General features: G+C 41.4%; 2 protein-coding genes across 2 annotated transcripts; both read left to right on the top strand.

The window, feature by feature from the left end:
* Positions 1–33,613: 33,613 nt before the first annotated feature.
* Positions 33,614–49,506, top strand: ACCS (1-aminocyclopropane-1-carboxylate synthase homolog (inactive)). The gene is made up of 15 exons (XM_010117377.2): positions 33,614–34,642; positions 35,772–36,388; positions 37,879–37,938; positions 40,606–40,676; positions 41,224–41,293; positions 42,434–42,500; positions 42,961–43,058; positions 43,647–43,724; positions 44,753–44,853; positions 45,957–46,046; positions 47,079–47,124; positions 47,274–47,415; positions 48,019–48,161; positions 48,544–48,697; positions 48,919–49,506. The coding sequence occupies exons 1-15, from the start codon at positions 34,006–34,008 to the stop codon at positions 49,215–49,217; spliced, it is 2,673 nt and encodes an 890-aa protein (XP_010115679.2). The 5' UTR covers positions 33,614–34,005; the 3' UTR covers positions 49,218–49,506.
* Positions 49,507–58,233: 8,727 nt separating this feature from the next.
* On the top strand, positions 58,234–139,561 carry EXT2 (exostosin glycosyltransferase 2). The gene is made up of 14 exons (XM_086748380.1): positions 58,234–58,349; positions 60,344–60,903; positions 61,079–61,168; positions 66,207–66,323; positions 69,810–69,993; positions 73,365–73,504; positions 74,455–74,548; positions 97,194–97,325; positions 110,146–110,335; positions 123,175–123,341; positions 130,494–130,637; positions 131,189–131,317; positions 132,494–132,576; positions 138,449–139,561. Exons 2-14 carry the CDS (start codon positions 60,368–60,370, stop codon positions 138,585–138,587), a joined length of 2,145 nt encoding a protein of 714 aa, XP_086604506.1. The 5' UTR covers positions 58,234–58,349; positions 60,344–60,367; the 3' UTR covers positions 138,588–139,561.
* Positions 139,562–144,179: the final 4,618 nt, after the last annotated feature.

Below are 144,179 nucleotides of genomic sequence, written 5' to 3'. Positions count from 1 at the left end.
TAACGCCACCTCTCTGTTAGTATGTGATACTCTCCAGCTTGTACGTCTAGGAATCACATTTGTCCTAGTGACAGTATTATGATAAGGGATCATATTTAACTGACTATGTACCGTGACCCTTGGGTAAAGTCGGATTTGTAAATATCCTTTATGGAGATGCTACTTTGCAAGAGTCTTCCCCTGTACACATGTAACCATCACCATCCTTTGCTACCATATGAAAGATCCCGGTTTGGCTGTATTATCCACCATATTGCACAAATGAATTTGTCATGCTGGACCGTCTTCTAGGTGGGCCTGTACAGCTGAGCATGCTCCTTGGCTTTCCAAGCCCACCATTTTTGCATCATTCTTAATGCTGCCTGCTTCCTATGAGCAATACTAATTTTGCAGATTGCTAGTATTGTACAAGAATGCCAAGTGAGGCTGTAAAATGCCTCCTGATGTAGACATACTGATACAGTTATCTAAATTAAATAAACTAGTGATCTCGCCAAATATGGGACCAAGTATGTTTTAATAAGGCCTATTCCCATAAAAGACATTTCCCAGAGAGAAAGTAAAATCTCTGTGTCTGGAGATATTAAAACTGAACTGGACACATCCCTGAGCAACCTGACCACCCAATCACACGTGTCTGGGGCAGGAGCTTGGATGAGATGATTTCCAGAGGTCCCTTCCAACCCCAATTTTTCTGTAATTGTATAATTATGTGGCTAATTAAGTTACTATTTTTAATAATTGTCACTGTTCTCTACAGTCACCTTTCTGCATTTCACCCTGCTCCAATGACAGGTTAACTGGAAGAGGCCCCGCAGATTTAAATATCTTTTATACCAACATCTGCTTAAAGAATTCTGTATTTATGGACAAAATAGAGAGCACTTCATTATCAGGTAATCCTACTCATGCCAAACACAAAACAAACGTGCTTTCAAAAGATGTCTTTATCTGCAGCCTGACAACATTGTGGAGGGTGTCTGCTGTGAGGTGTGTTTCTTGGGGGATGTGGCTGGCACTGGTGTGCCTGCAGAGATTTACCAGGGGTCTCTCTCGTGCTCTGGCCAAGTGGAGGCAACTGGAGGCTGTGGCTGGGCTCCTGCTGTCCCTGGAGCAGGACTACTGGGCTGGCAGTTTCCAGGAGAGGTCACTCCTGTCTGCCAGAACCTGCTGGCACTGGAGAAGGAGAGCTGGTCCTTACCCTCGCCGCTGTGATGTGCGGCAGGACAGCGGGAAGGAAAGTCATCTTTTGAAGGTGGAGGAAGGTGCTGCTTCATTTCTCCTCAGTTTGCCTTTCCCATCTTGAATGCATCCAGCAATATTAGGAATGTCAGGCATGCGACTGGCCTGTGATTTCAATAATACCTATTTGATCATGTTTATCTTAATAATGGAATATTTACAAATCTTCCTGCTTTTGATTTCTTCACCCTAATCACAGTTCTCGTCCTAAATACTGGAAATAGCCATTTTCAAGCTCCTGTTTTACTCCAGTGCTTAATGGTAACTTGTGATCAAACACTGTTGTAGAATCTAATTTAGGCTGGAAGAGATCTCTGAAGATCATCTGGCCCTTCCATACACTCAAAGCAGGACCAGCTTCAGAGAGGCACTGGGTTGCTTGGGGCTATATGTGTCAGATTACTGAGTATCTCGGTGAATGGTGATTTCACAGCCTCTCCAGACACCTGTTGCACTGCTTGACCACCCTCATCAGGATTCGTTTTTTTGGCTTAATACCTAAGGGAAGTTCCCTTGCTCTGCCCTGTGTTGATTGCATGTAATCCTGTTGTTGTACCCTTTATTGAGATCTTCTGTCCTATTCCCATCCAAGCTTTCCCTTCCATTTCCCAGACCAGTCTTGCTGCCCTTCCTGAAGTGCCTAAATTAACAGAGGCCAAGCGTGTACTCGCTGGGCTCCAGGGAGCCCGAGGGCACTGCAGCTCTGCAAGCGTGCTTCATGTTGGGAAATGTGCTCTGGTGCTAGAGAACAGAAGCACAGTAGAGGCAGGAGGCAGTGAGGAGGACTCCTAGCATCTCTCAAAGGGGCCTCTGGGGTGGTGCAGGGGACCGCATGCCCAGGGCTGTGTTTGTGCAGCCCTTTGCCCACCTCTGCGGTACAGCTGCAGCTTTGCCGTTGCTGCTGGAGCCAGGCGTTGTGCTCTGGCTGCCTTTCCCATTTGTTTTCCTCCTTGTGGGTTCAGTTGTTTTGCATCTGTGAGGCTGAGTGGGTGGCTTGTAGTTTCTGTACGCTCTGTTCTTTTGGTGGGTTTAGTTTAGTCTATGTGTTTAAATGCAGGTTGTGCTTCGCCAAAGGGACATTGCTGTCACTGAATGGCATCATCCATCTAAATACCTGGTTTGGCTTTTACACCAGAAAATCTGATGAGATACAAGCTGACATCTTCTTTTCTTCATCTGGTTAGAGGAAGTCATGATGTTTTTTCAGGGAAATCTTTATTCGAAGATCTGAAAATGTATAAACAAGGAGATACTTCCTCTGCTTTCCTTTGTCAGGCTGTCAAAATTTTCCCAGGCCACCCTGGTTCGTAGTTTTCACTTGTTATTCCCTCTTTTGGATGACAACAGAAAAATGAGTTGACAGGCACTGATGTCTGAGGCAGGGAGTTGCTCTGGGGAGAGAAGCGCTCATCTTTAACGAAAACTTTGCTGTGGTTTAGCAAGGCTGCATCAGTGACCCTGCCACAGAGCAACAGTGACTTTCGTCCAAGGCTATTCATGTGGGTAAAAGACACAAAATGCCTGAAATATCTGCTTTCAGGATCAGGCCTTAGCAAATCACAGCAGCTAATGAGGGGGGAGCAGGAGGGTACACCTGGGACTTGGATGGTTATACTGGCTTAGTCTGGGCTTAGAACAGCAAAGGGTGAGGAGCAGTGGCTGGTGGTGGTTGTACTGGTGTGTAACATCTCCATGCTAGCTGGAGTCGGGGCTGGAGGCAGCAGTCAGCAGGGAGAGGGGCTTTGCTGGGTTCATGACAGAGGAGTAGGGCAAGCCTTAGCCATGAGGTGGAGAGTGCTTTACTCGGGCGTAACTGGTACCTACATTTCAAAAGTCCATGTGGTGAGTTGAAAGAGATACAGGCTGTGGAAAGAGAGGAAGGGAGTGGGGAGTAGTGGAATAAGAGGGCAGTAAAAATGGAGTGGGGAAGTAGAAAGGGAAAAGCTGGAGCAGTACAGCGCCCCTGCAAAGGGAGAGGTCAGGTCGGTGAAAGATTTCCCATGTTGCTTGTTGAAACTTGTGACAACATCCAAGTTCTTTGAAACATTAGTTGTGCATTCAGACACAAGGAGAGATGCAAGGAAGCTCAGGATTGTGAGTTTTGACTTGTCCACTTCCCTCGTCTTTTCTATTTGTCCTCCTTCATCTGTCAGCCTCACACTATAGCCAAACAAAGCTGGAGGTTTGCAAACTGCTGCACATGAATGCCCTGTAGAGTGGAGAGCAGGGGGAGAGCCGTGCTACTGGCACCCACTTTGCTTGCTGCCTCCCCTCTGTGTTTCCATGAAAGGGCCCACCATAGCTGTGAGGCACGTGAGAGCGTAAGCACGCTGGAGCATGCCAGGCATCCTCTGATCCAGGCAGCAGCTGATCAGTTATATGCCTGCAAAACTGGTGACTGAGAAAGGGTGGGAGAGTTGTGGGGATGAATATCAGGAGTGGGGAGATGGAGGGGTGCACTGTCTGGCTTTGCTTGCTTGAGGTACCAGAGAAGTGCTCAGCAAGGTGCTATCTACACTGCCTTTCCAACAACCACAACAGATGCCGGTGTTGCGTGGGGATCATAGGCATGGCCATTCCTCTGTCGACCTTCGGCATCCCTTATGGGACTGTGTATGGGAGAAAATAAAAGCCAAAGGCACGCATGTTCTCCTGTGGTGAACATGAAGCCATGGAGAGATGTTCTGTAGCCTCATCTGAAGGTTACCTGGCAGCAGTCTGACAGCATTTTGTCCCTCCTCCCCATGGAGCTGCCTTGCCTGACCTGGAGGTCCTGGCTATACTGCCCTCTGCTAGGCCCAGGCCACATGGTGCAGGGAGTCCAGTGTGTCATGTCTAACATCCCTCCGGAGTCTGTACAGAGAGCCCAGTGTTTGACCCCAGGTGTAGTGGTAGCTATCTGGCAGGGGATCCTTTAAAGGGGTACCCCTGCTCCCTTGGGCCCACCATCCAACAGCACTGCCTTCCTGTAGCACCCAGGTGAATCTCTCATGGGCTTTATTCCTTCCACGCGTGAGGAGATACCTTCCTGGTGCAGACTCACAGCCGGTTGCAATTCATGGCATGCATCAGCCTGTTATTGTTGTGACACTTCTCATGTATTTCCTCCTCTCACCCACGGCCTTTCCAAGGGGAAGCTGTGATAATGACAGGACTTTTCGTTCTTTGTCACAGAAATTGGGTATAATTGCTCCATTTCAGCGGCTTTAAGAAGTGCAGCAAGGGAACAGGCTGGATTCTTTCTTAAGACATCAGTCATCTGAAGCATTTGGTAGAAGGCACATCAGGGCTGGGAAATGACTCAACCGTCTTTGTTAAAAGCAATCTTTGGGCTCTGGGAATAAAATGAGAGGGGGAGAGCTGAGGGGGGTGCGGGAAGGGAAAGGAGACTTGAGTAGCAAACAGACGCTGTGTTCTGTGCTGCTGTCATAGCACAAGAGTTTCCTCTCACCAGATCTGTATCTGAATCATCCCTTCAGTCAAGAAGCTATTCATCAGGCAGCCTCACCACAGCACAAAGGTCAAGGTGTTCTGGGGGAGAGGTGACTGGTGGGTGCAGCTGGGCTCAGCACAGCCACGCGGCCACTGTCAGCAGCATATGGCTACCGGGCTGCAGCTTCTTCATATGTGGCTGCAAATAGTGTCGTTTCTGCGAGGGTGCTGGGGAGAGCCCAGACCTCTGGGACCCCTTAGAGAGGTGTGGGGAGGTGAGCACTCTGACATCTGCCTTGGTCCCATGTACCGCTTGCTTTCAGCTCAGCGTTGAGATCTTGGCAGAAGAACCCAAGCTTTTCACTACTGCCTGAGCTCAAAATGGGTTGTTATTAGAGGAAAGCCTCTTTGAGAGGAGAGAGGATTGCCATGAACTTGGATGGTCTGATTAAAGTAGCTCCCTATTCTCAACTGACATGGTGTAAAGGAACCAGAGTGGCCTTCAGGCCACCTTTCTGCCCAGGGCTGGGAAAGTTTACCTGCAGGTGTGCAGCTGCATTGTCTGCACCGGCTGCAGCCTTGCCCTCCTGCCACAACACTGGGAACATCCAGCTTGAGAGTGATCCTAGCTAGGAGCCATTTCTCGTGGCTGGGCTCACAGAAACCTTCTTGAATTGGTCTTGCCTGTCTGTGAGTCTTTGCAGGCCTTGTGTGACAAACTGCTGATGGCAAAACAAGCCACTTCTCAGTGGGCGTAGCAGAGATTGGCTTTGTTTGTTTTTCCTGCTGCCAAGGCCTTGCTTATCTAACCTCCATTTCTGTCCTGTTTTGCGTGGAAATATTCTTATTTATGCAGCTGGGGCAGAGGCCCTTTTTGTTTTAACTCTTCTAAGTTTGAACTTATGGAAGAGAAAAATCTGTCATGGTGGATGTCTTCCTTCTGCTGGATGAAATGTGATGCCTGATACAGGGATTGTACAAACAAGTGCACATTAGTAAAGCCTGCTGTTCCCTGGTCAGTAATGATCCATGGTAATGTCTTCAATGCACTTACACATCTACTTAAATGCATCCAGTAGAGGTAATCCAGGCCTTCTTGGTCCAAGAGTCATTCCCATGACAGTAACATCCAGTGGCTTCAAGCCTGATAGAAGCCAATAGCAAGAAACAATCCCTGCTACAAAGAGCACTCAGAGGTGTAAGTGCCACCACATCTGAAGGACTCTTTCAAGAGCACCCTGATGTGATCTCAGAGTAGGTCTGGAGGCCATCTCCTGGGATGTCACGTGCCTGGGCATATTTTTCAGGCTACTCTGCAGTCAGGCTGGGGGCTGTCCGTGGCAGGGCAGGTCATCGAGCAGGCTGTGCTCGTAGCTGCTCTCATACCAGATGTGAAGATACAGCTGAAGATACAGATCTAGAAGGCCCTATCACTTTGTCCTGCTGTTCCTGCCTCTACTGTAGGTACAAGCACCCCTGATTGCCAGCAATGACTGTTGTGACAGTGGCAACCTGATGGTCTTCATGCACTGATGTGACTTCTTTCATCTTGGGAACCAAGGTTTTTTATGTTATAAGTGAATAGAGAATTCAGTCATTCACTGAGCATCTTATGCCTCTTAGGATGTCTACTGCTGTGTGAGAGCTCAACGGCTCCAATACCGTGCTTGTACCAAGTACTGTGCATTCCTAGATGGTACTGTAAAAGGATGCAGAAATGAGCTTTCTTATACAATGCTACCTTTTATAGTCTCTCAATGCGCTGCTTTGTGTTTTTGTTCAAATACTCCAGGCTCTAGCTTTGCTTTGTTCAGCATAGTCTGTTTGACACAAGGGAAGTCAGCCATTAGTGGTTAATTGGAATGTGTTTTTCTTTTTTAGCTGGCCTGTGCTTTTATGGACTGTCCAGGTGCCTGTTTCCAAAACAAAGTTGATCTCTGTGGCTCACCTCTGAAAAGCATCTACCTACGCTAGGTTATGACTCTGCAGTAATTAATGAAGAGCTGCAGAGCTGGCCAATGCTGTCTGTTTAGTGTGACCCAGTGTGTTTTTAAGCACCATGACAAATTGGTGAAGGGAGCACGTGTGTACTATTTGCTACAGCTGGTGCTACCGGTGACAGAATTGGAGTGTCCATCTGCATGCTGAAAGGATCTGCATTGATCCTTTCAAAGTCCCAATGACAGCTCTCATATAGCCTATATGAGAAGAAATTGTAATTTTGGGAGCAAGCAGAACTGAATAGAGCTTGTTAGGAATGTTTCAACAAAGATGATGCAATTAGAAAATGCGTATGTGCTTAAGTAGAAATGTTTCATAGAAGCATACATAGCTTGACAAGCTTTAATTGTCAGTCTTCCATTGGATAAGTCACCTGTTGCATCATGTGTTTGATCTTGGCACTGCACAGAAACAGTTCCCAAGGCTTCTCCCCGAATTACTGCCCTGTAGTCACAGTCGTGGCATTCTCTCGCTGGCCGAGATGGGACTTCTCTTGTCCCATGTAGAACCTGGAAACTTGGCTCTTGAGTGAAGTGGATGTGAGTCTTCAGTTTCAGTGTCGCTTACTCTCAAATAAACTTGCTATCCCTGTTCAGTGTTGAGAGCAGTGATACTGGGAAAAAACCAACTATGGTAATTTTACTCAACAGCTACTGAAGTCCTGGGCTACGTCGAATATTTTGAAAACAGCATGTATCAATGTTTCTGAAATGAAATTTTACAGGATTTCTGTTTCATAGAAAACTTGCAAGCCTTTTTTATACTTATATGAAATTACATTTCAAACTATTGAAAACTTCTGCAGAAGGAGAATCCTATTATTCAGCTAGCCTGAGACGTGACTTTTACCATATTGTTACTGAGATTTTGAGTAGATGTAGCTGGAGACGTTGTGATAACCACTGTACTCCTAGATAGCAGTTGCTGTTATTGCTGCATAAAATACAATATATACTGAGGTTTACTTGCACATGGGCTCTGGAGACTCGTTCAGTGGACACTAAGCACAGAACATGTTTGGCTGTTTCTAGAACTCCTTGCAAGAAAAAGAATATGTTTTACAGGCTCCAATAAGATATTGCTGTGTTCTGTAGAGACAGAATGAGTTTGAAGCTCAACAGCAACAAAAAAAACCTTTATTTTCTACATTCAGGAGATGTTACTTTCTTGGGAATTTGGTCACAGGTATATTTAGTGCTTAAAGAAAACCCAAATCTCTAGGGAAGTTTGACTGTTGCATAAAGAGATCCTACAACACAATTGTTTTATGCTAGACTGAAATAAAAGCTGAAATATTACGGCTCTAAAGCCATGGCATGGTTACCACCTTCATTTCCAAGTGACTTCCCAGGATATTGAAATGATACTGGCTATGAGATGCTTAGTTTCTGTGCTGCAGTTTTGCTGCCCGTAAGTAAACAGAAACTGAGACCTTAACGAGGTGAATTCCAAGAACTGCAGTCATGCAAGATAAATGCAAAAGTCACCCACATCCATCAGTATTTACCTTCTAGATCAAATCTCAGGTCAAGGTGGGAGGAAGGCGTTAAGGATTAAAGCCCTGACCTAGGGACAGGCCAACTTGCTTTGAGTCAGCTGCTCTGCCATCAGTTTTATGTGTAAATTTGGGCAAAGCAGGGGCAGTAGTACCTTTCTGTCTCACAGGGGTGGGAATACAGTACAGCTTGTGAGGCACTGGGTCATTACTGGTTTGGAAGTACAATAAATCCACCTGTTCTCCTGATTATACAGATGGCAAAGGCAACACAGGGAGTCAGGTTTGTTTGAAGCTGTGCTAGAAATGATGGACTAGTCAGTCTAATCTGGGAATAATATGGTCTGATGCCAGATTCCTGCTTTGGCCATCCTGTTGCTGTCTCTGCTATACTTGCCTTTGCATCTAGGGTGCTGAGGAGTTCCACCTAGGGGAGTAACTGGAGGTAAAAACCTCTAGTTCCTCTCCTTTACCAGCTGCAATGTTTTCTGGAAGTGTTTCAGATTAGCTCAGTCATTAGACTCTCCAACTCCTTCAAAAAAGATTTGTTTTTGCTTTGATATACTGACAACATGCTGATGCTTGTCACTTGACTTGGCTGCATAGCACTTCCCATGACCCCAGTAAGATATTTTGGAAAGAATACTAAAACAAGCATAAATTGGCCCTGAAGGAGAGCGTGTTCTGTAAGCATGTGTTGCAAGCACTTACGTCAAGGAAGCTAGAAATCTGTGCAGAACTCTTCTCTCCCTGAAAACCTTATCATGAGGCAATTTTCTGAGCTGCTGACACAAAAGGACCTTGATGCTGTTTATGCAAGATCTGTTGGCCATTCCTCTAGTATTTACAGCAGTCTAATTGATCCCACATATCGGTGGAACAGAGAAGCTTTTGCTCCTGTCTCTTTGGGAGCACTGCACATCTGTCTGCTACCACACCACTCAGGGTTCTGCCACACAGCTGGTTTGCCTGTTCAAACGTTACTGACAAAGCTGCATGGGGTCAACAAAATGTGTGCCTGTCTTGGTCACCAACCAAAGGAAAGAATAAGTCATGAAAAGCTATGAGAGAGAAAAACTAGAAATCTGTGCATGTGCCTTTTATTCCTTCATCTTAGAAGATTTTGTTTTATTGTTGCCAAAGATTGCAGTACCTGATGACTCAAAATCATTGATTAGTTCAGGTAAAAATAAGCAGACTGTTTCAGCAATTAAATTTTGGCTGAAATTTAGACCAACTTATTTTCTTTTATATATATTTCTGTAACAAGACGTTTCATATTGTTCAGGCTGGGATCCTAAGCAGAACTGGCTACCGGTTACTGTTGGGATTTCCAGTCCAGTCACTAGGGTGGAAAACACTTTGGTGTGAGAGACCCGTGTCCCAGCCTCCTCCTGCAAAGATGGATGCCCAAGTGCTTCAGTCACCAGGCTGTTTTGCTATGCTGTCTCCACTATGTTTTGTTGTAGGAATGGCGGGATGACTTCCAAAGAGAAGCCTGAAAGACATAGGTAGCATATCTGATGGTTTGATGATTGAGACCCTCTAGTAGGAAGGGTAATGGGGGTAGATAAAAGATGTTCTGGCATGCATATGTGAGGTTTGAACTTGGGATTCCCTTGTACATGAGAAACAACCAGCACCACGGCTACCCTGCCCTGTGTGTTAGGGCCTTCTGACCATCTCTGCTGAAGCTGCTCTTTCATTTCCAGTAACTCCTGAGGTCAGAGTAAGTGCAGGTCCATGGCCAGCTGTTTAGTGCAGCCCACGCAGTACCACTGCTCTTCTGCAGCCCCAGGAACAGTCTCCACCCCCTTGGGAACCCAGCCATTTTGTCTGATTCCTTTGGCTTTTGTAGAAAATGCCCCCCAAGGGAAATTATTTGTTTTCCACCTAATAAAACATTTCACTTAATGTGAAGCCAAATGTTTTCAATTTGCCAGATATTCCAAAGTATATCAGACTCAGGGGGACCTGCAACAACATTTTTTTTTTTTTTTTGTCTTTTCCTGTTCCATGACGGAACAAAATGAATTCATTAGTGCCGCAGCCCACCTCCTCTCATGCTAACGCGAGGCGGAGAATGCATGGCAGCACTATCTCCCCTCTTGGCACAGAGCTGTGCAAAAGGCGCTTGGGCTGGGGGGAGTGATACAGGGGCACCCACGAATCTTGAGGGCTAGCTTGTGTCGGAGAGGGCGAGTCGTGCCTCCCTGTTTGCTTCCCAGTGAAAAGGAGTCACCCTGCAAAAGGAGAGGTGAGCGGTTCACAGGTTCAGGGCTGTCCTCACATCAAGGGGTGAATATCGCAACACTGTCTGTCCCTTGGACACCTTCCTCTCTAAGCACCCACAGCTGAACCGCTCTGTTCACGCACCCCGGGGCCACTGAGGTGCTGCTTCTTGCGAATTATCTGTCTTGCTTGAAGGATTGTAGTGCTTGCTGTCATGACAGTGACCTTCCTCCAGGCACCAAAGGAAGTGTCCAAGGAAGGACATGGTGATGCCGTGGCCTCAGTTACTTTCCTCCTCCTGCAGCTGCTGCCTCTGGCTTTCTTGTTTCCCAGCAACTCTGCCTGCAGGCATGATGTGTTATGGGGATACCTTCACCTCCGCCTCAAATGTCAAATCTGTGCTTTTACTCATCTGTCTTTTCTCTCCTTGTCTGTTATTGGGCCTGTGATAATGCCCCTGTCCTCCTCACGAAGGCAAGACAGGGGGAAGTAGGAACAAGCTGTCTTCTAGCAATGCACGAACATAAAGCCGCAGCCGCAATTGCAGTTACCAAGCGCGTAAAAGCTGTAATGTCTTTGCCAGTGCACAGTCCCCATCCAGAGACAAAGCCTCTGCAAAGCCCTGCTGGCAACTGCCCCAGCCAGAGACATCTGTGTGGCACATCCCTACAAGGGTGTAGAGCGGAGGGGATGATACATCTCTGCTCTGCAATTAAGGCTCTCATTTTGTCACTTTTGTTCCCTTCTTGTGCAAGCTGGCAAAGCGCTTTGCTTCTTCCCATCTCCCACCCCCACCGCAGTGCTTTACGGTGCTTGCGTGCTCCCTCCTCACTCTGCAGAGCGGCTGCTGCCGCGTCCCCCTGTCCCCAGCTGCTCTAGCAGGGCTGGGTGACCTGCCACCCTGCCTGCCTGCCTTCAGATGAATGACGTGCTTTTTGCTTTCCCAGCCACTGCTGGGAGGCATTCTTCTGCTGCTGGGAAACCCGTGCGTGCAGCCCTGCTCTGAGGCGTAATGCAAAGGCTTAAGTACGTTTGTTTGCTTCATGGATTTGGCCTTTCCTCACTTTCTGTTATTTTAATTTTTTTAAATTTCTTACTTTTTTTTTTTTTTTTTTTTTAAATGAACGCCTAGGATTTAAAGTACTCCACTGCAGGCCCCATGCTATAATCACCTGCCTGCCCAGCTCTCCTCTTCCACCTAATGCTGTGCTGCCAGGGCACTCTGACATGCTGAACTCTGAGCAGATGGACTGAATGGCTCAGCTGTTTGGATACACACACAGGCTGCTTTCAGGATGGTACTGATCTGGTGTGATTCAATGATTTTCAAGACTGAAATCTAGACTAATCCTGGGAAGAAGTCAGATCTGCACTTCACTGTCTCATTACAGAAACGTGTGTTGCAGATGTTCTCTCTTCTCACCTGAGAAATGGTGGTATACATCCTTCACTCTTCTCTTTAATGCACTGACATACAAAGATTATCTCCAAGCAGAGCTGTATTTCTCAGCAACCTAAATGAGGAGTCACCAGGCAGAATGAGTCACTAGTGCAATTTTCCATAGTTTAATCTAAAATTTTAGAGCCTGATTTCACTGTTGTTTCTTACATTGAGTAGTTTCTTCCTGTGTGCTGAAATCAGCAGGATTACTTGTGTCACTTGGTGGAAGATTTCTTAAAAAAACACAAGTTGTTTTAGGTCAGGATGCAATTTGAGGGATGAAGTACAGGAAGAAGTGCTGGACAGGTAAACAGAGCTGGTGATGAAAGGTGCCTTCACGCAACCTTTCTTCTGTCATGTGTACTTTTATGTTACTTAAGTGGTTTAGTAACTTCTGCAAGCTCCAGGCTGGAGCAGACGGGCTGGCATGGAGTGGGGTGGAGAGATGGAGTTCAGTGAGCAACTAAGAAATACCATGTCTCTCATGGAAACATTAAGTTTTTCTGGAGAGCAGGGAGTTGGATGCAGTGCTGTTCTTTACATTTTCTTTCCCAATAAATCCTTTATCAAGAAAAGGAATAACTTCCCCAGAACATCAGAGCTGAGTACTCCAGAAAAAGCATTTAGGTCTTTGAAATTACCCAAGGACCTGATATCCTTTCGTCACGCACTGTGAAGCAAATCTCTGACACTTCCCAGAATCACAAATCATTCCTTTTCCCTCCTGTCCCTTCTGCTAAAACAAAGTCAGCCCCTCTGCAGGATTTCTTAGTATCTTGGCCAGTCTATCTTGAAAAATATCTTGTACTGAATCTTTCAGATCTACTGTATTACATGATTTTTCTTTAGTCACATTGATTTTTTTTTTCCTTTCTAGTTAAGTCGTTCTCAGATGCATAAAAAAAAAATCTCCTGCTTATTTTTGTCATATTTGCAGACTTACTAGCATTATCTGTTTTGTTTCTCAACCAAATGGCAGAGACAGCTCAGTTATGACAGTCTAGCTCAGTCCTCTCTCATCCTTTTGTTCCTCTTCTCTAAAGTACCGCTTTGACAATGTCTTACTGGTAATGTGTTACCCATAACCGAGTGACAGTATCCCAAAGGACATCACCCACAAATCTTAACCAGGATTGTCCCTTCTCTCCTTCAGGACATGATGTATTTTCTTAGATTCTGTCAAAAAATCTTTTGAGGAATAGCATCCTTCTCTCCACCACTGCAGATTTGACTTTTTCAGGATTAGCTGAAGAAGGCTTTGACCCTGCCAGATCTAGGGCAAGAGGCCCCCAGGGACAGCAAGTTGGGTCCTGGACCCCCACTGCACTTGTACCAGAGTACTGGCAGGTCAGGTTGACCACTATGTTCCCCGGTGAGCTCTGTCCTACTTCCTTTCCTTCCTTTATCCCTTTTTCTCTGTTCCTTTTCTCATGGCAAAAGCAGTTCAGCCCCTTTTTCTAGTCAGTAACTTTTTTTTTATAATTCAATTCAATCTTCCCACACTGCAGAGTTGTTTGTGGTTTTTTTTTTTTTCCATGCTGGCTGTGATATCACTTTGTATTTTCCTGTAACCCTTGGAAGTGTGAGTGAAAACTGTTGCATATATTCAAATATTTTTAGAAAGCCTATAATAATAAAAAACCTAACAAATGATTACCAGAGGCTTCAATGTTCTCATTTTCAAAGCAATTAGATAAAGGGTAGGTCAAGAATATGCCTGCCCCGCTTCTTCATTTTCCACTTTCCTTATGTCCTATTTCTGTAGTATTTAATCCTCATAATAGTTAATTATTTGGGAGTAAGGATAAATCCCTTGAAATCAGTGTACTTGGAAGTATACTGGAGTATCTGGAGTAGTTTTTCCCCTTTGCAAGCTCTAGCTTTACCTAACTGCATGATCTGTGTGACTATTCTCTCTGGCAGCCTGTGCAACCCATAGGACCTCTCAGATTTTTATTTGCGGTAGAAATTGTTGAGTTTAAAGCCTGTGTTTCAGATGAAACAAGTCCTGGTTGTTAGGCTGAGGCACATGGGTGATGAACAAGAATTGCCCTTGCACATTGTCCCAGCTACTTACAAGCACTGGTTGGTGTTTTCTGTGAAGGCAGTAGCAACACCTAGGTGAAAACCAGAGCAGAGGAGAAGGGAAAGAAGAGCAGAAGCTGAAACCAGGACAGGCTGGGTCATGAAGAATAGACTACAAAAGGGAAAAAAATTCCCATCTGGTTTAGCACAAAGCAAACGAGGGATGACGAGGGGGGTAAGCACAGCCAGCCCAGCTTCTCTTCCCAGGTCTACGGGTGATGCCTGGGGCTTTGGCAGGTCCCCTGAGGACAGCAGCTGTCACTGCTTCCTTTTTGGCACCCTGCAGACTCACAGCTGGAAAAGTCTCAGGGGCTGCTCAGGCTCCATCTGTTCTCTGTTTATACTGTGATATGGTCCACAGGGCCATACATGCAATGAACCCATTGAGACACAGAGTCTCTGCAGAGCAAACGTCCCTTGTGACTCAGCGTGCTGCGCTACGCGGGACCGGCCATTAAGCTGCTGCCTCTTGCCAGAACCTCTGCTGGCTCAGACCTCCTGAAAATGCTAAAAGCTCAGGTCAGGGGTTTGTTGTTGCTGTAGGTTTGAAAAATGTTTGCTCTTCTCAGTGTCTAGTGTCTTTGGGGATCTGACACAGAGCTGTGAAGCTGAACATGGTGCACCATCTCCTACAATATTTACTAGGCTACAGAAAGCTAAAAGTCTTAAGAGGAAAGGTTGCCCTCACAGAGCGAGAGCCCCAGGCCAGGCAGTTCCCAGAGACGGAGCTGAGCTTGCCAAGTTCAAACCCTCATCCAGGGCTTCATTTGGCTTTGTTATCACTCTTGTACACAGTTGTATCTGGAAGGCGGCTTTGGCCTTGCTCGTTCCTATTGAGATCAAGACTTTCAGGTGCCTGTCTGAACTGTGACCTGAAATTTCAGGTCAGAGCCTGCCTTGTGACCCAGCCCACCCATGGAAATGGGAGTGAAATTCCCGACACCTCTGGCTGCCTGAACTGCCTGGCTATTTACTGAGTTCTCCCACACAAAGTCCTCTCCACTTTGCGCATTTTTTCCTCTCAAAACAGCCAGACTCGATCAAAGCATAACCCCATTTGAGAAAGCATTTGTGAACTTGAGCAGACCTGGCCTTTGCTGTGGTTTGCAATGAAACCCCAAACCAGTAGCGCCTCAGCTGATTCCAGGCTGGGTTTTGCTCAGCTGCTGGGTTCAAAGCAGCCCAAGGCAATTGGGTTTCATTCCTATGGATGCCACACTCTGCGCAGCGGAACGCCAAGTGGAAAACAGGCTTTCATCTCATCATACTCTTGACAGATGAACAGGAGAGGGGTCCAGTGTCTCCAAAAGGCAGAGAGTTTGGATGGGAGTCACAGGGAATTTGCAGAGGGAATTCTGGTGGAGTGGGGTTTGCACAGGGGCCAAGCGCATTCCTGGTGCAACGCTGTTTACGTCAGTGCCCCATGCCTTGTTCAGCGTCAGATCCTCATTTGTATTTTCTCCCAAGCTCATACAGGCTGGCATCTGGTTTGTGCTTTTGTTACTGCAGCTGTTTGCTGGTCTGGCTGCTTCAATAATTCCCCCAGTCCCTGGAAAACCCACCCACAAGCCCATCTCTAGAGCTCTGTGATTGCTCTGTTAAGCACAGGCTTCCCAGATTGGCTCCCTCTCCCCAGACTAATTCATCTGCCTAATTATCACCTTCATTGGTGCTGGTTTGTTGTGAATGCAGAAATTTGGTCATTACAATTTGTTCTATTCTTGAAAATTCCAAAGTCGTTGAATAACGATGAATAGCACAAGTCTTTTGTTAACTCAAATTCAGCAGTGAATAGTCGCAGCCCCTCTGATGGACCTGGCATGTGAGGCTGTCTCTCCTGAAAATGTGAGGCTGTGGCAGCAGAAATTCAGTTTTGGGGAAGCTGGGCAGGAGGCTGCCCTGTTGTCCAGTGCTGCAGCAGGTACCATTGGCAAGCATGACAAAACTACTGGTGAATTCTTGGGAGATTTTCCAGTGGGAAAGATGAAGGAAAACTACTGAGATCTAGAAACGGATAAACAGATTTCCCTTGGTGGTAGTGGTTTAGAAAACAAAACGTCTACCAGCACCTTCTTGATGCGGTGCCAGTCTAGCAGGACTCAAGCACAGGAATTCCCACACTGGCTTAGACGAAGGGCTCGTCACTGTGCCCAGCCTTTGTGCTGCAGAGGACAGCACAAAATGCTATTGAAATGGACACTGAGTAGCACCATGTTAATAACCATGTTTAACTGTGGAGAGTACTTCTGCCTGCATAAATCTCTGCTGGATTTTTTGTATTCCTGCGAGCACCTTGTCTCAAGCAAGTTCTCAAGACAAGGGCCGTGTCTTTCAAATTCCTGTGGAGCCATCTGTGCAGCTGTGCTCTGCACATCCTAACTCCTTGCTTCAGCTCTGTTTCACTTGAGAGTGGCAAGCTCTGTGGGTGACTGGGACAGTTTTACACTTGGAGCTTTTTAACTGGGTGCTTTCTGGTTCTTACATTTTAAAGTGAGCTCGTTAGATATGCCTGAATGATCTCTTCCTCAGTTATGTTTATGTCTGCCCTCTCATATCCCTGCTCACCTGCTTTCTTTCTCTTCTAAAAGAACCATTTCTTTGGATCTCTCTGTTTCCATATGGACAATTTTCCAATCTTCCTAGTAGCTCCTTCATCATTTTCTATTTTCATTTGACTGTTTCTTTTCAAAAAGAATACTGAACACAGTTATTTCAGAGGATAGACTACTATCATGCCTAGAATTCCATTATATTTTCAATATTATCTTTGTAATCTTTTCAGTATGCCTTAAGATTGATTGGTTTTGACCGCTGCTGAAACTTGAGCGGTATTTTTACTGAATCATTTGCAAGTGGTTTAATTTTGTTTTTAAAACACCAGTAAAGGCAATTTGCCTAGCCTCCCATTACCCTCTTGGGAAGTTAGGACTCTTACTCTTCCAGACTCTTACAGTTGCCTTTTCTTGATGTCGAGGGTAAATGATGCGAACTCTAGTTCAGATACTTCTGTGCCAAAAATGACTGCTTATGCCAGATTTCCACCTGCTGCATTTTGTCTGAAATGGGTATTTTGAATTTATCTGGAAGAGCCTTCCTATACCAATATCACCTAATTGTGGAGAAACTGAAAAAGATTATCAGGGCCTATTTGTGCATCTCTGAGAGCAACTCATAGACATTCCTGCTTTCTAGAAGGAATATGGCTACAGTGATATTTTGGACCTGTTGGAGTGAGTCCAGAGGAGGCCACAAAGATGATCAGAGGGCTGGAACACCTCTCCTATGAGGACAGGCTGAGAGAGTTGGGGCTGTTCAGCCTGGAGAACAGGAGGCTCTGGGGAGACCTTACAGCAGCCTTCCAGTACCTAAAGGGGGCCTACAAAAATGATAGGGAGAAACTCTTTAGCAGGGACTGTTGTGAGAGAACAAGGGGTAATGGTTTTAAAATAGAGGGAGGTAGATTCAGACTTGATATAAGGAAAAACATTTTTACAATGAGGGTGGTGGAACACTGGCCTAGGTTGCCCAGAGAGGTGGTGGATGCCCCATCTGTGGAAACATTCAAGGCCAGGCTGGACGGGGCTCTGAGCAACCTGATCTGGTTGGAGATGTCCCTGCTCCTTGCAGGACCTTTAAAGGTCCCTTCCAACCCTAACCATTCTATGATTCTATGATTTCGTGGAAAGTAAGTTAAAGCTATAATTCCCTGAAAGAACATAACACATTGACTCAAAGTCCATGAAAACATTATTATCTCAGGACACCTCTGGAATGAAAGCAGATCCTTTTGCTTCTGTCATTTCCTTGACTCTTAAAGCCATAGCGATAAAGTTCTCCCCCAGTGCTGTTTAGTGGCAGATCTTAATAATGTTCTTAGAGGGCAGTTCTGTTCCACCCAGAAACCATGACCACAGCTGCCGTCTCATTGACCACATCAGAAAGAAAAGTGAAGTTTGAAAGACAGATGGAGTTAATTGCCTTCTAATCTGTAGATAAAAGGTTGCATCCTTTTCCACTTACCTTAAATGTACTAGTTTAAAAGAGATAATTTTATTATGAATCCTTTAGCTCTGGGGCTTCTTGTAGTAGCTTTCTGTTAGGTTTCTTCTCCAGTATTGTGTGAGATGCAAAGTGATTTTTGCTGAAAATATTTGCTGTGGTTAACTGTAGAAAGGATCTGTGAATCCAGAATCAGACAATAGTGGGGAAAAAAAGACTGGTGAGACATGGTCATGCAGAAATCAAGAGAATTCCTGCGAATAGATTTCCCATAAAAGGCCACATCCTGTTACCTGCTTATTCCCATTTATCTTTGGCAGATTTGAGACTGTGCTGGAACGTGCAGCTTTTTCACATTCTTTTCTGTGTATCATTTTCTCCTCTTCCTCCACTCTCTTCCCCCATCTCTATTATTTGTGTTTGAATTAAAGCTGGACACAGCGGGAGAGAGATTTGGGTTCCCCCCTCCTCTTCCCCTCTGATCTCTCATCTCCTATTTATGTCTGTAAATGTTTTGTTTTATTTGATGTACATTTGCCAGAGAAATGCTGGGCCCAGCTCCAGGCAGTCTCATTTCCCTCTTCCATCTTGAGACATTCCAGACCTGAACAGCATGAGCTTACACAGCTAAATATTTAGGAGAAAGCAATGAAACTGTGTCACCAAAAAGCTCTGAATATTCCTCAGAATAAAATGAGATTACTTAGTATGTGCAGAAAAAGATGTATCACATTTTTTCTATGAAAAGTCTTGGAGCAGACTGGGAAAGGCCTGTACTTAAAACATCAGCCACTGTGGTCAACACAGCATCTCGCTTGAGCCTCATATCAGAGGTAAGGTACTACCATACTCTACTCACTTCTAACCCCTGACCACGGAAAGATCACAGTTGTAGTGGCGATTTCTCAGTCCAGTAAGGTTCCAGACCCCTCCGAGCACAGATCAGCTTCTTTCACTGAAGATCAGCATTTTTGTGTTTCTTCATCTCATTCCTCTTTTAATCTTTCAGTACTTTCTACGAACGTGGAGAGAAATCATGGCATGGAGAGAAAGCACGCTTCATTTGGAGCGCAGGCATTGTACTGCTCATCTTCATTGAGACAAATGTCACCACCTACTATGAGTTCTGAGTCTGGCACCAGTGACTTTGTCTGCAAAGGCTTCAGAAATTTCTAAACCTCTCTTAGAAGCCGAGGCAGAAGTTTGCCAGAGGTTACCACAACCTGTAGGAGTGATGATCTTCAGGGGAGTAAAGCAGACAGCTAGGATGGTCTACCTGCCTTACGCTGTTGCAGCTAATTTTGACAGAGGCTGTGAACCAGAGCACAAAGTCTGAGAAGAATACCAGAGGTTTGGAGTAGCTTCTAGAGATTAGCACTTGCATGCCTTCAGATTGGACATGTCCATGAAAGCAGCTCTTTCTCTTCCACTGCCACATGCCCTGGATGTGATGGCTGTAGAGGAAATGGAAAGCAAATGAGATTCTGGAGAAAGAGGTCCAGTTTATCCTCAGTGATGCTGGAGTAACCCCATACAGAGGCTCCTTCATGTCCGGATGAGCGAGACAAGACAAAGACCATCTGCCTTCACGCACTTGCCCTGCCTGGTAGTAGCTAGAGCATGCTGCATTTTCCAGTTGCCTCCTGCCCATCATAAACATTTGTGACACTTCTCTGATCAAATAAGGACAACACTATTTAATCAGTTGCCTGTCATCTCACACAAGCTCTTGAAATGGTTTGGGAGAGGGGGGAAAAACACTGCACACCAGCTTCCAGCCTCTGCCCAAGATGCACGATTGGCAACATCAAGCACGCCCACTCTGTTTGCTTCTGGGTGACAAGCAAGTATGAAAATAGGGGGATGAGTTACACAGACATAAAATATTGTCGCACCAGCCTAGGCCCAACAGTTTACTTGTTAGCTCATCAGTCTTGTGGGAAACATCTGAAGCCTGGTCATACATTCATAAATATTCCCAGTGGATGAGAGGCACAGAAAGGGAGAGAGGGAGAGCTAAGCCAACAGCTTGACTGAATGCAAATGGGAAAGAAAGCAAACCAGCTCTGTGTTGCCAAAGTCTGAATTTTTCTGTCAATCTTGTGATTGTTTTAGCTTTTCTTAATGCCCTGGCTCCATGGAAATCAGTGTTTATTTATTCCTATTTTAAAAATGCATTCCTAGCTCTTATGATTGTAGTGTGAAGTTAGAAGTGGAGTGAGTCTAAACTCACTGACATCCTGAAAAAACACCAAATTTATTATTTCTCAAAAATTGGAGCTTTAAGGTAAGTCTTCTGGAAAAAAAAAAGGAAGTCAGGGTGACTGGTTTTGAACATTTGCCAACTCAATATATTGATAATAAAATCTTCAGTGGAAAACAGATGCTGGTTTTAATTTCTGGGTTTATTAATTAGAATGGGAGACACACAGACTTAAGGGAACTACATTTTTTTGAGTGTATTAATATATGCATTTTTCTTTTATCTGAGCAGCTGACAGAGAAAAATCTATAAAAGTTGTAAATAAAACTTATTTTATTCCTCCCTTCTTGCAAATTGTTCTGTAAATAATGGCAACAGGTTTTGAACCAGAAGCCAGACCTTGACCACTTAATCAGTGCATCACCTGTGCTTTTTCCCCCCAGCATCATTTGGGAGCATCTGGTGCATTCTCTACGTGGGACAGGCACGTGGCTTGTACCTGAGTTTGGAAGGCAGACGGCAATGATCTCTCACTCTTCCTCTAGTGGTTTGGAGCACAAGAGTGCCTGGCGAGACAACACGGCTAAGAGGTGACTCCTGCTTTGGCGCAGGAGGTCTTCCATGCCAGTGCCTTCTCCTTCTGGAGACGTGTAAGTGACGGATGACGCTGCCTTCTGGGTACTGAGCAACCACAACCAAAGCCCCTGCCTCAAAGGCTGGTAACACAAATGAGATTTGGAATGGTTAGAACTAGCTACTACTATTAAAGCAGATCAATATCAGCTTGAAGAGATTCTGGTGCTTTCGAAAGAGGGTATCTTTTCGTTCTGCAGACAAAGACATTCACAGTACGCTAACAAGGAGAGCTGGTCTGGAAATCTGTGCTGTCTCTCTGAACATAACTGTACTTTGATTTCTCTCTTTTTGTTTGTTTGAGTTTAGTGAAGCTTAAGGAGTTTCATGGAGACAGAGTGAATGAAATCCCATCCATCAGACTTGAAGCAGCCTGGGCAAGGGCAGAATGTATTTCTACGTACGCCTTCTCTCCTTGCCTAGATATTTCTTCTTTCCAATTGGAAAGAGGCAGGTTTCCTTTTGGGACAAACAGCCTACTTTAGTCATGACCTTGGGGCCAGCAACAGTCTTATTGGGTTTTCTGTGAGGTATTCATCATTTCTAAATAACTGGCTTGAAATGTAACTAATGTCCTTCATGAAAGTTACTGTAAATTTGGTCACTTCTGAACAAAAGCAGTTTCAGCCAAACTGAAAAAACAGAAAAGCAGAGTGAAGAAAGATGGTGAGAATGCACACATTTCAAATGGAAAGTTTGTGTGTGTCCTTCTTGGTAATTACCCTATTCAGTCTGTTGCAATGGATCCAGAACTGCAGAGGAGAAGTGGTGAAGGGACATGAACTAAATCTGGCCAGTAAGATAACTTTTTAAGGGTGGGTTAAAATAAAGCAAAGTCTCTTAAGGGTGGGGAAGATACTTCTGGAGGGTACAGTCAGATGATAACAGTACAGACTGAAAGGCTGAGAAGTTGGGAATGTGATGTGAAGGCTTTTGTTTCTAAGTTTTTGACAGTACTGCAGGCGAGATCATGCTTTCTCTTTCCCTCCATCCTTGATTTACAAAGGATGGAGGCTGCTATGACAGTCTTGGTCATAGACACCTGACTCTAGTTCAAGCCAAGCAGCTCACATCTTTAATACTGGTAATCTCTCTTCCCTTTCCTGTGTCAGCTAGGGTGGTGATGGTTTTGGACACATTCCAGTAGTCTGGACAGGAGGTTTGGGTGGATCTGGCCTCTGCTCAGTTTCTGCTGCACAACTTCCATGGCACAAAAGCAGTTCCCTTTGCTAAAATCTTGCCAGATGCATTGAAGACTAAAACAAAGACTGAAAAAAATTCTTTCATCTCTTGCAGCCACCCACTACTTTAAAGCTACACAAGAGTGGCAAGGCAGCATGGGAAAAGTCTTCTTTGTCAACTGAGCATGACATGCCCCTTCTAGAGTATATTAAGGGCATGAATACCCTGACTCAGTTCACTGGCACTACACTTACCCACTCTTTTTAAGAATTACTCACAAAACCAGAGCAGATTCTTTTGCTCCCACCATGTGTCATATTTGGAAAATTATGACAACATGTCAGCAGCGGAGACTGACTTTTGGAAGCCTTGAGAGACCCTGCAAAGGGTGCTGAGCCTTGTCTTGCCAGACATTTATTAGTTTTGGAAAGAGGGGTCTCAAGTATTCCCTCAGGCTCCAGATGGGAATTTGCTGTAACAGTCTTGGGTTAGGAGGCAATCTCTGCAGAAGCCCTCAAGTCTTTGCAAATCTGAAGTTAGGGGCTGGAAAACATCATTAGCATTGGCATTCTTCAAAGTACTGACATCTGATTGTTATTGACATCCGGACCAGTGAGTAGCTGAACAGCCTGTCACTTGAAGATCTAGCAATGTTTTCTTAAGTTTTTAGAACCTTTTGTGAAGTTCCCTAGAATGAATCACTGTTTAACAACAGCTCAGTAAACATCATACAGTTAAAATGACTGAACACAGTACAGTTTGAACTGAGATTGAGTTCTCAAAGAAAAAATTTGACAAAAACCACAAAACAAACTCTGTTCTTTTCCTTAATGCAATAAAACCCCTGCCAACTTCTGAGGAATCAGACTTTCAGAAATTTCTAGCAATAGCTGTGATTTCTGAATGCTCTCTTCCTACCTACATCATGCCTGATGATTGATAACCAGTGCACATGCTGCTCTTTAAATACTGCAAGGAAGGCACGTGACCCTAGTAAAGGGCGCAAGGACATGGCCTCTGATTGGGAAAAGCTTGCAAGGCGGGGTGTGATTCTCACATATGCTTTTCTGGGAGCTCCTTGATGCAATCTGAGTCTAATGAACACACCTGACAACGTAAACAAACACAAAAGACAGCACTTCCTCAGCCTTTTTGCCAGAGTTTTAACTGCAGCCGTGCCTAGGATCTTAAGGCAAAATCTGACAGACTGTCCACCAGCCCATTTCTATTTCTGACAGCAAAGTCCACAGGTAAGAGCAAAATATGAGTATCTTACTCTAACTGTATTTTGCTTCAGCTGTAAGGTATGGGGAAATATTTTTTTTATTCTTTAGACAATGGGTGTAGTTAATTTCTGGGGTATCCGAACTCTGGATAAATGATGCTGCTGTCATTGTGGGACACTGAACTTGGAGAAGAGAGCCAGCATCTTTTGTTGGTACTTCTCCGCATGTGTTCTTTTTGACCTGTGGCAAGTCACTGAATTGCTCTGTGCCTCTGTTTCTTAGATGTAAAGTGGGAGCAAGCTGTATTGACTGCATTGTAAGGTTATAGCCATAAAGACATGTGAGGCATTTGCCTATTCTACAGTAGAAAGCAAGATTGGGATGACCAACAGTTATAATTTTAAGAGTAATTCTTTTTCCTTTGCCAACTCTTTTTTTTTTTTTTTTTTTTTTTTTTTTTAACTGGACCAGTGTAGTGGGATGACTGTTAGTCAACTCACCATTATTTGGCTGGTGGGATATTGGGATGGAGGAGCTGCATGTTGGACCAAACTAGTTCAGGACCAGGAGATCTAAGTAGCTTTATGGCAGCCTTCTGGATGGGTCTGCACCACCGTAATGCAGGGAGTGAGAAGAAACAGTGGGGTCTGGCAGAGACAATGAGGTCAGAGCCGACATTGCATGGACATAGTTGTTCTGCTCTGGGGAACTGGGTTGGCTCAGGACCAGTGTTGGAGGGAATGGACCTCTGACAGACCAGAGCTGGCTTTGTGTAGCACCGGTTGGCACACAGCGCAATCCTAGGATTGCTCAGGCACTGCTTAGATACATGTCTTCATGTTCGCTTGCTGAAGTCCAGCGTTGAGATAACTGACTGAGACAGCTACAGAAGTGTTAGGAATCATTTCTGAGATATCATGGGAAATGGATGAGATCCCAAAATGTACAAAAAGAGTGGAGGTAATGATGATCTTTGAAGAAAGGAAAGAAAGAGGTGAAAAGAACTGGATAGTATTCATCCCAGTTCCAATTCTTAGAAAAAAGTCGAACAAATAAGCCGTGCGTAAGCATCTAGAAGATAACAAGGTGATAAGTCACAGGCATGCAGGCTTGTCAAGAGGAAATCCTATCAGAGCAGTCTGCCCTCTTTTTTTCTGAGGGTGTAACCAACCAGGGAAGAAAAAGGAAGATGTCCTATATTCGGAGTTGGGTAAGGTTTTCACCCTAGGTGAAACTCGTGGAATATGGGTGCACAGCCCCACGTAGAAGCCTACTCACTGAAAAGCCCTCAGAGCTTTGCATCAAAGGGGAAGGGAGCGATGAGAGGACTGCAGGGTCTCTCCCTGGTCAGTCAGTCTTATCATTAACGGCTTTATAAGTGCAACAGAGATAATGCTTATCAAATGTGATGGCAGTGTCCTGCCGGGGGGTATGCAAGCACACGGGAAAACAGCGTCAGAATTCAAAGGGGTCTTCAGGTGCTGGAGGGCCAAATGGAAAATTATTCAATACGGACAGGCACAAAATAGGAATGAAGAATACACTACACAAATACACACTAGGAAACGGCTTGCAGGACAGCAGGTAGGGAAGGTTTTAGTGGTTATGAGGGATCACAAAATAAGTGTGTTTCAAATGCTTTGCCACTATTAAGAGATCACCATTATCATGGGACAAACAGACACAACTATAGTGGCTAAAACAGTCTCCTTTCTCTGCTTAGCACGGCTGGGGGTTTGGCTGGAGTGCTATGCCTACTTGTGGATGCCAGATTTCCCAAAAGCTGTAGATCAGTTTATGAGAGTTGAGAGAAGAAAAACAAAAACAATCAGAAGTCTAGAGAAGATACTATCTACATTTTTTGAGTCTGTTGAGAAGGCTATCTGCTAACCTCTCAGCTTGCTGCGAAAGAAAGAAGACAAACAGTTTTCTGTGTTAGTGGTAGACAGGAGAAGAATTCTCCTTTACAACTTGTATGGTAGCAGGGGAGATGAGGGTTAGGCATTAGGAAACCCTTCTTGGACGAAATGTAGCGAAGCGCTGAACAGGTTGCTTAGAGAGACTGGGAGTCTTTGACGGGAGATTTCAAAAACTTTGCATCTTCCAGGAACCACGTCAGTAGTGCTGCCGCAGGTAGAGACGGAATTAACAGAAGAGAACAACAAAGAATCCAGATAATATAGCTATGAAAGCCAGACAAACCTTTGGACAAATAAATTTCTCTTCCAGTCTCAAGCTATTGGTAGGCTTGCTGTGGAACAGACCAGACAGTGTCCCTGCCAGACAAGTGGCAGGGGCAGGAGAAATCATTGCTCACTAAGAAAAATCGCTCAATAAGAGAAGAAGAAAAGAGGTGCTTGGCAACCCTTTTAGAAACAAAGGTAGCAGCAGCACCTGTATACTTTTGTTGATGATTTCTGCCTTCTTTTATTTTCCAAATACTAATGACAGGTTGCACAACCTACAATGACAGGTCAGGACAAGGTGATCCTCTCCTCGGCTTCAATTTAAGTGTCTGAGGGCCACTGGCTTTAAAGGGATTTAAAGTTCTGGTTCTGGGTCCGTGTGGGATACTGGAAGGATTTCCACTCTTGGGAGAACTGACTTCCATCCCAACCACTTCCATGTTTCTTTTCCTGACCAATTTTTTTTTTTTTTCATCTATACACTACGCTGAAGGGAAGACTCTTAGCAGCATTAACAAATATCTACTTAAAGGTATCAGATCCTTGTGCTATTCTAACTTCTGGTTCTATCTCCTTTCCAGACAGCAATAAATCCAACATAGTTGTTTGAATTTCAATATTAGCATAAAATTTCTGTTACTTAAAAGTTTCTTTCAGACAGCATAAAAACCTCCCTGTCATTCACTCCCTTGCACAGCCAGACAGTGATGAATTCCCCAGTCTGTTCTCAGGAAGTTTGCATTAAAATAGTATTTAAAAATTGGAATTTCTTTTCTGGGCCACATCAAGTTCAGATAAACATAGCTTAGCTGGATGAGGCACCGAAGAGTTGTACAGCTCAGGCAGCTGGCGTTATGCAGTTCAGCAGGACTGATGTTGTCCCACAGAGTCTCAGGCTGTTTCCTGAGTGTGCTGGTAGTTACACAAGAACAATCAAAGTTCCTGGGAGCAATTACTTATTTTTTTTTATTTTTTTTTATTTTTTTTTAAGGGCAACATCACTGAAGCTCTTGCACAAGGTGGGAGAATGAGGGAAGGAGAACAGAAAGGTCTCCGGCTCTCATGAACTGACTGCAAAGGAAAGCTTAAAAAAAACCCTCAAACACTATTTATTGGCAGTTACAAAGAAAGGACAGATAGCACTGACAGTATGTGAGGGGAACCTTCCCTTTTGAGGATTATACTTGTTTCAGGAAAGCAGAAGCTGAGCTGGATGGGTACACTGATGCTGCCTTTGTAGCTTTCTGTTCAAGGCAAGCAGTGATACGAGTTTTGTGGCCTCAGCCTCAGACACAAGGCTACCGGTAAATGTTAGTATTATTTGTTATTCTCAGGCCTGGCAGAGCAGAAAAGAAGGTCAGGATAAGGATGATTATCTGCTGTCAGTGCAGTGAGGCTGGAGCAGAATAGCTGTGGGCGCTCCGGCACGTTAGGATTGAGTTGCACTAGCAGAACCTCCTAAAAACCAAGAGCACCCGTAGCAGTGGGTGCTGGCAGGCCAGCTTTACAGCTCTGTGGGAAAGTCTTCTTTACGTATATAGTTTCCCACTCTATATAAATACTTAATTGCTCCTGTAACTGCAAAAAAAAAACTACACTGACACCCCCTGGTGAGAAAAGACTCTGTGAATGAACAGGTCTTGCTGGCGCCGCGTTAGAAGTATCCTGCTTAGCTTTTAGTCATGCTACAGGAACCAAGATCCCAATTGCAGCTCATGTAGTTATTTCAGGCAGAAGTGGTGTAAACTGCTTACAGTGAAAATACGGAAGAATTCTCACCCATGTTTTTATCTAGAAATTTGATCCTGCCTGTTTTCTCTATCAGACCAAACATGGAGGGCTCTCAGTCTACCTTTAGTCTCAGATGAGGGCCAGTTATCCTGCTCTTTTCCTTGCCTTTGGCTTTTCTCATGTAAGGCAAATGGTGAGAGATCCTGAATATGCCTTACTTAAAGCTGGAGGGACAAAAAACTTATGGCAACTGAAGGGCACAATCCGGCCAGCCACAGAGAGTGAAATGGGCTGATATCTTGTTTTGTTGTGTCATTACCTGGGGAATTTTATCTCTTGTGTTTACCTTGGTGATGCAATTTTGGTGTTAGCAATTTTGATGTTAGCGTGTCCTGATTTCGTGGAGCAATACAGCAACACAGAGATCCCTGCAGGTTGTTCCTGTGTTCCCAAGCATATTGTAATACCTGTTTCATGATAAAGGATAATACCATCAAAACGCATAACTTTCTGTTTTGATCACAGAAAGTTTATCTTATCAAGCTGAGATTTTTGTGATCTGCAGATGTGAGCTGGGAGGCCACAAAAGATGTGAAGGGGTTCTTGGCTCACTGTCTGTGGGTTCTGAAATGACCTACATTGTTTTCTGGCAGAAGAGAGGGAGAAAACATTTGTGTGTCTCTTTGCAGAGAACTCACAGTACAGAGCAGAGCCAGCCCTAGAAGAAGCAATGGCCAAAAAAAGAAAGATACCAGACAAATAAAACTGTATGATTGGCTAATATAAACAGCATGTCAAGAGGGAAGCAACTCTGAGTGCTCATTTTCCAGCCAGAGCCAGTACCTCCTCTGTGCCTTTACTCTCTTTAATGTGTTTTTTCCTTGCAGTCCTCTTCCAGTACCAGTGACCATGAAGAAGCTGCAAACAGAGGTCACTTGGTCAGCTGCCACACCGTGTGTCCTTCATGGCGAGGTCTCTCAAGGTTCCTTTCCTGAGGGCAACGCAAAATCTCTCTCTTTAGGGGAGCAAAAAGGGAAGGCTTCAGCCAGCCCTGCAACAAAATTAATGTACACGTGAATCTGCAAGTGCCTTCGCTTGCCTTGGCTACGAGATGACTGGCATGTCTTAGCAGGGTGGTGCACAGGACATCAAGCACCACAAGAACTTTCTCAACATATAGTATGACAATTCTCAGTGTCATAAAGAAAATTAAATTTATTTTCCCTAATGGATACACTGATTTCTTGCCCGGGGCATCAGCCTGAAGAAAAAAACATAGACCCTGTCACTCCCTAGTTAACTTGGGGTGTTTATCAGTTTAGTAGAAGTGCAATCCACTCCTGCCCTGAAATTTGTCACCATTTCATCTGTAGCATAGATGAACTTATTCAGTTACAACTTACAGAAATTGTATTATGATAACTGAATCTACAGGAATTTAGATATCTCTGAAGAAGGCAATTGGTCTTGCTTCAGTTTAGTCCTTTCCAGACCTGAAATGGCAGAAGTAGGCCTGGTCATAGGAATCTGGATCCATTCCCTTGCTTGAATCCCTCTAACATATGAATTTAGATACTCACATTCACTTTATCTCTGTTTGTTATTAGTCACAGGGTTAGCCGGTACTTGAAGCACACCCCCAACCCAATCTCTGTTTCCTGCTCCAGTAACTGGCTGCATGGGAGGAGTAAGCAGGCCTGGCTCTTATCAAAGTAATTTGCACAGAACGTAGGAAAAACACAGTTTCTCAGTTGTTTGTATGGATGTTACACTGACTGTGAGAGCAGAAAACACTTAGCACTTCCCTCTGTCTGCAATGGGACAGGTCCCGTGGGTCTGCCCAGAGTTTCACAGAAAATGCAACGTGCTGTTTAATCAGTTACAAAATTGACATCCCCCCCCAGAAAGTCAGTATCAGAAAATTTAGATGCTTAACAACCAAATTCTTCTCTTCTGCAATTTTCCTTGTCCAGCTCTGCTTTACAAAACATTTTTGAAGGCTGTCCTACTGCCCTCTGCGGGCTTTACTGTAAAGTACCTTAAATAACCCTTTGGGCATGTGTCAGGAACAGCAGTCCCTCAGAAACTTTAGCTTCTCTTCTCTCATGTCCATGTACTGAAGCTGCTTATTAAAATGACATCTTAATTTAACAAGGCCAACTGTACTCACGCTCTGGCTGCCAGTGCAGTAAGAAGCCAAAGAGAAGGCACCTGTAATGGTTGCTGGGGCTTGCTTGCTCTGAAAGCCAGTGAGATATAAACCCATCTCCAAAGAAACAGACAGAGACGAAAGAATTAGTAATGAGTTTCTTCCCAGTACATATCACGTTTGGTTTTGGTGCTTTATTTTACTGATCATTTTGTGGTTTTCAGGGGCTGGGCTGAGGATTTTTGCAGGAGGATTGAGTGGATAATTAATATTACTGATAGGATTTATACATCGGAAACTCTTTGAGAGGCAGAAAGGGTGTTTTCCAGCACTTCTCTACAATGGTCAGTTTTTAAAGAATGTAAAAAATAAGTCCTGCTTGATGGCTTCAGCTGCTCGTTGCCCCTTGGCAATCGTGAGATGCAGAACTGACAGTGCCCAGGGGTCTTCTGCACGATCTTTGGCAGGACGCCAGCTCAGATCCAGAGGAACTAACAGAATTAAGAGAGTTTCAGTTGTGGTTTGTCCAATAACATGGCAAAATTTCATATTTATTTACACTATCTACCAAACTAGGGAGGCGTAAGAATGTTTTTGTCTCAATGCTCTATCTGGACTTTAATTTCTAAGTTGCAATTACTGCAAAGAATTTTTACTAGTATAATCTCTTAGGAACTAGACCTGAGTCTGCTCAAGTCATCTGATTCCATGTCAGGGTGGAAAAAGGCATCAGATGGTTGTGGTTTCTGTCTCGGTCACAGTGCTGTCCAGCTTCGAGTAAAGCGCTGCCAGCAGCCACTACACAGCCCAGGGAAGTAACCACCCCCTGATCTACAGCATCGTAAGAGTCAAACCAGCATCCGTTGCCGTGTCAGAGGCTGTTGAAAAGAGTTGTGCTTTATGTAACTGCAGCAGAAACTTCCTTTTATACTAAACCGTGGAGAGCCACCTACTGAACTTCTGAAAAACAGGCCTGCCGGGCAACTAACCCTCCAGTTACATCTCTCGCTGATGCATTCCCGGCCTGCCAAGGTCCCCCTGCTTGCGCGTGCTCCTTCCCACCCGTGGGTTTCCATGAAAACCCACGGCAGGTTGCAGAGGCGGCGCAGCCGGCTGGCGGGAGATCGCCGGGACTGGAGCATGCTCTGCAGGGACCTTCCCCCCATGGCCGGGCTGTGCGCCTGGCCTGCCACAGACATCCTCTTCCCTCCCTGCTGAGTTGAGAGGGGTGTCAGCCAAAAGGCCAGAGGGGTTCTGCTTTGCAAAGCTTTAGCTCAGGGCTGGTCAGCAGCGCGAACTGCTAAATGTCCTCTCTGCTGGGGGGGGCGGTGCGAGCAACCTTCTTCGGGGGAGGGGTAGAGAGCAGAAGGATCCTGGAGATGCCAACCCAAACTGCTGCAGCATGAAGGCCTCTCTATTTAAGGTTTAAAAAAAAAAATTAAATTTATTATTTTTTAAAAAGCTGCTGTTGTTACAACAAAATAATTTATTGTTACCATCTGACGTTTAACTGAGTTGCAAGGCCTCCATTTGCTTTTGTGAAAGTTTTCCCTACCAAAACCACCGTGACCATTGTCACATTTCCCAGCTAAAGGCCTGATATTCAAGGGGCCCCTTCCACTCAGCTTGCAAATGTAAATAAACAGAATTTTCAGCTTCCAGGTCTTCAATTTCAGTGCCGTCTGTGACCATGCCATTAAGCTAGGCTCCAAATTCAATGAAAATTTATTTTGAGTATCATTGCAGTCCCCTGCTTTGATGGCCTGAAGCAAACACTGCTGTCTAAGATCCAGCTGATTGCCGACTCGTTGCATCGATGACTTGGAGACTTAATAAACTAAACTTAACAAAATAGCAAAGCTTAACACCATTTTTAAAGGGGATATTTTCAGGATTACATGTAATGGCTTGTTAGAAAAGGAGTTGTAGGCAGTTTGTTCAGGGAAGGAATGCCCTGTGGCTGCAACACTTGGATGTCAACTGCCGAAACAAAACAGGCATGAAATTCTCTGAGAATACGGAAGGTACTCTATAACAGCATTCGGTTTGCACTCCTGAGCTTGCTGCATGAAAAGGAAGGTAGAGAGGGATTTGTGCCAAACAAGTGTTAGAAGAATTAGTCTGTCTTAGATACATCAAATCAGGTGACACCTATCCTTTTGTCACTAAAGTAAGTGTGCAAACCAGTTCAGAAAATAAAGTCTTTCTTTTTCGTTTTACAGTTCTCAGTGGCTTGCACTGTGCACATTTCAACATCATCCCTCCTTGCACTTTGGGAACACAGCCCCTGTTGGTCCTCTTTTCCATCTGAATTGGAAAAGCAGCTCAAAGAACTGGCAGCTCAATTATCTCGGCAATATAACACCGTGTCATGTGTTTGTTCTCAATGCCATAGACACCTGACTTAGATGATTGCAAGGGAAGCTCTTAATTTCATCTAAAAAATCAAGTTTCCATATCATGTGGCATAAAAAGGTGAAAAAACTGAACCCTGAACAATAGTTCAAGATTTATTATTATTGTTTTATACCACAAATCGAGGTTCTATCCCTTTTAATGCTTGCATTTTGAAATAGTGGCTCTTTCTGAAGCCAGGGTGTACGTCGAGTTACTTTTGAGAATGCTCTGCTGCTGCCTGGCTAAGTTATGGCCCGCAGGTATAACAGGCTGCAGCCAGGCTCTCGGGCTTCTTTGAAAAGCTTTTTTAAAAAGACTATTCTGTGCTGCCTTTGATCTATTTATATTTACTATTAAACTATTCATTGTTGCCCTGGTCTTCGTGTACTCCAGCACACAGTCAATGTATACATCCTTACATAATTAAGTCTGTATTCGTAGAACACAGAGTGTCGTTCCCATGAAAAACCCTAGGAAAGTAAAAGCACATCTTTCTTACGGGGTTGTGGAAGTACAAACTCTAGTTAAGCAGATCACTGGAAAAAATGCAAACTACTATCTCATCAGAAGTTATCAGGAAAAGTAGCATCATTTTTAAAGTGAGGTCTTGTCTCTTTTTTTTTTTTTCCCAAAGAGACAGTATTCAAAGTATTTCACAAAATATGATGAAGATCAAGATTTTTATTTCCATTTCACAGACTGAGAAATGGAATCATAGTGGCTGTGAATGATTTATTAAAATCCAGAGGGAGGTTAATAAGAGTTGAATAAAAAAACCCACTGCGGTGCCATGAAGCTATCTTTTGATCTGAAGGGAAAATCACAAACCTAGAGCGTGTCCTTCACAACCTGTACACTGGCCATGAGAACTGTGATAGAGGATATGGGCGCACTGTGTTTCCTTCTGTTTTTCTCATAAATTACTGGGTTTCTGTTGATACTTGCTGCCTTAGGGCTCAGTCCTTACCATGCCAGGCTCAAGTCTGGCTGAAATTTCCAAACTGATGGGCCACTGTCCTGCAGCGCGGCTTGAGGCCATCTTCATGGCCAATGCAGCAGGACAGCTCTGTGAAGACTTGAGTTCTGCAATTACAGGTCCCTGCAGGGATTTGACCTGCTGATGTAGAAGGAAAGGAAGAAATCCTGCGTTTGCTCTCTGCACACCTCCTTCATGTCCAGGGATGTAGCAGAGGACAGGGGAAGGATTTGAAGGAATCAAGTTGGAAGGAATCCCGGGAAGGATTTGAACCATGCGACTGAGTGACAGGCGGTGGTAAACAGAGGAGTGAACTGATGTAACGTCTGGTCCCTCCATACCCACTGCCTATTAAACTCTCTGGATGTGAGAGGAAAGACGGCCAAACTGGATGCACCTTTCATTGCTGGTGTCCGGGAACTTGCAGGCAGCGACCTGTACCCCAAGCCCTGCCCGAGTGACCCAGGGGGCTGCGGGCACAGCTGCCCGCACTGGTTCATGCTGCCTGCACCGCACAGCTCCAGCCACGCCGTGACCGCACGCCACCGCAGACCCCGCACCACAGGGCCTGGGCCCGGGGAAGCAGCTCCGCGGAGCACCGGCAGCGCGGGCGGGCTCCGCACCGCCGGGGAGGGTCCCTAGGGCTTGGCGGGGGGGAGGGGGGAGTGGTGGCTGCGGGCGGGGCCGTGCCGTGCCGAGCCGTGCCTTGCAGCGCAAGGGGTGCCGAGGAGCCAGCGGCTGCGGCCCGGCACAGCGTGGTACGGCACAATGCGGTGCCGGCGGGGCGGGGCGGGGCGGGCCGAGGGGCGGGGCAAGGACCCGCCTGCGCTGCTCGGAGCCCGGCGCGGCCCGGGGACCGCGGCGATCGCCTGGCACGGGCTAAAGTTATCCCGGAATAAGGCTGCACGCATGTGCGTCACCCCGGATGTGAACATGCCGGCCCAGCTCCCGCTAGTTCGCTCCGCCCGGCTGTAGCGGATGGGCTGAGCCGTGCCGGGCCGAGCCGTGCCGTGCCGAGCCAAGCCGTGCCAGCGGCCGTGCAGCCCGCTAGGGCCGCTCCCGAGGGCCAAGGTGCTACAGCCCCGTCCCGGCGGGGGGCCCGGCCCCCCGGGCGGGCCGGGGGCGAGGGCAGGGGCAGGTGCGCTGCCCGGGCGGGGCTGGGGCCGGGGCCGGGGCCGGGGCAGGGCCGGGCCGAGCGGCGGGCGGGACCCCCGGCGCAGCCCGCCCCGCGCACCCCCGCGGTGCAGCCGCCGCCGCCCGCTCCCCGGCCCCCCTCGGCGCCCGTGCCCGCCGCTGGCCCGGGGGAGCCGGGCAGCGCGGGGGCCGAGCCCCCGGCCCGCCGGCACCCCGAGCCCCCGGGCCGCCCCGGCGCCCCGCGGCCGGGGCCCGGGAGCGATGGATTTTCGGGGGAAGAAGTACGAGCGCGGCAGTAACTGGTCGGACCCCGAGGTGGTGGAGCTGCTGCAGCTCTGGGCCGACGAGTCGGTGCAGCTGGAGCTGGAGAGCTGCTTGCGCAACCAGCACGTCTTCAACCGCATCGCCGAGGTGCTGCGGGAGAAGGGCATCCACCGGACAGGCGACCAGTGCCGGGAGAAGATCAAGAAGATGAAGCTGGAGTACCGGCGGATCAAGGACAACAGCAAGGCCCCGCGGGGTGGCCGGACCTGGAAGTTCTACGAGGTGATGGATCGAGTGCTGACCAGCCGGCCCACCTTGGCCTACGGCTCGCTGAGCGGCAGCGTGATGGCCCAGCAGGTGCTGCAGGGCAGCATGGTGGAGAGCTACCACCACCAGTTCGCCGCCTCGGCCCTGCCCTTCGGACACTCCCAGCACCCTGAACTGATGGAAATCAAATGTGAGGAGGTGAACTCTGATGAGCACTGCTTGACCCCAGAGCCCCCACCATCCATGTCTTACCAGCAGGGCTCCCCTGAAGAACATGAGATGGAGAGAGCCTTCCTGGAGAGGGCCCAGAACGACTCTCCCATCTCCAGGGTGGAGATTCCCATTGAAACCAGTGTTTCACCTTCAGGTAGGGATAGCCTTTTACATTCCAGCATAAGGTTTCTGCCCCGTTTCCCAGAAGGAGAGATTATTTCTGCTGCAGAGATAGACACCTGGTTTTTGCACTGACGTTTGGCTCCTTATTTTTCCACATCCCCAAAAGCTCTAAAGTAGAAGGCTGGTATCTGCATTCGTAGTATTCCGGCAATTCCTGAAACATCTCTTGCTGCAGGTTAATAAAATCTAAAATTACTGCGTTAGGCTAAATATTGTCTATGAAATTCAAAGGGCTGGCACATCTGCCATAAGCTGGGCTAGGTATTTGCACTAGATTTCTGCATATAATTCTGACAGTACTTAAGTTATTGGAAAAAAAAATACACATGCTTTTTGGTATCATTTAGACATCACCAGGGCTGTCTGCTGTCCTCATGCTGAATTGTATCAGGAGACCCTCTTCTGCCATGGCTACACTAGAAACCTGCAGGTGAAACTTTCCTTGCCTTCTTTTAAAATATTTTCCAGATCTAATCTTTTAGGACACGCAACAATGAAGAATACTTGGGAATAATCACTGCCTGGCTTTCTAAGCTATTCACTAGGACTTGGAAAGAAGATGGTTTTGAAACTCACTGGCAGAAACAGGTTACTGGTTTACAGGAGATGAGACTCCTGCACTGAAAGTGCAAGTGGTTGCTTAGCTGCCATGAAGGGTACAGTCTGGAATTCTTGGGGGTTTCAGACCAGTCTAGGACAGGCTGATGAAAAAGTATGACGTGACTGGAAAGAAGAGAGATGATAACCAGTGTGAGGTTAATGTCTCAGATCTGGAAGACACACTATGACCTCTTCACCATGGTGGTTGCCTCGTCAGCCCAGTGGAGGGAACTGTTGATCATTAAGGTTAATTCAGAGGCCGAGTATGGAGCTAGGGCTGGCAGCGTAATGGGGTGCCCAATGCACAAAGTTAAAAACACTTAAACAAACTCACCAACTTCGAGATGTACCTGACAGGATTTACTTTGATTTTCCTGGAAAACACTACAGTAGGTTAAAGGGCATTTCCTAGGAGGGGCAGGGGAAGGAAGGAGAGCACATCCACACCACTTTACTTGCTGCGCATTTAATTTTTCTTCCATGCTTTTACATATTCATAGGTTTCAGTGAGCCCAACATGGCAAATTCATCACGGATCCAGAATGTGGTTCCCCGGCCCAGCTTCTCCGCCTTGCATCGGCTGAGAAAAAAGCGGAAAGGCCAACGCGTGAGGGACCCACTTGACGACCTCTTGCTGAAGACCCTGACGTCTCAGCGGGCCATGGAAGAGCGCTTTTTGCAGATGGAAGAACGCCGATTTCAGCGAGATTTGGATGTGGAGGAGCGTCGGATGCAACTGGAGCAGCGCCGGTTTGAACTGGAGCGAGAGCATGAGTTTCGCATGTTCAATGTCTTTGCTCAGATGCTTAGCATCCTAAAGCAGAGCCATAGCGGCTCCTCCTCCTCCGTTGCGATGCCTCGGGGCTTGGACTTCAGCCAGGCACTGTCTGAAATTGCAGGAATGGGAGGAGGAGGAGGCAGCGACTTGCAAGAGATGAGGGCTCAGCCCCTTGCTGAGAGGCGAATTGACATGCATGGCTTCTGCAACACCAGTAACTTCCAGAGAAGCCCCTACCTCTCTGCTCGTGGCAACATTGCCAGCATTTTCTGTGGCTCCACTGAGGAAGGGTACAAAGCTTATCATGCAGACAAGTATGATGAAGACAAGAACCCCAACGTGAGTGAGAACCTCAGAGTGTTTTCCTGGCTTTCTTGCTAGGAAAAAAACTTTCTTAGAGGTTTGCTGACAGATGTGCTGAAAGTGTGGGGGTTTTTGATCTCACTAGTACATGGTGGGTCAAGCTGTTTGTGGAGGAGAAATAAAAAGTAGCTTTTCAGGTCATCTGATTTTTCAAAGACCAACACCGTGTTCTGCTCAGATTTGCATGCTCTAATTTCCCTACTGGGCACCGGTAGCAGTAGCAGACCTTGAAAATGTAAGAAATCCGCAGGAACAAACAGAGCTCCCGTTCCTCCTGTCACCTCATCACCTCTGTTGCCCACTGAAGACCACCTCTGATTATCTGATTATTGCAGGTGATGATGGGTGCAGGAGATACAACAAAGTAGTAGACTTTTTTTTTTTTTTAAATTACTTTTAACTAACACTCAGCACTTTTTCTGCCTGTTTACACTGGGCTGCTCAGTTGTAAGTAGCTCATCATACCCCTCTTGTGGCACAAAGGCTGAGTGTTAGTACTTCATGGGAAATTATTACTGAGTAATAAGTATAGTAAATGTAAATAATGATTTTTAATTAGGTCCCACGTTCAGATACTGAACTACTTGAAACTTTAAAAATGTTTTGTTATTAGCCCTGACTTCAGTCACGCTGTGTTGCAAGGTGAAAAGTAGATTTTTAAGATAGAAAAGCACAGTGAAGTTTTTGATACAAGATGCATTATGAGGCACAAACTGCCTCTTCTACCCACTGTTCTCGGTGTAGGCAGTAGCTTTTAAAACAAATACCTAAAATTGAACTCACACTTTAGTAACATAAACATACAGTTGGTTAGATTTCTTTTTGCATTAAAGAAAAAAATATTTACCCAACCTTATCCAATAATGAAAATGTGCTAGTAGATTTGAACTCTTCAAGATCTAATGTAGTGCTAAATAAGCAGGGCCAAATCCTAAACCTGGAACTGTAGAGTCATCTCTCCATAGGGGAAAATTTAGTGTTTTAACTACTTTTCATGGCTACGTGTTTATTTGGTTTCAGAGCAAATCAGTGGAGTGGAATGGTAATGACTGATAAACAAATGGTTTTAAAGGAATGTACCCAAGATGTTGTTTAAAACTGCTGCAGAAGGATAAACCTTCAGTTTTCTCAGAATAATTGTTTTAGGGTTTCTTTTGTAGTTAGATATATAGCAGTGAGTGAATTCAAGACTAAGTTAAACATACTCTGTAAAGAAGTATAAACTGTTAGTACATATTCATTTACAAGCAGTTTATTGACTAAGAAGCTGAATGCCTGGGATCTCTACGTAAACACACGCACAGAGATACGTCTCTCGAGTTATGTATGGTGAAGTTTGTGTGAACTGTGTTTTGACTTTTCCTTGGTAAGCTTTTTGGAGGCAGTTTAGTGAAGTGATAGCTGAGGTGATGTATGTACATGGGATTTTTTTGTGTCTATAAACAATAAACTATTTCTTTTCCTAGGGTATAATAAACTTTGGCACCAGCGAGAATAAGCTCTGTTTTGACCTGATGTCTAAGCGGGTAAGTCCTGTTTCAAAAAGAAACACTGAATTTGCTGTATAGTTCCTCCTCAGTGCTTGCACTTTCCTGGAGTTATTGCTTTTGCTCAGGTTTCTCTGGTGAAGTTTTTCGTCATTAATTTTTTTATTTGTTGGAAGTAACTTTTGAGTTCAGCCGTTTGTACACTTATTTATCTTCTTCTTCCAGGAGGATAGGAACAAGGGTGTTTTTCTGTTCCTCTTCATGGTGGGTGTTCCCTTTGAGGATGTACTTGTCTCATAAAACTAAATTAAAATAAGGCGCATTTTATTTTCTCTTGCTGACAGTAGTTGATTGAATACAGAGGTCTTGAAGTTATTTTTGAACTCTATTCACTTTCAAGAATCTTCACATCTGTCCATTATAAAGCCACACGATTTGGACACCCAGTTCTGAATGTACCCGAAATGTGCCAGAGTGGCAGCAGTGAATGGTGGCAGCTCTTGAAATCTCTCAAAATCAGACTGGGTCAGCTGCTACCTGCTCACTTTGTTCAGTTGCACCAGGGAGAGGTGTGAAACGCACAGGACAACTCAAAAGTAAAAAAAGCAAAAAGAAAACAGCAGAACAGTGCTGTAGAGGAACGTTTCTTGATTTCCACTAAAATTGACTGCCCAGGTGCATCCTGTGAGGAAGGCAGGCGGCAGTTTCTCCTGCCTGAAGTTGTCTGTGGGGAGGGAAGGTGGCTCAGGGTTGAACAGTCGGCCTCTGCGGTTTGAAGTTCACGGTTGCTCCTGTTCCACCAATTCCCACCCTCAAAATTTTCCTTGTTTTATTCCTGCCTGCCACACCACTGGCTCGGGGGGACGCTACCCCATCACTTCACCTTCCAGCTAAAAGAACAGGTAAGGCAGAGCTGCTGCCTGCACGAAAAAGATGCCTTCTAGGCTGCATAGGTGGTACCTTCCTTCCTTTGTTGTCCTTTCCCCTTAAACTAACACCAACCCTGCAGTAAGTAGTGCAGAGGGAGATGATAGTCAGCTGCATCTTAATTAGCCTTATTATGAAGATGAGTTAAGACATCAACAAAGATATTGTTGCTACCTCCTCAGTCACGGCAGCCTGGAGTTACAGTATGGGTTCACTGAATGCAGCACCAGCTGGGATTGTAGGCAAATAATTTGTTGCTATTTGGGACAATAAATACTGTTTCCACAGAATAAAGTAATGTATCAGATTTCTGTCTTCCAACTTTTGATCCTTAAGTTAGAGAATATTCTGTACTGTGAGATCTCAGGTGGTCTTCATTTTGGTTGGCCTGTCTGGTTTCCTTAGCCCTTAATGCATTACCTTTAAGAGATTCTCCCCTTTCTTGTCACATAGTCATTTTTGGCCAAGTCTGCTGATATGTTTTATGTTGCATTCTCTAGATAAGTTTAGGAGAGAGATCTAAGGAGGCACAGTTCTGTGCTACATAGGCTTCAAGAGTATCTACAGATGAATAAAGGAACTTTAATCCTTTAATAACAGGTTGTAATTCTGCATGGGATGAGGACAATATCTTTAAGCGCCAGAGCTTGGCACCAGTTATTAATCACCAAAACAGAATGTTGTGGTTTTGTTATTATGTGATAAATGTTCACACTGCATGTTGAATTTCCCTCCTCCCTTGCACTGTCACCTACTTGTCGTGTCCCCCCATGCTCACCTTTTTTAATGTTAACTCATAGAATTGGCTGTTATCAAATATTTGGAAGGTACATTGTACATAAAATTTGTTAATTCCCTTTTTGTTTAGGTAATATGTCCTCTTCTCGCTGCTCATATAACCGTTGTGCTTCCCCTTGCAACTTCATAGAACTGGATTATGTAAACCCCTGATATTTACAACCTTGAAAATATTTAGATAAAAGCAGAGTGCATACTTTATCTAAATATAAACATTAAAAAGGGCTCCACAGTTCAGGTGAATCCATCTTTGAGATTAGAATGAACTCCTAATAAGGAACAAAGTGCCTGCCCTGGGGAAGAGTTATCAAGAAGATAATTTCATTTTTCTCCTGTCTTTTGAAGGTTCCTGTTACACTTTAACACTTATCAAAACTTATCAGAATTATAAATCTGAAGGAGCTGCAGTAACTTGGAACTGAGGCATACATGAAAACTACAATTCATTTACAAAATTAATATACTGAAAGTTTATTAAAAGAAAATATTTATCTGACTGTGATTCAAAATCCTTTCAATCTCTGACTGTCTAGACCTGAGCTTTCAGAATTGAGACTTACTTCCCAGCTGAAAGCTGTTGTCCTCAGATTTTGGCCAAAACACTCTTTGGGACTCCTTGGGGTCACTTCATCTGCTGAGAAAGTCTTCTGCAGGCATCTTGGTTATGGGCATTGTTTGTATTGCCTGTTCTGTGTCCTTTTTGTAGAATTCTGTGCAGCAATATTTTGGCTGCAATAACTTGGCAGAAGCCCGTACTTCACACAGACTGAAGTTATCACTGTTCAGTTTGCTGGTCCTTGCTTCTCCGAGCTGCATTAATTTCAATGGTCAGTGGCTTTCTCAATCCAGTTTTACAGCTGTTGAAGTTGCATGTGTGTGTTTGTGTGTCTGTGCAGGTATGTGCCTGTACATGAAACCTGCCTATCTCCATGTTTCCTTATCAGTGATTATGCTTTTAATGCTTCTTCTCATTGCTCCCAGCTGACACAGACTGATATGAATCTGATGGAGCCTCCACTGCTTCAGTATCCCGACTGGAAGGGACATATGTTGTAAGTCTTCTCTTTTCTGCAACGCTTCTCGTTTTGACGACTTGTCTGATAAGCAGAATGGATGAATACAAACTGCTTCTGCTACACTCACTAGTTAAAACTTTTCTAGGTCATTTAATAGTATTTTTCTTTGCAAAACTGTAAATTAGCCACGCTACCAATTCATCCAGTTAAAAAACCTTTAATGTGAGAGAAGATGCATATTTTCTAAAGCAAACACAGTTTTAAAAGCACTGTATACGTTAACAAATTAGGTAACTCCAAACAGTTCTTTGAAACATAGTGAACACTTGGAGACTTTAGTCCTTCTTTTCTGTGCCTTGATTAAAGCTCATCAGAAATGTGTGCACCATCATAGACATTATCCATGACACCTTTGCCGTGTATAAAAGTCATGTCTGTGGTATGGGCCTGAGCTATCCTGTTTCTAGCTATTTTCATCAGACTTCACTGTGCCCTGGCTTTGTTTTCCTGAGAAGTGAACCTGGGGAAGCCCAGCCTCTTGGAGAATAAGCTGAATCAATATTTGCTTTTATGTCTTTCTCAGTTTACGGGAGGAAGTGGCTCGGTTTTTGACCTATTACTGCAAGGCCCCTGCACCTCTTAAGGCAGAAAATGTGGGTAACTCAGTTTCCATTTAATTCTAATGTATTGCCACTTGTTGTCAAACAGTTTAATCTTCTTTTTTTTTTAAACAAATTATTTGGTAAGATGACAGACTTTTATAATGTAAATGAGATTGATTCATAGCCATTTCAGTAGCTTTTGATGCACACTTCAGCTAAAATTCTTGGAGTCTGTTGTATATTTGCCTCATGATTTACATTTGTGTGTGAGCTCCTCATGCCAGTGCTCTCAGTGGGGCTTTATGTTTTCATCTCTTAGTCAGCTCTGGGACCTGTGTCCCTCAGCCTTGACAAAGGGTGCCCATTGTTTCAGTTGAGTTTAATTTCATCCCATTCTGCTGTTACACCTCGGGATGAAAATCTGTAATTGAGCCAAGAGCAGTTTTAGCCTGTAAAAACAGACCTTTTCAAACTTTGCGACAGCATTGTGAGGAAGGCATCAAGACCTGAGTCTCTGCAGGACCTGCTGACTTGGGAGAGATGCAGGCTAGGCACAGGTGCCTGCAGGGATCGGGGACTCCTGCCTCTTCTGGGCGCTGAAGGCAGCAGGAGCTGGGCAGCCATCGCTTGTGTGGCTGCAGTAATTCAGCAGAAGCCCATACTTCATGTGGACAGAAGTTACCGCTGATCAGTTTGCTGATCACTGCTTCTCCAAGGCAGCAGTTTCTGTCTGATAATTGGAGTGAAGCTCATGGGACTTGTGAGCATCTGTCTTCTAGAAGCAGGAGTCAAACCTGCTCCTGTGTGAAACAGTGGTTTCTGCTTTTGCACAAATTTGGCAGGAGGTTGGAGCTGCTGTTACCACAAAGAGATGATAACGCATTAGCTGGTAAAAAGTATTTTGCTTTTCTAGCAGTTCAGAACTGCTCCCCCGTTTTTTCTCTACTTAAAGCCTACTCTTTTTCTAAGTTGCTTATTAGAATGAAGAATGGCACTGGGACAAAGTGTCTCTGAAGCAAAGAACAGCATTAAAGTTATCTGGTAGAAGTGGGATTTCAGCAGGAAAATTCTGGGAACATCCGTGCTAGAGAACTGGGGAGAAAATATATTTCAGTGATATGTGGAGAAATTATTATTTTATAGTGTTGTCTTTCTATGGACAGATTTATCAGTAGCCTCTCTCTTCTGTAGGTGATTGTTTTAAATGGTTGCGGCTCTTTATTTTCTGCATTAGCTACAGTCCTTTGTGATCCAGGGGGTAAGTGGATGGTTGGGAGATCTTTTTAATCTTTATTTTTGCTGGGAAAAAAAGTGTTACTCCTTTTAAATATTGTTTGATGGAGTAAAATAGTGGAATTTGTACTGGCCTACCGCAAAGTTCTTGTTTCCTGCAAGACTGTGCTGTGAAATCCATCATCTCCAAGGTCTGTAGATGTCATGCACTCACACTTGGTGTCGTGCCCTGTCTGCCTTCACTGTTTTCGTGGTGCCCTCGTTCAGTTTGTTAGCCTAAATGTGGACTATACTCATGTTTACCTGGGTTCCTGCAGAAGATTAAAGAATTAAAGTAAAAATGTAGCAGCGGAGAAGGCAGTAACATTACAGTGTTTCCAGAGGGCACAGCTGTAAAAAAGCTTTCATGTTTAGTTGAAGCACATTAGAAGAGAGAGAGAGAGGCTGTGACCTCTTGGTAACCACTTTGATTTTCTTGGTTCCAGAAGCTGTTCTGATTGCTACTCCCTTTTACGGTGATATCACCCAGAGTGTCTTCCTGTATGGTAACGTCAAGCTGGTGTATGCCTATTTAGACAGTAAGGTAAGATCTGAGCGAAGGGAATACCAACCTCTGTGGTTAAAAAATAATTGATACTGGAAAATGTCAAGTTTTGGGAACCTCTGAAAGCACTCCTCAGAACAAGGGTAGGCTGCAGCCCCTGGACATTTTCCAAATTTATTGCTGGGAAACTGGACACATAATTTGCAAGAAAGTTGTTCAAGACCATAAATCTGGATTCCAGTCTTGTCCTTTTCTTGTATCTTACTCCCAATAATGGCTCTTCAGAGAAAAAAAAAATGGCCATTTTGAGCCTTGGAGACAGAAGTATGTACTGTCCTACTAAAGATGGTCCCAGGGGTAGAAGAGCAGATGGAGATCTTGCATTGTTTTAGTAATTCAAGGATAACCAGAGAATTCTGTGTGTGGGGCCAGCCTATGACGCACATTTCTTTGATTTTATGTATTTATTTATTTGTTCTCTCTGTAGTATAAAAGGATAAGAAGATGGATGCTAGGTCATTACTGTTGGGTTTTTATTTTCTTTTGGGGAACATTCCTCAGGGGATTGGCTCAAGACAAACTCTATTGAAATAACTCGGCCTTTTTTATCTTTGTGATGTCTTTCAGATTACTGGAACAAGCACTCGCCCTTTTCAGCTTACAGTGGAAAAACTGGAAAAGGCCTTGCAGGATGCCCGGGCAGAGGTGAGTGTAGCTGAGCTTCATATCACCAGTTAAGTCTACAATATATGGGAGACAACAGGTCCCAGAAGTGGCCTAAAGATCAAAACATTTTCAAGACCTAGCACCTGGCTTTCTGATTGTCCTTGCAGACCACCTGAGATTAGGCTGCTTGCAAACTCAGGGGGCAGTCTTAGGGAGAATCCCCAGTGTCATGTCTGTCCAATTTTGGTCACAGCAGAAAGGATAAACCAGGAGTACCAGACCATTCATAAAGCACTGGAATCCATTCATATCACCAAAGGAAAAAAAAAAAAAAAAGTGCTTGGTCATGCACTAAAAAGTAGGGACTACCCAGGGTTTCTTCTTCAGGAAGGCCAGCTGAGTTACCCCAAAACTGACTGCTCTACACAATATTGCAGATTAATCCACTAAGACCACCAAGAGTTTTTGCAGGAGGGAGAGAAGTGCAAATGTAGAGGATAAATGCAGATGAGTATCACCTTTCTGAAGAATTAGTCTGTAAACTTTGACATCGTCCTAAGCCCTATATATGTTTAGCTGCATCTTTAGATCATTACTGGCTCTGACATCTCCAGCCAAGTGTGCTCTAAATGAGAACAATTTGCATCCACGTAACTTAAATTCCTGTCTTTCTTGCCTAATTTATGGCAATCTTCAGGAATTTATTACTTCCCAATTACTGATACAGCTCAGAGAAAGTTCTCTTCCATGCTGAGAATGTGCAAGAGCATCTTTTTCAGTAATTGATTGATGAGATGGCAATGGTTGTGGGAGACTCCGTCTTCTCAAAATCATAGATGAATTCTATAATCTTTTCCTTGGTTCACTTTGCAAGTGATATACTTGTGAAAAAAAAAATCTTTATTTGTGGCTAAAAGTTTTTCTCATACAAATCTAACCTTTGAGGTGAAAAGTCATGGTGGAAGCTTAAGGGGAATCTTGTGTCACACTCATGGCTCAAGTAGAGGGACTGAAAATTTATCCCATAATGAGCACTTTCTTAATACTGCGTTATTTGTGTTCTGCAGGGTGTCACTGTAAGGGCCTTAATTCTTCTGAATCCCCAAAATCCCCTTGGGGACATCTACTCCTTGGCAGAGCTACGGGATTACCTGGAATTTGCTAAAAGGTATGTCAGTTTGGAAGGCTGAGGCATCCTGAGTTGCCTACAACTTCCAGAATCTGGTGGACTACTCACTGTCCCTGAATTTATCTGTGAACGTCTTTTAAGTCAGGCAAACAGTCTGTTCTTCACACACAGCGGTGGGCTTAAGAGAGGAGAGGGGAGTGCTGGGGACAAGGGAACATGGACCACACAGTCATCTGGGATGGCAAAGCAGGCTGAGAGAGTTGGGCTGTTCAGCCTGGAGGAGGCTCCGGGGAGACCTTGTAGCAGTTTTCCAGTACCTTAAGGGGGCCTACAAGAAAGATGGAGAGAGGCTATTCAGTAGGGCCTGTTGTGATAGGACGAGGGGTAATGGTTTTAAAATAGAGGGAGGTAGATTTAGATTAGATATTAGGAAAAAATTTTTTACACTGAGGGTTGTAGAACACTGGAACAGGTTGCCCAGAGAGGTGGTTGGTGCCCCATCCCTGGAAACGTTCAAGGGCAGGTTGGATGAGGCTCTGAGCAACCTGATCTGGTTGGAGATGTCCCTGCTCCTTGCAGGGGGGTTGGACTGGATGACCTTTGAAGGTCCCTTCCAACCGTAACCATTCTATGATTCTATGAATACAAGTTTTATTTGTTGGTCCTAGCAAATGCTATGGTGCTGTGCTTCTCTGGTAGGAAGCTGAGTTCCTTTCCTCTAAGTTTCTCTCTGTGTGCAAAGACAAAGAAATATAGGAATATAGGTTTCCAGTTTCATCACGGATGAAGATTCAGAATTCATTCTTTCTGAGATTCAGAATCCATGAGATTCTGAGTGGATAATGATACAGCTTATTGTAGGTGGGTAGTACGTACAGGAGTTAATTTTCACTGGTGCATTGGAAATTACTGATTTTTTATCTTGTTACATGGTTGCAGTGGGTGACAGATAAATGGATATATCTCAAATCACTTCAGTGTACAAATAACAGACCTTCTGAGTTGTGGAAAAAAATGCTTTACTTCTGCAAAATTTGTGTCAGTCTTCTTTGCATAAAGCGAGTCTTTGCAGGCCTGAATTTGTTTCTGCTTCTAAACCAGAAGCAGCCTTCTTTCGTAATCTCCCTTTTGTCCTTTTGCAGACATGAATTGCATGTGATAGTAGATGAGATCTACATGCTGTCAGTTTTTGATGAATCGGCCACGTTTCACAGTGTCCTAGGCATGGACAGGTAAAATCAGCTCCTACTTCCCTGGCCATCTTCCAGTGACAGTTCAACATAATGCCTTGCTATGAACTTGTGACTGGAAGTTAAGTCATGAGCTAGCAAATTCTGAATCTGCCTTATGCTGATTTTTTTTTTGTAATTTTTGAATGGCAAAAATTTTGTCAAGTGTGATCTAGCAAGAAAATAATGGTAGTTAGTTTTCTGTTCTGGTACACTTTTCAGTGTGTGCTTCAGTATTTGCTTGTGCCAGTCCCCAATACTGCAAACAGATGTTTCATGTGTTGAGAGTGAGGCTTTTCTTCCTACCCAAACATTGTTACCTCCCACATTTCTGTCGATACCTGTAAAGATGTTCTGTTGCTGTTTACTTTCTTTTTTTCATATAGTAGTCACGGATCACAGTGTTATTACAGATTGGAGAATAGATTTTATATGAAAATTATTAGATTTGAAGAGTTTTTAATCTCATTAAATGGATTTAATGAGATTAAAGACTTTTCAAATCTCACCTTTTAAAAATGTGGTGTGTACAAAAACTTCTAGTTTGCACCAATGGTGCTATCTTTCTTTTTGTGCCCAATTGCAAGGAAATAAAATACACTTGGTTAACTGTTAGCTGGGCTTGGATGTACAGCATTGCAAAAGAAGAACTTTATCTCCTTCTGCAAAATACTGGGGTTTGAAAGAAAGAAAATTACTTTTAATTCTTGGCACATACGTTGGCACAGGCCTGATTTCTAGCATTATATGTACAAACTTCATTATGTGCAGGAAATCTGCGCATGAAATAAAGCACTTGCAAGTTTCTGTGTATCTGAAATATTTAAAAAATTTGTCTAAAACTAGTTCCAGAGAGTTCCTACCTTCTAAAGTTAGGTCGGGTTTGAATTTTCCCTACTTGACTGATGTTCCGTGCTGCACTGTCTGTCATTGTGTAATGAATGCTGCCTCTCTGTTTCTGCAATGCTGCACTGGTGATCCAAAAGCTTCAGCACCTATGACACTAACTGCCCATCTGCATCCTTCTACATACAGATTGCCTGATCCACAGCGGACTCATGTGATGTGGGGAATAAGCAAGGTGAGTGATGGTTGCCATCGGTCCGTGGCTTCCTGGCTGGTAGGGTTGGCCTGGTGTCCTCAGGTTCCTCATGCTGGAAAGAACAAGGCAGTCGTAATAGGATCCCGGTCTTCCTGTGTAATAAAGTAGTCTCTCTGTGTCATCTGCAGGATTTTGCTGTCTCTGGGATTCGTTTTGGTACTTTATATACAGAGAACCAAGATGTTGCTAATGCAGTGGCTTCTTTGTGTTATTTCCACGGAGTTTGTGGACCTGTCCAGCACAAGGTTGCGCAGCTGCTTAGAGACAGAGGTGAGTCAGTAGCTCCATGTATGATCCTCTGCCATTCTTGTGTGTCTTGGAGGATCCCCTCCCCTTACTTTCCCAAGTGGGCTTCTGTTTATACAGCTTAATTAACAGTCTTCTGTAATCCTGAAGCTGCCCACATAATACGAGGCTGACAGTTCAACAGAAAAGGACCATTTCTGCAGAGCTCTGATCAGCAGAATTAGAGGAGCAGCTTTGAAGAAGTGTGATAGCTATTTGTGTAGAAATAGCCAGTGTTGTGTAGAACCAGCTGAGCAGAAACAAAGAATACAGGCTTGTGGGACGAGGAAAATGGATCTGGGTTTCTAGCCCTGACTTGGATGGAGCGCTCACAGTCCACAACAACTAAGATCTATGAAAGTAGGGAAACTTCCTTAGGAAGGTGAAGAAGATATTCTTCTGCACAGACATGAAACTGCTAAATAGTTCTTGCCCCTCTTTTTGTTTTCTGCTTCCTCAGATAGCAAAAAAAAAAGGAGGTGAAGGGTGAAATGGAAAAAGGCACTGTGAGTGTTTTGGAAACTTGAACAGATCTGAATTCTTTCTCAGTTTGTGATTTTTTTTTTTTTATCTTCTCCTTCTGCTCAGATTGGATCAACCAGGTGTACCTGAGGGCCAACCATGCCCGCCTAAAAGCTGCCCATACGTATGTGACAGATGAGCTGAAGACGCTTGGGGTTCCTTTTCTCAACCGCAATGCAGGCTTCTTTGTCTGGATTGATTTCCGAAAGGTTGGTAGTTTTGCGAAGGCAGGCTTCTCCTGGAATGAGGGCAGGGACATGGTGCAACTGTGTCTAGAGGAAAGTTTAATACTGTGATAAGCATTTTGTTTTAACAAATGTGTTGTCTGAAGAGCAGATAGAAGGGCTGCCCGGTATTTCTGTTTGTTCTTTTCCTTTCGTCTGTCTGCGCATTTCCCTCCTTGCAGGAATCTTACTGCTCTCAAGGCACTTTCCTCCCCATTTCTTCCCTTATATCACAACTGCTGTACTTCAGAGGTAAAAGGTGTCTCCCCTGGCCTTTGCAGACCTCATGGGAATCACAAATTCATGAGGATCTCAGTCAATTAGCCTATATGTTACTAACCTCTGGCCCTTCTGCTGACTCTCCTAGTACCTTAGGACAGGCACATTTGAGGAGGAGATGCTGCTCTGGAGGCGTTTTCTGGATAACAAGGTCCTCCTGTCCTGTGGCAAAGCTTTTGAATGCAGTGAACCCGGGTGGTTCCGCATCATCTTTGCTGACAAGACGCACCGGCTGCAGTTAGGTGAGTAATTTTTTCTTCTCTTTTTCTTCCCACCAGAATTGCTGCAGCATTGTTTCCTCCTCTCCTATAATCCTAAACTTATCCTGTTATTATTATCCTCGTGTCTTCTCCGTTCTTCCTCCCTTTCCTTCCAACCTCCAAATTTTTCTGGATCTGACCAATCTGGGGACACTTGTGGTTAAGTTAATCCACTTGTGTTTCTCCTCCTTATACCACTGCAGGTATGCAACGGATCCGTAAGGTTTTGGAAGAGCGGGAGCAGGAGATACTGGCTGAGGAGAAGGAACAGCCTTGTCAGTCAGATCAGGATGGCAAAGCAGATAGCACAGACGAAGTCATTTTTGTGTCCCACCACCAAGAGCCTACCTGTGCCAGTAGCTCCAACCTTAGTGACCTCATTGGCCTCCTGCAGCAACAGATGCGTTCATCTGACTGGCTACAGAAAAACACAGCTGAGCAGTTTGCGCAGGAAAAGCCAGAGATTTACGATGTATTCAGCAAACTGGTGGGGAAGCAGTAGGGGTCAGTGTGCCTTCAGGGGGTTTCCTGAGCAGTGACTGACCCTGAGCCCCTAACAGCTCAACAGTGACTTCCAGCAAATCATATATTTTCTGTATAGCAAGAAAATAAATTTGTAAAACTCCTCCTCTCCCCCTGTTTGAGATCTCTAGTTTGTATTATATAGGTGCATTCCTTGGATTGGGGTGAGGGTAGGGAATGGTGGGGGTCTTGTTTGCCTGCTGCCTCCTGTCCTGCGGCATCATTGTATTTTGTATTTCATTTCTAATGAATATGCTCTTAACTCTCTTATAAGGTCCTGTGGTGTCATTTTTTTATGCTGCTTCTTTCACTCTTTCCAGGAAGAGAGAGACTTGAGATTGTCAAAAGGTGTAGTTTCCCTTTTCCTGAATGATGATCAGATGTAACTAACTATTTCGAGGCCAGAAGATGAGTGCTTTTGCAAAGAGATGTTTTTAGGAGATGGAACCCAGCGCCAGCCCTAACTTAGCCTCAGCTAAGGATAAATAACCATGTGTATGGTTCATCTGCATGGGGGAGGCTCTTAGGACCGTGGTTATCTAGTCTAGAGTTCTGTAAGCTTTTCATTTTGAGTTAGTTTCCAGTCTAACCTCAGATCAGACTGTATCCAACACCCTTGTTTGGTGAAATGCCCATTTTTGTTTCTATCCTTCTTTTTTGTATTCATATAAATAAAGAGCATCCATTGGCCTCTTGGCACAGTGTCCACAGAAGAGCTAAGTACGGAGAGCCAACTGAAAGCAGATGTTCTTTCTGCAGCCTTCCTGTTCCTGGAAGTCCATCTCTTCTGGTTAGCAGTGAGCTATATTGGCAGGACAATGCAAAGAATGCTGCTTCTGCCACCATGCTAGGTGTACCTGCTTTAAGGCCGCAGGCTTCCAAGGTGTCACCTTCCGCTGTTATCAGGGTAATTAAGGCAATTTTTTAGCTATGTTTGTCAATTTGCAGGGTAATTTTTTGACTAAATGGAATTCTTTAGCCTCCTTTCCTTCTCCATTTTAAAAGACACTATTTCCTGTATGATGGTGGTAAAGTATTTCAGCTGGAAAGCTTCTTTCACAAATACAAAGCTCATTAATTTCCGGTACTGTAAAATTTTAGATATCTTACAGGAATTTAAGCTGGTTTTTTCTGCATATGCATTAATCTAGATTTCAAGGAAATTGCCCATGAAAACTGAATGGAAGTGCACCTTTCTCCTGTAATTTGTTCTGATATTAACCAAGTGTCATCCTGGTGGCATTATGGAATCTCTTTATATAATGAGTTAGAGAGGTGCAAGATAAAACTTAGGCTGAATTCTGTGCTGTTGGAATTTGCTGATCACAAGTGAAGAACTGTCTTCTACTCTTCTGATCAAGCCTCCAATATGAAATTGGAAAGGCAGGAAAATATCCTTGGTCCCATGAAGTACATGCATCTTGCTTGGATTTCTTCTCTATAGATCATTTAGGAGAAAGGTAGTATTGAGATGTAACAGGACATCAAGATTATTCTTTGGTTCACTCTTCAAGCAAAACAGCTTTCATTTTACAGTTACTTTGTGAGGTGGGATGTCAGTGATTGATGGCTCACAGCAGTACCGTTGTGGCTCTGTTTGTTTTGTTCTGGGCATTGTAGATTTGGGCAGATGGGCATGTCATAATGAGTAACAAAAGCATATGTCTATATCACAAACCAAATTACCAAGGCATAGGTAGCAAATAATTAATGCAACTGCACTTTGGTGAGGTAACAGTGGAAAATTGCCTGGACAGGGAGAGGGAGAGTCTGCCCGGTGGCCGAGGAGGAGATGGAGCTGCATGCGGTGGCTTTTAGAAGTAACTGGTCCTTCTCTCAGATGCCAGCGATGAGGCAAGGCTGGTGAGGTGATTGGTAAGATGAGTATAAGGGACAGTTATAAGCATCATATTTGCTTATTAGTTTGGTATTTGTCCATGTACAGTATTTTTAAGTACATTCTTTGATTATGGTAATTTATTTTCCATTTGCTCTTGGGTGTCCACAAAGCAAGCTATAGCACAAGACAGGTCTTAATGGAATGGGAGGTGAGATGTACAGCCAAAACACAAATGGATTTACTGGTTTGCCCTCTCTTATTTGTGTAGCACAAGGAGGGGCTCAGCAACAAAAATTTAGAGGGAAAGCTCTTTGAAATGAAGAACAGGTAAGACTGTGAAGTGGTATTTCAGGGGATTCCTATAAAAAACTCAACCTATTATTTACTCCTTATTTTATTTTATTTTATTTACTCTTTATTTTATTTTATTTTTCCTTATTCTGGTCACTCCTATGGTTGGAGAATGTTAATACACAGTAGTAGTAATTAATATATTTCTCACCTGTAGATGTTTACTGCTTAGAAAGCAGGTTTATTGTACTGTCTGTGTGTGAAAGCAGCTAGTAAAGCACACCTCTCTGCAGGAAAGACGGCATAAGACACTTTCAAAATCCTCACAGCTAATATAATATGGCCCACAGACACTTCCATCTGAGCTTGCTCTAACTCAGTATAACAGGACAGATACACACTTTGTTGCATGGAATATTTTCCATGGTTTTTTTCAGGTTTAACACCTGCCTGAGGAGCTCTCTGCTGAGGAATGTTATCTTGGTCACAGAAACTCAAAATATAACTGGAAATGAGGTTAGAGAGAAGCGTGGTGTTATGTGCCTGCTGTTGGAATAAGCAACATTTGTTTTGACTGTGCAAACCTCATAAATTTTGAAAATGGCCTCTACTGGTTGAAAAGAATTGGTAAACATTTAGAAAGTCCTGTGTATATCTAGATAGATGTTAGATCGATTTGTATTTGCTTTTAAGAATGCCCTGACAGAAAAAGCACGGGCTCTGCCTGTACAAATTGTTTGTTCCTTCTGCTGCCTCCATGTTAGATGTTCTCTCTGCTCACTATTTCTCATCATCATTATTAATGGCCTTTTTTTTTTCTGTGTGGTAAATCTCTACAGAGAAAAAACAAACAAAACTGATAGAGAAATGATTAAGGATTGTCCCCTGCCACATTTCTTTCTTTTACCTGTTTGTCAAGCAATAGGCAAACAGCAGTACCTGAAACGATAAAGCTAATCAGATCTATATTTTTAAAAAACTGCTGCATTTCATCTAAAATAAGAAATGCCATCAAGATGAGTGTAACACTGTGCCTTCATTGCTGGTTTCCATTGTAATTAAACAAGATTATAAAATCCACTTTGCATACAATTGTTGTGTTCAGATTATCACTCATTTGAGCACAAAGAGGATCCTAGATGGTTTCATGGTCCTTGCCATGTTCCAGTCTCTCTCTCTTTCTGCCCCCTCCTTCTCTCTCTACTCCAGAGAAATGTGCAGCATTTCTCAGGTCAGAGATGGGAATTTCCTGTACAGCACTGCTCTCGGTCACAGACATTTCCCTCATATACATTTCAGGTCTACCCTTGACGTGTCTGTGTTTGTGGGAGGGGAGAATCCGTGAACCTCCAAATTATTAACCTGTGTTACGTTGCAGTGAAGGGAACAGCATAGGTGGGGCCCATTCTAGATAAATATTTATGACGGATCATACACGCTTAAGGAACAAGTCTGTGAAGATGAGTTTTCCCTTACAGAAATTTAACAGATCTCAAGCAAAATACCTGTAAGGGAAAATACTCACTAAACACTTAATAGTTCTCTGTCTTAACTGAAGAAGGGCAGCTACTGTACGACAGATGGGTTTTTTTCCCTAAACAAATGCTAATACTTTAATTGTTTTGTTTCTCTATTAGAATGCATCTAACAGAGTATACAGCTGGGTTGAGTGCTGTGTGATCCCCCCTGTCCCCAGACCCACCTAGTTTCTTAAAACCTGCCTTCGGATCAAATTATCATTTACATGGACAATTTCTCTGCAGTCCTCCTCCAGTTACTTGGTTACAGAATCACTCTGTGGCTCTCGTGCTGCTGGCAGAATGGTGATTCCATTTCATCAGAGAGATGCTGGCACGCAAGGGCTGGATAAAAAACCTTCCAGTGGAGGACACTACATGAATCACACTCACCAAATTTTCTGCATCTAAAGGATCGGGCATGCAAAAGGATAAAGCTGCTTTTGCGCTTTTAATTGCACGTGCAGCTATTTTTGTAAGATTGGCTTACCTAACAGGGGATTGTTTTGGTTCTTTCTGAAGCAATTCAGACTGCATCACGAAGAACAGGGCAAGGTAACCTACAAGGGTATACAGACAAAAAGATGTGTGTTCTGTTTGAGAAAATCAGAGTGGCAAGTACACTCGTTCTTCATTCCAGTTAATGCTTTATTTATTACGGGCTTACATAAAACACTGGCAGCTGACTGATGACAAGATCCTAGATTATCTGCAGCCAACAAATGTGCTAAACAGTCCGAGGTGGTTATAAATACCTTACTCTTTGTCCTCAGTTTGCCGGGATTGGTTATTTTTAGCAAATAGCCAGTCGACCTTATCAAAATGAAGAATCAAAAATAGTCTGGAAAAACACTGCAAGGAAAGGCTATTTTTAGCTCTCTGTCTATTCCCTGCTGCTATCCAGCAAGGTCTGATGGCACAGCTCATGCACGAGTGCTTAGTTATTCTAGGCAAATGCTTGTCATGACCTGTTCTTTCCCTGAATTCCTCACTGCAGAAAACATTCAATTGATTAAAGATTAATGCATCTGCAAACCGTGACAGCTGAAAGCTTTAGGGAGGGGGGCAGCGTTTCTATCTGCGTGTTTCTGGCACGTTATAGTTTCTCTGAAGGGAATGCTTGCCTAACTGAATATCCCCATGTTTGACATCCTTCAGTGGGAGCTAAAGCAGCAGACCTCCAAAGTATATTTACATTTCTATTTCCTTTCAATTTAGGAACGCAGTAGAGGACATAGAGTTACAGACATCAGGTGGATCGCTGTATTGACCAGCGCCACCAGTCACAAACCAGCAGCACTGGAGGTGTACGATGGACTGGTGCAAGAGAAAAAAAAAAAGAGCAATTGGCTGCAAGACACAGTTTATCGATCAGATTAATTATAAACTCAACTGATATAAGTAAGGGTATCATTCCGTTGTAAGACATAAAGCAAAATAGTGAGCCAAGACAATGATCTGGCTGTTACAATACCCTGCCTTCTCTTACATTAGAAACTCTCTCATTTAGTCCAGTACCTTATATATTGGTAGTAGCCATTAACAAGTGTTTCAGAAGGAAAAAAAGCAAAACTGAGCTATAATTGTTAGTTGTGCAATGCCATAGGTTGAAAATCAGGTGGAAAAGATGTCCCCAAGCCATTAGTTTTCCCCTTCATATTTGCCTTTTAAAATTATCTCCTTTTATTATGAAGGATTTTTCGGAATGTGCTGCTTCCAGCACCGACTGCATAAGCTGCACCATAATATCACATGCAGCTGCTTTACGTGCATGGAGACACAGTAGCAGAAGGCTCCCTGAGTGTTTCTTTCTGTTCTGTATACTGATCATCCCAGCAGAAAATACATGATGCTGTACGTGACAGCAGGCAAATGTATGGTGTGACAGTAAAGCCCTTGAAAACAAATTCTCGGACGACCTCCAAAGAGTCATATAAGGTAGGACATAAAAGGGCAGAACAAAGAGAGGTAAAATATCTGATTTCTCTTGTGCATTTATAAAAATTGATAGCCCGTTATCCAGATGCTGATGAATATTTTTACAAGCTATAAATGGCAACCTGGAGTCTAAAAATAGACACTCTGCTGCAGACTTGTCTGGATTAGCTACATCACTAGAATATAAACAGGCTCCCTGATGTGGTTTCAGGGAAATCTCTATCAAAACAGACTACATCCTCTATTTTTCCTGCTATTTTGAAATAAAATAGCTCATACTGCTTACATTTCTTTAATTCTAGCTTTTAATAAAATTGCAATGCTTTCCAAGTTTCCCTACAGGGATTAAATAATCATCAAGCCTCTGTGAATATTTCAGCTACAATTGATTTGCTGCACTTTCTTCTCCTTGGCAGGGCAGGGAGGCAGAGGAAGTGCCTGTGGGCACTGCATGGGCTGGCATAGGCTGCATTTGGCGGCCCCTGGCACCCCCTGGCCGCACGTGGACCAGCCAGTGTCCCCATCACGCAACAGGGCTGTGGATCCCCCTCCCTGGCTCAGCCACAGCCAGGCACAGCTCATGCTAATGAGTCCCATCACTGCAGATATCCAGTACTCGTCCCAGCAGCCCCAGCACATGAATGGTGCCCCTTGCGATTCATAAAATCGGACATGGTCCATTGACCCTCCAGAAGGAGAGCTCCCACCTCTGATTTATGAACAGGGCAGCTGGCAATTTTCAAACTGGTGAGTTAAAACCAGAAACATTATGTGCTCTAACAAACCCTAGTAACTTGCGCCAGGGAGGAGGAAAAAGCCAGTACCAGCTTAGAAGGGACACTTTAAGATCTGAGTCCTTTCTGTTGTTGGCTTTGAATGTCACGGACAGGATGAGGAAGGCAGCAGTGAGTCTGAGGAGAATGCTACATCACCTGCTATGCAACGTGTGTGTGAACAGGTTGAGAGAACAAAGAGAAAGCACTGCAGTGACAGCGTTTTTCCTTTCTTGTGGGAGTACCGAGCTGGCTCTATGCGTGTATGTGGTCGGCTTTGCAGAAAGTGGTTTTCCCAAGGGCAGATGAAGTTAAAGAGAAGTAAACCACTGCTGACAGTCAAGACTGCTTAAGGAGACTGCACTCCGTGTTGGAGAGAGACTCATTTTAGAGGTTTAAAGCAGGGACAGTTACAAAGCCTCTCATCCTTTCACAAAGACACATCATGGCCTAGTAAACCATCTCCTCACCATTTTACATAAGACATGAATATATAAAAATAGTTACAATAAAAACTGATGAAAAGCTTTATTATATTGCTGCATCAAAAGAAGTGTGGCCAGCAGGTTGAGGGAGGTGATTCTTCCCCTCTACTCTGCCCTGGTGAGATCACACCTGGAGTACTGCATCCAGCTCTGTAGCTCCCAACATAAGAAGGATGTGGACTTGTTGGAGCAAGTCCAGAGGAGGCCTCAAATATGGTCAGAGGGCTGGAACACCTCTCCTATGAGGACAGGCTGAGAGAGTTGGGGCTGTTCAGCCTGGAGAACAGGAGGCTCTGGGGAGACCTTACAGCAGCCTTCCAGTACCTAAAGGGGGCCTACAAGAAAGATGGGGAGACTCTTTAGCAGGGCCTGTTGTGATAGGACAAGGGGTAATGGCTTTAAAATAGAGGGATATAAATTCAGACTTGATATAAGGAAAAACATTTTTACAATGAGGGTGGTGGAACACTGGCCTAGGTTGCCCAGAGAGGTGGTAGATGCCCCGTCTGTGGAAACATCAAGGCCAGGTTGAACGGGGCTCTGAGCAACCTGATCTGGTTGGAGATGTCCCTGCTCCTTGCAGAGAGGTTGGACTAGATGACCTTTAAAGGTCCCTTCCAACCCAAACTGTTCTATGAGTCTATTATTTCAGCCAGCAAAACCTTACACTGTGAGATAACATGTGGTAAGTCTTTCAAAGAACCAAGGATTACAGGGTAGGACCAGAGCTGGCCTGTCTCCCCATCCTGCACGCCTTGTATCCCGGGCAGCAGAGAGCAGGTAGCAGACTGGAGATGCTTCTGGCCCAGAAGTCAGGCAGCTGAAGGGGCTTCAGCAGAAGTGAGCATGGCAGGACCCTGCTGAGCTCTGGTAGTTCCATGGCTACTGCAACGTTCTCTGGAGACCAGAGAACTTGCTGCTGAAACAGCCTGTGTCTGTCCTCAGACTGGCAGGAGAGGAGAGTTAGTAAACACGTGAGAATTGTGTACAGGTGGGAGACATAAAGTCATCCTTGTATCCGCCTCAGTGGCACTGAACACAGCCAGAGTCTTGCTGGTATCAGCCCAGAGAGCAGAGAAAGGCAGAGAACATGGGTGCCACGTGCAGGGCTACTGCTACTGCTGGAACGTCTCTGCTATACGGTTGCAGTGTGCGTGGTTCCTCTTACCTACTTTTTTTATTTTTGGAAAGGGTCAGTTTGCCTACAGGCCAAGCCACCTCCCATTTTGGGAATGAGACCGGTGCCTATGATTCCGGCACAGCTGGGAATTGTGGACAAATTGTGAACAAATTTGTCCTGCTCTGTCTTTTGTCAGGAGTGGGGTTGGTTCAAGTTACTCCTGAGAAGGGTTTGGGAAAGGTGCAGGTTTGGGGTTTTTTCTCATGTAAGTAGTGTGATCCAGCAGCTTGGAAAGTGACACACGACTCAAAAGTTCCTTGTCACTGAGAAAGCCCAAAACAGTTTTGGAAAGGTGTACAGAACTGTAAGAAAGTGAGCCAGGAGTACAAATGTATGGAAAACTAGGGCGATGGCGGCTCATGGGTACAAATTTTGTGCACCCAGGTAAGCACTGACATTGTTCCCGCACCCCTTCTGACCGGAGAAACGTCCCCTCCGCGAGGAGAGGCCTTCCCAAACCCTGCGGCCCGGCTTCAGCCAGCAGGGCGGTGGGCTACATCCGGAGCAGTTTGTTGGAAGGAAAGTCACCAACAGCCAAGAAAATTCCGCAGAAGGTAAAGCGGGCCTCGGAGGGGAGCCAGGGCGGGGAGGCGCGGCGGGGCTGTGCACGGGTGCAGCGGCCGTCGCCATGGAGGCTGAACGTGAGGTCGGGGCGGAGGAGAGGGCACGGCCTTCGCCTGGAAAAACCTGCAGTTTGAAAATACTGATTCCCTTCCCCTACAAAAGGGCCAAAGTCACAGCTAAATTCAAAGAGCTGTTAAAGCCCTGCACTCGCTGGGTGTCGGCAGAGCCCACCGGCCCCGCAGGTCGCACCGGGCCGCCCCCCGGGCCGCCACCTGCCCCTGCACCTCCGCCCTCCCACCGCGAGGGGGCGCCCTTGGCGGTGGCGCTGCCCGACCACGACGCTCTTCCTGGGCGGCTGGGTGGTGGCGCCGGCGGGCGGGCGCGCATGCGCACGCCGCCCCTGCCAGGCCGGGAGGTGGGGGTGGCGGCGGGGACCGGCGGCGGCTGCCGGGAGAGCCCCGCTGCGTGGGGCTGCCACCGAGCTGGCGGCGCGGGCGGTGGGGCCCGAGCGACTGCGGGCGGAGGTGAGTCTGGGCGGCGGGGGAGCGCGGCCCGGCCCGCCCTGCCTTGCCCTGCCCTGCCCTGCCCTGCCCTGGCCCGGCGCCGTGTGGGGAGGCCGGGCCGGGCCCCGGCCGTGCCGCTGCTGCGCTGGGCCGTGTCGCCTGCCCCTTCCCCGTATCGGTTTCGTGGGCTGCCGCGGGTGAGTGGGGCAGCCCGGCCCCTCCGGTTGTGTTCTGGGCGGTGGCACTCGAGTCAGCCGGGCGACCCCCGGGGCTGTGGCGACCCTCGCCAGGCGGCTGTTACCGCCTCTGTGGCCTCCCGTAGTTTGTTTGCCACCTGTTTAGCTGCCGTGTCTTATTTCTCCTCGTTCTAATTTTCCACACGCTAGTAGCCCTTGTCCTGTGCCTGCAGGTTGCCCAAGTGGTTTGTGTGCTGTGTAAAAGTGATTGAGCGATTCCATGGATGGAGAGTTACGTTTCATTGAGGTTTCCCCCCGCGCCCCGCCCCCCCCCTTGGCTTGGGTCTAGACAGCCTTGCTGAGTGACTCAAACGCTTGCTGCAGATGTGTAATCTTTGTCACAATGCAAGTGGTTCTGTGTCAGGAAGGAGGAATAACGTAGCTAACAGTCAGAAGCGTATGGAAAGTTTTTAGTTATAAAACTGGTAGTAATTTAGCATTCTGGCCACTGTCCTGATAACAGCATCACGCACATATTGTCTTGTGCAGTAGGCTTTAAAAACTGTCTCCAGAATCAGAACGTGGATGTAAATTGATGAGAGCAATTGTTAAAAGTGGAATATTTATTAGTGTCTGTGCTGCTGTGTGTAAGCGCAATCACTTCATGCATTAGACACCCCATCCTGATAGTCTTTTGTTAAAAACTGCCAAGTAAGTGTAAACTGATTAGTTATAAAGACCCTTTAATAACTTATTGATACTTCTTTTATTCGTATTTGTTGTCTACTTTACAGTTGACTGTCAGACTTTCTTACTCTCAAAGCAAGAAAACATTCCGTTTGTCCAAAAGGAAGACATATAATTATACCGTTCACATTCTTCCTCAGGAAGAACATGCTTACTACGTTAAAGTTCCCAGTGTGGAGAGTTCAGGTTGGATTTATTCATTATGGAAACTTTAGTTGAAAAACTAAACAGGTTCTTGCATGCAACAAGTAGCTGATTCTTCAGTCTGTAGTTAATTTAAATTGCCTGTTGTTAGAACCACAGTTCTGTGTGTAAAAACTTGTAAGAAACAAGAAAGATGACAGTAGTTGTATGACTCTGCTTGTGATACTTTATATTACATCATGGTTTTCACTGTAAGTGTTATTCAGACTGCAATGAACTGTTATTTAAGAGCTTTTCTTAATGTGGCTGCACTGGCAGCTCATAGAATGCTTTTTTTTTTGCCCCAAAAGGCATATTGACAAAGATAATTTAATTCCTTTTTCTTGCCTGAAGTAGTTTAGCATAATTCTAGTCAGATATGGTGGGGCTCCTGTAAAACTCAGTTTGAAAGCACCTTTACATTGGAAGCAGTATCATGATCCTTAGTGCTGCATGATGCCCCGTTATAAACCCTTTGCAGGGTATCCAGGTTCTTTCTGTTCACTTGTAGGTGAGCATTTTATTTTTTTGTTAGCATTCACTATGAATACACTTAGATGTAGATGGAGTGGCACCTACAAGGACTCACTGCTTCTGTGGTGTCTGAGATTTCTTCTTTTCCTCACTGCCCAAGCTATGTCCTTTTCTCACTTGCAGTTTTTAACTGGCCGACATCATTCAGTTACAAACAGACCCAGCAGATCAGCCTCATGTTGTCCTTGCCAAGTGGCAGTCCCAGTTGGCATCTTATGTCCTGGTGGGACATGTGAGCATCTGAAGAAATTTTACAGTAATTTGTCAAGGCAAAGAACCTGTCTTGAAAGGATTAACTGGATATTTCTCTGCATTGTGATAGCTACGTATCTCTTCCAGACTTCATCCTAAAACCTTTCTCTTTCTATTTTGTAGAGACAAGAAATAATTGATTCCATTATGTGTGCGTCAGCCAAATACAACACCAGGGGTCCAGCCCTCATCCCAAGGATGAAAACGAAGCATCGCATCTACTACATCACTCTCTTTTCCATAGTTCTGCTTGGCCTAATTGCCACAGGAATGTTCCAGTTCTGGCCTCACTCCATTGAGTCATCCAGTGACTGGACCGTTGAAAAGCGCAGTGTCCATGATGTTCCTGTGGTCAAGCTTCCTGCTGATAGCCCCATTCCTGAGCGAGGAGACCTCAGCTGCAGAATGCATACCTGCTTCGATGTCTATCGATGTGGCTTCAATCCCAAAAACAAAATCAAGGTATACATCTACTCACTGAAAAAATATGTGGATGAATATGGGACGCCGGTGAGCAACACTATTTCCAGGGAATACAACGAGCTGCTAACTGCCATCTCGGACAGTGAATTCTACACTGACGATGTCAACCGGGCCTGCATTTTTGTGCCATCCATAGATGTCCTCAACCAGAACGCGCTCCGTATCAAGGAGACAGCTCAGGCTTTGGCACAGTTGTCCAGGTACTTACTGGAACTCTAGTGTGTGAATTTAAAGAATATGAAGTGGAAAAAAATAAGGTTAATGCAGGAGGAGAGGATGCAATGAGTCAAGGCCAGAGCTAGGCTTTTACGGAACTTATCTTCCATATGTAGAGAACGCTTTTCTAATTCTTGTCTGTTTCTTCTTTTCCCTTAGGTGGGATCGAGGCACAAATCACTTGCTCTTCAATATGCTGCCTGGGGGGCCACCAGATTATAACACCGCCCTAGATGTCCCTAGAGATAGGTATGCGTTTTGCTGCGTTTGAATGCACAGATCTGGGTTTAAATGCCGTTGAAGAAGCAACAAGCTCAGAAGTGCAGCTGAGAGCAAAGGACGTGCTCCTTAACCTTTAAAAAACTGGAATATGACTTCCTCTCTTCTCAAAAAGGGGAAGTAGAGAAGTCCCTGTCTTGTATAGGACAAGCGCGTGCTGCTGAAATCTGACAGTTTAGCCCCGTCCTTAATTTTATACAGGATGTGGCTGACAGCATTTGCTCTTAACTGTTGGGCTCGCTCTAAGGATGGAGAATCTTGAGGTTAAACCTGTGTCTTGTGTGTTACTGAACCTGAATGCTTTACAGAATGTCCCATTCGGTGCGAATTAGAAGTTCAAAGATGATTGTAGCTGCAACTTTCTGACAGACGTCAGGTGCTTCATGGGCATTTTAAGGCAGCCATTCTACTTGACAAAACTGTGGTGAATTTTAGTAGTTTTTGTTATCTTAACAATTGCATTGTGTTAGTAATCAGACAAATGCTCTTAGCTATTTTCTGGCAAGTGTGTTTTGGAAATATTTGCCAGAAACTTAAAAGGTGTGAATCCTGAGCTCAATTTTCACTTGCAGAATATTTTCCTTTTGAAGAGGAAGGCAGGTTGTAGGGCAAAGAAAACTGGAATAAGACAAACTTGTTTAGCTTAGATACTGTTACTGAGTATGTTTCTATACCTGCCTATACCTGCTTAGTTCTGCTGAGTTAGGTCCCATGTAACCAGTCCCTCCCTTGAAGGTCAAGGCTAACTTTTTCTGCCAAATGTCAACAAGATCTCACCTGAGATATGGGATCTTTGCTAAGATGATTGTCTGCAGAGTATGTCTTGATTTGTTTGTCCCGAAGACAATTTAAAACATCCTTCAGTGCCAGAACAGAATATGTTTTTTCTGGATGTGTTCAAAGAGTAAGTTTGCTCATTGCTCACATCACTGACTGTGAACTAAGGCTTTAGGTTTTTACTTCGCTGTATGAAATATGTTAAATGCATATGGGATAGCCTGAAGAGGGCAGTCAAGCATCATGCTTATGTAACCAAACCTGTTAATCTGTTAGTAAATACTTGTATTTGTTTTCTTAAGTTTTATACTTCTTAAGGGGAGTTTTCCTTTGACAATGCTCTGTTTAATGGGATGGACTGCTCTGGGACTGCCTGTTTGGGATGTATGCATCTGTTGAAGAAGCAGACTTCATAATTGAATATAGTAGATTTCTTACACTGCACAGCTCTTTTTTTTTTTTTTTTTATTTTTTTTTTTTACTTCTTTCTGTTATGTCCGTTTATATTTGGCCTTATGTGTCTTGGCTTAGTATGCAGGAAATGTATTATTTTGTTTGTTCTAAGTGTTGGTCCTGCTAACATGGAAAGCTGAGTAATTTGAATTTTAAAAAATCAAATCTTCTTTGGCATACAGCTCTTCTTGTAACTTGCCAAACTGACTCAGCCTGCAGCTGTATGATCACTAGCTGTAATACATAAGAGAGGCAGTAACAGTGCTTGGGACAGAGAAAAGGTGGAAACTCCTTTTCGTGGGCAGCCAACAGTTAGTCTGTTCAGTGTAGTACAGAACCTGTAATACAGGTCACAGGTGTGAAGACAAGGAACCTGTGAAAAAGTCAGTAGTGTGGACCTAGTCCTGGAAGGGCCTGAGTGGTGCAATATGAGGTTACAGTATGATTTTGGAGATCTTAGTTCCTGTCTAACAGAACAAATGATCTGAGTGTGTTTTCTTAGATTTGAGAATGTCTACGCATGTTACAGAATGAATAGTTAACAAAGTCTGAAGGATAGATGTTTGTAGCATCACAGGGTGAGAGACTGCAGGCCAAATTAAAGGTACACTGGCAGACTTCAGTTGGTTTTGAATGGCTGGTCTGAACTGTACCAGTACAACTCCAGAAAGACTGAATTTGTGGGATTTTGTGGGTTGCTTGTGAAATACACAGGTAATATCTCTGAAGTTGCACAGTGAGTGTGGCTTGCCTTCTCTATTCGGCACGTCTCAGAGATCACACGTAGTTGAACGGTAGTGGATCATGAGGTTTGATAGTTGTGTTCTGTTGATTCACTGCAGAATATTAATCCAGGTAAAATAAAACACTAAGAAGACTTCAGTTTTATGATATTTTTAATTCTGGAAAAGTCCTTAGCTAAGTTACCTCACTAAGGGGCTGTTTGTTCATTAAATCTTTAAATCCAGTTTCCAAAGACCGTGTGAAAGCACTTTATTCCATAGTTTCAAAGACAGAAGTCTGCCTTGTGGGCATGGAGGCTATGTGGCTGGTATGAGCTGTCATAACATATGTAATCTCCTGCCATAAAACTTAATAAATAAGCGCTTTATTATTTCTTAATAAGTGCTATTGAATTTGGTACAAGAATGAGGATGAAAGGATTTCTTTTGCAAAGCTACTCTGTAGCTGTAGAATTGAGTGTATGAGCTAAGATAATTTTTTGTTCTGCTTCAGTTGATTAATAAAGTTTCAGTGACTTGTGAAGTTTGGGAGAAAGCTGATGATGATGGCAGCAGGGCAGGAACATTTAGAGTACAGACCAGTTGGGGCACTTCCTGGAGAGAGAGATGAATCAATATGTGAAAAGTGGTGAGAAGTTGCTCAAGAACAGACTTGGTGCAATTTAAAGATTACTTGTCTTGAGTACATTAGGAGTTAATGTCTCTGCTCCCTTACTGCACTGTACAGTGAAAATCTGAGTAAAGTTATTTAACTGGTGTTGGTTCCCCATGGGTTTATTTAGGTAAAAGTCTGCATGACACACACCTGCTTTCTCAAGGCTGATGAGGTGCTGTCTTGTTTTAACTGGATCCAATTAAAACAATCTGGTTGTAGTTTCACAATTAGGGGGCGTTAAAAGAGGAGGGGGATATGAAATACAGGAACAGCAACACTCAACCTAATTTTTTCTCCTTGCTTGTTACTAAGTTAATGTGGTTAAGACACGGAACATGCAGTTTCAAGGGTCAGACCTAGTCATAGCAGCATTCTACGTGCCACCAAAGGGCTGAGATCTTGAAAGGAATCCAAAATAATCACTTGATTTGGAGCATAAATTCTCGCTCAGCACGTACTTATTTCTCATATTTTTCTTGAGTTGATTTCTGCTCTTGCCGTAGTTTGTGTTCTGAGTGAAGAATAATAAAGGGCAAGTTGTTTTGATTTTGTAGTTGTCATCAAGCTGAAAGGCACCTCTAATCTAGATTCTCTAATCCAGAGCCTGGGATTTTCAAAGAGCTTCTTAAACGATGCTTAGGACTGCTTGCTTGACTCCTTTGTTGAAGTCACGTTTATGGCAAAGTGTGATCATTGTGTCTGAACACTGAATAACTGTGCTGCAGGTCAGAGCAGGAAGTGAAGTATCCTGTGGGACATCTAAAGGGGGCTGGAACAGGCAGAACATACTGGTGTTTATCCAGGGTGTCATGTTCTGATGGGAAAAAGTGATAGGTCTTGAATGATGGTTGGGTATAATGTGAATCTGTTGTATAACAGCTGCGGAAAAACTGCTTCTCCAAACACTATACTAAGGATTTCATTCAGTGATATCTGAAAACAAGAATATCAGCTAATGGATTGTCAGTGCTTCTTCCAGTCTCACCTCGACTTTTTGTTCTGAAGCATCTGTTCTGATTACTGGTGAAACCTGTGTGTGCTCTGATCTGAACTGGAACAGTATGCAGGCTTGTGATAATAAGGCTTTTGGCAGTAATGATAGCTGCCTCAATGGGTACGACCCCTCAGGATCATTTCTATAGTGCCTAGTGTAGTGGTGTATTTGTGTTCTGCTTCTTTCCACAGAGAAGGAGAGAATCTGGAATTTGAGAAATGTTTTTCTCCCAACTACTTTGTATGGTACCTTAAGCAGACCCAGTATCCCTGGGGCAATTTAAGGTATAGCACACCCTGCTGTTTGGTGACAAATGACTGAAAGTTTCATCAGCTTGTCTGAGAAGTCTCACTAAAGAAGCTGAATATGAGCTCCTTTGGAAATAGGATGATGTGTTCATGGTGCAAACTGATCACTGGAGATGAAATGGGAATGGAAAAGCTGATGTCCTCCACTAGCATATTTCAAAGCAGCGTGATTTGGTATAGGAGCTAGTAGCACGCATGCTTTTTTTCTGGCATTGTGAATGATGCATTGCTTTCTTCTGTACACATTGTTCTTTTCGTTTCTTAAAGATCTTCTGTGTGGCAAAAGGTTGTCCCATCTAGGAAAAGCCACAGACAATCAGGGTCATCCTGTTGAGAGGTTGAATTAAATCTTAATTTATCAATCTTTGATAATTCTCTCTAGCACATAGTGTTCCAAGCAGCCTCTGCTGTTGGAAGTTAGTTTCAGAACATACAGAGTTCTTGTTGTCATGTTTTCTGTTTATAGCATTTTTTGTAATATAAAAATGAAATAAATTTCAGTAGTTTTTATGATCACTTTGAAAATACAGTTGTGAATAACTCCATTTTATTTTCCAGCCTGAGAAGTCCAGAGTCACTCTAAGCTGCTAAAGTACTATCTTATTGTACCTGGACTTGTATCTGAAGTAAAGCTTGTTTCTAACACTATAGCTGTGCTATACCCTATTTTGTTGCAGGCACTGAGGAACAGGTTAACTGGTGTAAATAATTAAGAATGTATTTCTTTAAATTAAAATTTATTTAGGACATGTAAGCTTGCAAAAATGCAATATTATCATAATGACTGCAATAGATTAAATTTCCCTGTATTGATGCAAAAATGGTCCATTCCTCAGTGATCATGAGCAATTGGAAGCATTCTGTTGATGATTAGATCCGATCTGGCAGTAAGCCCAGTTCACGAAAACTAAAGTGAATCGAAAAACTATGTGAAAAATGCCACTGATGAAAGCTGAGGGAAAAACTTATCTCAGAGCATACATCTTCTTGACGTTCTGGTAATGACAATCAGTAAATTGTGCTTAGAGTTTAAATGGTATATATACTCTGTTTAAAGCCGCTTTCTTGTATTTTTCAGGGCTCTGCTGGCTGGTGGAGGCTTCTCCACGTGGACTTACCGGCAAGGCTATGATGTCAGTATTCCTGTTTACAGCCCCTTGTCAGGGGAAGTAGATATGCCAGAAAGAGGACCCGGGTAAAGCAATTCCCATGAATTGAACAAAGTGTATTCAATATAATGTTTAATATTGATGCTGATAAAATATAAATATAGCTACTAACTTGGGCTATATTGTAGCTTGCATACAATATAGCTTGCCCGAAGGCTCGGCAATTTTAGAAGATTTGCTTTTAATAGTTCTTGCTATTAAAATATGTTATGATTCAATGCTAATGGCCTTGGCTCATCTGCCAACTTGTGGTTTACCTATGAATGGAGGATTTCTTGGAGTGATTCTGTTTTTCTCGCTCCAGAAACTGAACTGTGAAATATGACATCATGACAGTTTTTCTAGTAGAATTAGGTGCCATATTTCCAGTGATCTGAGAAGATATTTTGGATATAAATAAAAGTAGTTGTTAACATGTTTGGTTTCTTTAAAGTCTAAGTAACGCAAGGCAGTAATTCAAAGCGATGTAGATTCCCTAGTAAATGATTGCTTCAGACAATTTATTTTTGGATACTTAAAAGCAAAGTAAAGACAAAATGTTACTATTGCAATGATAAAAGAAGTGTGCTATACCTCCATTGTGACTTTAAAGAGAAAGAAGGGATCACGGGGATCAACAGGAGTGCCTCAAGTACTATCAGCCAGTGCAAACGTTGAATGAGTAACAGGAGAATAAGAGTGAGGATGTGATCTTTACCTCCGTGTGTCTTATGGATACATTCTTCGTAAGTCGGTTTAGATGTTTTTGTGTTTCTGAAGTCCTTTCAAAATGACATTGAGCGTTTGGAACAGGAGAAGCCTGTAAATACAGCTCTGAAGGGAAGAAGTTCTTGCAGAATGAATCTTAATGAGGTTAGTGTGGTTAGCTCATGAAAAAGAAGAATGAGGGCTGATTTGATTATGAGAATATTTACATCCAGAGCTTAGAATACTGTTTTTATTTATTTATTTATTTTAAGTAATGGAGTAAGACATAAACACAAACAACCCCTCCAACCTTGTAGTTGGAAGTAAAGCAAGATAAATAGGAAATAAAGCACTAATTTTAATAGGGAATGTAATTAGCCATTAAAATGAGGTAATCTGGAAAGTGGTAGCTTCCCTAATCCATTCATGTCTTCAGAACAAGAGTAGGTAGAAGTCTGGAAGACATGTTTAAATTGATTATGGAAGACTGCTTGTTTAATATTTTGTAAGCCTCTTAATTACACAGCTGAAAACTTTTCACCGTAGCAAGATCTTACCTCAGTCTAAAAGATGGGCTAACTGAGGCAGTGGGGTTAAATGATGTGTCCACTGATTGTGAAGATCAAGTTTAGAAATGCAGGAACTTTAGGTCCGCCGCCCAGCCTGTATTTATGCTTGGGATTGCCCTTTAATATGAGTTCTTAAAGTTGAAAACTGTGATTAAAAGGGTGCTGCCACTATCAGATACAAAAATGTTATTGTACTTTGGCTTCAATTGTCTTCTCCCCTGATAAGGACAATGCTCTTGCTGTTGCTCCAGGCTGCTCGAAGTAAGATGCTGCAGCCAATTACAGGACAAACTTGTGCAGCAGTGGTTTGCTTTGCTCACACCCTTTATGTTCCTCCTTGTGAGGCTTCTGGACCAGGCTAGTGTAGGGGCATCCGGTTGCATCCAAATTGATTCTTCATAGATCTCAGGTATTATTACAGTCTGACACAGAGTGAAAACGTGTTTTATATTTCTGCCTGGAAAGCATAAACGTGATGATAGGCTTCAGCATGTGTAGAACCAATTGTAAAGAGAGATGTGGTCGTGTTGTTCATGTCCATGTAGCCAGCTAAATGCTGCGTCTGGTTTTAGGTTGGATAAGAGAAACTGTTACGTGGGAACTGATGCAATGCATGAGTCTCTGTTCTGTGAAGGTCTTGGAGCTTTCGTGTTCTCAAAGTTTGTTTGTTTTTGTGAGGAACAGCCTGTAGTCTCCGGAGTACCATCTAGTGGCCAGTTAGCATTACTAATTGAAATGCATTTGCGAGTCCGATTGCTTTATGCAGGAGGAGTGTGACATGCGAATGTTGCTCAGAATTCAGGCTTACTTGGGATAAATTACTACGTTCCACTACATTAGTGCATTATTTCCTGGGAGCTGGGAGCTGCCTTCTTTTATATCAAGATTTGATAGCTAATGACAATTTCAAGGCAAGATCTGGTTTTAAGCATATACACAAACAAACCTGCATGATTTTTAGCAGGTTATAGGCATTCACTATCATTCGTCTGCGGTAATATTTCCTTTTTCAAAGGCAAATGCTTTTTTTTATTCCTCTTACAGAGCTGAACTGAGGGCTTTGAATTTTAATATTTTAAATCCACCTTTGCTAGAAGTATATATTCTGTAGAGCTGCTGGTAGCAAGTTGGTAGCAGCTGAAGCCTTGGGAATAACAATGTTTAAAAAAACTTCTGTGCAAGTCTTATCTGTTAATTGGAGCAACTAAAGTGACCAGCATGAAAATGAGTAGAAGTGAGAAGAGCAGCAGGAGAGGTCTGGCTTTACAAAGTGTGTGTTTGTATGTGTTTTCAGAGCTGTAAATTAAAGATAGCATCACGTGAAGTAGAACTGGAATCCAAAGCGCAGGCCTTGTGTTTCCTGTGTTCTTTTGGCAGCATGAGGGCAGGCACTCGCTGTGTGTTCCTTTCAGTGGGGAGTGGTGGAGCAGTCTGACTTTGCTGACCTGTTTAAAAAGGAAACCAAAGTAGATGAGAATGAGTATAACAATTATATGGCATGCTGTTTTCCAGTATTACCATAACGTTTTAAAGCAGTGAGCACCTAATTTGAGACTGTATTCCTGCGTATTTTACCTCCAATGTTAATTACTGTCTTGAAACACTTCAGTATTAAGGCACATTTTAAATATTAGTATGTTTGGAACACTGTAGGAGTTGAGGGTGAAAGGGATAACAAGCCTTCAACTTTGTCCTGGAAATGATGTCTTCATGTTGCCCAAAAGGGACGACAGCTAATGAGATGAGCTTGTCCTGTTGCTGCTGTCACCGTATCAAAACTAAATAAGTACAGGGTAGCTGAGTTGTCAGCTTAACATCTTTTTTGAATAAAAATTGATGAGAAAATATATGGGAGGAGAAACTAGCAGCAGTTATTTAGTGTCCTATCTACTTTGTTATAGTACACAAACACCAAACAATCCTGGCATCAGTAGCAAGTTGTTTTAATATGTAGCTAAATAATGTTTGTTTCAGTTTACAATAGAGGTTATAATGCAAGTGCCTATTCTAATGTAATAAGCACTCTTTCCAAATACAAATTTTCAAAGTTGTAAATAATGCTGAGCCACTTACTATCCAAGATTGAATTATATTGCATCATTATCCTTCCCAGCCTTCTCTGAAAATATGGTCTTGACAGTGTCTCCACATTTAGTTAATTTTGCTCTGCTTTTCCAGGATGGAAGGAAGTGTGTTCTAGAGCAGCTTGGAAGTGAAGTCACAGTGCTGTCGGGTAACCTTGTTGTGGTTTTTCAGTCCTCGCAGGTATTTCATTCTGTCATCTCAAATGGCTCTGCACCAGGAATACCGGTCTGAGTTGGAAGCTCTTCAAGCTGAGAATGGGGAATCAGTGTTGATCCTAGACAAATGTACAAATCTGTCAGATGTTCGCAAACGCTGTCACAGGAATCAAGTCTTTGATTATCCTCAAGTGCTTCAGGTAAGGCTGCCTCTCCTGCAAACTTCTCTCCCCCTTGGTCACTGTCTTAGCTGTGGAGCTGTTCCTGTTCAGCACTTGTCCTCCGCTGTATTTAGTTAGCTTGCTGACTATGATTTGAAACTGCATAATGCATTATGTTAGCTTGGATATTATATCCTAACTTTATTGTTATTTTTAAGAGAAGCAACAACTATGTACTCAAACTGATACGCAGACTATGCTGCAATTTGAAAACACTGCTTATGTGTAACAACTTAGTGAGGTTGGTCATGGTGGCCTTCCTGTAACAGGTGACAATGTCATGTAAACTTAAAAACATAATAGGAAGGTACTGACAAATCCAGCAGCAATGGGAGGAGAAGCTTTTGGAAGCCAGACAAAATTGCTCACTTTAAAATTGCTGAAAAGCATTGGAATCTACACCCTCCAGAATAACTGCCAAAATGACCTTCAGCAAGCATGAATTTGGAATTGATTTCTTACGTATGGCAGTCCAGGCCTTACTAGATGAAGCTTGGTAAAGACAGCAGCTTTGTCAATTGGAGGGAAGAAGAATGCTACATTTAATAAGAATTGGTCAGGTTATATTTTTTTGTATGCAGCTTAGTAACCTTACAAAATTATCCGTATAGATATGACCGGCTGGGCTAGAAGACTTGTCAGCATGCAGCTATGAAAACATTTAGGTAAAATGTGTTTCATGGCCTTGGCCGAACTTCCAGAGGCCTTTTGATGTGTCAGTGTAGATAAAACTAGATAGCGTTCTCAGAGCCCTGTGTCTCTTGGCAATTCACTAACAGAGAGGTGCTTTGGCATGCAGTGTGATGAAGTGAGTTATGCCATAGGCCACTGTGCTCTGTCTGTGGCCACCAGCACATAATCTGTCTTTGAACTTCAGCAAATGATGATAGAATAACAAACAAGCTGAGGAAAGGCAAAGTTTCCACCCCTCTTGTTATGTTTTGTAGGAAATATGTTTAAAATTCCTTCTGGAGGAGGGGGAAAGGAAGGAAAGGGTCACCCTGAGTCCTAAACTTTCTGCCAAAAGGGAGAAAAAAGTATTTGTTTGCTTTATTTCTGTAAATACAGACTGGATCGGTCAAGGATAGCAAGTCAGGGAATCTGTATCTATATCTTGCTATATATGATTTTATAACTCAGAAGAGAGCTGGCACATGCTGAGACTGTTAAAATACTTTCCTTTGCAGAGCCCTGCATCTCCCTTTGGAATGTCTGGCTGATAACAGTGGTGATGCGAGGAGATGTATTTATAGTAACCTTTGTCTAGACAGGAAAAATGGTTATCTAGGCAGATGAGCATGTGTGTCCACATGTGGGCTTCCTTTTTTTTTTTTTTTTTTTTTTTTTTTTTTTTTCCCCCTCTCCCAGACCTTACTAGAGTCTCTTCCACCTGCTGCCGTGTGATCTAGTGAGTCAGTGGTTAAAATGCTCCTTCCAGTCCCCACACCCTTTTCCTTCTCTTCCTGTCTGAGAGTGGGAGAAGGGGGGAGCCTGAGGACTTATATCACAGTTCATCCTTTCCAGCACTGACTTTACAGACTTCCTACTAGACAGGCTCTTGGGCTTCTGGGTTGCTAATGCTTCCTGTTTGCAGTCTTCTCTTGGATGAGATTTTCAAGGCTTTTAGTACTCTCTGGGTATGAACACAGGTCTTATGATTGCATTAGAAACAAGTGAAGAGCCAGCAAACCCCCTTGTATTTCCTAGTTCCATTTTGATGTTTTGCTGCTGTGCTGAGCCTTCTGGCTTCTTTTCCTCAGGCCACAGAATGCAAGCTGGAAAGATATTTTTTTATCTATGGGAGCCCCTGTATCAGCTTTATAATTTTTCTTTCTTAGTCTTAGGGATAGTACTGACTTGAGCTTTTTTCTGTGTTTGTGTAGCTGAACTCTACAAGCATTTATTTTGTGTTTTTGAACCTGTAGCAAGATTCCCCAGTGGCAATGAGAACTAAAGTCCCTATTTTCAGAGTGAGTGCAGCATAGTCAACAAGTCTTCTCCACTGCAGTTTAATCTCAGGGCTTTTTGTTGTTTGTTGTGAACATGAGTAAGTGGATTATATGACTTCTTTTTGCAACAACTTTTTATATCTTTGAAGCTCCCTTTAGCCATCCTCTTCCTGCCTTCAGCTCTTCCGAATAAGTAGTATTGATATAGTCAATCTTTCCTTGTAGATCATACTTTCAAGGTAAGTAGTGATCAGGGTTTTTTTTATCCCTGGAAGTGCATTGCCCCGTAAGGGAACCCACTGCTTTGCCTGAGGTCTTTATTATTATTGAGAAGAGTGAGTGATTCCATCAAGTCTCTTAGATTGTATTAGAATGCAAAAAGAAGGACAATCTGTGGGTGGAGTGGTTTGTTTTTTCAACAGCACAACATTGCTGACATGTGAATACCCTTTCTTTTCCTGGCCTTTTGTAGGAAATATCCTCTTCTACAAAGTGCAAAACCTAGCCAGTTACTTCACGCTTCATATCTGTGGAGTTGGTTATTTTTATCTAGGTGTTGAACTCGATATTTAATGGTATTTTTTTAGTCAATTTATCCACATAATGTCAAACTCTAATCCCATTATCCATTATGCTTGCTAATCCTACAAAATCATAGATCTTACCAGATCTAATAAGTGATCTTAATTCTGCTATTTGATTAACTAAGGGTCACATTGAATACTGTTGCACCTAGGAAAGATTGTTTTGTCCATCGTTGTTTTACCTGTGAGCCACCACTAACTGCTTTATACTTAGAGTTCTGTAACTGTAATTTATGCAACTATAAAGCCTATGAGAGCTTTATCTAGCCCATGATTTCTTAATTTGCCTATGAAAAAGCTATAAAAGATGCCAAATGCCTTTTAAAGTTGAGATATGAAATCTATTACTTCTCTACTATGCATAGAACTGGATTGCCCTATAATGGAATAAAATTAGATTGGCTTCATACAGTTTGTACTCAATATGTTTATTTTGATTGTTAATTGTCTTGTTATGCCTAACTTTCAAAATGTTTAACTTCTATTTCCCCTTGAATTTTCTCAATTAAAATTCTGAAGTTCAGTCATTAAACTAAAGCATAGAATAGTCCTACTAGCTGATTTCTTGTGTCTCCACTTATGATATTTTTGAGCTTCTGAAAGACAAAGTTGTGTAATTATTTTGAATTAGCTAATTATTCAGAAGACATTGGTTGCATGGAGCAAATCTGTTTTCCTTTTGACTTGTTTTTTTTTTTTTATGAGGAGGAGGACAGGAAAGCATAATACATATATGCGTACATATGTACACATAATACAAATGTACCATTTCCTTTTTTTCTCCCTCATCTGTGTGTTGGATACCATTTGTGGACAGGAATCTACGTTCTGTATCGTTCTACGTGGAGCCCGCCTGGGACAGGCTGTGCTAAGTGATGTTCTTCAAGCTGGCTGTGTCCCAGTCATCATTGCTGACTCCTACATTTTACCTTTCTCTGAGGTTCTGGACTGGAAGAGGTCTGTACCCTCACTATTGTACATCAAACCACTGCATAATAGACTTCATTGCACTCAGTGATTTGAATAAAATGTGTATGATGAGTCAAGTCTGCTGAGGGTTACAGGGAATAGAATACAAAGTGAGGTACATGTTGGAATGCAGTCTTCACCCTTGATATATTATGCATCAGAAATAGGAGAGGAAAACAAACAAGGCAGAGATGACAGAGCATTTAGTTATCCTATAGCTGATCATATTTTTTCTAAAACAGACTTGCTTTGTTATCTTGTGCTTGAATTCAGTGAGGACTGGTCTGCATTCAGGCTCTTTTAAGGAAAGTATATGCTAAAAATTGCATCGCGTAAATGCTAAATTCTCTATATTGTATCATGATTACTGAGTTAATCTGAGACTGAAATACGAAATCTGGAATTAAAGCAACTGATGATGATAACAGAAAGCTAATAATGAATTCCAGTTATTTTGTAGCTGAGTGTACTGTTAAGAGCTTACATTATTTTTCCATGCATAAACTATGCCCAGTTATGATCTTAGGATAATATGGACAAAAATTACTTGGTTGAATGTGTAGCACTCTGTATGCTATTACTGTTTAGTCACTCCAAAAATCTCAGCTGACAGCAAGTCAGCGGCAACCGAAGATGAGAATTCAGAATTTCTGGATCTCCATCCCTTCCATATTTATTAGATTGTCTGTACAGATCAGTCCATAGACTTTTGAGTCTATGGACTACCCATTATCTGTGGGCAGACTGGCTGGTGTTGTGAAGGAACTGCTACAGAATAATTAATTACACTGAGAGAAGACCACTTCTTTCTGCTAATATCTTCTGAATGTGTCTTTTTGGATAGGACAAGATTCTGGGTTGGAAAAGCTGTTGATATCTTTTAATGTGGAACGTCTTTTGCCTCATCTTACTGTTCGTTTTCTCATTTTTGCTTATAGAGCCTCTGTTGTCATCCCTGAAGAAAAGATGCCTGAAATGTACAGTATTCTGCAAAGTGTCCCCCAGCGACAGATTGAAGAGATGCAAAGACAGGTAAAATAATGTACTATGTTTAAATTATTTTACTTTACTTACAATTGGAGTGTAGGTTCACACACCTGCTTTACTATGAAATCCGTTGGAATGCAGAAGCATCCATTGTCCTCTCATGTTAATATTTTGATCCTCTTCTTTCTTTATGGTAAGCGTATGCCTTCACCACTGCTTTTTAATGTTGTGTCTCTACCCATCACTGGTGCAGCTAAATGTGCTGAACAGCAGCTGTTGATCAGTACTACATTACCCGTCAGGTCAAGAAGTTAAGAATATTGCATGTGATTGTGATTGCGGAAGAACACTTCAGTAGGCAGGCTTTAGTTACTCAGAGTGAATTTCCTCCAGCCTACTATGTTAATGTACGTGCTGTTATGACATATATTATAGCATCCACAGTGATCAGTGCTTCCTCATCCTGGGTTGCAGCAGATCTCCTGAAACGTGAAATTGAGGTTTTGACTATCTGCTTTTTCATGTAAGGATCCTGTAGTATTTGCCATTAGTGGAGACTGCCAGTTTCGACCAATATAGTCAAACTCCACTTTAATTAATTTCACTTTTTCTTGTGTTGCCTCTGCTTTCTTAATGCACCCTGAGGTGGAAGTTCTCCCTGAATGCAGGTGTACTGCCTGCTCTCATGTATTAATATATTTCTGCTGAAATCACAATGTGTATTTGTTTCTTTTTTCTACATGGTATTTAAATCGTATTAAGGAAGAAGTTCAACAGTCTGTCTTTAGCTAAAGAGAAGCTTCAATTTGTAGATAAATTTTAATCACTGAAAATGTGAGGGAAGCATTAAGTCCAAAATGTTTTAAATATTTTAACTAAGTTGACAATTCCTCTGAGAGGGAGGAGGCCTGTTAGTTGTGTGAGGATTTTCACGAAGTGTGAAAAAAGTTTTGTTTTGAGATTAGGGGGCAGGATTCAACTAAGTTGTTCTCTTGGTTGTTGGAATATATAGCTTACGTTTTTGGGCTGGCAAAGAAGTAAGGTCTTAATATATATTGTAAACTTGTATCTAGGATCTTTCATCCTTGTCACCTTATTGTACCTGAGCATATATTGTTATAAGTTAGGGAGATGCTGTTATTGTTTTTCCTGATGTGGAACTGAGGCATAGAGTGTAAGAAGTAGGTCTGTAGGGAAAAAGTAAACTGTCTGATCTCATATGACTTTTAAAGACTCATGGGATTTCTGTAGTCAAATTTCTGTGAGAATTGTGAAGACATATTTCTGAAATGCCTTTACCCAGCCTTAGTGATAAAGTCGTCTTTTGTGTGGTCCTTGTAAAAAGCGACCCAAGGTGTGGTTTTTCAGAGTGTAGCCTACAGCACTCTAGCTATTTCTACCTAGACAGTGCTAAAAGCCCCACTTTCTTAGTGTATACAAATACTGGATAAGTGTGGAGAAAATAGACTCTCGAATTTAGCAGTAAAAATCTTTTCACACCTGAATTCTGTTGCCAGCTTCACTGTCTGTACAGAGAGAGTCTGCAAATATCACAGTAGCCGTCAGGGGTCTCCTTTCTCTTTAGTCCCTTCACAGTAATGAACCGTTTTGGTGGGGCCCCCTGGCAGCACCAAGTTGCCAGCAGGGGTGGCAAGTGAAAAAGTAACTTTGCTGTTACAGCTCCTAGAAACTTGATTTTGCTTTATTTTCTTTTTTTTTTTTTCTGACATGAACGTAGAGATGTTAACGCTAGGGAGTTTTGCCTAATAAAACTTTAAAACTGACACTAATAGTCTGTTAAAGTGTCCACTTATTTTTCTTGTAATCCATTTTACTAATATCATAAAATAATCTTTTCAGGATAGTGTTCTCCGTTAGAGAATGCACTTAACATTATGGACAGCTTAAACAGTGATTTTAAAGTATGAAACAAAACTAGTTTGGAAAAACAAAGAAACTGCCACTGACGACAAAAAAAAAAAAAACAAAACCAAACAAAAAAAAAAAACAACCAAAAAAAGAAACCCACTCCAACCAAACAAAAAGAACCCCTAAACATTCACAATAAAACAAACCAACAAACCCCCTCGTAATTCAGATGATCTATAAGATATCTATATCTATCTGAAACTCCATAAAATTAAGTTAAAATAGAAGATATTTTAATACCTGGAATGCAGTTCTAGTCTGTGTCTGGGGTGAATTTTGTTGTATTATAGATGATTTGCAGTAGTCATTGTTACTGGGTCCAAAGCATCACTGAACATGTTGGAAACTGGGATTCTATTGACTTGGATGTGAGAAGTATGTTTTTCTAAAGCTTCCTCTCATATCTTAATGCGTTTGTTGAGGCTGTAAGTTGTGTGTTTTGATAGTAAAAATATCAGGATGAAATCACAAGGTCTGTCTTTCTCTTGTCTTTGTTAATTTGTTTCTGTCTGCTGTTCTGTTTGTTTAGGATACTTAAATGTGTTATCTATACATTTCAAGTCCTGTCAGCCTTATTTACAAGGTAAAGTTGCAGTGTAAGTATCTGTGAAATTCCCTTGCTGGTGCATGGTTCTGTGTTCTAGCTGTCTGATACGGTGAAAAAGTACTTAGTGACTGATATTGTGTGGACTACCAGTAACCTGATTGCCTTTCCTCATTGATGAATATGCACTGATGTTCCATCTGTGCTGCAGATTTTTGTTTCCTTCCTCCTCATCAGTCTCGCAGTAGGGTGTATTTGTACATTTTACTTGCTGTCTTTCGATTTACGTGGTTTGGGAAAGTATGTTAGGACTTTTTGGCTAGACAAAATGTCTTCCTAGTTTTTTTCAGTTTCTTTACTTCAGTGACAATGTACAGGAATTAATGAATAAAGATTCGCAAAATAAAGCTAAAGTGGTGATAGGAGAAGAGATAATTTGAAGTTAGAATGAACCTTTTGAGGAGGCTGGTGCTAAGGGTAGTCCGGAAGCAAAGTGAATTTGTCACAGATGCTCTATTTTGTTTCTCGGACAAGGAATGAAACTATACTGGTACCCATTGGTAGAATGAATTTGCAGATGAACTAGAGTGATTTAGACATATTTTCAGATGTGATCTCTAGCAATTGTTTATTCTGTTGTAGCCATGGAAGGGCAACAAAAGCTTCAAAATATTCTGGCTTTGCAAGTAACCCATATTTCTCAATAATTTTTAAACTGCTTTATTTTGCTGCTTCAACTTCAAGGGCTAGGAACACTTGATATTCAATATTTTGATACTTGTTTTTTGTCAAGTTAACTGAAACTGATCTTGTGGTATGTTTGGTTTTTTCCAGTCCATTCTAGTTTTCACTGATCATTGCTCTTATCGAGGTGGAAGCAAAGATAGTGACATCACAATGATCATGTTCTTTCTTGTTTTTACATTGTGAAACACTCGGCGTTTGATATAACACTTACAAAAAGATTGGTCCACAAGTGATGTTAAAATGAGGGAAAAGTGATCTTTGCAAAGAGCTTTTATTAAAATAGGTATGAAAACTGTTTTACAATATCTCATTGTTTCCTTTGCAGTTAGGATATGTTTAGGTTTTATTTCAAAACATGTTTTTGTTGCACATAAAATTCCACTAGAGGAGACAATAAATTTTTGATAAAGACTCATGAAACATGCTTGGCCAGTACCTGCCAATTAACGTACTTTTTCAGTAAATTAAAAAACCAGTTGACGTGTTCGGACATGACTATGGTTGAGATCATCCTCTTTTTAGCCAAAGAGAACAAATCCTTGCTCTAAATTTCTCTTCTTTTTTAGTAGGATGAAGCATGCATTCATCATAACTATCAGACTTCCTGGATCTGATAACCTTTGTGGGACTGGAGCCTTGCTGTCCGACTACTTTGATTTCAGTAGTTTTCTTAATTATGACATAATTCATGTTCTTAGTTGGGAAACCTCATAATTAAAACAAATTTTGTTGTAAATGTTAGCTTGCTAGTTTGTTGATTAGATACTTTTTTTGCAGTATTTTATTGCAGTTGATTCCCTGGAGATCATGCATCAAGGTTAAAATATATACACACACACACATATAATACACATGCGCATACGCACGTATATATGTGTGTAGATTTTTTTTTTTCAAGTTGAAATAGATTATCTGCTTTTAATGAGTAAAAAATTCTCCATGGTTATTTTTGCTTTTTTTCTGGAAGTACTTTTAGCCATACATCTCCTGGAGAAGAGAGGAAAACTCTTAAAGAGAAGTCATTACTTTTAAAATATATAAGAAACCTGTATATGAAAATATTTTCTTATAGTTTCTACACTGATCATGAGCATCTCTCAATACTACCATGAAGAGGATGAGATACAGATGCTTTAGGTTTGGAGTCATCTGCTAGGATCTGTGGCTGGTATGACCTGGGCTGTGATTTCCTATAATACAACTTTGTTTTGCTCAGTTGTTTTGTCACACAGTATATGGTATTAACCAGGAAAGAGGCTTATGGGTTTGAGTGGAGCTGGAGTGTGGGAAATCAGAATTAATTTCTATTGTCCTGCCTGATTGTTCTAAGTAGATCTCTGGAGATTAGCCATATTAACTTATGCTTTTGTTGTTCAAACTTGCAGAACATTTTGCCGTCAACAGTTCCTGGTTCAGTTTCCTGTCTTTCCTCACAGAAGGGAGTAGTTTCTGTGCTCATAGCCTGGTCTACACTGTTATGAAAAATTGTTACATATTTTCAATGCTACATGTACAGCCTATGTCCATGAGAACTGTAGATTAGCATATGATAGCTCTTATAAACTTCAACATATTGACCATCAAAAAGAGTCTCTGCTAGTTGAGCTGCTAAAATTAATAGCAGTCTGGATGAAACTTATGCATCTCTGGGATTGCTGTCTTGTCTGTTTTCTACAGTAATGTTGTCATTCTCATTTTCTTTGAAGTTCCCTTGAACCATGCCCCTCTCACAAGTAGTTCCATATGGAGTATGAAACACTGGCAGAAGTGCCCAGAGGCAAGTCGATAAGCAGCTCAGCTGCACGGCTACTGATCCAGCAGACTTCATGCTGCATCCTTATGCATTTCTCTGCACCACAAATTAGCATCCAGGTAGAAGCAAGGTTCTGGAAGTGGAGGGGCAAGAAAAATAAGCAAATGTAATAGATGTATATGATAGTGAAATTTAAAGTTTTGTCTTGCTCCTGAAGAAGAGTGAAATAGGTAAAGCAAAAAAAGCAAACCAGAACTTTACTGGTATCTGCTTATCTCATGCCTTGTGTAGTTTCACTCTCAACAGAGGTTTTTCCTAATGTTCTGCTTTGAAAGCCTGTTAATCTCTAGGAACATATTTCACTACTATAGTTGATACATGAATGTCTTTAACTTGCATGACAGTTTTCCTCAACTTACATCTGAGCCTCTGTGCTTTTTTCCCCTTCTTTTTGTGAGATGAATCTATCTGAATACACAGACATTTTGTAAATGTTTTTCCTCACTAAATGTCAACATACTTGGAAGTCTTTTGACACAGATAGGCTCATTAAGGAACAGGATCAGAATATGAAGTACTATGCAATGGGAATAGAAGAGTTGTTCCTCTGTTTATTTAGGCATTCTTTCTCACTGAAGAGATTGTAGGTAAGGAGTTTATTTTGAAAAGAAGGCTTTGTATGCCTGTTCCTTTTTGACTTCGTAACACTCCCCACCTCCCAAAAATAAAACTGGAAGACTGGGTGACTTTGTGTGCTCTAATGGTACAAGAATGAAGAGCTAGTGTTCTTGAGTGCAGGAATTCTTTTCATCTTGGTTTCCTAGGGAAACAAGGGTATGATCACATACAATGTGCATGCTGATTTCTCTTCTGATTTCTGTTACTGCCCAGTTTCAACCAAACTTAGAGAGGTGAAGATATTTGAGATAAGAAATTCCATAAAATTAAGTAGCTGTGTAGAAGGTAAGCACCCCAGAACAACATGACTTTTTAAGGGAAAATTTGCAGCTCAAGCTAACAGTAATAGCAAAATCCCTTGCAATTACCCCTTATGAATGATTCTGCTTTGGAAAAGGTTTTATTTGGAACTAGTGCATCTTAGGCGAGAGAAATACAGGTACAGCATGACCAAATGATAAAGTGACAAATGAAATTCGGTATATAAAGTAAGGGATATATGCAATTTAAAACTGTTCTCTTAGGCAGTGATAGCCTCTCAGCTAACTGCAGTCACTTGGAAAAGAGTTCTTAGAGCTGTAATAAATAGTTATGTAAATATATAGATTCCATAGTGAGTTATGGTAAAAAAAATAATATAAAGAATTTCTAGAAAAGAAGTAGAGAACAAAATGGAAAATACTATGCCACTGTGTAAATCTCTTGTATGTCTGTGCCCTGAAAAAGGTCCATAGTTATGGTTCTCCCATCTTAAAAAGGATGTAATAGAACAAGGGTGATCAAAAGTTTCATGAGAAGACTGATTAAATAGCCTAACACTCTTCATCTTGAAAATGAATGATTGGGGATAGAGGAGGAGCAAGAATATAATACAGAACTATACAATAAGAAAGTCATGAAGAAAGTGAGTGGATGTGTCTGTACATTGTTTGATACAATTTCATTTGATGTTTCCTAGGACTTGTATTATTGCTAATAATGATCTAAAAATTGGTCTTAAAAAAAAAAATCTTTTCCCAGAAGTAGTAAGTAGTCATTGCTTCAGTGTTTTGTGTGAGTGAAGGGGTTTTATTGGCACAAAGGGTGAATGAAGAAATGTAGAGAAGGAAAATCTGTCAAGATGAATGGAAAGATGTACTGTCTGGCTTGAGGAGTTCCTGAGTTGCGGACTTCTGGAAGCTGGAAAGTACTTCAGGGAAGTGGTGGCATACACTTTCTGTGTCTGTGTGGGGGAGTTCCTAAGGTACCTGATGCAGACCCTTATCACAGACAGAATACAGAAGTAGAAGGCCATTTAGTCAGACCTGGTGCAGTCGCAGTGATGCATCTTCAGGACTCAGGTTTGCAGGAGACCTTGTATTATAATGCCTCGTGGAATAACCTTGTCATGTCCTCAGTGTTTTCTTAAGTGCATCTTAACTTCACTGACTCCCAAACACTCCAATGAGAGAATATTGACTGTGATGTATAGTTTTCTCCTTTGTATGAATGGATAATTCACTTTCCTGAAGTCCCATAAGGTACTCTCTCAATTAGTGGCCACACAGGATTCTTTATTTTTATTAATTAAAGTTTTAAATAACCACAACCTCTTGTCTTTACAACTCATGTGGGCACCTAAAAAGGGATGTAAGTTCAGTTTAAAAAATGTGGATAGAAAATATGTAGTTTGCAATGTTTATTCCTACAGTCGGAATACCTGGACAAGCTATTGTGTTTTTTCTAGTGGATGTCTCATGTGCTGCAGCCCTGACTTGAAGAAAAGTTCAGACTCTGGGTCAAGCAGAGCTGAAGACACATGCATAAATCAATGACTTGTTTTAGTGGCACGTTAAAACAACATGAGTGGCTGGTTTTTCTGACCCCTCCTCCCTTTCATTTAATGTGCTGCTTTGGCTCTTCTTTAAAGAGGGCTCTGTAGAGTAATTTCAACTCTTATCAGCTTGCTGACAGCTATATGAGCCTTTCTGCTGGCTCCAGGCAATCACTGCCGGCGTGTGAAACATCCCTTTCTTACAGTGAAATGGTCCTGGATAGAGTTAAAGCAAATGAGTGGTGGAGTTTTCCTGTGGGTGGTGCAGCTCACATAAAAGAGATGGGATTTAGTTCTTGTTAGCCAATTAAACAGAACTTCAGTTCAATATCTGGACACTGGAAGCTCTTTGAGCATAGTTAGATTTTTACAAGTCTTTTTAATGAGAATATTCAACTTCCAGCTGCAGTTCTTTCCCTGACAGGGGACAGCTTCTGTCTCAAGGTTCTTTAGACTCATCATTATCAAATTCAAACGAACTTTCATCTGTCCACCATTTGCAGCGTTTTAAGGAGTGCGACTGGAGAGGCTAACCCTGCTTTAATCCTCCCAGAGTGCTTCAGTGGAGCTCCGGGTCCCCCATAAATGTCAGGCATGGACAATTTGCCATCTTATCAGATGCAGTGAAGTTAGGTCCAGCCCTCTCACCCCTCCCCCAGAGGAAAGATTTGTTGCTGCAAACAGCAAAGGAAAGAGAAAACTTTTTCCTGGCTTACTGCCAGGATCACCAGGGGAGTTGTAGAATCCTTGGCATTTATATATGAGACTTGCATTGCTCCCCTCTCCCCTCTTCGTTTGTGGGGGGAGTATCCTTATCCTAGATTCTTTTTTCCTGTTGTCTGTCCTGCCCTGTTGCTTTCCCAAATGAAGAAAACTGTTTTCATGCTTGTTGTATTGCAGAGTGGTCTTTGTGGCATCTCTGAGAAAGAGCTCAGAAATTTGAGAGCGATCAGCACCTCAATGAGTAATTTTTATAGCATGTGGTCGTGCTCCATTTGTATGTAGGTTTGCAGCCTCTAAACAACAAAAAGTTAAACTTCAACTGTAAGGGGGAAATTATGCTATTTTAAGGCAATAGTATTTTTTGGGTTTTAAGGTTAGATTTTGAGAGTCTATATATTGTTGCAAAGTGGACTTTTGGTACTTACCCTTTGCAGATTGCTATACACAGCTTGGATAGACTACAGATAAACCCAGATGATCCAAAAATTGGAAAGACATGTACTTCTTTTAGAATATTTGAAAATGTTCTGTGTCGTGCACGTAAAGCAGTTAGCTGCAGGTATTGGATGATTAAGCATCTCTCCTGGTGTTTGACTCATTCTTTGTTACTCTGCTCTCCCTCTGCTGCTATTTATTCTGTACCACACCACATTTCTTTATCAAATTCACTTGCTCCACTTAACCCTTCATTATTGAAAGTGTTACAACTTCATCATTTGCCTATATAGTGTAAATACACTGCATTGCTGTAGTAATTTGTATGTGGATATATTAAATAGTAGTAGTAAATACACCTTGGTCTTGTATCTGTTTTACTGGTGAGTGGATAGAGGCATAAATAACTTGTACAAGGTCAAATCACAGTATTAGAAACGGAATTTAGAAGTCCTGGGTCCTGTTTTTATGACTAAATCAAATGTATCTTACAACACAGAACGAACGATTGGCTTGTAAGTTACAAAGGTTTTACATCTTCTATGGAAACACTCTTGACTGTGCTACCAGGTAATCTTTAGATGGCTTTTCCTTTAATCTTTGTCTGTAATATATATCTAACAGTTTCTTAGATGCCTGTATATAGGAAAATTATGTATCTTTGTTACAAATGGAAAAGTGGGCTGTGCTAGGAATACACTAATGCCCTTTGGCTCGCAAATGGTGTAATCTATATCTGGGGTTGGCACTGTGCTTTTCTCTCTGCTTGCTCTTTCCCCCCAGCCACCCGCTCCCCCCCTCCCCCATCCATTAGCTGACAGTTTTGAATGCTCTTTAGAAATAAAAATGGCACCTGGCATTAGTTGTCTTTGAATACATATTCTATCTTGGTGGCTTAAATCTGTACAGATGCTCTGGAAAGGAGGATTATAGAGGATGTGCATATTCTAGGATACTAGTAGTGGAGTAAGGAATTGTGGATAGAAGTTGTTAGGTTATGGTTAAGCTTAAGAAATACTCTTCCTTGCAACCAGGCTCAGCTAGTAGTGGAATTCTGGTTCCAGGTGGTCCACAGAATACTTCATCTCAGTTCCTGTTAAGGCATTGGGAGAAACTTTCCTGATCCTGCATCTGATGATTAGGTTAAGCCTGAGCGTGCATACAACACCCATTAACCAACTGTCTGAAATGCTTCAGTAAGGTAGCAGCACCAAGCCCAAGCTCTGCGCTTTTTCTCTCACTACTTGTTTTGTTTCTAATCTGTTCCTCCCTGTGTTTAGTAGCTGTTGCTTCATGGAATGTCCCGAGACGCGAGTTCCTTCTATTTCAGAGGCCATGTTTTATATATATGAAAGAGAGAGACATAAAAATGTGTTCTTTGTTGTATTTTTAATTGTCCAGGTGAAGCAGAAGATTAATGCAGAATAAATACACAAATGCTGGCCAGTGGTGTACTTTCCATCTTTTTTAGGGTAGCAATGACTTCTGTAATAAGCTTTAATGTCAATCTCTGAGATTACTTCTCTTTTTACAAAATCTGGCTTCATGCAGTAAAGAATATTCCTCTTTAGCATGCTGCTTCAGGTGTTTGCCAAGAAGAAATAAATAACTCTTCCTGACGTCCATCAGTTATTTTGTCCATGTGAAATTATTTTCAGTCCTGTTCTGTTGCAGTGTTACCACCACATAGTGTTACCACAGCCAGCAATTATTAATCACCTTATCTATTTCGACAGCCATACAGCTATGCAGTTTGAGTCATGAAGGATGAGGTATAAACTTGAGCTAAGATCTGTTATTTGTAAGATGTAGAGGAAAAAAGCAGCACCCTGTCCTAAACTGAATTTTTCCTGTAGATATGGAGAAGAACCCTGTGACTGCCGGTCCTTCAGCTTTTATCCTTACAGAAGTCAGTAAGGTATATCTGTAGTCAATCAATGCTGGCAGTAATGTCTGCGGTTAAAGTTGTTCAGTGTTGAGAACTGTGTGTATGAAGGTATGTGTATGTTTATGCTTGTATGAAATAGAACTATATATCTTACAGGAAACTGAGCAAACATGTCTTCATCAAAAGGGGCAAGTTCTTCCTGGTATAGAGCTTAAGCTCTGAAATTGAGGTATGTGCTGATTTTTGACTGCTATAATATGGTGGTAACCCTACCTAGATTTTTTTTCTTGCTTCAAAAAGCTATCCTTTCATGTGTGTGATTGGCACTGGGCTTGCTTTGTGTTTAGCTTCTCTAATCAAGGGGTTTTAAGCTTCTATTCTCCCAGCATTAGTACAGCAGTCATGGGAAATCTCAAACAAGACAGATCTTGTTGCACCAGTTGACACAAATAAAAGCAGTTGTGCTTTTATTTATTTATTTTTGATGCTGGATGCTGATTAAAAGTTTCCAGGCATCCTTTAGCCATGTTGTAAAGCCAATCAGCAGAGAGCAGGGCAGCTGCTGAGGAGGGGAGAAGCTGGTGGACATAGGACAAGATCACAGTGGGAAACATCAGTGTATGTAACTCAGAAAGCTGGGAAAGGTGTAAACAGATCCCCAATTTATCTGTAGAGTGGGCTCTCCAAACACTGTTTTATTGGCCAGTGGCTCCTGCTTTACTAACCTCTAACCTCTGTGATACTCAGAGGTGCTGCCCACCAGCCAGCCTTGTCTTTGAACCCCCCTTGGCTCCTGCCACCTCAAAGACTTGCAGTCAGATTCCTGTGTTTTGCTTGGGACCTCACCTCTCAGCAGGATGCCTGCAGCAGGGAAAACCGATCTACCCTGAGAACATAGATGTATTTGAAGGCAATACCCCTGAGACTAGAAACCTATTGCTTTCAGTTTCAGGAGCTGTCCATCATTTGTCAAGAAATGTGGCTAAAATGTACTACCCAACAACCCTCCCGCCCCCGCCACCCCAACTTGCGGTCGTATAGTTGTTGCATGTTCCCTCCATACACATATTTGTTCTCTATTATTTTCAGGACTGCTGCTGAATCAATGATAGCGTAAGTCTAGCTCACTGTAGGTCTGGTTGCATGACGTTAACAGGGAGTGTGCAAAGGACAGACTCATCCTAAAAAGGATGCTACAGATCCAGGTAGTTTTGACTACTCCCCAGGTTAGATGTGCCTCCCCCTTCACAGTGACAGCCTGGTGAAACTGGAGTAATTAGGGAGCCCTACAAACTCCTGGAAACTGAGAGAGTATGGGCTATTTTGTGTTTCTTTACATCATTGTTTGTGATGATCATGTAGCTATGACTATCTAGAAGCTAGAGTCAGATCTAAATTACTCTTACAGCTGTGTTGTTTCTGTGGTGTCAGCACATGTCATTTGCCTGTAAATAGGAAGACTGAACTGTAAGCTTTGTGGGAGCAAAGAGGATTCAGTAAATGGTAGCCATTTTTACATTACATGTTTTTAAAGCTCTGAATGCTTTATGAAACTGCTTTTTTTTTTTCCTGCTCCTGCTTCTTTCTTTGCTGACTCTGTCTCCATGCTTTGTGACGGTATTCCCAGCCACAGCTGAGAATGAGCTGGTCCTTTGCTGCTCGTAGGGCTGATATGTATTTGTTGGCTCCACAACTGAAATGTATTTTGGCAGTGGATTTGTGGGGTGCTAGGACAGTAAGTCGGATTTCCTGTCTGGTGCAATGCTACCTTCTGCAACAGAGTTGTGAAGTTGACATACTCATTAATCAAAGAAGCAGGTTTGAGGTGCAGAGATGGGTGGAGGGAGGGGAGAATGCGAGTGCTAAGTGCTATTTTTATCTATTCAGGTCTTGTGTTCTTGCTATTTCTAAAACAAAGTTACTATCACTAGAATGAGAAATAGCATAAATCTGTATTTTAGGAGTAAAGATAATGCAAGATTTCAAAACCATATACAGTGTTACCATTTCATGAGAGAATGAGAACTATTCTGTTAAAAATAAATTTTTCTTTGTCATATATTTGAGCCAGATTTTAAGCAGAACAAGGCTGTTCTTCATAACAGAAGATGAAAATCTTAACGAAACAAAACAAACACCCAACTAAACAAAAAAAATCCACAACCCAATTGAAATCAAAAAACCACCCCAAACCAAAGAAAAAAACCAAAACCCCCTCAAATTATCTGAAAGTGTGGAAGCGAGACTCAGAATGTTAACTTTAACAGGTATACTTCAAAGAACCGTTTTTATATATGCATAATGTGTGGTGTTGTACATATGGATTACTACAATTGATATAAGTGATTCTTTTTAAAGCACCAAAGAGGAGAATCTGAAGAAGTCTGCGGTGTGAGAAACTTAAGATTTGTATCTGAGCTTGCACTAACATTTTCCTTTACCCTTAGCTCTTATGAGTCAGCATTTGTCAAGTAGTTTACAGCAATAAAACTGAGAGCCAGTAGAAGTGAATTACTCCCAAGTGGCTGGTATCTGAAGAGTAAGGCTAGCATTTTGAACTCTGACCTCTGTCCCCTTATGAACCAGCAGCTTCAAAAAGAAAAAGAAAAAAAAAGAAATTTGGGTAGTGGAAAGATTTAGTTTTCACTGCCAGTTGTATCTGAAGTAGGCGAATGTGCTTGTTTCATGGCTGAAATTACTACGGTGCAGAATACTGAGCCAGGCCATTAAATCCACTCTGTTTTACTTTCAAAGAGATATTTTTTGAGACTGAATTACAATAAAAAACACCACAAAAATGTCTGTTTAGAACCTTTCTTAAAATGTGTGACCATAATGATACAAATTATTGTTTTGTTTGCTCATCCTGCAGAAGCATCTTGTAATTAAGGAATATTCCTCTATAGGCCACTCATATAAGCTGTATATGTTAAACAGATGAATATTTTCAGGGCTTTACTTAAGAATCATGCATAGCTCAGAAACGAGAATTGAAAGATGAAATTAAAATTCAGAAATAAAATTAAAAGAATGTTGTCATGTTCCATTAGAAGCAAGCTTTGCCTAAACTGCAAACAACTGTATGTGCCCTGCATTGTTCTACTGCTCGTTCCCTTTTTTTTCTGGAGAAACTTGTGATTTGAGCCTTGGGAAACCCAGTGTTGAACTATGGATTAGTCTTCAACTGAACTGATCATACACCCCCAAAAGTGCAATTCCTTGCTACCCTCATTTTTTAGTCTTAAAAGTGGCATGCTGATGTTATGAGCACTGTTTATCCAATGCCTACACTACTGCTTTTCTTTGAAGGCCCTTGTTGACAAATAGACACCACACAACCAGCTTAGGTCAGATTTAAAAGATGCTTTTAATCTAATCATCTATAAAACATGAAAATAATTCAGAAAGCTTTTCAGTTTTAGACAAGTTAGCGTGATTTTACCAGTATTGCATTGGTTTAATGGATTAACTCTTAAAATTCCTACATAGCAGTCTGTGTATGGGGACAAGAATCTAATCTTTACTTTAGGATTGTGATTTCTAAAGAGATTACCTCTTGTTTTGGGTAGTTGTACTAGAACACCAAAAGTGAGCCAACTTTTCAGAACATGACTCTTATATTTTTCCATAGCTTGAAACACATGAATTATTTTTAAAAAATGTACCCTACTTTCTTGTTTGTTCTCACTTCGAATCTTTGTGCCTCTCTAGCAAAATGAGAGGACCATCAGATCATTTTTGAAGGCAGGACTTTAAGGGAAAGATGGGTCATGGTCCACAGCTAGTCACTTACTCTGTCCTCTCATGCTCCTTTAGTAAGAGGTGAACAGATTGTTCAGGAGGTATTTTAAGGTACGAGAGCTCTGAATTTCTGTCTGAATGATGCTATTTTTTTCCTCACTGATTACAGAGAGGAAATTGAGCCAGCCAGCTTTAGGTGTGTTGAACTTGATTATGTGATATTGTTATGGGTCCTAAACCAAGTAAGCGCTTTTGTACTTTTTTCTTTTTTAACCCAATTTCTTATAACTTTCTAGAAGCAACAAATTACTATCTAATTCTTAATAGTATAAAGTCTTCCAAGGGTTTCTCATAAGCCCGTGTAAAGAAACAAAAGATGGCACTGATTTTAGGTGGTCCAACTGGTGTTATCTTTGCTGAAGAACTCTGTACTAAGAGGGATATATGTATGTGTGATTGCTGTGGTTTAACCCCAGCCAGCAACTGTTCTGGTTTTGTTAGTGAGGGGGGGCCTAAGGTGGTAGCTTCTGTAGGAAACTGCTAGAAGTTGCTCCCCTTTGTTCAGTGGACGCGGCCGGGCCTAGGGCGGACCCGCTGCTGGCCAAGGCCAAGCCAATTGGTAGCAGAATGTCCCGTGATAACGCCTCTGCGATAACGTATTTAAGTAGGGGAAAACAGGAAAAAAAGGAGGAGAAGATGTGAAGCAGCTGAGCGGGGGGCAGAGAGGGGGAGGCACAAGCCTTGTGGGCCTTGCAGGCCTCACCCTCTGGCCTCCCGCCAGGCAGCCGACTGGGCCCAACTCGGCCCGGCCTGGCTGCAAGAAGTGGAGAGGAGATGAGAAGTGAATAAGATGTAAAAAGGATCCTGAGAGATGTCTGCCAGCCTGTTGTGAGGAACAGCTGCAGACGCCAAGGGCAGTGAAGAAGGAGGGGGAGGAGTAACATGGCTCCTGGCCAAGATTCCTCGGCAACTCGTGGTGAAGACCATGGTGGAGCGGGTTGTCCCCCTGCAGCCCATGGAGGTCCATGGAGGGGCAGAGATCCACCTGCAGCCCGTGGAGGACCCCACGCCAGCGCAGGTGGAGGCCTGAAGGAGGCTGTGGCCCATGGAGGGCCCGCTGGGACAGCTGTTCTAGAGGGACTGCACCCGTGGAAGAGATGACCCACGCCGGAGCAGTTTCACGAAGGACTGTGGCCCGTGGGAGGGACCCCATGCTGGAGCAGAGGAGGAATGCGAGGAGTTCTTCCCCTGACGATGATACAGCGGCGTAAAACAACGCGTGATGAACTGACCGCGACCCCCATTCCCTTCCCCCCCCCACCCCGTGCTGCTCGGGAGGGGAAGGTAGTAGAGATAATGTTAAGCCCGGGAAGAGGGAGGGGTGGGGGGAGGTTATCTTGTTCCCTGTCTCATTCTCCTGCTAATTTTAGAAATAAACGAGTAGTTTTCCCCAAGTCGAGTCTGTTTTGCCAAGTCGAGTCTGTAACTTTAAGGATTTTTCCCCGTCCTTATCTCAAACCTTGAGCTGTTTTTCTTATATCATCTCCTCCTATTCTCTCAGAGGGTGGGGGGAGCGAGAGACAGACTGCGTAGTCTGGTCCTGATCGGGGCTGAACTACGACAGCAACTAAGTGCCATGCAGCTGCTTGCTCATCCACCCCCCTCCCCCAAGGTGGGAGGAGGGAACTGGAAAGAAAGGAAAACTTGTGAGTTGAGATAAGACAGTTTACTAAGACAGCAAAGGAAGAGATAATACTAATTTTATATATATAAATAATTTTAATAAAATATAGGGATAATAAAATATACAAAACAAATTATGCTCAATTTCTCATCCCCCAAGAGCTGATACAGCCTGTCCTGAGCAGCGATCACAGAATGATCCTGAGCAATGATCTTGGAACTGCAGTTTCCTGAGAGAGAGTTAGTTGCCCATCAGCCATCCCGCACTTACATACTGAGCATGACATCTATGGTGTGGAATACTTCCTTCAGCCAGTTTGGGTCAACTGTACTGGCTATACTCCTCCCAGCTTCTTGCACCTGCACATGAGCTGGGAACCTGGGAAGCTGGAAAAAGTCCTTGATCTCTTAGCAACCACTGATAACATCAGTGTATTATCAGTGTTCTTCACATACCAAATCCCATACTAAATCTGAAACACAGCAGCTACTTGAAGGAAAATTAGCTTTATCCCAGCTGAAACCAGGACAATATCCACCCCTTATTCTGTGTAATTTTACATCATGCTCAGGTCCCATACTTTCCAATTAATCACTGATGTTTTTTCTGTCTTTGGTATATACAGACAAGTATCATTCCCTTAGTTATGGCCACCCCCCTAAAATGTCTGTTGAGTTCATTTTGTCCATGACTTTGGGCTCCATCTGTCATAACAGTCTTTCAGGGCAGGAGAGATGGTGTGTGCTGTTGGATGCTGCATCTGAAGCTCAGAGCTGGCGCATCTGGCATGGCTGGTGAATCATGTTCACGGTCAGCAGGTTGAAGCTGTCGATCTTGAGGGAGTTGTTGGATATCAGTTGCTGAAGCCAGTGCCAGTTCCATTACTGCTGCACTTTGCTTGGTTTCATCAAAGTTTGTTCTTCATTAATCTGGTGATTGCTTACTGTAATACTTTTGACATGACATATAACAACTATAGAAGTGATGTCATACAGTATTATTAGCAATTAACATCATATAGTTCAAATTATTGTCTTTTTTTCACCCAAAATGAAATCTCCTTGAGGTACACATTGGACTTTGCCATCCTTCTGCATCACCCACCAAGTGCACCCACGTGCAAGAGCAATCCTGCGGTCGGGTTTGCCTTTTCCTGAGGTAGGAATAACCCAGACTGTCTTCCCCAGCATATTTTTCACCTGCACCACAAGGACTTTATTCCATTCTACAGTACGTAAATGTTTTGGGTAGGGCTGGCTCCAGTGGTAAATCCCCTTGTGTTGATGAACCAGGTGGCTTTTGCTAAACGTTTATCCCAATGTTTGAATGTCCCAGTACCCATTGCTCTCAGTGTAGTTATTAACAGTTCATTGTACCTTTAAATTTTCCTGGAGGCTGGTGCATGACAGGGGGTGTGATATACCCACTTAGTGCTGTGCTCTTTGGCCCAGATGCCTGTGAGGTTGTTTTGGAAATGAGTCCTGTTGTCCGACTCAATTATTTTTCGGGTGCCGTGTTGCCATAAGACTTGCTTTTCAAGGCCCAGGATAGTGTTTCAGGTGGTGGCTTGGGGCACAGGATATGTTTCCAGCCATCCAGTGGTTGCTTCCACAAGCACATGGTGCTTGCCTTGGTGGGTTTGTGGGAGTGTGATATCATCAATCTGCCAGGCCTCCCCATATTTGTATTTCAGCCATCGTCCTCTATACCAAAGAGGCTTTAACCACTTGGCTTGCTTAATTGCAGCAATTGCTTAATGTTTCACAGTCATGGACAATGCCCCAGCCAGTGTGAAAATGGTTATACTTCAGGTCCTCATAAACTTTTTCAAGGCATTTTAGAAACTGAACTCCTGCAGTGGGGCAAAATCAGCATTATGGCGCCTGACCTAAAAGCCGAGAGAAGTGGTGGTTTATGGGCAGTTAACTTTTACTACTCTTTTCTGAATCTTGTTTTTTCCCGTTTTGCTAACTTTACCAACTCCCGTCAAATCACAGGCTGTGAAAAAGGGGAGGCTAGAAAGTTTCTTTCACGGACTGTTTTCCTTGATCTAAATGCTGCAGAAAATATTCTTTCCTTGCCTCATGCCCAGTGTTTTTCTTTTCACAAACTAATCAAAAGATTTACATTGATCTGTCTTGCACTCTACGCTGGAGCACCATTAGTGGCATTAACACTAGAACTTATAAACATTATATGAATGGACTTTGTAACCTGATGCTATGCTGGCTTGTAAAGAGCTTATAAAGAGATGCTAGGCCCCCAAGTGTGTTTATTTCTAAGGTAAGTAACACCTTACCTAAATAAATATTACTTTCTGTGAGTAGGCTACCCTATTGCTATGTGTTGCTGCCTTTTGTCTCCTGTGAAAATAACTGCAAATGCTTCCGTCCCAAGGTCTTGCCTGTACCAGTACGTGCTGAATATTGGCAGTTTGGTTTATTCATAGTCCACCTGAACAAAATCCTGGAACTGAAAACAAGTGGAATTGAACTTCTGGGTTGGATGCTTGCGTACTTGCTTCAAGGAACGCAAGATTTCCCATACCATCTACAGTTTCAAGGAAGAAGACTACACAAAGTTGCTAAACTTTTCTTCTGTCTTACATATACTACTAGTGTTCCTCAAATCATACATATGTATTTGTAGAGATAAATTAATACCTTTACATTATATTAAGCAATTATAGCCTTTGCAGAAAGTGGTGAGTTTTCATGCCTGATTTAGTGAGAATGCAGCAGTTAAAACAGGGGTGTGGAGGAAGGGGGAGAGAAAATTTAGAGCTACCTACTGGCATGTCCGTATTTGTGACCTTGGTCTGCAGAGCTCTCCTCTTGGAGAGAGGGGAGAGTTTTGTCTCCAGGTCCTTCAGTATTTGGCTTTCATGGTGAGGCTGTCTTGGCTTTGTAGAATTTTTTGCAGAAATTGAATTCAGGCATGGGGAATCTGTTGTATTATAAAAGTTTCCAGTCCCTTCCAGCCTGTTGGGCAACCCAATAATATAATGTATTTCTCATTCTCAGTCAAGTAATTCAGTACTGTACATTTGACTCTTCCACACATTGGTAACACTGTTACAGAACGTAACACTTTTTTGTCTTTCATCTTTGATCTATCCTAGACTTTCTATTTATCTAGAAATTTAGAAGAGAAAGAGAAGCTGTGTTTCTTAAATACCTGTACACAATTCCTGGTAAGCCATACACCCAGAACGAGATCCTGTAGGTTAACATACGTTCACCTGTGTCGTTTTGGCACTTGTACAAAGTACACATTTGATCTCTATTTGCAGTTTCGATTGCCAGTGACCTAAGCAATATTTAGGTGTATACGAAGTTAGCATTCGCTACAAGTCTGTGGTCCACGTAGTGTGTTTCCTTAGAAAACTCTGAAACCTCATTAAGCGGACTAGTAGAGTACTAGAAGTTAATTTCAGTTCAAGTTGGAAGGAATGGTAGCTTGGCCATATCATAGTTGCAGACTAATAATTGTGTATAATCAATACTATGTGGAAGACAAGATAAATAATTATGTATCATTTCAAGATCCTGAAAGGCTTTCAGGTAGCTCTAATTAGTATGTTACGATTGCAGTAGCTCACAAACATTACCCAGTGTATTAAAGCTACTCTTGAGTATGTAGCCCTTAGTCTTCTGAATTCATAAATTCTTTTTTTTTTTTTCTTTTTGTTCTTGTTGTTGCTTTTCTCTCCTGTATCCCAAATGTGCTCATGGGATTTTTATCTTTCCCGGGTATTTGTTACTTTCCAACATAAGCTTTTCAACCACACCAAGTAGAGCAGAAAATACATTTCAAATGGAATCGACATACATCTTCCCAATAGAAAAGTTTCCCAAAATGTTTAGTAACTTAACATGCTGAGCAGCAGACACTAGCAAGCCATGTTAATCAGTTCTGCTTTATAAAAGCAAACAAGGTGGGGAGGAAGTAATGAGACCCTGAAACATCTGTTTGGAGACTTTGAATCCCCTTAGAAGGTTTTGAGTTCTGCCTTAAAGAAACACAACTCCAGAAAATTACAACCAACTGTGGGAACATTTTCTAGCTCTTTACAAAAAATTAATTACATAAATATTAGTCTATAAAAAGTAAATTCCCTCTGCCCTCTTCTCCAGTTTTGCTGCTGGTGTAAAGGTGTAATCTTACCTGACATTGCAAACACTCTTTCAGCAAAGCGAAGCTAGGTCAGGTCCATCCTAGTTTTGCCGAAGGAGTAAAACCAGCTTTGATTGTTGTGAAGCTACGTAATCATAGATATTACAGTATTAATAAAGAATCTTAGAGTTAGAACAGTATAGGAATACTATCATTTAATAACAGTGAAATACATGGTCCTGTTTGTATTTCACAGAATTAATAGTTACTTAATTGCTTTATAAAGTTATGTGTTAAAAGGCTATATAAAGTAATTTCTCCTTCCTACTTAGTGCTGTTTGTATCAGTTGTTCTAAACTGTTATCTCTTGTGAAAATGAAATTTAAAATCTATCTTCTTAGTCTTGTTTATTTAGGATACTTTAATATAGAGGTTCACTGTTCTGGGAGATGTTAACTCTTACTCTACTTCTGGTTTTTTTTTTTTAAATTGGTTGCTACTGAGTTCTGGATAATACATTTTTCTTAAGAAATGGAGCATAGGGAAAGGAATACTTAAGTCTGCTTAGCATGTAATGTTTGCTTCATTTATTATCTTTTTGGTATTTTAGGAAGGCAGACATTATTCTCTCTTACTTGTTTATATAATTGTTCTGCTTTTACGGTTGGATGTAATATTCATTTTGTTCTATGTTCTTGGTAATCAGCCTGTTACCTAACTGTTAAGTGTTACTAGGGAGAGGAGTAAGGAGAGAGAAGTGATTCTGTTCTAGAGTGAAATTGCTTTACACTGTCTCTGAATGACAAGCTCCAGAGAAGTGTAACTTTTGGAGCTGCTTATCAGTCTCCTTAATAAAATTTTGAAATACTCTGAAGTGATAAGGCTTATGGTTGTTAATATTTTCTCACAAGAAAAATAGTGCTCCAGAGAGCACTTGTCTCTTTCCTAGTTTGTTTAAATTCTAACATGGATTTTTTCATCTTAAATATTTAACAGAACTATTCTGAAGAACCTGTTTTACAAACTACCCACAGAGTTTTAGGGTCAGTGTTTCGGCAACAGGTCTTTAGTTCTGAATCACATAGCTTACATTCAGTGGAAAGTACAGGGTAGCATACGTGTGAATATGTGCCAGTTTGCTTGTGATTTTGCATTTTCCCTAGTTGTAGTCTTTCCTGAACCCTGTTATTTAGCCCAGGAATGCTCCAGCATGAAGTGTGCATGTAGGAATCACTCTTTGTGTTCTATTAAAAAGTAATGACCTGCAGAGTGAGACACACTGTCAACTTATTCAGAACTGCTAAACGAGTTATTTTTGGTTCATCTTGAAGTCTTTACCTCCAAAAGCTTGGTATTCCTTCAGTAACTTAATAGTCTAAATAATATTATTTAATATTCTCATAGCATGTGATTAAAACCAGCCTATCCGTAGAGCCTTTTTGCTGTTTAAGGGATCCATAGCAAGAGTAAAATAGCACTTGCCCAAATTTGTGTGTTGTATTTTGGCTCTGAAAGCTTCCTAAGCTTCCAATTATTTAAAAAAAAAAAGTTTTAATTGTTCTACAACCTCAATGCAAATACATACTCTTATAGTTGGTACTGAACTGTAGGGAGACTGCGAATTAAATTACCTTCTGGACACTTCAAGGTGCTGGAGTTTCCTGAAGAAAAAATAGGCTGAAAAAATTCACATATTTTGGGCCAAAATGTTTGAACTACCTGTACTTGCAAAGTGTGTTTCCTTCTGGGTTGGATGGGGCCCTACAGGATCATTCTAGGCATTTTAAAAGTATGTTTGTTTCTCTAACAGAGAATCAGGTAAGTCAGCATTTTAATTTCCAAAACTCAGCTCTTCATCCAGCATTTCTGTCTTGCATAGGAACCAGGGCAAGATTAAAACTTGCCATACAGGACCTTAGCTTGAAAATGACTCATCTGTGAAATTCAGTGCATCTGTGTATAAAAAACCACATGCTTTGTTTCAGCAGTTTTACATTGCCCCTGTTGTAAATTAGCCTAGATTAATGATTGTAACAAATTGGCATATACATGTATTTTTATGTAAAAATAATATTTACTTGTATAAGTAATATTTGGGTTTTGGAAGATATGGGAAGGTATTAGTTTGATAGGGTTCATAAGTACTGAAATTCTCTAGCTGATCAGCTGCCTCTAATATTGATATTAACAGGTGACTTTTAAGTTCCACTTTTTAGGCTGCATGCTTTTATTGGGCTATTTAGGTGCACCGTGGATTACTCTGCTTTGGAAAAACTGACTATAACAGCAGTTCCTCTGTTCTGTGGTAAAACTGCTTTTGACATTTTTCAAGAGGAAAACATATGATAAAAGTGTGAAAGTAGCAGATTCCTTCAAATGTTCTCATTCTGTTTAATCACTTGCAAAGTAATGCTGCTGCTTCCTTTTATTGGCTATAAATCCTGTTTTTTTGGGGGGATTGGGTTGAGTTTGCAGCCTTCAGGCTCTATGGAAATATCCTAACTACAATAAACATGCCTCCTGATTTAATTTCCACCTGACTTGCAGACTGCATGGAACAGATTGTTTATGGCAAGCCAAAATTGATTATTAAGCACTGGATCTGTGCAGTGTGAAAGTGAACTTTATTCTCTTTACAGGCAAGGTGGTTCTGGGAAGCATATTTTCGATCGATGAAAGCAATTGCTCTTGCTACTCTTCAGATTATCAATGATAGAATTTACCCATATGCTGCCATTTCTTATGAAGAATGGAATGATCCCCCAGCTGTGGTAAGTAAATTCATTTGATTGACTCATAAAACAAATTGTGGGTTTGGTTTTTTCCTCATACAAAATGTATGTGCTATGAAACTTGGTAGTAATTCTGTGTATGTGTGTTTCTGTGTGTATGTGTTGTGTTGGTAACTTGCACAGATGAAGCTAATATATTTTATGACAACTGGCAAAGTAACTAGGAGTTCATTTTATGTCCTGGCAGTGAAATGCAAACTTTTGACTTTTGCTGTTGCATGCACTAAATTGCTTGCTTGTTTATATATTTATTTAATTTTCATGCACAAATACACACACATCCTTCTTTGTTGATTTTAGTATGAGTTTAGTGCTCTTAGAAATGAATAACTGTAGTGGAAATAGTTGGTGGAAATACTGAAGATCTTGAACAATCTTCAAGGCTCTTTTATGAAATTCTGATGAAATAGCTAGTTATTCGCATGCTTACAATTTTCTCCATGTTATTTGTACATAATTTCTCTTATACAGAAACTGATGATCAAAGATTTTTTTTTTCTCTTAAAAAAAAAAGTTTCACTGGTTGAACTCACCTGTGTTAAGAAGAAACACTGGAGTATTAATTAACCTTCTGCACCAAGCAGCTGGTTCTGATTTTTTACTATATAAAAGCCTGCAGATTATTTTCACTCATAATCAATTAATTTTCCTCTGTGTCAAAATATAAAAAATAGTTTTATTTTGCTAATAAAACCAAACTTGTTAACTATCTCACTTTACAATGGTTTAGAGAGAGTTTCTCTGAAAGCTGGGTAGGAGTGCTCAGGAGTAGAGTGTGTTTTACGTTAAACTCTTCAGCCTGATAGAGTGTGAACAGTTGCTGACAAAGAGTTAGAAGTTCGTTGCTGGGTTTTAGAAGATGATTTTCCATTGCCGGGCCAAAGGTATTAGTAATCTACCATTGTCATTGCCTAGAGAGCAAACATGGCACTTGTCGATATTTAAGGAAGAAATTAAGTTGTACAGGTAGTAAGTATGTACTGCACAAGAACAAGAAGTACGTACATACTCCACAAGAAGGGAATCATAACATCTTAACACCTTGGATTATGCTCGCAAAACAAGCACCTTGAAACGCCTAGTAGAATGAAGAAAACAACTTTAGGATTGCTTAGTCTTTGAAGGGCACACAAAAACACCTTCTCCTAGCTTCTCTCCTATATTGGAAACCCATTTTGGGGAAGTTAATCTTACTATGAGCAACAAGCAGGCTGCTTCTTTTTTTATTTCCTTTTTTTTATTTTTTATTTTTTACTATATACTTGGAAAAAATATTTATATTAGTAATTCAACCTAGAGTTTCTTAAGCAGGAGGTTTATGACCACAGACACAGCAGCATACAGAACAGAACTCTGAAACTGTGGAGGAACAAGTAACAGCAATATCGTGCTAGGGCAGTACAATGCGCAGGCAGGAATATTGCATCAGTGTGCAATTGCAAAGAAAAGTTAGAAGTCTGACTGCAATTAGATAGGCTGGAATTTGTCCAGAACATTGGAGTTAACACCTCGTATCGTGCCTCTTGGTTCCTTGGTGGTTTTATGTCTCAGCTGAAAGAATTTGATGTTTATCCTAGTCTGTGAAAATTGTTTAATATGTGCATGAATTCATTTCTTGCTTCAATATGAAACAAATATCATTAAAAGTCCCTTTATGGGCTGGGTAAGCTCCATATTATCAGCAACAGAGAGTGCTTGTGAACCTTTCTCAGAGGGTCAGTTAAAGAAAATAGAATTCCAATCAGGAATTGTTTGTGCAGTTAAATTTGTAGAACAGCAGTACACAATCCTATGATATTTTAACTGGGGATTTTGATACCTACTGTAAGCATGTATGAAAATTTCCTTCCATGAGGCTCTTTTTTCTTTTTCCCTTTTTTTTTTAAGCCATCTAATACTGTTTTGAACCTGTTCTTTAATTCAAAGCAAGTAACTGGAGCCTTCTCCAGTTTATCTTTGAGATTTTTTTTTTTTTTTTTCTGTGAATGCATTTTATCTCTGAGGTGAGAGCATATTGCGGCTGCAGTCTATAAGGGAGCATGTTTTTCAGGACTCAGCTAATTTCTAACTTCAGACAATTTAGGAGGTGATGATATATGCAGTATTTGCTAGTAAATTTAATAAGTCAAAAAATGTAATAATAGTTATTTTAATGTCAGGGTGTTTTTTTAAAAAAATTGCGCTGGTAGGAATTCCTCAGTTGGTGTCTGCTTGTCAGGGGAATAACGATCCACTTGAGCCTGAGTATGTTTTTCATCTAAGCTCATGCCTAATGTCCACTCATAGCACTGTTAGAATTTCTAGTAAGCCTGGATGAAACATAGCTGGAAAGCAGATACATATGTACATTTGAGGTAGCAGAAGATGGCAGCTGTATACTCTAACTCTGATAGGAAGACAAAATAACTAAAGATGACTTGAATGTGTTCTTCATTTACAAGAAAATCGCCATATTCTTCTCTAAATAAACTCCAAGACTGAAGCACTTAAAGCAAATTATTTCAGGTTGGCCCCAGGGCTACAATAGGTAACTGTTGAAATGAAGCACCTGTGAGTTGATATTAATACCACTGTGAAATGTGCAAGTAACTGAGTGTAATAAATTCTTATGTTACTGGCCGGAGCTGTACCTCCAGAACTTGCCATGTGTATTCTGCCTTCAGACTCGGCTGGCTCAGCATCCTGGTTCCTCTAGCTCTCCTTAGTCTTCCTTGTGATGTTGTGGTCAGTGAGAACTAAATGCAGTGCTCTTCTATACACTCCTCTTCCAGTTGCGCAACTTAGATAGGAATGTGGAGTTGCAGAAAGAGTATGTAGAATCTGTAGGCAGATTAACACAAGGTATAGAGGTGCAATCACCATTTTAAGGCAAGGGGCTTACTGCAATTAGCTAGTGATTTCTTTAATTGGTACAAGGCTGTTAATAGAGCTCAGATCCCTGTGCTCTGAATCATGAGGTTTTGAAAGTGAGAGCGTGGATTTGCCTGTGGAATTATTTATACAGAAAATGACAGCTTTAATAGGTTTATGAGCTTTCTTGCTGGGACAAATACACCTTTCTAAGAGAAAGAAGAGCTTTCTGCTGGTGCAGGATCATCCTGGAGAGAATCCTTGGCCATGGTTGCCCGCCTCCTTAAGGTTTACCTTAAGTAGAAGAAAAAAGAAACCTTAAGGTTTCTTTTTCTTTGTGTGCTTATGAGGTTAATTTTCTTAGTATGTCACTAGGATCCTGAGAAGTAACAGAAAAACAGAGCTTGGTAAGATGTCCTGGTTGTTAATTGGTTTGCTGCTCAATTGTTACAACTGCTTCAGGTGTAAAATAAAGCAGTAAAACCATTATTTCTACTTTGACAAATAGGGTAGCTCATAACTCTCATAATGCGCATTTTGCCCTGCATTTTGTTGAGCTGTTGCAGCCTCATGAATGTGCTGCCAGTTTTAAGATTCATCATCTCATTTCAGTCTATTTCCTGTGATTTTGTGTAGTACTACCTTTTATTATTTTGATTATAGTACAGTAGAATTGAATCTGTTTTGAGTTAGCAAATATTTAACAGATTACAGTCTGTAAGTATGCTAGATAAAAGAAATTTTTAGGAGCCTCAAATATTTTATTAAGTTTGTAACAACATCTATGAAGAGAAAAATACATCTTTCACAGAAGGCTGCCTTGAGTTTGATGTCACTTGCAAAGTAGGACTGGTAGGCTATTTTCTGAGGATTTTCTCTTTGCTTTATTTTGAACTCTGATACTTCAAGTTAAGAATTAGGACATATCTATAAACATAATAATGATTATTCTCTTTTCAGCAAAATTACATTGATGTCTTTATCTGAGGGGATGGCTGTTACCCTGGACCGTCAGCATGAAAGTGATATTCATACACTTGAAATCAGTGAGGCATGCTTATGGCTGGATCTGCATATAGATAAGCTTTATTCCTGGTCCCCAGATATCCTTCAAGTTTCAACACAAAGAAACACCTTGTGTTGAGCCTGTAGTTTCCCAAACATTTTAAACCATTATAAGCAGGTACTGTTGCCAAAAGAAGCAGTCCTGCACTCTTCTACAATTGGATGATGATTTCTCTCTCTATGTGCTACCTTATTTTTGAATTTTCTAATTCACTTGTGGTGAATTAACTGAAATAATTTTCCTCATGTAAAACTTAACCAGCAAAAGAAATAAAAAGGGGAGGGATGGGGAGCAAGGGAGGGACTGAGTGGCTGGAAGGCTGCTTTTTTTGGCATTAGTTTGGCTTATATTGGCTCAAAATATTAGTGAGACTGTTGCCTGAGTATCTTCACCACAGTGTGGATACAGGAGCAGTGCAGGAGGGTGTTTTTCCAGCAGGAGGGAGTGTAAGGTACACAGAAGATAAATGCATGTGCAGTTAATTCCATACTTTGGTACATTACACCAAGGAAGGAATCCAAGAGTTTTATGTATTTGTATGGGTTGACTGAAGACTGTTGGCCTTTTCTAAAGAAAAAAAAAACAGCGTTATAAAGTGGATTATTTTCCTCCTTGTCCACTATCCTGTTGAGGCAGTGGAAGACTAGTAGCATATAGCATGGTAATATGTTATGGAATAGTACTTTCAATGAAAATGCAATGCAAGATATTTCCTTCTTTTAAAGAAGAGGGGCAAGTGATGTTTTTGGGGCCTGAAATTCATTCCTGGACCACTCAAATCCTTTATGTCTCAACAGTCTTTTTCTGCAGGCTTCAGAGTTTAATGCCTTTTGTATTTCTTGGCCCAGCCATTATCCATTAGGCAAGGGCAATCAGTTACATTCAAGTAAGCCAGAAAATGACCACTTCTGCAGTGTGCGTTCTGATGATTACCAGTTTGGGCTGGATTAGAACTAATGACCTGGGTTTGAGATGTGAACTGTTATCTTCAATTAAGTACTTTGTTATGCTCTAATAGAGGTAAATTACTTTCTCACTTGTGCTTCTTTGTAGATTATTTAAATTCTCCTCTTATTTTGCCTCATACTTTGCTAACATACATGAGTTTCTGAAAAATGACAGGGTTTTTGCAGATTTCTTTAGTTGCTTTTGTTGAAATTCTTTCAAGCCTGTTTATATTGTCGACCTATAAAACGTTAGCGTTTTTTTTTGTCAGGGGCTGCTTTTGAGCTTTGACCTTGGATGATACAGACCATAGTTTAATAATCACTTGAGAATATCACTATGCTGAACATAAACATACCAGATTTCATTTCTCCCAGTGAGGCAGAAAACAGTACCGTCATTTGGTTTAAACTAAAATAGCCAAATTAACTTAGTGCAAAAAGTGCCATTCATTTAGCAAAGCCTAAGCAGGATGTTCATTTACAGAATACTTTGTGGGCTTTGCCAATTACCAAGCAGTTGACACTTGTTAAACTATTAAAGTATTTCTAAGCTCTTTGACTAGTATTTTACAGCCCTCAATCTCCAGATAATTCCACTGTTATAACTGTACTTCCATGCTAGTAGCATTCCTCATCTTCAAAGCATTAAGCAAATATTAACATATGTTTTTTTATTTACCTGTTAATAAGAACAAGCTAGCACTTTTTTGGGCAGTGCACATTGATATTTTTTCCACTGAACAACATTAGTTTCTGTTCCTACTGTATTTCCAGCTACCTTGTGTGATGGTTTGAATCAACTGAGTGAAATTTTGCTTTATTTGCCATGTTAGAAGATAGATTTTCCTTCTCATACTAAATACATTTCAGTTTATTGATATGTTTTTCCAGCGTTGATATAATGGATAAGTTGAGTATACCACATGTATTCAGCTACAAATATTGATATTTTTGTATGTGTGAGAAACATGATTTAACAGTTGATTATTAAACTTACCTTACCTAAGGATTCTTCTCTTACAGTGATAGATAACCTCACAGTTATCCTATGTTTTGTGGCTAGCATCTCGTGTGTAGTTTTATTTCCACTATAAATTATATCCTTTGAGGCATGAACAACAAATTTTTGGATTTGATTTACAGAATCGGAAACTGGATTTCATTTATTTCACTGGAATGACATTTTTGTTCTTAAGACTACACCTAACCATTTAATATTTTTGGGTTTTATTTTCTCTAAGAGCTTTTTGCTTTGTCTTTAGCTTGGAAGTAGTCATCTAAACATACAAGTGAAAGACATGTTTAATCTTAGCAAAGCTGTTTTTTTGAGATGCACCCAAAGATACTGTACCGTTTTGCTGAACAAAGATAAGAGTCTCCTTGTTCTTACCTGGTTTGTTGCACTGTCTACTGCTTCCTGTGGCTTCATAATTATGCAGCTTGATTTTATGTAATGAGAGTAATTAACTTTAAAATTAAAAAAAAGGGGGGGGGGGCACTTTCTTGCTTTGGATTCCACAAGTCATCCTTTCAGTACTTCCTGTGTTTTCTGACTTTGGGAGCATGACAGGTGTGTTAAGCTCCATTTTCCCAATTCATATTATCTCATACCCTGGGTTTTTGGGGTAAGGAGCTACTATGTTGACTTACACCGGGGTAGAAGGGGAGGGGAAACCCACAGAAAAACATGAATCCTTTTCCTGGTTCTCTTTCCAATTGTTGGAATATTTTTATTAAGCTTATAATGTCTCATATTCTTCTTATTCTTATAAAAGAATGGTGATAGAATTGATGGAGGGATTAAAAAAAGCGTAAGTATTATGGCAACTGTAAAAATAAACTCAGTTCTTGATAATTCTCCTCTTCTCACTGCAAATCTATTCCTTTGACACATTATTAAAATTAAGGAGTTGAAGAGATGAGCCTGAAGCTGAGTTTTTATATCGAAGACTATGTTCAGCCAATAGATTCTGTCAGAAGAGCTCAGACGGCTGATTAGACTTAAGCAGTTAAACAAAAAAAAGATGCTGAATAACTTAGTGTTATAGTTACGTGATGTATTTTGGCAATTAAAATTCATGATTCATGACAGTATCAGATTTCATCAATCAAGAGGGAATAAGTAGAAACTCCTATGTGTCTTGTGGCTAAAATATTTTCAAAGAGGGTTTATAATCTTCATCAGAACATGAAATGGTGGCAACTGCAACTTGGCTTGTGATTCTGCAGAGTGTAAGCACTGTGGTTGGCTCTGGAGAAGCAGAGAGGGTTAATTCCTTTGGTTTTGCCCTATGACCACTTGAGGATGGGAAGCATCATGAAATACTTTCTCAAAGTATTCAATAGAAACTTATCATGAATAATTGGAGCAAAATAGAATAAATCAAGACTTTTTTTTTGGCCTGGTAATTCATAATTGAAACCATATTAAGGTTAGACTGATATTCAGAACAACCCAGCTGAAAAAGCCTTACCCACAGAGGCAGGGGATATATGTCATATATATACATTTGCTTAGATGTGTAGAAGAACTGCTTAGCTACTGTTTAAGTTCAATACACTGTATTCTTACTTCTGGGCTTTTAAAAGTCAGTGCGTTGTTGTTCAAGCAGTGTGGTTTCACTAATATGTTGCTTACAACAAACTCTGATTCCAGTTGTTGAAAATAAAATATACTGGGAGGAAGCCCACTGTCTTGTTCATGGGAGCAGTGAAGTTTTATTCTTCTCAAGTGCTGTTGCTGAGCTTTCCCACTAAGTGATAGTTGGGAAATTCTTGACTCTGTTTTATAATATGGGACGTTTTACACAGCCTTGTTTTCCTAGAGACCATTCTGTGATGCAGTTTGTAATGCGTCTGCTGTGTCTTTCTTCAAGTCTCTCTCAATGGTACTGAGTGTACACCCAAATAGGTTTTGGGGGTAGGACCCTGTCTTTGTTATGTCTGGTGTTTCACCAATACCTCTGAGGCTCTGTAGCATTTATAATGATTGGCCAGTCTTCATTTATGCTCATTGACGTCCTGAAGCTCCTGTCTATCTCACTTTTGTACCCTGCTAAGAATGGTCTGTTTAAAACTTCTCTGTTAACTTGAACCTGAAGACTCCACATCAAGTCCAACCTTGAGCATCCCCTGTAATGAGAATTCAACTTCCTTGTTACCTTGTCCTTAATGTATTAACTTTTTCTAAAATAGAATCAAGTTGTTTTTAATAACTGAGAGGGAGAGCAATATTTGATGTATCTATAGTAAGGCATAATAGTGCCTTACTTATAAGGCATTATTACACATGCACACTTGTGGAAAGCATGCACAGGACAGCTGCAGCAGTCTGAATCCTTCCCTGTATACGTTCCCATTCCTGAATTCTCCTCTCTCCCCAGCTTCAGGCTATCCTTAAATTCTCACTGTCGTTCAGGTCCCACTACTTTGACTTTTCATGTGAACTCCAAAGAACTGTCAGACAACTAAGACTGTGAGACTTAAGTGATGTGAGATTACTTTTAGGAAACTAGCATTTGAACTTGATCCTTTTTGCCCATAAAAATGATTCACAGCAAAGAACCTGTTAATCTTAGATTAATTATCCTGGCTCCTCTAATGATAGGATCTAGAAAGGCAAGAGTGAAGGGGTTGTCTTATCCATAGCTGAGTGTCAGCACTTTGTCAAAGAAAGGTGATGGATGATCAATCCACTGTTGCTGTTTGCTCTTCTCTCTGAGAGTGAAAGTTCCTGTGAATTTCCATCAAGAATGTTAATAAAGGTGGAACTGAAGTAAATGTTCCTTCACTGCTTGGTTTCTTGAGCGGTGACTGGGAGAACCCATCCCTGTGTCATTATCCATTTCATGCTTTGCTGCCATAATGGAGATTTAATTAGGTTGCTGTTGAATTAATTGCCTGTATGGTTTGCTTTTCCCAAGCAGAAATCTGGAAGACTTTAGCAAATTGTGGAGGCTTGAATTTGCCCGATTTCCTGCAGAAAGTGGGGTCAATAGGTCTCAGACTGTAGACACACTCCTCAGGCAGGCAGCAGGGGGTTGGCTTTTAATGGCACTTGAGAGATGCTTAATTGCCTTTTTGAAATGTTTTTCTCAAATGAGAGGCTTGGTTCTCCCATCCATTAGTGAGTGTCTACAGGCTTTTCCCTCCCTCCATCATTCTTTAGTAGATGCATAAGCAAAAACACCTCAAAAGTTGCCTTATTTTTCCTAAGTTATAACCAGCAGAGGAAAATTTTCCTGCCTTTCTGAAAGTAGTAGAAGTTGTAATTTAAGTCATGTACCTAAAATGTAGGTTTTTAAGAGAAAGCTTGATAATTTTTTAGGCACATGCATGTACTCGCACACATACATCTGTATTTTTTTCTGTAAGTACCTAAAATAGTCTTAGATGATAGAAAAGGAATAATCCTTTTACAAGGGTATGATAGCAAGTCTCTGTGGCCAGAGAGGGAAACTTGCTAGATAAACTTCAAGTGGGAGCCATCAATTTAGATGGCAATACTCACCTGGAAGTAGTAAATACAGCATTGTCCATAGATTACCAGTTATGTCTTCTTGTAGGGCAGAAATGTCAGATTTCCTTGACACTCTACTGAATACACCGTTGTTCTGGTTTTGTTTAGTGAGGGGGAGCGTAAGGTAGTAGCTTCTGTAGGAAACTGCTAGAAGTCGCTCCCCTTTGTTCAGTGGACTTGGCCGGGCCTAGGGCGGATCCACTGCTGGCCAAGGCCGAGCCGATTGGTAGCAGAATGTTCCATGATAACACCTCTGCGATAACGTATTTAAGAAGGGAAAAACAGAAAAAAAAAAAGGGAGAAGATGTGAAGCAGCTGAGCGGGGGCAGGGAGGGGGAGGCAGGAGCCTTGTGGGCCTTGCAGGCCTCACCCTCTGGCCTCCCGCTGGGCGGCCGACTGGGCCGGACTCAGCCCTGCCTGGCTGCAAGAAGTGGAGAGGAGATGAGATGTGAATGAGATGTAAAAAGATCCTGAGAGGTGTCTACCAGCCTGTTGTGGAGAATTTTTCTTGTGAGGAACGGCTGCAGACACCAAGGTCAGTGAAGAAGGAGGGGGAGGAGTAATGCGGCTCCTGGCCAAGGTTCCCCTGCAGCCTGTGGTGATGACCATGGTGGAGCAGGTTGTCCCCCTGCAGCCCATGGAGGTCCACAGAGGAGCAGATATCGACCTGCAGCCCATGGAGGACCCCACGCCAGCGCAGGTGGATGCCTGAAGCAGGCTGTGGCCCATGGAGGGCCCGCTGGGACAGCTGTTCTGGAGGGACTGCACCCCGTGGAAGAGATGACCCATGCCAGAGCAGTTTCACGAAGGACTGTGGCCCGTGGGAGGGACCCCACGATGGTGCAGGGGAGGAATGCGAGTTCTTCCCCCGATGATGAAGTAGCGGCGTGAAACAACACATGATGAACTGACCGTGACCCCCATTCCCTCTTCCCCCCTGTGCCGCTCGGGAGGGGAAGGTAGTAGAGATAATGTTAAGCCCGGGAAGAGGGAGGGGTGGGGGGAGGTTATCTTGTTCCCTGTCTCATTCTCCTGCTAGTTTTAGAAATAGATGAATAGTTTTCCCCAAGTCGAGTCTGTTTTGCTTGTAACTGTAACTTTAAGGATTCCTCCCTGTCCTTATCTCAAACCTCGAGCTGTTTTTTTTCTTATGTTATCTCTCCCTATTCTCTCAGAGGGTGGGGGGAGTGAGAGAGAGACTGCCTAGTCTGGTCCCGATCGAGGCTGAACTACGACAAACGTTAAATCTCTGCTTCAAGTATTAATGAAAGAGGTTTCTGAAAGTTGTTTTAAGAAGCTGCTTGACATTACAGGGGTCATTTGGGTAATAGCAGTTGTGGGGTGGGCGTTGTGTGGAAATGAGTCTGTAAAGCTTTAATGAGATGGATTACACTTTGATAATGTTTAGATTGTGATTTACTGTAGGAGTGATTGAAGCTGGAGCAAAATCAGAGGCCTATCCCCATCTGCCACCAGTCATCTTGTAAAATTAGCAAAAGTATGTATAAAAGCTTTAATTTTAGAAAATGTGGTAACCTGAAAGCAGATTTGTCTCTGCACCTTTCAGTTGCTCAAGTAATGGATATGTATTTTCTGAATTACTGTGTGTCATCCTCTGCTATCACAGGTAGCCATGTCCCTTTCATGAACTAAAGTTCCATAGCGTGTCGTTACTATTTCTACATTTTCCTGTTACTCCTGTTGGGTAAAAACTAGAACTTCATGCTTTCTATTAGGAACCTCACGAACAGTTCATGTTGAATGCTGCTTGTACCAGCCCTAATAAAGTATGTGTAGCTGAAGACTAGTCCATCTTTCCAACTATTTCAGGAAATCTACTAAAAGGTATTACTCCTACTGACAGATGCTTGCTTGGAACGTACCTTAGGCCATCCTGGATAAAATACAGCCAAAGCTGTACCTAACTTGAGTGTCTCTTTTCCACCTCAGATATTTGTCCCCACTTCAGGGTTGATGTGTTTGTAGAAGGAAATAATATCCACGTTGTTTTTTTTTTCTTTTTCCTTTGCCCAAATGGTCAAAATGTTATGATCTCTTTTACTAAATAGGCTCTCTATTCTCCTTGTACTTGAAGTTATTCTAGTTAGAGGTGTCAAGCCACTAAACATGAGGAAAGTGATTGTTGGGTGTATAAAGTAACCCAAAGACTAAATAAGGAAATCGAAAATTACGACGTTTCTTTCCTGCAAATATGAGCTGATAACTTTGAGTCTATAAAATGAGCTTTGCTCCTGATACAATCAGGCTTATGGTATGATTTTAGCTGGAGATTCTCGCAGTATTTCTGTAAACTGCTGGCAGTCACTAATCTCTTATGAGTGTTCATAGTTTTTACAGGCTAGGATTCAAGACTTCCCTGCAAAACAGCATCACTCAGTTTCTGCTTTCCCAACTCCCTTTTTCACCTCATCCCAAAAGGTCTTGTTTTTCCCTTTGCTGCTTCTCTCTGAGCACTGCTTAGAACATCAGCTGGAATGGAAAAGTTGAGGCTGTAATGCTGGTGCTTTCATTCCTGTCGAATGGTCCCTTCATGGCTTCCTCCCCCACATTGTCAGCTCCAAAGGAGGTTGGCACATTCAATGAGAATTTAGTTGTCTCTCTTGTCTTTTGCCAGCCGAGCTGGCTTCCTTATGCTGGCAGTGTATTGAAGTAAGACCTTTAAAGTCTTAAAAGGAGTGCCCTTGTTAAAATTCACGGGGAGTGTATAGCTTTCTGAAATTCATCTTTGCATCTCAAGCCTGGGGTTTTTTTGTGGGTTTTTTTGTTTGTTTGTTTTTGGTTTTGTTTTTTTTTCAATGCAATAGGTGGGGGTTTTTTTTGCCAACAAACACGGTTTTGTGGAAGCTAGTACATTATTCCTCTTAGCGCCTGCTTTTGCATTTTTTGCTTGAGTACACATTTTCTGCCAGGTTTATGTTTTTTGCTGCTTTGATTTTGTTGTTGTTAACTCTTTTTCTCTTCTCAAATTGTAGTGCTGATTAGGTTTCTCTTTGTTTATTGAGTCCTGACTGTAAATATAAATGTCTTTAAATAGAGATTAGTAAATGAGAATTGAGTCATGCTAGCTGGCTTCAAAATTCACCATGGTTTTTCTTCTCCACCGATCTATCTGCCTGTTCTACTTTATTTTTTACCTAAAACCCCTCTTGTTTGCAATGTTACAGCTGTGCAAAAATGAAAATTCTATTAAGGAGATTGGAGTAAAGGTTTTGAGACATTTCTGAAGTCCACTTTTGCCAGAATTGGGGAATCAACCTGCCTGCTGATCTGAGCAGATTCAAAATCAAATGGTTAAGTCCTGGCTATGTGAATTACTCCCTGCTGTAATAATTACTCCCTACTGTGATAATTCACTTTAATTGAATTGTTTTCCTTTTTTCTTGTTTTCCTTCACAGAAATGGAGCAGTGTGAGCAACCCACTCTTCCTTCCACTGATCCCACCTCAATCCCAAGGTTTCACAGCTGTAGTTCTGACTTATGACCGGGTGGAGAGCCTTTTCCGGGTCATCACAGAGGTCTCTAAAGTGCCTAGTCTATCCAAATTGTTAGTGGTCTGGAACAACCAGAATAAGAATCCACCAGAAGGTAAGACCCTGTGCTAGCTGTGGTGGAAGAGGGTGAAACTGGGGAAGTAGCATGCCTGCTTGCACCTGTTACAGAATTACCTCTCTTCTACTTCATTAATATGTCTTTGAAAACTATTACATGGTTACTTTCAAAATAATAAATTTGGAGCTTTGTTTGTGGCAATATTTTTGAAAGTGAGATGAGAAAAGCTGAAGTGGCTTGAAAGAAAAAAGAAAAAGCATACCAGTGGTTGTGCTGCTAACTTCTGAATCAAAGGTAACAGATGCAATAGTTACAGAAACCTTTCTGTCCTTAACTTTGCTTTGGGGAGTGGTAAGGGGAAACCCGTCTTTGATTTGTCAATGCCTGGTTTTGTTTCTCCGTAGACACTCTCTCATCGCAGTGAGTACTACTTCTGCTAGACTATTTTCTAGGGCAAGTGTGGTTCATAGCGGCAAAGTCATTTGAATGCTTGGAGCTATAAAAGAAGTGAATGTTTTGACTGATAAAATCAGAACTTGGGATATCTTGAGTGTCTGAAAAGAAGTTCCCACACCACCAGAATATCTTCTGAGAATGTTACGGCTAGCCCGATAAGACAAGATATATATGCCTTTATTTAAATATTTCTGTTTCCAACACATAGGATGTCAGGGTGCTCTTTATGGTCTTTATGAATGAATCCGGTGAAGTCTGCATGGTGTTTTAGATTTTTGAATTAATGGTTATTATAATATGAGGGCACATTCGTAGACCTTTTCCCAAATTATTTAAATGTCTAGATTTTTGGAAGAAGATTTGACTGCAAATGTATATTAATGACTCCAGCATGAACTCAGTGCTATAAATCTCTGGATTCATTTATTTAATTTTCAGTAGCTGATGTGTGCTTTGCTGGCATGGGTATCTGCTGGGCTGGTGTGCTGCTGTACTGTATCCCCTCATGCCAAGGCGTCACTCTCAGGCTGCCCAGTCCTCACAGCTTGCTGCCTACGTTTTCTAACCTGAGATCCTAATCCCATGTTTCTGTGTCTTCTTCCAAATAACACCACTGCACATGCCGTGGCTGCTCTGTCTCCCACAAGTTCCCATTTAACCCAACCCTGGGCTGTCTGCCTCATGAGAAGATGCTGCTCTTTCTCTCCTCCCAGGTCCTCACTTGGAAGTATAGATCCTGGCATTGGTTAATTCCTTAACAAAATCATCATGGAGTAAATGGGAGAGCCCGGGGGCATTGCCCCATATAAAGGAGGGTAGCTAGGCTTGGCCTGTGGTAATCCTTTCCTTTGACAGACAGCCACTCCAGTGCTGCTCGTCTTACTTCCATGCATATTACTTCCTAGGATTAACTGCTTCCAAGTTCTGAACACTAATACTGAAATCCTGAGCATTGTTCTGTGCAATTAAAGCCTTCTCTTCTCATTCTTGATTAAATACTATAGGTAGAGTAGCTGTAAATGAGTTTGTTTCCTGTATGCTGTATGTATGAATCTGTAATTCTCACCTGAAAATTTTTGATTTTGTGGGAGAAGAAATGTTGCCTTCTAGGAATACGTGTTCAAAAATTGGCGTATTTGGTGGTACAGAACCTTGTGTATCCTTCTGTAGTGCATGAAGCATATCATTAGGACTCCTTGCTCTGTAATTCTCTTTTCAGAGGCTTCAGCTGCTGCTATTTTCCGCTCTTGGAAGTTAGCTATTCTGCATAGCGGCAAGATACAATGTAAAAATTAATCCCTGACCGCTCGTCTCAATTTACCATCTTATAACTGCTTCTCAGAGCCAAGCTATTGCTACCATTCACTTGGCTCATTTGCCATTTTGGCAGCTTGCTCCAGTTTAAAGCGGAATAGCTTTATTGTCTGCTCCAAAAAGGTTTCTGTAATCCTGCTGTGCTAAGTACCTCAAATGTAGTGGTTTATTAAATGTTTTTCAGTCCTTTAGAGTGAGAAGTGTTGCATATAAATTGATGGAATTTTTGCAGTAAGAAGTTTTTTCCTAAAAGCAAAAATACCTAGTGCTATATTTAGTTATGTGAGCACTGAATGCAGGTGGATTCAACCCAAATGGATTCTTTCCGCATTTCCCTTGGGTGAGTCTGAGATATAGGAGAGTCAAAGCAAATAAATCATCAGAATGATCCTTTTTGTTAAATCATTCTATTAGTCTTGCCTTTAGAAATTCTTGAAAATTAAAGTGTGTTTAATTTTTTTATGCCTCGATTACCACTAAGTCATTAAACTAGTTTAAAAAAAAAAAACAAAAAACCTTTGCTTATAGAGCTTAGAATTGTGGATTTGAGAGCACAGTTGAAACCATAGGCAATTTTGCCCTTACATTAGCGTAAGTATTGCATTGAAGCAAATAACTATTTGTTTCTAGTGTCCCTTATCCCTTTATTACTGTTATAACCATTGTAATCTCTTGGCCTATGACTAGAGAGAGAGGTCAGTTTGATTAAATTCACTTGTTTTACTCCAGATCCATGCAGGGCAATCCACTTGGCTCTTCAGCCAGTCTCTCGTTCAGTCTGTCTATTAGTGATCCTAATCCTTGGACTTCAAAGCCTCTGCTGTTTATAGCCTGTTAAAGCCAGGAAGTTTCTGATGGATTAGAGCAAGGAATGAGTTTGAAGTTTGTAATGTGCACCACTGTCACTGATAAAGTCTGGTTTATTACCCTGCAGTAGTATCTGCACTTTTATGGCTATTTGCTTTTAATTGGTTATAGCAAAGCTGAGGTGCTTAACCTCCTAGAGCATCAAGTGCTGTATTTCCTGCTCCTTTCCATGCAAGGGACACGTTTTGGAACAGAAGCAAATCTTGGCTTTTGTCGTTGCAACTCTTTGTGTGTTTGTTTGGCTTTGCATGTGTGAGTGGGAGTGCTGGGTGAAAGACAACAGAGTTGGCTTCCTTAGTGATTATGTGTGGTAAATTGAGAATTGGATTTAGGTCTTCTGAGATGTAGCTGGCGTAGTGCCACACAAGTATGACATGTGGCTGCTCCTTTCTTTCCTCTGTCAACACCAGAAAAATATTATAATTGAAAATGACATTGTTGTCAAAGCCATATGTGTTGGAAATAGAGGGAATCTGTCTCTAGGAATGGAAAGTTTTGAAGTGCATGCAAATTCTAAAATTAATGTTTTGTTGGGGTTTGTTTTGTTGTTTTTTTTTTTTAATGAATGCTTATGTGTTTGTAATAATGTCTTTATGTAATGAAACTCAGCGAACTTAGGACTTAAGAGGAAAACAAAATAAAAATTAAATATTCTATTCTAAATATTGTACAAAATTTAAGATGCTGCACGCCTCAACAAATGCAACATTCCATAAGATAAAAATCCTTTTTTTTGCTTGTCCTCAGCATTTAGTAAAGTTTGAGTGAAAAGGTTTATTTGTCAGCATGACCTGAAAATGAACTAATGGGGATTTTTGTCAGACAAATTGCGAGACTGAATTGTGGTCACTGTGCTATCAGTACTGCTAAGCATCCTTCAGTGCAGGTAAGAGGCTGTCGCTGATACCAGCTGCTGTGCCGCTGAGTGTTAACAGGTGTGGGGAGTGTACAAGGTGTATGGAAAACAAACTCTTTGCAAATCTAAGCCTGTCGAGGGAGATGCAGCTCTGATACAACTGACAAAATTTTGTCATGTTGGCTGATAGTAAATAAACAGCTTAGAGGGCAACTGACTGAATGAACACCTGACTGGAAAATTTTCACCCAAATAATATATGAAAATATAGAGTTGGAGAAAAAGTAACTACATGTATATGGGCTGGAAATCAGCAGCAATTTAAAGACTGTTTCTAATTTGAAAGTTAGTGTCTACTTTGAAATCAAAGTAAAATATAAATATGAATAGTAAACTGCTTTTTATAGGTTTAATTTAATCTGAGTACCTTCAAACCATTTACAAATATATATGTATCATGGCTATATAACCATAGATTAACTGGTTATTCCCACTTGACAGCTTTAGAAACTGGGGTACCCAGAGGTGAAGTATTCACTATCACTCAGTAATCCAGCTTCAGGGCAAGGAATACATTCAGGAAGGTCCTGTACTTTGGCTTTTATTTTGCTTAGTTGAAAACACTTCCTTTCTATGCTTTCTCTTTGAGAAATATCATAGAGAGAGGTATGTGAGAAGGGGTGGAAGCTTTACTGTGTATTTTGAGGTAATTGCTGAATCTGTGCGCCAAAGTAGGACCACTGTGCTTTGGATGAGACTGGAAACCAAGGGTCTAATCTGAGCAGTGTCTTAGGAAAAAAATAAATCTACAACAGACAAATGTATGAGCAACACAGATGTCTTGTGCAAACATTTTGGAGTTTTCAGAGTGCTTATGACGGTAAAAACATTGAATCTTTTATGTGAAATAGCAGAAAGTATCTCATACAATGATGATTTTAATCTGGAACCTTAAAGCTTCAGAGAATAATTTTGCTGAGCTTAAGTGCTTTCTGGATTTAGAGAATGTGATCTCTGCTCCGTGTCTTTGGCTGAGTTTGGCATATATTCTCAGTATTCAGGGTATGTCAGAAGTCTGTAAAACCAGTAGTAATGTTAGCAGGCCCATGACTGCATGTATAATATTAATAAAAAGATTAAAAACTTTGAAATATCATATATTTTTTTTCTCACCCACTCTGCATCCATTAAAATAAACATTGTGGTCCAAGTGTCTGCTGCTGGCAGTATTTGCATAGACAGGATGTTTTTTCATTTCCTCCATCAGCCAAATACTTTTGCCTTTTCATTTGTATTTGTCTAAATTGCTAGTTCTGAAATTCAAGAAAATAGTTTCCACCAATGTTTCATCACATTTGTTTCAGACAATTGAAGAAACCATTTTGTCTACCACATAAATGGTATAAAAATGTATACATGCATTACTGTTAGTAAATATGCAACAAGCTACGAATCATGTGTGGTAGCTTGATTCCATTATAGGTTCACCTTTATAAAAATGAAAAGTGTCTTTTAAAGAGTGTGTATTTTCTAAGTAGTTGTATTGGTAGTGGTTCCTGGAGCTGAGCTGCTGATAAAGGTATGGACTATAAGGTATTATTGCAATAATCAACTCTGTGCTTCAATTTGATACTACTAAGGGACAACATTGATATAAACCACTGGGGATAAGAAACCTGAGTATCCTATGGATTATTGTATCTTAAGAAATTGTTGACTTTAAAAGAGTAATAAAAAAAAATCTTCAGTGGCAAGTTTTTTTTTGCCTTTAATAGTCAGCACCAGTAGGGATGTTTTTTTGAACTCTTTAGATTTTGAATGAATTTGGTTTCTTAACAATGGACTTAATGCCATTTTCCTTAATGAGCTAGAGAACTAATTCATGATGGTTTAAGTCTTCCATGAGTCATCTTATGAACATTTTCCAATGTTATTTCCCAAGGAAGTCTAGAAATTTAGCTTAACAAACACAGCTTAACAAAACTGGACTCTAAATTATGTCCCAGAAACCAATATTCTATTTTGTTATATGTAAGAGGAATTCTGTGCATTACTGTAAACCACTATAAACATTGTAATGTAAGCAGAAGGCACCTGTTTAGAACAGATAGTTCTAATTTGAAGCAGTTGAAATGCTTGGACAGACTTTTTCAGTCAACCATTATTGAAGGAATTCTGGTAATAAATATGTAACATGTTTGATTATGTTGTTTCTGGCAGTTTTTTTTAAACTTAGATTCCAGCTAAGTTCTGCCATTCAGTCTTTGAGACTGAAAAAGTACTTGTTAGGCTTCCATCATCCATTTTCAATTAATTGAATTCATACAGACTACTATAGGCCGATTAGAATGAGCGTCAAAGGAGAGATTTTTATAAAAGATCAGGTGTGAGATGTTGAGCATGGTGTATGGGTTTCTGTGCAGCTGCAGGTACGTACAGAGGAGCATGTTTAGAGATGTTTTCTGCCAGTTTTTTATTGATCTTAGTCTACCTTGCGCAACTTCTGGAAAAGTTTTTCCTTTTTACAGTTCCAAGTGGGCTCCATAGAAATTGTGGGAACTCTGAGCTTAATATGATTTAATAGTCTGGTGCCAAGTTATCAGCAGTCGTGAGATATTTCTAGTTGTTGTTACTGAGGAAGTAAAACAGGAAAAGTGTGTTTGTATGAGCAACTTTTTATGAGTAATCAAAATGCAATTATTTTAGACAATAAGTACTTTTTTTCTTATTTTAGTTTGTCATATTACTCTCAATACTGGCCAGCATTCAGTTCTTGCTATCAAGAGTACACGCTGCATTTCCAGCTCTTCCTCATTATCCTTACCTGCTGCTTGCAATTGCAAATGCAACAAACCATCAGCATTCAGGTTCCACTTGCTGTTTTTGAACTTGATACTGCTTAGAATGGATGTCCCAAGAATATTGTTTAGCTATGTACAGCAGCTGTATTGATTCTCACTTTCCCTGGGTTGAATGTTGAAGCTGGAAATGGATGATTAATAATTAGAACAAGTAATTTCCTATATAAAAACACTTCTGTCTGCTGACTAGATAGATAATAATGTGTCTGCTGCTAAAGGACCCCTTCAGATGCTATTAATGTCCGAGTTTCTCAGAAGCAAGGATACAAAGAATGATGCTATTTAACAACATGATGGTGCCATTTCACTTTGAAAAGAGATAATACACTCCATAGAAATGTTACTCTATTATTTTTAATGATCCCTCTTTTATATATTATGTAACAGTTCATTTAGAGCTGAGAAACAGGGCTGGATTTCAGACTAAGAATTAATTTTTATATAAGCATTTTGCAAGCTTATGTTACTGACATTTTTGTAACAAACATCTGATGGCAAGCCTAGGGAGGTGTGGAAAGTGAAAGAGGTTTTTGGTGAGGGTATTCCTTTAGCTTATAATGAAGTTGCCTCTCTCTCTCTCTCATGATTGTCTTCCCTTCTCTTCCTTATGTCTTTCATGTAATTCACTGGGAGTTGTAGCTGAGAATTGCGTTTTTGGAGGATGGGGAGTTTTGCTGCTCTTCTGTATAAGAGTGTTTTAAATGGGAGTGTAATTATGGCACTTTTTTGATCCTGCAGTTTGTGGAAATAATCTTGAAATCATGCTTGAAAAATTTGCTATGAGATGTGAACTTGCAGAACTTAATGGTGGGATTGTGGGCTGGCCAGAAATACAGCTGTGTATGTGGTTGTGGGCATTGTAAACCCATTAGAAGTAGAAGCTGCATTTGGAAAAGTTGTGAAACTGCTGATTTTGTGTTTAGAAGACCACAGGCTGTTTTCTGTGGGCAGTTCCTGCAATCAGTGCATCAGTAGTCCCAAATAGCACGAAGTGCCAAGAATGCCCTGAGTCTTCTTGCCAAAGAGCAAGTGTAAGTGTTGTTCAAACACTCTTCTCTCATAATTATTTCAGTATGATGTGCAATAGGAGGTGCCTGTCATTCTCTTCAGACTTAGAGACTGAAGAGTCTCTATATAGACTTTTACACACTGCAGAGAGCTTTATTTTTGTATTTTACCTGTCTTCTACTGCCTCTCAGAAAGTCCTCACTGCTTTTAAAAGAAGTAAGAATAATTTTGAGTCCAAACATGCACTTTTACTTTTATATGCTTAAAGGTTCTCGTGCCATTTTGAAAGACTTCATCTACCTTCTTGTCTTGGGCTTTTTTTATCTTTGTCATATTCTGTTAAATGATGCAGTATCCTCTTACTGTAAGAATAAAGCATTTGCTTTTACCTTGGTTATAATAGAGTCTACTAAACTGAGAATCTCTGCCATGTATGTTTTGCTGGTGCTGAGGTTTCTCATAACTTTCCAAGCAGTATCTGAAAATTCGGAGCCTGGTGTTACAGAAGTGGCAGACCCTGTCTCCAACTTCTCTTCAAGCCACATTCCTTCTGTATATAAAAAGGAAAAGTACAAATACTCTTGTGGTCTTTTAAAATATAGACAATTGTAACTATCCTGATGGATTCTAAAACTTTGACTTCTCAAGTAGCTGTTGTCTTTTTTTTTATTGACTATATATTTCTTTTGGAGTTCCTGCAGCAGGGCTGGCTTTGAATACTTGGATCTCTGAGTGGAGCCTGCTGTCCTTTGTGACAGTCATTTTTGCCCAGGCTGCCAAAGTCGTTACCCAGGTGTCATTGTGTCATGACATCTCCCATGCGCTTTTCATCTGTGTAGGTGCAGCAGTTGTCAGTATCGGGTCAGCCTCTAGGCAGCAAGTGGTCTTATGCTTTCTTTCATTTTGCATGCTGCAGAATAACTGGTGCCCTAATGTCTTATTCAAAGCGTGTCCAAAATGCTGATATTTTCCATTCATTAATTTAAGTCCAAATCCAGAAACTTTGTATTAAGTTTCTCAAGGCACAGATATTTTACAGTAACATACCTCTTTTTTTTAGAATCAGTCGTTTTGAGAGGCTTCCCAAGAACTTAGTAAATCATGTGGGTTTAACAGGATTTGCTGACATCTGAGATGCGTGCTGATTATAATTGGATTACACCTTCATTTTTCATACACTTTTCATTACTTTTTCTTCTGTTACCGTATTTTTAGGCAAGTGGCATGTCTGTTAGTAAGTTTTCAAACAGTTGATTTTCTGAAGAGCTAGAAGTTTAAAGCATCCATACTTGCTTGCTTTTCTGAATTACTGTTTTTCAAACCTAGTGACTTTTCAGTTTCAATTTTTATTTCAGTGTATTCCTGTACTGAAATAAGATCTTTGTTGCAATTTGGTTGTATCTTTTTTTTTCTTTTTTTTTTTTTATGTGTAGCAGATGTGAAAGGAAGAAAAGCCTAAATAAAAGAGTACTTAACATGTATAAAATGTAAACTTTGTTGGTACTTATAAATACAGATTCACAAATGCATACATACATATGGCAATTCTGATGGCTAATGAAACATTTGTGACAGTGGAGTCTTTTAGGGACCTGGCAGGCTACTTAAAATTATTTGATAGCAATGCTGGGGTTACAGTTGGATAGTTATAGGCAATTAGCCTAAGGTCTTTAAGTCTGCAGTCTTTATGAGGCTGTGATATGTGTCTTTGCAGGGTACTTGTAGCTAACTGTCTTACAAATATGGATGCTTGCATGTTGTATGGTAAACTAGCAAGAAAGCAGTGAGTTGATTTGAGATTACTAATTTGCAATAAGCAATTCCAGTTATTGAGTGTTACTGCCTCCCGAGGTTATGATGATTAGCCAGATGAAAATTCTGGAATGTCAGTAGTGTCCTGCTGGAATCATTGTTTCAGATTATGTTTCAAGTGGATTTCAAAGACCTTACAACGCTGAGAATAAAATGAGCGCATTGCACTCTAATTGGAATCTATGGCTCTTGAACATTTTTCTTGTGGCCCCAAGGCACTTGCTGTAGCTCCACAGCTGCTGGCTGACTGTGACTTCCATTGGAGCCCTTCAGTAGCATGGTTGAATCCTTCTGACTGGCTTCTAGTCAATATTACAAGGTGCTAAAGTGTATGTCGATGTTTGGGGTGATACCTCTTGCATTCTGCTAGAAGGAAAAGACGTGAGTAAAACTGGACAAGAACCTGCATACGTGTCAAATACAGGCCATGGTCTACAAGACCACCCAGATCAAGGTAGATTTTACAGTCACTTCTTCAGTCTCACAGGAAAAACCTCAGGGTAGGAAAGTGGATACAAATTTTGCCAGTAAATATCACTCTGTATTTCTTCTCCTTTCTTTTGACCACCCATGCATGCCAATCCTTCTTTCTAAAATACAGCTCCAAGAAAAACTGGCTTTTGAAGACTCTTACTGTGGTTTGGAAATGCTGCTTTGTTTTCCCAGTGAGGTAGTGTTTGGACTCTGGTGTCTTTAAGCAGCGTGCTGCTCTGTGTTTTATTTAAGAGTATTGTGTGAGCTGTTAAATCTGAGAGGCCTAGTGGCAATGAGGACACATACACTAGTTCCTGGGAGCAAGTTTTGTTTGTACATTTTCATGGGTTTGTAGAATTTGAGAAGGAAGGGGCGATAAGATCATGTGGATTGACCTGCAAGTTGTGAGTCGCCACATCACCTTTCTTTTCAGTCCAGTGGCTTCTGTCTAACTTGAGTGCATCACCTATAACAATATCCAGCCTTATTCAAAGACAAGATGTACAGAATCAGCTGCTGTCCTTGTTAACTTCCTCCAGAGGTTAACCACTGTTACTATTAAAAATGTCTGCCTTATTTATACTTTGAATTTGCCTGGCTTTAGATTCCAGTCATTGTTTTTGTTATGTCTTTCTCTAGAAGGTATGTGGCATTTTTCTTCCTGTAAACTTGTAAATGTTAATCAAATCCACTTTTTGTTCCTTCTTTTAATAAGCTAAACAGATTGATCTCCAAGTTCCACCATAAGACATTTTCTCCTGCCCTCAAATAGCTTACGTGGTTCTTTCCTGCACCATTTGCAGTGTTTTATAACATGGTTTGAAAAATACAAACACCAGAATCAAACAGTATTTTACCGTCTGTGTGACTACATCTGCATTCAGGGAAAATTGCCCTCCACACCCCCTGCCCCATTTCTTACTACTTACCCATCTACGTATGAAAAAAAATACATACACAGGATATGAAAACAAACAAAAAAAAATACATTAATTCATTTTGCTGAAGCAGCGTGCTGAGAACTAAGGCCCACTCTGACCCTTTAATCCTTTTCAGCAGCTGCTTTTAGGGAAAAAGTTTCCTTGGTTCTGGTGTTTAACTATGTGTCAAGTTGTGGCAGCTTGGTTTTTGTTCAAATGCACCTAGTTTGCTAAACAGTCCGGAGTGCTCAGTATGACCTTATTGTCCTCACTGTTTTTCATGTCCCCAGGCTTTGTGTCACTTGCAAATTGCACTGGCAATTTATATGTATTTCAGATCACTGATGAACATTTCAGTGGCTTCAGGCCCAATGTCACTTCTCACAGAATGCCACTTACCACAGAATCACAGAATGGCAGAGCTTGGAAGGAACCTCTGGAGATCACCCTGTCTAACTCCCCTGTTCAAGCAGGGTCTCCCAGAGCAGGTTGCACAGGGCCATCTCCAGCTGGCTTTTGAATATCTCCAAGGATGGAGACTCCACTACCTCCCTGGGCAACCTGCACCAGTGTTGAGTCACTCTCACAATGAGAAAGTGTTTCCTCATGTTCAGAGGCAACTTCCTGTGTTTCAGTTTGTGCCCATTGCCTATAATCCTGCCACTGGACACCAGTGAAAAGAGCCTAGCTCTGTCTTCTTTACATCTTAACTTCAGGTATTTGTACGTATGGTTGAGACCCTCACTGAGCTTTTTCTTCTGTAGGCTAAGTAATCCCAGGTGTCTCTGCCTTTCTTCATAGGAGAGGTGCTCCAGTTCCTTCATCATCTTCTTGGCCCTTTGTTGGACTCTCTCTGGTATGTCCATGTCTCTCTTGTACTGCAGAGCCCAGAACTGGGCACAGTGCTCCAGGGGTGGCCTTACCAGTGCTGAGTGGAGGGGAAGGATCACCTCCCTCGAGGTGTATCCTTATACACGTTTTCATTTGACACAGAGAACAACTTATAAATCATCTGAGCAGTCACTTTGTAATTGATTTCATGTATTTTTGCTTAGTTTTCTTATCGTATACCATTGCCATCCCCTCCGTTTCTCCAGTGTAAGAAACTCAAGTGTTCATCTATCTGCTCTTCACAAGGTACTTAGACTCATCTTACAGTGCTCTCTTTTCCCTGAGATTTTAATTGAAATATGTTTATTGTGAAAGCTGGAAGAAACCAACAGATCACATTTGTACTTGTTTAGCAGTTTGTTTAGCTATTAATTAAACTACTTTTTGATGATCTGGTGCTTTTGGGATGCATAGTACTGTTAAGCTTTGTACTAGAAAATGTATATGGTTAAATATGTGCATTTAGAATTAATGTTTAATATTCAGTCCTTAGTTGTGTTTCTTTTAGCTTGGTGCTCTTTCCTTATGCCTGCAGTTATACTTTTGTAGGAATAGAATAGGAGTTTGAAAAATATTTAATATATGCAAAAACCTGCAGAAACTGTTAGTGTAACACTTAATGTGCCACATTTTAAACACATGGCAAGAAGTGGAAATCTGATTTTGTTGTAGAGTGAATTGGATCCAGTTTTGTATCTACAGGGTTTTTTTGGTTGCTAGTAAAAGCATCATTTTGACTTCTGGATTTTCATGATTATGTACTCCAGTGCTCTGTTCTACTTGGAAGGATGCTGTAGGGCACATGTAGAATCCTTTTGCATTTATCTAGCTTAATTTATCACTGTCACATAGGACTTTGAAGATGAAAGAAATTACTGATACACAGAATCTACTCCCTAACTGTCAGTAGTGATTAACATTTTAGGTATATCTAGAATTTAGATGGATACAATAAAATTTATTTTTTTCAGCACTTGATAGAACTAACACTCTTTTTCAATTTCTTTATGGCTCTAGACTTGCAGTCAATGATTGTATACTGCTGCTTCAAATTCTTTAAAATAGCTGCAGATGAGTAAAATATATTTTCTTGCTGTGTCTCCTAAAACAGTACATAATATTGCTGACTCTTGTTATGTGATTATCACAGACTGCTGTTTTGGGCAAGCTGTCCCCCATATTGCTGCCTGTGAAGCTCTCTGTAGAGAGTCAGAGAGGGAAACGGAGCTGAACTTTTGTATCTTGCCTTCATACGCTTACGTATTTGCCTAACTGAAAGTTAGTGTAAATTTGCAATTAAGAAGCTTTTGTTTAAGATGTGAAGAAAAAAAAAGAGTAAAGAGAAGCTAAGACAAATGTGCAGACTTGCTCAGAAGTATAACATTGAACTCCATTTATTTTAATTTTTCTCTCTAGAGTCCCTCTGGCCAAAGATTCGTGTTCCCCTGAAAGTTGTTAGGACTGCAGAAAACAAACTTAGTAACCGCTTCTTCCCCTATGATGAGATTGAAACAGAAGCAGTGTTGGCTATTGATGATGATATCATTATGCTAACCTCAGATGAACTCCAGTTTGGCTATGAGGTAAGAGAACTGCTTTTTTTTCCTGTCTCTTTGGCTGTCCACTTCAACATTGCATGTGCATATGTGGAAGAATCACTGCACAGTCTGCTGATTCAGGCTATTGTATCTCTCTTTACCGTAACAATTCAATGCTGACTGAAATGTTTTTACAGATAGTCATTACTTTATGGAAAAAACTGCCAGCTAACAGAAAATTTTTTGGTAACTGGCACAGTAATGCAAAGAGACTCCAGAAAATGTTGTGTAGTTGGTGAAATGGAAGCAGTCTGGAGACTGTACATTGCATTCTTCTTAACAGTTTCAAACAGTTTTCAGACAAATCAGAAGTGCTATCCAAGTTAATGTGTCTTGATGGACAAGACAAGTTTCAGAGATTAAATGTTGAGAACAGAGGAGGCCTCTTGAGGACGTGCTGAAGTAAAGTGGAGTGCAATGAAAAGAGGAACTGAAGAATGTCAAGGAGGAGATGTGTGTTTCATATGCTTGAAATGGCAAAGCTTCAACAGCTGCTGTTGTAATGAGAGTATCAACAAAAAGAAAGTTGGTCCAAATCAGTTACCCATGGCAGTACAAGGAGGTGAAAGTCTTCATAGGCATTTGAGTTGTTTGTTAAAAAGTGTGCTTACTTAAAGCACCAGTGTTATCTTCTTTCCAAAACTCTTGATTTGAATGAGTTAATTTTTGTCTTCCATTTGTATTTGAGTATATAACACAGTCCATAATCTGACATTACTATTATATGTGTATATTTAAGACAAACATGCCATGTTTGTAAATAAATCCAAACATTAGAATACCATATTCTAAGAAAGGTTTGAATCATTTCATCACACCTGTACCTGCAATATCAAGAGCAAAACAAGAACAGGTTTCATACATAAGAGCTAGAACACAGATTGGTTACCTAAATTGAGTGGAAATAGTTAAAAGCACTTTTCTAAAGGGTAGAAAGCAAACTAAATGCGATAGTTGTCTCATTTTTAATGATTTTAAGTGTAGTTGTTAACACAAGAAGTTATTTTTTTAAGAGATGTTGAAAGTCCTTCTTTAATGTCAATACATATGTGGTAAAATACGGCTCTTTCTCCCTCTCAAGTGAAAGGGACTGTTAGCAAGTAACAAGATTTTGGACTTGTGAAATGACTTGTGGTAATGTAGGTATGCTGATGTAATAACAAAGATATTAAGTAGTGGAGACAGAGGTTTAATCTATCGTGTGTGTCTCCAGAAAGGAAATACTTCCCTTGCCAGGTTAAGAGTAACGGGTTAGTACATGAAGTGTGAAAGATGGAACGAAGAGAAGACAACTGAAGGAAGGGGTTTTTTTGGCTGCATATGCCTTCCCTGTGCTCAGTTTTCTACACAGAATGTTTTAAGCACTGCACTGCAACATCAGAGCAATCAAGTGTTGGCAGTTCTGCAGGCTGACTTACTTTTGTCTGTGTTGATGCTGTAGCTACTCGTTTTGAGGGTGAACTGATGGGATGAAAGACAGCAAATCCATAACGTGCATGCTGTGTAAATCCTGGCTCTGTTTGCAGTTTGACTTTCATTTTCATTGAGCTGTCTCAAAGTAAATAAAAATAAATTTTATAAAACCTAAGTGACTGGGTAAGTAGTTCCAAATGAATCTCTGCTACTGGCAAAGTAGGCTTGGAGGGCTTTGAAGCAGAGATTCAAACTGCAGCTGAGTTTCAACTGTGTCAGCCAGAAGTCATGAGAAGTAGAACTGTGGCGCTTGTGCGTCTGAAGCGTTAATTTAAACATCCTCAATGGAAAATATCTGTACCTTCACATATATTGAGTGTGGTCACTTCAGCAAAGAGTTGTCCTCATGACAAAAAAAAAAGGAGGCAAAGAAAAGTTGATGTGAATTTCTCTGCAGCCAGTGTGATTAGGTGGCAGTTGGGACTTAGAGCTCTTCATCCCCAGGCCTGGCTGTTGGACTGTGCTGGCTAATTTATTGGCTGCCTGTGGGACCGTATGCGTTGGTTGCAGGGACTATCTGAGTTACAGTCCTTGCATTCAGTGTGTGCATGGAGCTGTTTGGACACAAGGTTGTTTCGTCTGGCAGATTAAAAACTATTGCTTTTGCAGTTTTTTGCATTTTATTATAAGTCCTATTCCTTTTTGATTCTGGGAATTCAGCTTACTACACAGCCACATTGATGGAAAATTAAAATGCCTTGTTGGGCAGATCGTTGAGACAAACTTGTGGGTAGTTTGAATCTTTATATTTTGAGATTGCTTTTTATTTTCCCTGTAAAATAAATGAATAGAAATGCCTTTGAGTACAGAAGCACACTAGATAATTTTATAAATACACAGTTTTCTTCATATAGAGGGTGGGTGATGTAGTTGCTGCTCCCTGGCACAGAAATCAGGAGCTGAAGATTGATCTTTCCTGTCCCTGAGTGTCTGTGACTTGCTTGACAGGCCTGGGCTGGGTCCCAGATGTTTAAATTGTGCTCAGCCTGTGATAATTTATTTATCTGTTTATGTGTGTTACCAGAAAAGTATCTCTCAAGCTCTTGACTCATTTGCAGGGGAATCCAGAGGGAACAGTAGCAGCATATAATGTTACTAGAAAGTTTTCTTTTAAAAGTATGTCTGCTTCTGCTTTGGTCATAAGAAGGGCTGGAAACGTGACATTCAGTAATTTTCTTTTCTCCTCTTGATATCCTTGAGACTTTACGTTTAAACATGTGGCAAAACCCCCTCTGTCACAGACTTGTCTGAATGTATAGAGCAAGCCTAAAAACACCAGAAAACTTTGATCTCTGTACACTTTCAGCCATAAAAAATTATAGTAACACTCAAAGTGTCAGACATTTTTTTACTTGTTAAAAGTGAACTATTATGGTACAGTGATTTATGACATTGCGTAAATCTATTGGAGCAAGCAGAAAAATAGTCCCTGTGTGCTGCAATATTAAGGTAGCAGAAGAATACTCATGACTTTCTGACTTTGAAAAAAGTATTCCTGTTAAGGTACATGATGAAATCACAGGCGTAGCTTGTGGCACTGGAAAAAAAACCTGTTAGGGCTAGACAACTTTTTCCTCACTTACCAATCTTTGTTGTTCACAGAGGGAGTATCAGAGAGACTCAAGAAAAGGAGCGAGTATTTAGATCATCATAATCTTAAAAAATTAAAGCAGAACCATTGGCTGCTCCTGAAGTGTTTGGTGTTTGAGTAAAGACTGAAAGCACACATTGTAGCATTCCCATCTCTGTCTCAGCTGGCCTCAGAGCAGATGGCTTAGCATTCCTATCATCTGGAAAAGTGGGGATAATAGTTTCCAAGTATGAAGTTCATGAAGATTTCTTATTACGTACTTATGCAGCACTTTGTCCTTACAAAGACATAGTATTTTTATTACAGCAATAACAGAAATAATTTAAATGGGAATTATGAGTCCATGTTTTTTGTTCATAGACAATATTGTTTGATGCATTGCTAAGTTTGTGTTTTTTTCTGTTGGAAGCTTTTTGCCTTCTGCCAGTAGATGACCTTATTCTGTCTCAGGGGTGGTTTTCAGTGCTTCATGTCTCTGGTATTCTTTAAAAAAAAAAAAACAAAACAAAAACTTCCTGATGAATTGCATATTTCACTAGACTAAAATCATCATGAAGGTTGAATGCCTTCTTTAGAGGAACTCTTCCATACCTCTTTTGACTGTTAAAAATGTATTTTTCAGCATTCCTTATATAACTCCGCTTACCAAAAGACTTCTGGCCACATAACTGCTGGCCATGTTCAAAGCTCTTCTTCAAATTGAAGTTATTTTTAGAAATTTGTATGCACGTAAAGCATCACTTATTTTAATGGGCTTTGGATTTACATTTTGCTTTGGTTTTTTGTAATAGCACAAGCCGTCCCTTTGAGGACTGAGCAAGAATGAAGAGTGGATGGAGCTCTAGGAAGAGAGAAGGAATACTGATTGTCTGTGTTTTCTTTCATTTGTAGAGGATAGTCAGTGTTTCGTTCTTACGACTTTGCCATTGTAGCTTTGGAAACACTGATTATTCTTCTGTTCATTAGATTTTAAAATTTTCTAGTTGTAATTAGCCAGTTCGTGAAGTTGCATGTGACTTAATATAGTCTAATAAATTTAATGCATAAATGTTGGAGTATATTCTGGAAAAGGAAGTGCTTCTCTGTCTTTTGGCTACATGGAAGAATGAGCTGTGTCAACTGTTCTGATGGCACGGTGAAACAGCACAGAATAGTTGGAGCTAGGAGGCAGAGAGAACCGTGGAGAGGTGAGACTGGAGGGTTTTAGCTAGGCTGTTTATGTTCACTTGAGGAACTTGATTTGGAAACAAAATTACTATCATTTTCTCTTGGTGTCTTTTACAAGATTTTTAGTAAAACTACCAAGTCAGAACTTTTATTTGACTTTTCATCTGGAAGATGCTTTGTCCAAAAATATTTATCTTCAGGGTTGTCTAGCAGAGTCACTGGAATACTATTGTCTGCAAAGAAGCATACCTCCTCTTCACTTGGCAATATGTTTTTCCTTGGATATGTCCCTTACCAGTATTAAATCAGGCTATCCTTCTTTAGTCTGAGAAAGCTAATAAGATCACTGGCTAAAATGGAATGTATTCCTAACAGACTAGTAAATTACTGGCAACCTTCAAACAAGAAAATGGACGGTAGTACAAAACAGAGAGTACTATAAGAATCACTGCCACCATTTTTATTCTGAAAGCTTCCTTATTAGCAGTAGCTGTATATATTAATTTTGGCACAAAACATATGTATGGATTTGGGCAATGAGCTGGATGCAGCTATTTGGAGCCTTTCTAGAATTTACCGTTGGATGAACTAGTGATGAACATTAAGAAAAAGCGAAGCTTTTCCACTGACTTTGATAGCATTACTTTTAAAAGAGATCTTTGTTTCAAGCAACCAAGATGTTTTTTAAATGCATCAAACTGACCGTTTTCAGAGGCCAGAATTGGGGTAGGATTGAGCTTTACAGTGATACAAAGAAATCTGTATGAGTAACATATATTATAGCTGGCTTTTATTTTATGTTGTTTGGACATAAAAGATGAAGATTACAGCGAGGGCAAAAACTAGAAGGGATGTGAACTTCCAGTTCTGTGTTGTGAAGGCATGGAAGTCCCTTGGGAAACAGTAGCTGAGTTCAGTCTTTTATTCAGCTGCTTTTAATATGCGTGCCATTCCCTCTGCAAGAGTTCTTAGTCCAGTGCAGTGCAGACCTGTACTGTTCTATCAAATTCTTTGTTAAGCCTCAATAGCTTATGTGGTGGTGTCTTCCAACAGCTGGGAGATGGGCATTTTAATAGTCAAGTTTACAAAAATATTAAAATTAAAACATTAATTTTTGAGTTCTAGAGAGTGAGGAGTAAAATTTTGGAAGAGGGAGTGGCCATACCTTTGGGTTTTTGTTCTTTATTAATGTTTTTGATGTTGTGTCAAAATAGGTATCTCAAGCTCTCACTGGCTTATCTGTCAGAAATCTGTAATTTTTTAATTACCTGATGGCACCAACTTGTAATATCCTATGAATTCTCTTCCTTGAGTTCCAAATCATCTCTGCTTTCAAGTGCCCTCTGTGTTAGAGTGTTATCCTATCTAAATACTATCCCAGTACTTGTGCCCTAGAACTGTCTAGAAAGATTGATTTCTGGATAAAATACAAGTCAGGGAGTCAGAAGATCTGGTTCCCATTCTTGTTTCCTGTATGATTTTTGGCAGATTTCCTCATCTGTACGTTTGAAATAATAACTGCTCTCATCATGGGATTCTGAAGCTATATTAACTGACAGCAATAAAATGTGTTGAGATGTATAGATGAAAAGCTATATAGTAATGCAAAATCACAGCAATGTAGATACAGAAGCAGTAGCTTAAAGCTGATTGTTTTATCATGTTTACTTTGAAAAAATACTTGCATAGAGTCCTTATAGTCCAGGCCTCCCAACAGAAACATACTGGCACATAAAAAGTGCCCGATGTGAGCTGCTAATGAAGTGAGGTTTGTAGGATGGTGGAATTCCAGATAATACTTTCTTTACCGCAAATTCGAATAGCGGGTTCCCCCGCCTTTTGTAGAGAGAGGAGAGGTTTGCTAGTGAAGTGACTGTTGGGGATTTATGAGATATTTTGTTGCTGTTGTTGTTGATCTTGCATACACAATGAAATTTGAGTATTGTTTATTTACACACTACCAACCTGAAAGAGAAACTCTTGTGACCTAACACTGTGTATTGGAGAGTCAAGACACATATTCTTCCAACAAAACTAGCAGTTATTTGGATTAAAGGACAAATTTTGAGTAATTTATCTGCAAATAAGGCGGATAAATACTAACTTCATTATTGATCAGCAAAAGCACATACAGTGTATTAAGCAAGCGAATAGTGTTCAGACCTTTCTAAATAATTATAAACCTTTTTTTCTGAATGCAAAAATTGTGCATTATTTAATGTGGCCAGCAGTGCGGAGAACTGAGGTTGTGTTAATGATGCCCTTCTCCTTGTTCTTTTCTACTGTGTTTGATCCTGTGGTCAGCTACAAAATAATGTATGGAGTGACAAGGATGGTATCTTGATTGTATCCAGCTGTCTGGAACAAGTCAAGGGCAAAGAGGCCTTCCATGCAGCAGTAGATCCATCCAAGCACCCACTAAAGAACACCAGAAATATTAAAATACAAGCCTGTTTTAAGCCTATTCCTGTCAAAGGAAGCAGGTTGGTTAGATCCAAAGCCAGCTGTGAAAGTAGTTAGGTTGTAGCCATATCTGCTGAAGTTAACATCAAAAGTTCTGTTTTAATCATGCTTGCATAGAGTCCTTGTACTTAGTTAGTGTTAAAGTCTGTTTGAATAGTCAGTTAAATGTCTCTCCAACAAAAACGTTAATATTGCTTTAATGGGCTTTTGCTCTGGGGTATGACTTCGCTGAGTTGTAGGGTCCTTCCAAAGCAAGCTTGGGCTTTTTCATACTTTTTTTTCCAGGCAGTTTCCAATTTCAAGAATTGGAACTTAGAAGAACTGAAATGGTCTTTGCACCACTGTAACTCTGCCATTGCAACGCAGATGTGTTACATCCACACATTTGTGTTTGCTTGCTGTGCAGGCCTGGTAAGCAGTATTTCATATCTTTTTCTCTTCAGGTTTGGCGGGAGTTCCCTGACAGGTTGGTTGGATATCCAGGCCGCCTGCATCTTTGGGACCATGAGATGAACAAATGGAAATATGAATCAGAGTGGACCAATGAAGTCTCAATGGTGCTCACTGGGGCAGCATTTTATCACAAGGTAATATACAACTTGTAGTATAGTAATGTACAACATGAACCTTTTTTAAAGAGCTGCATGTGTTTCTGTCATTGTTCTGTGTTTTGTGGGGCCATGATTGTTTTCTACAACAATCGTAGAACCAATTGCAGACTTTCCCTAAGCCTTTTTCTCTTTCAGTTGATGTGAAAAGAACTGATTTGTCTCTGCCTGTAAAATAAAACCGTTACCTTCATGAACTTACAAAAGAACTCCTGCCAGTTTGCATAACCTGCAACTACTCAGCAAATTTTGTGTAGTTCGAGAAAAGAAAGAAAAGAAAACTAGTTCTTCTTTAAGAAAAGAAAACCAGTTGTAATGAAATTTGTGTGCTGGTCAGGAAAGGAATAATTATGCAATTAAGCACCAAAATTATTTTCTATCTGCTCAAGTAGTCCTTGCCTGAAGGCAGTATATCACAATTTGTCCATAATCCATCGTTAGCTGCCTGCTTTTCAGTGACTGAAGTATTTAGAGTCTTCTAGTTACTGCATCTGTATTTAAAATTATCTTCTCTCTCCCCTATCCTGCAGTATTTCAACTACCTTTACACCTACAAAATGCCTGGAGACATCAAGAACTGGGTGGATGCTCATATGAACTGTGAAGATATTGCCATGAATTTTCTAGTGGCAAATGTCACTGGCAAATCAGTCATTAAGGTTGGACTTTTCTGCAGTTTAGCTTTACAAAGTTTAAATACATGACGTGCATACTCATATGAATTTACTTAGTAGGCTTCAGTGTATTACTTTGTCTTCCTTTTTCTCTCATTTATCCCTTGTATGGTGTCTTATTCTCTTTCCATGATAGAAAAGCCCTTTTAGTAAAAGGACTAACTGTGAACAGAGAATTGTTTTTCACTAGTTATTTCTGGTGATTATTTTAGCCATCTAGAAGAGCTATGAAGAAGGTAATTTAAATGATACCTATATGTATGTGTGTATGTATACAAGCCCACATATATATATTTTAACTATTTGAGGTCACTAGAGGAAAGAAATTGCCAATTGTCCACAGCTCACTCTGTCATGGTCTGGCAACAGCTGATTTATAGGAATATTAATTGCAAGAATGTTAATTGCAGGATCAGCTTTAAATGAACTTTTTATCCCTGAATTAATTTCCTGACATGTTTTCAGGTCTGGACATTCACTCTGTACATTCATTTCCAAGTGTGTCAACTTGGAATGAGATTTAGAGGCGACCAGGCATTACTTCAATTAGCAGGGTCCATTTTCCCATCTGTCCATCATCATTTACTGGGACTGATGGCTGCGTTTCCTAGAAAAGTCTTTAGAAGATAAAGTGTGTGTTTTTGCTGAAAAAGTTTTTGAGCTGTATGAGGGCACAGCAGAGTAATTTGGCACCTCTGTGTGATTCGGAGAGTCTTACAGAGTTTGCCAGTCAGCTATTAAGTGGAGTGAGTGTCTGTTGGATTAACGTTACGGTGAAGTATGGGAAGCTATATTTCATCGCTGTTATGGCTGCAAGAACAAATGGTGTTTATACAGGGACCTTGGCAGTGAGAAAACAGTCATTAAACAGGAATTAAGGAGCTTGTCATCGCCACTTCTTTTCAGTTACAGAAGGAAAAACCCCTCCAAGCCGTTTTTATTGGGCCCCTGTGAGTTTTGCAGTCGGCTGAGCCAGATGGAGCTGAATGGAGTAGCTTTTTTTTTTTTTTTTTTTTTTTTTTCCCCTCAACCCCCCCCGATTTTTTGAGACAGCTCAACTTACACTGCAGGCATGTTCAGAGGTATTGCGCTTCTTTCCGTGCAAGGAGATTAATGTCCCTTCTGATGATATTTGATAATATCTGGCGTGCCTTTCTGCAGGTGACCCCACGAAAGAAGTTCAAATGTCCAGAATGCACGGCAATTGATGGGTTATCACTGGACCAGACACACATGGTGGAAAGGTGAGTGACCACCCTTTATTCTTCTGATTGCCTTGTTCTGATCCCTAGAATCTTATCCTGTGTCTCATGAAGTTAGGATCAAAAATGCTCGCTGATTGTATTTCTGTAAATGACTAATTTTGAAAGAATGTCGCATGGATTTTATTGGCATAAGTCATTCCTACAATGGACGATGTAACACTGAAAAGTGGACTACTACAAGAAAGAACTTTAGAAGAGCACAATTTTTAGCAGCTTTGCTGTAAAACATATAGGACACATACATGAAATTCAGGTTGTTGGCAGTACTTTCAGTAATACCACATTTCTGTTTTACCATGGAACATCGACTGTAATGAGATTTATTTTTTAAACTAGACAGTTGCTAGCTTACCAAAGAGTAACAAGGATATAAATTATTAATAATGTTATTTGAATAGATATTTGTACACTGTCTTTCCTCCAAAGATTGTGAAGCGCATTGCTTCCACTAATGAAGGACATTTGCCTGCACAATTGCATGTCACATTTTTTAACAGTGGCAGTATTATTATATTTTTGTGAGAATTTAATTTTGAAATGAAGTATGTATTTGGAAAGACAGTGAATGTTTTGAGTGAAATGCTGAAAGTTGGTAAGTATATGAGTCACATTCCCTGCTTTACAGTAAAATGGCTTCCCAACCTTGACCAAGACACTAAACTTCCCTCTGCCTTGTTTTCTGAATGTGTAAAATAAGGGAAAGTCTCTCCACTTTTACAAAGCTGTTCAACACCTATGTTTGAAAAGGGCTATCTGACAATAAATGTACATGCTAGTTATTAGGTGGAATTAACCTGAAATCTAGGACTGGCAAAGGCATTTCACCTTAGGCTTCTTGGACTGTTGCATCTCTCCTGCAAACTTTGGGAAAAATAATTTGCACCATAGAATTGACGGGGTGGGTAAGCAGGGGTAGCCATAGTGCTGGAAGAGACCACCAGAAGAGCTGACAAAATAAAAAAAAAACTGACCTATTTAAAATAGGCCATTTCAGATTTGTACTGAGAGACATAACATGGTTATCTTATCAGTTACCATGGTTATCATCTTAATAGTGAGCTTTTTTCTGTCCTCCTCTGCATTACTCAGCAAATTTTAAGTGTTTTATCCATTTACTGACCTTTAGCAATGTAAATGATATTTATATATTGTAATTTATGCAGTGAACTAATGCACAACTGGCTGGTAGCTTGGGGGCTTATTTGCAAGAAGAGTGCGTACATGTGTGTGTCTGATGTGTAAACTCATGTTATGCAACACACACACATCTCATTTGTCTGATTGATTATTAAGCGGGCATCATGCCAGGCACTGAAGAGCATAACTGCCAAGGTTAGTGACAAAGTATTTAGACTGGATATGTAATGCAAGTCAGATGTAAAACATACCCTGTGAGGATTGTAAAAATTACTTTGCAGAAAACTTCTTAGGGAAGGGGCTGGAAGCTTTGTATATCTTAAATGTTAGCTGAAGGGGAAGCACAAGAGGTTGTCCTGTGTCTACAGGATGGACTACCTGAAGCCAGTTGAGCTTTCCTGTGATCATACTGGTAGCATTACAACAGCACAGAGGAATTTTGGTCATGCACTAGGTTCTCATTAAGGTAAATACTATTAAAACAGAAGATGAAAAAGTGCTTTTTGCTCCGAAGCACATTATGATGCAGGGTAAAGGTCATGTTTCCATGTCTACAGCAATTCTTATATCCTCAGAGTAAAGTATCATTGACAGTTTATTGAGAACATGTTTAAACTGTTGCATTGCTTCTCTGTCGTTTCCAACAGTGGAGATAACTCAGTTGTGGGAAATGTTAGATTGACTGCATATCCACATATTTTTATTTGCCCAGCTAAAGGAGTACATGCTGGGGTAGAGTCTGGATGCAGGAGAAAACCTGGGAGGATGTACAGTTTGGGTGTATTCAGGAGTATCAGACAATACCTGGAGTATCAGGCAAAAAGCTATTATCAGCTTCACTTGCAGCTTCTCAAAGTGCCTGACTCCTTGTTTTTCAATATTCAGAAACAGCGAGCAGGTAAGATAACGACTTGCCCGGATATCCTGCGATCAACCTACTGTTTGTGAAACAGTTTATCAGGGTTGTCATGGGCATGGGCAACATTCAGTGTTAGGTTTCTGGTTCAGAAATATCAGAGAGATCCCAGCAACTGCCTGATGATTGTTTTGTAAGTGTAAAAGGTTTGAGAAGTCAGTTGTGGAGATCTGTCCAGGAGAGACGTGTAACTAACCAGTTCTGTTGGGCCTTTTGACACTCAGCAGAGACAAAGGAAAGATGGTACAGTTGAACTCTGTCTCTTATTAAGAGATTTTTTTTGGCCAATGCTGAAGGATATTCAGAGCGAATCATGGGAAAGCCAACACTGCTGTTCTTCCTGCTGTGTAATTTCTCTGAGATAAATAAAAGACTTAAGTCCCCAGGGTTATCGAGCTCCATCATTAAAATACATTAACTAAAGAAAGCTTTGAACCAAGAATCCCCTTCTTGCCCTAGGTTAGCCTTTACATCAGGTCACAGCTGTAGGAGGATCTCATAATCCCTGTATTTACAGGTGCTGTTTAAATAGCAACAAGTTTTCTGCCTTTAGCATCTTTGCATCTGGCTCTCAAGAACTCGGTAAAATGCAGCCTAGAGGGCAACTGCCTGTACAGTAAATGCAACAAAGGGCTGAGCTGCTTCTGCAGCAACATTAGCAGCAGTGTCTTACTCAGGACATGGAAATATTTGTTAGAGTTAAAATAGGAATCCATTCACTTAAGAGGCAAACTGACCAGGTAACCATTGGCCAAAGGCTGCAGGTGCAGAGTTACCCTACCAAAAAATGTTTGGGATATAATGGAGGGGAAACTGGTTAAGAGAGACTTTAACAGATACAGAGTTCACCCGGTCTGCCAAGGGCAACAGGGCTCTCACTTTCTAAGTACACACTATGTTAATTCCTTGTCGAGCACAATTGTGTGTTGCCGGCAGAGCAAGGAAAAAAATGACTAATTCTTGGACGCCAACATGCCTCTGTTAGTATGAATTTGCAAAACTATCGACACAGCCAAGAAAAACTCCTTCCCTCCATGTTAAGATGACGTGTTATGTTCTCTTGGCTACCTAGCTTTGAATGTTTAATTTTATAGATATACTTTCTGGTTTATGTTGTCCAAAGGTGGCAAAGGCTTTGGAATTCAAGTGATTTAGTTCAGTGCAGGAGATGAATTTTGGAAAGAGGCGACTTTATTCAAATACATTTTGTGGCTTGTGTATGACATTTCTTTCTTCTCAAAAAGCCAGTTTCTGACGTTTGGACTTTATATTTCCTGAGGACTAACTTTTCTGATTCAGCCAGAAGGATTAGAACATACTTTTTTTCCCTGTTTTTTATGTTTTCATTTCTTTAACAATGAAGTAGTTTCTGGATGTTTAAAAATATTGTACTGGTATGCTGGAATGGTCTTGCCACCAGAGTAAGTTTGGCTATAGAAGAATTCCATCTTCATATTTTCTCATAAGACTTAATCTTTGATTTGGGAGTATAACCGCTAGAGGGAAGAGGTCGATTTTGTCTTCACTATCCATTTAGTTTTGTCTTCTGCTCTGAGGGTACCGCGTAGTTCTAGTTGTGACAATGGCTGATCTGATGTGGACGCCTGGCTACCAGGCTGAGATAACTAATTCATTTCACACCGGTCACCAAGCAGCTGTTATGTTACAATGTCTTTCAGTCATTACTGACAGAGGCAGGATTTGAACCAGGAGACTGGAAATATTCTTGTATTCCAGAAACCAGTGAGGGCCAGCAGCTGTGAAAACTTGTCACGTGCACATCTCCCAACACATCTACCTCCTGGCCTGTGAAGTTTGTGCTTTTCCTGCCACGAGACTTCTCCAATACTTGCAGCTTGGATTAGTTAGCCATGTTTCTTAGAAGTAACAGATGATTTGGAAGTCTGACCTTATCTAAAAATCAGATGTCTTTAAAGTAGCTCATGTTGGGCATCTCATGGAGTCAAGGGAAACTGCTGAACTGTTCCTGGAGAAAACACTCTGTTCCTGCTCTCCATGTTACTGTAACCTTTCTGTGCCCAGCGCCCAAAGCTCACCTTCCCCATGGTTCACCTTGTTATTGCAGACTTTGAACAGCTACTTGGGTCTCTTCATTTCAGTCCTGACTGATGAGTCCCTTGCTGTTTCAGATTTGTGCTACCCTGGAGCAAGTAGTGCTTGTGCCAGGTCTAGAGATTGCTTCCCACTGTACACAGCTTTTTCTTACACTCTTAATTCCTTTTCATTTGTTTCGTAGTCCAAAGATTTGAATCTGGAGGTAGGAAGAAATACAAGGAGATGAGAAGGTAGCAGAAAGTGAAATATCTGCATTTACCTGTATAAATATCTTATTCAAGTATCACCCCACATGAAGCAGTTTTCTGACACTTTTCCTCAGGCCAGAAAATGGCCTGAAATATGACCATTATAGCTGGAAACAGCTGTGTAGAGATGTTGCACTTTAACAACTTGGGCTTTGTGTTTTTCAGTCATTTACTGTAGTTAAGGAGGGAGCCATGGGATGGCTCAGAGGCTGAGAAATTAATTGTGAAAACCAGTCTTGCTGTCCCATGTACTTCAAAAGAGTGTTTGGGGCAGTGTTGAGCAGTCCCCATCACAAAACTGTCACACTCACTTGGTGTGATTGACCGGGTCCGTTGAGGAAAATTATCCTGGAGCCGTGGTGACCCCCTAACCCTTCGAAGGGGTCGGAAGAGGGTACAGTGGTTGGAGAGCGAGAGACCTGCTCTGAGACCGCCTGCAGCACATCAGCCTCTGTAGCTGAGTCAAAGTACTCATTTTTTGTTTGTTTTCCCTTTTGAATGGCAAAAGAAATGTGACCTGTTTTCTTGTAGCTATCTCTGTTACATTGTGCGTTGGGGGCTGTTATGATTCTTGGTGTCTGAAGTTCTTAAAAGCTGTTTTATAAAGTACGCAGCTAATGTTAGCTGAGCGTTGACTGAGGTGAGATGAGCCAAGTTTTCCCTGCCTTGCTTCCACGGGTACTGTGCCTTTCAGTGAAAGAGTTAAAGGAGTGATGTAAGGTTAAACATCTGTTTGCTTGTTTTTTTGAAGCACATGGCTATTCCCTTCCACAGCATTACTGACACCTGAGATTATTAAAACTGAAAGAGTCATCAGTGGTACTTTTTTTTTTTTTTTTTTTTTTTTTGTGCTAATGTGATGCCTTACTGCTCAATATCTCTTTATTTAGACAAGGAAAATAAACTAGTTGGTTTCATTTAATAGTTTTTATTCAGCTTCACTTTTAACTTACAGTACAGTCAGGGTTGCCTATACACTGAAGCATGTTTATTTTTGTGGGAAAAGATAGAGCTTTTGAAGAAGTCTGAAAAAAACCGGCCTTTTTTTTGTTTTGTTTTTTAAGAACTCCATTTTCACAAAGGCTTGGTTTTTGCAAAACCTTTGTTATGACCCAACAGTGGCCCTTTAAGAGACATGTTGGCAGTTAATCTGTTCTGGTTTACAGCATGTACATTGCTTTAAGAATGACTGGAATTCTAGGGGGAGGGAGAAGGGAAGCTTTGACCTCCATGTGCACACGTGCTGCTGCCAGCATCCTTTGCTCGTCTCTGTGATTAAATGGATAAATCAAAGAACATCAGCTTCTTTTCAGTTCTCTCTGCAGTGAGGCTCTCTTTTTATTTACTGGTAGGCAGCATGGCTGAAATAATTCCAAGTGCAAGAGGGAAGGTTTCTACCTGTTATGTTGGTGTGGGAGCTGGTAGCCAGCCCTGTTGCTGAGGTTCTTAATTACACTGTTTTCTCTTTCGCCAGATCTGAATGCATCAATAAGTTTGCATCTGTCTTTGGGACCATGCCTCTGAAAGTGGTGGAGCACCGTGCTGACCCTGTCCTGTACAAAGATGACTTTCCTGAGAAACTGAAGAGCTTTCCCAATATTGGCAGCTTGTAAAGGCAGCTGTGAGACAAACCTGAGTGATGAAAATGATGGCCAATAAGGTGCTATGAGGAATATAAGGCCCTGAAGAAAAAAAGTGGCTAGAGAGTGGTTATATCTGATGGAGATGGGAATTAATGTTGTATTCTGGTATGTGTCTTCACATTGCACAAAGATGTAATAGCAAGCTGAACAACTGCTTCTCTTTAACTGACAGAGGATTGAATCTATTCATGAGTCCTCCTAGAAATGTCAAGCACACACTTTTCTCCAAAGGAGGCTGAGCACCTGGAAGAATAAAACAGAATCTCACTCTCTGTGGCCTGACTGGCATGGCTGACTTCTACCAAATGTGCTGCAGTTCTCTGGTTTGTAAGCCTCCATCCATTCAAAGCAGCTATCTGCAATGTACAGCTGCTCTCTTTTGGGAGGAGCTTTTTGCCCAGGCCTCTGTTTGAGCTTAATTGTTGGCTTAACTAACTGTGTAACAAACATTTTTTTTCTGCATAGTGAGACAAATGTTTACTTTTTTACATCATTAGCAACAAAAATCTGTGTGTTGTCACATGGCTTAAAGGGCAAAGCATTTTGTTTTACTTAAATTATTTTGATGTGAATTGAGACACACAGCAGCTGGGAGGATGGTCTCCTTCAAAGTAGAGACCTACGGGACAGAACTCCAATTGCTGCACTTCTTCCTGCGTAAATCTCAGGTTTTCTGCTGTGTCCATGCAAGAGACTGTGACTCTGTGTCAAAATTAGTTGTATTGTACAAAAAAAATGTACCTTTCAGTCTTACTTTATTTTTACTTTTCATTATCAAGACGAAGGAGTTAGGTTGCCGTTTTACATTGTAGCCATACATTGGAACAACATCTATGAAGTGAGGTTTTCACATCTGAATCCTCTTCAGCCAGCAGTGTATTTTAGTACTGATTTGTAAAACACTTCAATTTACAGAAATTCCCAGTTACAGCTTTCATGTGCAGGGATATAGAATCATAGAATCATAGAATGGTTAGGGTTGGAAGGGACCTTCAAATATGTGTACATGCAAGACACTACTAACCCACGCTTACAAATTCCTATAAATCACCGTTGTTGGAAGAACTGCTGAGTCTTTGCTTGTAATTTAACTAAGGAACACATTGCCACAGGCTGCTGCTGAAACATGCAGCTTAGGAAGGCTTTTGGAGAAGCTTTACATTTCTCACAAGCATTGGAATTGTTTCCCAGTACTGAAATTAACTTGAATTAGAAAATAAAATGCAGCAAAATCAGAAGTAAAATTGCCTGAACTGTTAACTCTTGCCCTTCGATATTGAAGATGATCCCAAGTTGGGCTAGGAAGGGAAGCTCTGTTTCAGCTCAACTGACAAAATGTTTGTTACGAGATTTGGTAACTGACTGACATCACTGTGGGTGATTTGATTGTCTTTTGAAAGCTCCATTGATGCCGGTTGCAGAGACATCCTACTCGGTGGGCTGTTTTTCTGTTACTGCGAGCAACCTTATTCCTCAGATTTTGCCAAACCCCAAACAATAGGACAAGTGTTAGGCATCACGGTTCACCCCCTCTCCTAAGCTGGATAGGCAGCAATGACAGAAACCAAATGAAAGTCAGACTAGAAACAGGAAACATCTGCTCCTATTTGTCTCACCCCCACTAAGACTTATCTTATTGCCCAATGCAGTGGATGTGCTGTGAATGAAAATCATATTGGAACAATAGCTCTGAGGGGATGCTTCACTTCATAACTCCCCTGGGATGTGCCTGTAAATTCTATCGTCTGATTCTCTGGGAATGTTTAATTACTTGTAAATGTTTTTTGCTGCAGTCTTTGTTTCATTCCTAACTTGCTGTAAGAGGGGCCATTGGGGTTCTAGGAGGATAGCTGTTGCAGTGACAACAACTGCTGTCTGCACGGTGGGTATCACAGGATAAAGGAAGGTTTGTTGCTTGCTATTTTTCCTTTGCAGCCTCTCAGGTTCATTCACATGAACTTTTTCTGAATCTTCCTGTTCATTTATGTCCTGGTGCTTGAGCATCAGGAGATACCATATTTCCTGGAGAAGTTTGCTTTAAAAGGGTAGCTGTGACAGTGCAGTAGTCACTTCAGTTTCAGCTGTTCTTTTGGGGCTGATCTCAGCTTGGCAGGCCTTAGCAATTTAACTGAGTTATAACATCTTCCTTACACAGAGTTGTGAAATTGCTGTGATTTCTGGGTTCTTTCTCAGTAAGCCAGTAAAAAGTACAATTTTTGCACAAAGTCTTAAAAGACACGGAGGATTTGAAATAGTTGCTGGAATTTTTTTAGATGGGGACACTCTAACCAACCCTCCTGTACTGATCTGTAGTCTCAGGTCAGTAAAAGGCAACAGGTCGTTGTGCCTACAAACCAAAGCATCTGAGTGGATTCCCCTTCCACAAAATGCCCAGTGACCCTCATCGATTATGTTTTGTCCTTTGCTGTTTTACAGTTGCTTTTATAGAGCCATCTCATTGAGATGGTAATTTGTCTCTGGCTTGTGCCAAGGAGAAAATTGGGCAGTTGATTTAAAAATTGTAAAATGGCCTACTTCCCCTCCATATCTATAATTATGGTGTTCTTGATACAAAAATCTGTAAAGGTAAGATGTTTGATTTGGAATGGGTTTGTTGTCAATCTTTAAATTAAGATAATTGTTAACTTTTCATTGTATATATGTTATCAAAAAAAAGATAATATTGGTATATTAAAAAGTAAATCCAAGAAGTGTGTGTTGTATTTCACTCCTGGACCTGCACAAGGAAACATGGATGCATTTAGCAGGGAGAATTGCAGTAACAGGCTGCAACATAAGTCTGTGTTAATCTTGAATATCCACAGTGTACTTCAGAAAGATCTGTCAATATTTTGTCTTTCCCATAACTGGAGTTGGATGGTTGTCTTTGAAGTAGAAGTTTGCTCGGCATAAATTCATCCCAGTCACCTTTTTTGAAAGACTAGATGTTACTCTAATTTTCTGCCAAGATTTGACAGTAGCATTTATCTTGGAGAAATAGGGAACTGATCCTTTCTCTTTTTGTAAAGAGAGACAGTAAATGTTGAAGAATTGTGCTTTTGAGAAGAGAGTTTTGGCTGAGTCATTGAGATGGTGGAATTCAGTGTGGTAGCAGCTCTTTGTTTCCAGAAGTGCTGCAGCACAGTCCCTGTGGAGCATGCTGCAAAGGAGCAGCCTGTGTGTGTGGTGCACCTTGCTACTTGTGCATAGCAAGGGGTGTGATGTACCGCAGCCCTTGCCCTGCCAGTCATGGTGAGTCTCCAGGATACATTTTTAGCATCACACACTCTCCCTACAATGTGTTGACTCTTTCCTTCCTCACAGCTCCACTATCTCATTACAGGATGTGCCAATTCAAGCCCTAATGGTCTGAATTACTCTCTACTGCAATCTCCAGCTCCTGCCATCCATCACGTTTTCACTGGTGCAGTTCAAATATGCTTTACTGCAGGAACTAGTTTATCCCTGACAATTATCAATTCATGGCCCTTTTAAACTCAAGGGCCTGGGAGATACAGATACCAAAATAATTGTGAGGCGGGATTTAAGAGATGCTCAGCACTTCTGACTCATTTTGCTTTTAGGTTGTATTGGGAGTGTTGAGCACTCTGGAAAAATGCTATACCGAGAGACATGAAAATGGATGTAGGTGGGCAATTTTAATATTAAAAATGTCTTGAAGATTTGACATGAATGCCTTCTGTATTGAGTATCTGGTACCCTGGGTACTTGTCACAGGTAGAGCACCTTTTGATCAGGGAAGACCTCAGAATGGTTGGTTAGTACTGCATCAATCTTCTGTCCAGCCCCTTCACATGGAAGCTGCTGTCATAACAGGACTACAGCACAACACAAGAAAGAAAAACTAAAATTGATGGTGCCAGTGAGAGAATGGATTTAAATGCCTTAGCCAGAGATAAGACAGAGTGAGTATGATTTTTTTTCATCACTCTTCTTAAATACTTGCTTGTTTAAATTTTACTAGGACTGCTGCAAAGCACATTCTTTTGTAAACTAAAATGTAAACTACATTTTTAAATGTAAACTAGTTTTTAGGTAGTTCTTGCAATCACGGATAGTCTCCTCTATGTACTTAAAGCCAGAAAAAAAACATTCTGCAAAGATATGCTAGATTAAATGTATGCTAGAAAGTGAGCATCCAGTTGTTCCAGTTGGTCCAAGTGCTACCTTCAGTCTGATCCTGAAGAGCTGGGAAGAGCAGAGCAAATACTAGGCAAGTATTCCACCTATATTGTCTTTTCTTTTTAATTTTTAGGCCAGAAAAAAAATAATTTCTGCCAGAAAGCTCTGAACACAGAATCATTGCATCTTTCAGTAGGATCTGAAAGTTATCCCATGAGCAGGTAGTCACTTCAAACCTCTTGCTAACATGGGTGTAGAGAGAGATGGCATTTGCTTAGCAGAAAAAACAGAACACTTTTGCGTTACTGCTAAGTCATGGATCCTTTGGTTGTATCTCATGCCGTGGGGAGTGCATGTAGGACAGTGTAAGTTCTTTTTATGATGCTTGCTGCTGCCGTATCTGAGCACAATAACGTGAGCTTCACAGTCCTGCTTCAGTAAGATCAGCCTCTTGCCCTGTTACTGCAGATAAGCAAATGGAGAGAAGCTGTGATAAACCTAAGGCTTCAGAGTTGTGGGTAAAACCAGGACTGAACACCAGTATCCCAAGCCTGTGTTTTAGCAGAACGGCCACACTTTGTCAGAACTGTTGTTTGTTTGCAGTTTGGGGTAGCTCAGTACCAAAGCAGTGGATCGTTAGCCTTGACTTTCGCTGTCAGTGTGGTTCAGCCTGCCCTGGCTTGAAGCCATTTAGAGGCATTCCTGGTGCACTCTGTGTAATTTCAGCCTGATGGAAATGGCTGTAATGCAGTCCCACCTCTGCTGATCTTCAGGATTCCCCTGTCTGCAGCTTCTTGTGGTTGCTTTGAAAGCGAGTTATGTTTCCCATTAAAGAATAACAGCGACAATTGAGGCAATTAAGTGGAGTGGCATGTAGCTAGCAGCACGCAGGGAGTTTTCCGACTGAAAACAGGCAGTGTGGCTCAAAGGTTCTCCCTGCAAGCTTGCCTGTTTGCTGTCTTCGTTTGTCTGGAAAAGGATCAGGTAACTCTTCTGCAAATTTCCTTTACTTGTTCTAAAGGCCTGTTTACTTGCATAACCAGGAAGTGTTCCTGCTCCAGACAGGCATGACACCTCCACAGTAGCTGTGGACTGACAGCAGTCCAACTTGGTCTATGAACTTGAATCGGTGCGCGGTGCCAGACTGTATGCAGTGCGGAAGACAATAGATGAAAAGGGCAAGAGGAGAACCAGGTATCTATAAAGAGAAATAATCCATGTTGTAACTATTTCCACAGAGTCATAAAAATAAGAAAATACCAGCTTAATTGTTAAGTCACATCTATTGTTTTTTAACCTAAATTTCAGTTGATGGGGGACTGGAAAAAGGTGAAAGCTGGACCATTTGACCAACAAAGGCATGAAGAACTTGGGATATACAGACCTGCTTGAGGTTCTCCTTGTGTGATTCTGAGATGT

Source organism: Chlamydotis macqueenii, chromosome 5, assembly GCF_036417535.1.
Source record: "Chlamydotis macqueenii isolate bChlMac1 chromosome 5, bChlMac1.mat, whole genome shotgun sequence".
NCBI lineage: Eukaryota > Metazoa > Chordata > Aves > Otidiformes > Otididae > Chlamydotis > Chlamydotis macqueenii.
This window is presented reverse-complemented; position numbering and strand designations above follow the sequence as displayed.

What these genes read in the sequence shown, in the direction of transcription:
- EXT2 (XM_086748380.1), top strand. Translation starts at nt 60,368, where the DNA reads ATGTGTGCGTCAGCCAAATACAACACCAGGGGTCCAGCCCTCATCCCA. An exon ending in GCTTTGGCACAGTTGTCCAG is followed by an intron (nt 60,904 to 61,078) that starts GTACTTACTGGA and finishes CTTTTCCCTTAG; the next exon opens with GTGGGATCGAGGCACAAATC. An exon ending in GAATAAGAATCCACCAGAAG is followed by an intron (nt 110,336 to 123,174) that starts GTAAGACCCTGT and finishes TTTTCTCTCTAG; the next exon opens with AGTCCCTCTGGCCAAAGATT.
- ACCS (XM_010117377.2), top strand. Translation starts at nt 34,006, where the DNA reads ATGGATTTTCGGGGGAAGAAGTACGAGCGCGGCAGTAACTGGTCGGAC. An exon ending in ATGAAGACAAGAACCCCAAC is followed by an intron (nt 36,389 to 37,878) that starts GTGAGTGAGAAC and finishes TTCTTTTCCTAG; the next exon opens with GGTATAATAAACTTTGGCAC. An exon ending in AGTCCTTTGTGATCCAGGGG is followed by an intron (nt 42,501 to 42,960) that starts GTAAGTGGATGG and finishes TCTTGGTTCCAG; the next exon opens with AAGCTGTTCTGATTGCTACT.